This window comes from Notechis scutatus, chromosome 2, assembly GCF_049901735.1.
Source record: "Notechis scutatus isolate UNSWTSFEM ecotype Mainland chromosome 2, rNotScu1.2, whole genome shotgun sequence".
Lineage (NCBI taxonomy): Eukaryota > Metazoa > Chordata > Lepidosauria > Squamata > Elapidae > Notechis > Notechis scutatus.
Window position 1 is genome coordinate 256,016,590 of NC_142010.1, and position 144,179 is coordinate 256,160,768.

General features: G+C 41.9%; 4 protein-coding genes and 1 long non-coding RNA gene across 13 annotated transcripts in view; all 5 read right to left on the reverse strand.

Moving 5' to 3' along the window:
• Window positions 1–5,955: 5,955 nt before the first annotated feature.
• Window positions 5,956–37,033, reverse strand: SMAD4 (SMAD family member 4). Of its 4 annotated transcripts, none has more exons than XM_026666343.2 (13): window positions 36,692–36,987; window positions 34,682–34,757; window positions 22,836–23,155; window positions 22,429–22,603; window positions 20,109–20,138; window positions 18,258–18,473; window positions 16,820–16,939; window positions 16,598–16,711; window positions 14,598–14,648; window positions 13,772–13,955; window positions 10,888–11,056; window positions 9,774–9,912; window positions 5,956–8,686 (listed from the first exon to the last, which is right to left on the reverse strand). In XM_026666343.2, exons 3-13 carry the CDS (start codon window positions 23,082–23,084, stop codon window positions 8,475–8,477), a joined length of 1,659 nt encoding a protein of 552 aa, XP_026522128.1. In that variant the 5' UTR covers window positions 23,085–23,155; window positions 34,682–34,757; window positions 36,692–36,987; the 3' UTR covers window positions 5,956–8,474. The 4 variants fall into 4 exon arrangements, with proteins under 4 accessions (XP_026522128.1, XP_087814807.1, XP_026522127.1 ...); XM_087958681.1 differs by lacking the exon at window positions 36,692–36,987 and adding an exon at window positions 36,375–36,658; XM_026666342.2 differs by lacking the exon at window positions 34,682–34,757 and having other exon boundaries at window positions 36,692–37,033.
• A 4,527-nt stretch (window positions 37,034–41,560) lies between these two features.
• Window positions 41,561–53,072, reverse strand: ELAC1 (elaC ribonuclease Z 1). 4 transcript variants are annotated; one of them, XM_087958685.1, is made up of 5 exons: window positions 52,519–53,072; window positions 50,811–51,028; window positions 50,519–50,698; window positions 48,121–48,618; window positions 41,561–43,691 (listed from the first exon to the last, which is right to left on the reverse strand). In XM_087958685.1, exons 3-5 carry the CDS (start codon window positions 50,673–50,675, stop codon window positions 43,192–43,194), a joined length of 1,155 nt encoding a protein of 384 aa, XP_087814811.1. In that variant the 5' UTR covers window positions 50,676–50,698; window positions 50,811–51,028; window positions 52,519–53,072; the 3' UTR covers window positions 41,561–43,191. The 4 variants fall into 4 exon arrangements, with proteins under 4 accessions (XP_087814811.1, XP_087814812.1, XP_026522125.2 ...); XM_087958686.1 differs by having other exon boundaries at window positions 52,481–53,072; XM_026666340.2 differs by having other exon boundaries at window positions 48,121–48,588; window positions 52,519–53,065.
• A 6,223-nt stretch (window positions 53,073–59,295) lies between these two features.
• On the reverse strand, window positions 59,296–63,358 carry LOC148132610 (uncharacterized). The gene is made up of 2 exons (XR_015748278.1): window positions 59,868–63,358; window positions 59,296–59,791 (listed from the first exon to the last, which is right to left on the reverse strand). It is a non-coding gene; the product is annotated as an uncharacterized LOC148132610 (long non-coding RNA).
• Window positions 63,359–64,434: 1,076 nt separating this feature from the next.
• Window positions 64,435–110,448, reverse strand: ME2 (malic enzyme 2). Of its 2 annotated transcripts, none has more exons than XM_087958678.1 (16): window positions 110,299–110,448; window positions 89,780–89,901; window positions 87,886–88,019; window positions 84,138–84,287; window positions 80,655–80,730; window positions 80,311–80,472; window positions 78,166–78,269; window positions 76,881–76,990; window positions 76,654–76,751; window positions 73,918–74,031; window positions 73,706–73,820; window positions 73,014–73,156; window positions 71,201–71,303; window positions 66,976–67,046; window positions 65,847–65,945; window positions 64,435–64,847 (listed from the first exon to the last, which is right to left on the reverse strand). In XM_087958678.1, the coding sequence occupies exons 2-16, from the start codon at window positions 89,885–89,887 to the stop codon at window positions 64,677–64,679; spliced, it is 1,758 nt and encodes a 585-aa protein (XP_087814804.1). In that variant the 5' UTR covers window positions 89,888–89,901; window positions 110,299–110,448; the 3' UTR covers window positions 64,435–64,676. The 2 variants fall into 2 exon arrangements, with proteins under 2 accessions (XP_087814804.1, XP_087814806.1); XM_087958680.1 differs by lacking the exon at window positions 110,299–110,448 and adding an exon at window positions 103,695–103,719.
• A 13,569-nt stretch (window positions 110,449–124,017) lies between these two features.
• MAPK4 (mitogen-activated protein kinase 4) overlaps window positions 124,018–144,179 on the reverse strand; it is a 112,762-nt gene continuing 92,600 nt past the window's right edge. For both annotated transcript variants that reach the window (XM_026666304.2, XM_087958637.1), the window contains 3 exons: window positions 132,299–132,460; window positions 127,031–127,232; window positions 124,018–124,964 (listed from right to left, as the gene is read on the reverse strand). In XM_026666304.2, the coding sequence (XP_026522089.2) occupies window positions 124,277–124,964; window positions 127,031–127,232; window positions 132,299–132,460 (1,052 nt within the window). In that variant the 3' untranslated portion in view covers window positions 124,018–124,276. The remainder of the gene's footprint in view (window positions 124,965–127,030; window positions 127,233–132,298; window positions 132,461–144,179) is intronic.

The window sequence follows — 144,179 nt, forward strand, 5'->3', positions numbered from 1 at the left end:
AGGCTCTGACTTATCAAACTTTCCCCAACCTCTTCCATTCTTGTCCCCAAACAGGCATTCCCTCCTGATGTCTTTCCATGGGACCAGTCCTAGACCAGTGGTGGGTTTCAGAACTTTTTCCTACCGGTTTGGTGTGAGCATGTTTGCAACTCACCTTCTGCTGCGAGCCCTGTGTGTAAAACAGCTGATGCATGGCAATCGGCTGTACCGCGCAAAGCAGTTGAGGTTGAAAAGCAGGAAATAAAGGTTGGTTGTCATGCCCCTGTTGGAATCTGATTCCGAGGGAGAGGTCGAATAGCTGACACGGAGTGGGAGTGTGGCTCCGGTGGCTGGGAAGGAAACTGGGGAAGGGCACAGTCCAGCTGAGCATTCAGAAGAAGACCCAGGGCCACCCCCTTTTCATCTTAGGGCACTTAGGGAGGAACGGAGAAGGGAGCAATGTGGGTTACGGGGGAGAAAAGGGCCCTGATTCCCTTCATTAGCTGCACCTGGGAAAACAGGATATAAAGGGTGTTTGCGCATAGCACCTTGCTGGAAGCAAAGCATGCATTATCTTCATTTATCAAGTCTTATTTGGGTTCTGGTGTCCTCCTGTGTGTGTTTCGTTATCTTTGGGAAGTCTGCAATTCCTTATCTTGCCCTGTCTCATTAATTGCTGCAGTGTGGTTTGTGTTGGTTTTTATTTGTAATTTAGATTTTGGTTTTTATTTATAATTTAGATGTACTTTGAGGAGGACTGAATTTCTTCCCTTTAAAAACTGTTCTTAGGAGAGTTTTTTCTCCAGCCGATGATAACTGGATATTGGGGACCAAGTTGGGGGGAATTAAAGGGACTTTACCTACTTTTGTGACTTTGTTGCTTTTGTGCCACGCCCTGGGTCATCACAGTCGATATAGAGCCAGGGCGGGTGGGAGGGCCCAGCAGCTGATCGTTGAAGTGAACCGGTTTGCTCATAGACGATCCTCGGAGCTACCGGTTCGCTTGAACCGGGCTAAACCGGTAGAATACCACCACTGTATAAGACACCCCAGTAGAGACACCCCCACAGGAAGTCCAAGAATAGCTATCCTCTCCTTTCCCCCATTTCCGAGAATCAATAAAATTCTCTTGGCAAAAATATTTTGAAAGCACGTTCTCCTTCATTAAACCAAGAGATGGATAGGGAAAACTTCAGGATTCTTCAACCCACGTCTAATATAGACGAGATACTGAATTGTGCAATTTTAACAAATATTCAAAACCACACCACCCTGGCAGCCATCTCTCTCTCTCTCTCTCCCTCCCTCTCTCTTTCAAATTTTCTACCTCCTCCTTGTGGGATGCGTGGCAAGATAACTTAATCCCAGCTTTGTCTCCCTTTCACCATAAATATTATCTGCTTCTAAGTTATCCTCACATCAAAAATCTTTAAAACGGTGACATTTTAAGTGCCTGTCCCGTTGGGAACTTAAAGCAGGGCTGGAAATGAATTGGCCTAAGACAGCTGAGGAGATATTGTGCAGGGTGTGGCAACCGCTGATCCAGAAAGGTTTACGTGATGGGCAAAGTCCTCCAAGCACCCCAGGGGGAATTTCACCAATGACTCACCTGTACTACAAATAAAAGGATCCACAAGTTAAGGGTACATTGCAACATCCAAACATTTCTGTTGTTTTGGTGGTTTGGTATACATGGGTGGCTGCTGTTTATGAGTGGGCTGTCCATGGAAAGAGTGATCCCATGGATGTCATTGGATACTGGAGAAAGCAAGAATCACCCTCAGGAAAACTTCTAGAAACTTCTAGCTCCTCTTCCTCAGCCATTAAAAAGGAGAGTCCATTAAAACAGGGGTCTCCAACCTTGGCCACTTTAGGACTTATGGACTTCATTTCCCAGAGTTCCTCAGCCAGGAATCTTACTCAGGAGATGGCCCTCTGCCATCCACTCAATCTTAAATTTGGGGAAAGTGTGTCCAAAATACTTTGGATAATTAATCCCAATATCAAATCTTCTTCTCCAGTGGCTGCATTTTTCAGGGATGCTGAAAGTAGCAGCTCAGCTTATTATCCATGGTTTAAAAACATGTTTCTCTGCAGATGGAGTAGCCAATTGGAGCATCTGCCTTTCTGGACTCCGTGGTCATATTCTGATAAATTTTTAGTGTGTGATCAGCTATAACTTCAAGGTCTATTTCTCCTGGGCTTTTGCCCAGCTGCATGTCAGCGATTCTAGACCTGTTGGTCCTTGACTTACATCCCAATTGAGCCCAAAATTTGTTGCTAAATGAGACACGCGTTAAGTGAATTCCACCACCCCTTTTTACGAGCTGTCTTGCCACTGTTAAGTTGTTAAATTGCAGCTGTTAAGTGAGTAACACGGTGGTTAAGTGAATCTGGCTTCCCCACTCATTTTGCTTGTCAGAACGTCGCAAAAGGATCTGGGAATACTGCAACCATAATAAATATGAATGAGTTGCTAAGCATTCAATTATTGGTCACATGCGCATGAAGTCGTAAGTGTGAAAAAGGGTCATAAACGGTCACCTTTTTCAATGACACTGTAACTTCAGATGGTCACTAAATGAACTGTTGTAAGTTGAGGCCTACCCGTATTTCTGCTTAATTTTACCTTTTCTGCCCACTTGTCCAAAGTCCACCAAAACTCTGTAAATCATGCATGTTTCTGAGTCATTAATTAGGGCTGTGCAAAGCAGTTAAAGAACAATGTGTATGAATGTATGCCAAGAATATATATATATTTTTTTGGTCGAAGCTGCAACACCAGCAAAAGAACCAGCGGCTGTGACTTCACATTGTTATTGATATAATTTTATTAAATGAAGTTGCTGCCCGATTCCCAGTGACACTGGACAATTTATACAACCTTAAAATGCTAACAAAAAGACAGTAAAGAGAAGAAAAGGGTAGAAATAGCAGGGTGACAAAACCAGATGGGAACGAAGGAAAAGAATGCAGATAATCCAAAAGGTGGCTTCAGTGAATCCCGCCAAAGGCCTGGGTGAATTGCCAGGTCTTCAAGGCCTATGGAAACACGGGTAGGGAGAAGGCCCTTCAAATCTCATATTCCAGAAGGCAGGAACTCCCACAGAGAAAGTGCATTTCCAGCAGAATGGGATAATTCATCCCACCAACACTCCACGGCCAACTAACCATGAAGACAACTCGCCACAGGCCACTCGCCACGGGACAATTCACTGCAGGACAAATTAACCATTCCATCATTTCATGATTTCAAATAAAATTCAAAAATATTTTAATGTTTGTCGTTCACTTTTCATTTCGTCTTTCCTTTTGCATCTTTTTTTTTAAATTATTCTACTACGCCATTTCTTTGATATTAGTGTAATTCTTGTCCCGTAGCAAGTTGGCTGTGGTGAATTGGCCACGGTGAGATGGCCGCAGAGGATTGTCACGGACGCCACTTCCGGGGTCTGGATAGACACATCCAAAAGAATCCTAACACTTACAGCACTGATGTGGCAATGCGATGGAAGCCAAAAGCAATATAAGGATGCCGAATCCTTTACACCTGGTATATATTTAAACACGCAAGCTCCATCTTCCAAAGCAGGAGCAGCATGAAATGGTACCATCCAAAGAACGCTTAATGGATATCCCGATTGCATAAATACCATCTTTGGGCTGCCACTAAGGCAGCATGTAAAACTCCAGCAAAAAAAACCCATTAAATTCAACTTGCAATGTTAAATTTGATACGGCTATGCTTTTAACTTCTGGTTCGATTTAGAAATTACCTTTAATGTTGTTGTTTTTTTTAAACGGTTCAACTTGGTGATATATGTTTGCCTAGCTGTGACAGGTTAGTGTCAGTCTACAGCTGAGAGGCAATAACTTAGATGGACAAATGCCCAAGTTCACAGTTCATTAATGTTCTCTGATCGGTCAAATGGATTATTGCCGAATTAAAGCAGAGGATGAATCAGGCATATTTTATGAGATGTTTTCACCCAAAGATAGAACCGTGAGGACATCTAGTGGCTGCCGCCCTAAAGTTGCGAGGGTTTTCAAAAGCTAGTGAGAATTCAAACTTTTTTTTTTAAGTTTAATTTTATTTCATTGGGCTTACAGGCTGCTCCAATCACAAGCATACGTCCCAACATCCATTAAATTGGATTCCCAATAATACAAAAGCAACAAAGCAATATTGTGCAACCTACCTATCGAAGGATGAGCCATTCTCTGCCTCAAACACACACACACACACACAAACCCTAAACCCTTCCACTACTAGAAGGGACAAAATCACAGCATTCTAGTCCTCGTGACCCAATGAAATAACTATCTTTTGTTGGATTTCTTAAAAACTAGGATGGAGGGGAAGGTCCCTCGTCTGAAAAAAATAAAATAAATCACTTCTCTGGTTCCTGAGGCAGTCCCAGACATCCAATGAGGGGACTTGATGAACAGAACTGATTTTGTTCTAGGACAAGGAGTGTCAAACTCGATTTCATTGAGGGCTGCATCAGCATTGTGTTTGACCTCGGGGGGGCCGGGGTGCGTGGCCGTGTGTGTGTGTGTGTGTGGCCAGCTCAACATCACTCATTTCAGGTGCACCTGTAGTGCCCAGGTGGGGCTGGAGGCATCTTCCTGCAGCCCTCTGCCAGCAAAAATGGAGCTCGGGAGAGCTAGCACCGTGGGCTGGTCCTTCGCTATTTCCAGGGCGGCCTCATGGACCAGATTTAAGCAACCCATGGGCTGGATCCGGCCTGCGAGACTTGAGTTTGACACCCCTGTTCTAGGAGAACAGAAGGGTACAGACTAGGCTCTGTTCAGAAACACTACAAGTTTGGCTCCTTGGGCACAAAAAGCTACAAGGATGCAGTGCATTTATCAAGATATAGAAGATATTATTTTAAAACAAGTTTCATCTTCAAACAGAGCCACCAACCCAAGAACACCCACCAAGCCAAGAAAACCCAACAGAGAGAGAGAGAGAGAGAGGTTTTCATCAAGATTCTCAAGATGGCTTGACCAAGTGCAATATGCCTTGAACACGTTATACAAAATAGGCCAAAAATGCAGTGTCATTTCCTTAATGTATAACCTAAGAATGGGTAATTGTTCGGCCTTAACCTATTTTGGGAAAGTTTAAGGCAAGGCAGTGATGCAAAAAAGGTTGAGCTGGTGTCTTCTGCATGTTCTCAGGACTGTACCACCATATTACATTACAAAATGAGAGATTTTTGCAATTGACCCATTTTCAGCAATGCGGATAGTCCTTGATTTATGACTGTAATGGAGCCAGCTGTAAGTCATGAGGCTTATGGGTCACTCATTTGACTGACCTTATTTTACAACCTTTTTTGCAGTGGTCGTTCTTGATTTATAAAGCCAACGCTTAGGCTGTTAAACAGACCAGTGGTTTGCTGCAGGCTACTTTTGCTGAAAACCAGAAACAAATGGCAGGCTTTGGGGGAAACCGTCATAAAACACAGCATGTGACTGCAGGACACTGTGAACTCTGTAAATGTGGGCTGGCTGTTAAAGTGTCTGACACGCAGTCATGTGACTATGGGAGAGAGCAGCCATCGGAACCGAGTCGTAAATACCTCGGGGAGATCTGACACAACTTCAACCAGTCGCTAAGTGACTCATCGTAACTCAAGGACTACCCGTAATTGTCAAAGGAGCTCCCAAAACTCCGAAGACTCGGCTCCAGGAGCTCTACTCTTTTTGTAGAGGATACACCAGGAGTGTCCAGCCTTGGCAATTTTTAGACTCGGATGGCTGGGGAATTCTGGGAGTTAAAAGTCCACAGATCTTACAGTTGCCAAGTTGGGCTCCCCTGGCATACACTATTTTCCAAAGCAATTAATCCTGCGTCCTTCTTAAGCAGGGAATTTTGAATAAAAGAAGAAATTGTTTAAAATACAAACGCTCAAAGTTGCAAACCCAAAATACACCCCCGTAATGCTAAGTAACTGAAAACACTACTAGCAAGAAAGAATTTAATATCAAACGTTGTACCCTCTGCCCATACAACCAAGTTTTGCAATGGAGGAGGGGGAAAAAAGACTATTCACACGTTGCAACCTCTATAAACTCTGATGCCGACGCTCCTGTTCCACCATCAGGAAAAACCACAGCTAAGGTCCAAGTAGGGCTTGGAACTTGGAATTATGTGAGTTCTGGAAAGGCTGCAGAGCAGATCAAGCACCATATTCAGTGGGGTGATTCATATCTCGTGTGAATTCTGAAGGTTTATCTGGGATTGTCTAATCATTTTGCACTCTCTCCTTGAAAAAAGCACTGATATGTTAAGACAAAAGGCTAAGCAAAGCCATACTTCATGCTCTGTGCAGTCGGGGCTGGGGGACTATAGCACTTTAGACATTATGAATGCAAGGTATGCTGCATTAATTAACTTCCATTAGGGCTGCCTCCTAATTAAACACACCTTTTATTGATTAATTGTATGAGTTTTAATTGACTGTTCAATCACAACTGCATACATTTGCATATGAATGACAGTTCTGAAGAAAACTACTCTCTGGTTCTTGAATAACAAACGTCTTTTATGCCACAGCTGGGGCTCTTTCAATATGGAAGCTGTCAAAATTTCCCATTTCTTTTTTTACATGAAAAAGAATTGGCCCTCTTTTGGTTCCTTACCTGATTAAATGTTGCAATTTACAACAAGGTTCTGAATTGTTCCAAGTTTCTCAAAAAGGTAACGCAAGACAGAGCCAGGTGAGTGAAGGAGAGCCATACAGCAGGTAGGAGAGTCCAAGATCAATAATCAGGTAAGGCAGGTGATTATGACTCTTCTTTCGGATCATATCTAATATCCTGCCCCCCGCCCCTTTCTACCTGTTGGCTGGGAGGCTGGGAGAAAGCCACACTACATGGTGTTCTCTTGCGGCTACTGATAAGTCCTCGATTTACGACCAATTTGGGATCAGAATAATCAACGTGGTGACTGAGTCACACCTAATTTTACAAACTTTTTGCCATGGTTGTTAGAGAAAATACCGCGGTCGATATGTGAATCGTGTGTGGGCGTGAAGTGAATCTTGCTTTCCCCGCTGGCTTTGCCTGAAGCCGACTGAGAAAGCCTCAAATGTCAATCACAGGACTCCTGGACATTGCAATTGTCATAAATATAAGCCAGTGGCCAAGTGCCCAAATATTGACCTTAGGGATGCTGCAAAATCTGAGGGCTCAGTCGTTTATTCCAGTGCTGTTGTAACTTCAAATGGTCGCTAAACGGAAGGCTGTACGTCGAGGGCTACTTAAGAGAAGATGATATGGCAGAAATGGGCAGCATCCGTAAATCCAACATCCAAAAACAGATGCTGCAAGAAACACTCACTATGGTTTGTTTCAATTCCCAAAGGCAAACCGATTCCGAGCTCTGGATTCAAAAGGTGGCACACAGCTGAAATACATCACTTTTTTATCAGTGCGGAGAGTTTTCTAACAGTTTTATTAACTAGAGAAGCATAATGCATCTGTCATACAGCCATTACATTTGCAACTTCTACTTGAAATTCTCTATACAAAGTCAATGCAAATAGATAAGATCGTTGATGAGATAAACAGCTTAAAATAACCGAGAAGTATAAAAACAAGTTTGCCAGCTTGCCCTGAGTAGAAATTTTGAAAAATATAAAATCTGGATTTTCAGCGGTTACAACCATAAACATGATTTTAAGAAGTCTGAGATGGCATGCCAAGTTCAGTAAGCAGATTCACGCTATCCCAATTAATTGCTCAAGTGTATTTAAGAAGTTCTGTGCTGGTAAAAGTTAAAATCAGTTGGGAATGTAGAATAAATGCAGATGTTTCGCTACTGAATTTAGCAGAAATTTTATTGGTTTGCTTCACGTTGCATTTAAAATGGATACCAGCTCTGAAGCCCATCCCAGTTTTAGTGCATTTTTAAAATAATAGGCAATACATAAAAATTTTACATAAAAAACTCCTGATGAGACATGCCCCAGTGCCCCAGGACAGCAGAGCATCTGAATCCTCCCTTTAGAATAATCAACATGATTTTGCTCATTTGGGCTGGACTCATGCAAGGACAAGTTGGGTGACTGCATAAGTGAGGGACACCGACCCCCCTCCCCCCACCTCCAGGCTCCCTGAAATGCATAGGATCGTTCGGCGTGAGCTCCCTGCTAATTCTGAGAAGAAGCTCGCGCGAAATCAATGAGATGTCCAAGAAACAGACGCAGCAGTGACGCCCGCCCGATCGCCATTTACAAAATTTCTGGCTGGTGACAGCTTTCCACAAGTAGCCCACTGAAGGTCTGAAGGTGTGAACTATCTGGAGTTACAAGTTCAGCTTCTTTCTGCTGAGAGCAAGGTGGCAAAGACATTTTCTCTTTAAAACCTGGTTAAGAGGATTAAGCAGAATGGAAGTAAAATATATCTTCCCCGTAATAAACAAAATGGTATTTTTTACAATCCACCCTCCTCGCTCCGTCGTGGCTCACAGCTGTGCGGTATCAGTCTAAGGGCTGGGGATCTGCGATCGGCATGGTGTGGAGAACTTCATCGAGAAGCTGGAGGGCGCGATGTAGATGGATTTCGATCCAGCATGGAGTCTCTTTGATGCTCTGGCGTGGGTAGTCGGGTCCCCATCCTTTCACAAAGCTCATCCTCAGGATGCACAAACGCCGAAGGTCGTCCACACCGATCCCAGCAGCTGCCGACAAACCTAAGGCAGGGACAGGGAGGTTAAAACATTCCTCCTAGCAACATCTTTTGTCAAAGTCAGGTGCTGGTATCAACCCAATTTTAGAAGGCGGCCTTTCTCCCCTCCACCCACTTTGGGTTTGCTCAGGTTGTCACTTAGAAACAGGAAGAAAACAGAGCTGATTGGCGTTTGGCAACTAATGAATTCAAATAAAGAAACAAGACCATGACATTTTCAAGCATTTCGTTTAAAAATTATGTGTGCACACACGTACGTGTGTGTGTGTGCGTGCTATATATCCCAGCATTCGAAAGAAAATGAAAGCCATTAGAATTGGGCTAGCGATACATTTAAATAAATGAAATCTTGAAATGTTCAAGCATCTTGTTAGAAAAAAAAAAAGTGAGCTACGTATCCCAGCAAAAGGTGGGCTGATTAAGTATTAGCACGGGGTCTGACTTGACAAAAGAAGTTTATGATTGGAGGTCTGAGGCTGCTTTGCAAATCATGGTTTGGCTAATCGTAATTATAATTGAGTGAAGTTATACAGTAATCCTACAGTTAGGACTGTAATGGAGCCTGCCCGTTACAACCGTTAAGTTGTGACAGTTGTAAAGCGGTGCCAGCCCATTTTACAACCATTTTTGTTGTGGTGAAATAAACCACTTTTACAAAAAATGGTTATGTGACCACAGGATACTGGAAATAGCCCTGAATGGGGTGCAGTTTGTGCAGTCTTGGGACCGTGCACAAGGTGGTAGATGTGGGGGGGCACAACTGTTAGAACTCTGGGTCGTAAGTAGCCCCCAAGTAAACTCCAAACAGTCACTAAGCAACTGGTTCTAAGTCCAGAACTATCTGCACCTAGTTTGTTACACCTAAAGATAAGTGTGTGCTGAGCAAACAAGAGAAAAAAACACAGATGAGCAGTTTTAAATCCTAACTTACACATATACTTGGAAACTAAAATGTGGTTTGTATTCTAAGCTACCAGAAATGCATCACTCTTGACTTTGGGAATGCATGATGCACTTCTCTCAATTTTCCTTTTTCCACTGAAAGCAGTTCCAAATATATGGAGGGATGAAAGATTTCACCAAGCACTTACTGATCGCTGGAGCAATTCCTCCGACAGATCCTGGCCCAGGGATGTTTCCTGCCACGGCGGCAGCTTGAGCAGCAGCTGCGGCTTGCGCTGTGGCAGCCTGCTGTTGCATTTGGCGGTGACACTGGCGTAAATCGAATACCTTAAAAAGAAGCAGCGTTATGGTAGAGAGGAAGCCATCTCGAAGAGCCCAACCAAACTGGGGGGAAAAGCAGCCCCAATCCCTTAAAGGGTTTATCATGGGGCAACCGCAGAACCCAGTACATGGGCTGCTGATCTCAGAGCTTAAATTAAAAAATACTGATAAGTATCTTTTGCTTTCATGCTTTCTAGTCCCTTTTTAAGATTGAAGTGTCTTTTTAACTTCATGAATTCTGGATATTCTGAGAAGGAACACAATGATTATGAATCAATCAGGAGCCATTCCAAAACCAACAGGGTGGGGGCATCTGTTTGGAGTGGCAGCTATTTCTATGCTTCTGCTACCTGTCAAGCCAAGACTTGCAGCCGATGGATGAACAGCTGTGAACATGTCCACCTGTTTATGCTGCTGAGAGTGAGATGCAAACCTGAGTGAATTGACCCAGAGCAAATGGAAGTAAAGGTAGTCCTCGGCTTACGACCAAAATTGAGCCCAAAATGTCTGTTGCTAAGTGAAACATTTGTTATGTGAATTTTGAGCCATTTTATGACCTTTCTTGCGAGGGTTGTTAAGCGGATCGCTGCAGTTGTTACATTAGTAACATGGTTGTAAAGTGAATCTAGCTCCCCCATGGACTTTGCTTGCCAGAAGGGTCCTTGGGCTATTTAAGCTGAAGAATGGGTTCAAGGTCACCTTCCATTCCCTGCATCCACTCTTCTACCCCACTTGCAAGCTGCAATATTTGGCACCTGAAGAATCCAGATTTATGCGATTATGAAGAACGTTTAACCCAACTACAACTACATAGCGTGGGACCATAAGCTGCAGACTTGTAACTTCAGGTTAAAAAAGCAACATGGAGAACAAAAAAACTTTGTGAAGAATTAGGGATTAGCACTGCCAGTCCAGAACTAGACGAGTAAAATTATTCCTGTTATTACAACTTCAAAATGCAGTATTGTTTTGTTAACAAACCTTGATATAGGCACTAGGATAAATTTTGTGAACCGCATCGCCCGGGGCCCGTCCTGCTTCTCGGTCTAAGTAGTAACTCTGAACGAACACCGCGTGATCACTGAGGCACCGAACCCAGACATCGCCTTCCCCTTTACACTCTAATTGTACACCTTTACCTATGTGCAACCTGATAGGAGGGGAAAAAAACACAACACAAAAGACGCCAAGATTCAATAAAATGGGAAAAACCGAATCATCGACAAATCAGCTTTATTTGGTTTCAACTTCATTTGCTCTTAAACATTTGTGCAAACACTCTGAAGACTGAGTCTTAAGAAGCAAGGCCTGCCTTTCTCCTAAATACAACAAGATGGCATATATATCTAGTGATACCCCACTAAAATCAAGGCTTGAGTTTATGCAATGAGTTCAAAATCTGAGTGCCTGTTATAGCTACCCCTTGGTTGAGAATATTGACAGTTGCGGTGCAATGCAGGGGTGTCAAACTTGATTTCATTGAGGGCTGCATCAGGGTTGTGCTTGACCTTGGGGGGGCTGGGAGGGGCATGGCCAGCTCGATGTCACTCCTGTCGGGGGCACCTTTGGCAGCCCTAGCCCTCTGCCTGCGAAAATGGGCTCCCGAGCTCAGTTTTCAGCTGCAATGGCCTTCTGAAACCCTCTGCCTAGCGGAAACGGAGCTAGGGAGGGCTGCACACAGCCACCCCAAGCTCCGTTTTTTCTGGCAGAGGCACTGTGGACTGGTCCTTCACTGTTTCCAGGGTGGCCCCGCAGGCCAGATCTAAGCACCCCATGGGCTGGATCCCCATGGGCTGGAATTTGACACCCCTGGTCCAATGGATCTGCCACAAGTCAATTTGGTCAGTTTGGATCTGCCACAAGTCAGTTTAGAAAAACAGATTAACATTTAAAACAAAAACAAAAAACGCATATTTGCACTTCCAAGGAGTTGTGACCCAGTCCTGCTGGCAAGGCAGCTCAACTCTATGACATTCTAACCAAGGAGTAAGCAAATACTCAAGAGACCTTGAACAGCCTCACCTCTCAAGTGATTTCTTAAGAGCACCCAGAGACTGAAGATAAGAGTGAGGCCACTTCAGCAGCGAGAGAAGTGGTGGAAGTGTGTTTTGAGTCGTATTTTTTTTTAAGGAATGACTTTCGAGACTGAGTGAACTCAAAACACATTCAACTACAGGAAGCCAATTGCTAGTTTATGTTCAGGGCAAGAGGCCAGGATCAAATAAAGATGAATCAGAAACTTATTACCAAGTGTATCTTTACTGATGGACTATCCATAGGCATAGGCCTGGCCTCTCTGTTCTGCATTTCAAGATTGACTGCTACGTACAGGCACCAATTCCTTTGAAAGGACCTACAGGTAGTCCTCGACTTACAACAGTTCTCTTAAGTGACTGTTTGAAGTTACAACAGCACGGGAAAAAGTGACTTATGACCATTTTTCACCACTGTAGCACCCCCACGGTCACGTGATTAAAATTTAGATACTTGGCAATTGACTCATATTTATGACGGTGACAGTGTCCCGGGATGACGTGATCGATCCCCTTTTGTGACCTTCTGGCAAGCAAAGTCAATGGGGAAGCCAGATTCACTTAACAACCAGGTTACTAACTTATCAGCTGCAATGACTCACTTAGGGTGGCAAAACAGACTTGCACTGGGGCAAAACTTACTTAACAACTATCTTGCTTAGTAATGGAAATTTTGGGGTCAATTGTGGCTGTAAGTCAAGGACTATCTGTGTGTCTGATTTACTTCTAGCAATGTATCACACTTGCAACAGACATACATGCAAGCGATCAGCTGGATGGTGAAGAGACCAAGGCTAACCATGCCTGTATCAGGCAAGTCTCAGTAGAAAAACAGGACAATAATTATTTTATAACAAGATTATATAATGAAAGCCTTTCCACTTATTGTGATTTTCATAAACCTCTTTGAGGTCACAGCTGAACATCATAAGGACTCACTTAACAGAGTCAAGATATATCAAATGCATCCAACAGGATTTTAAATAAACAGCGAAATCAAGTTCTGTGGAATTATTAAATTATTGCAGAGAAAGGAGCACAATGGAAAGAATGCTGATTAAAGATAAAAACAAATCCATTTCCTCCATCGCTGTTCTGGCATGTCACCAGAATTCAACATTTGTGCAATTCGTTAATTAAAAGCACCACTTCAGGCTCTCTAACCGCTGGAAATTTTAATTACACAAAAAGGGATCTCTCCGAATAGATATAACTCAACATGTAACATACGATACCCAGGCACAGATTGATATCCCTATAACTTATGATAGAAATGTCTCTGTGAATCTTACTCCATTTCTTAATCTAATTACTTCCTTGGCATGTTTCCTAGCACTTGGATCTGTGATTTTGAAGCACCAGATATCAATCTCTCTATTCTTTAAGAAGTAGGGGAGAGGTTTTGCTGGGAGGTTCCCTTAGTCCATGAGACACAGTACACAAGTGTCTTAAGCAGACCTTGCCCTACTGGCCAGCCTGCACCACCGCTGACCTTTGCCATCTTCTTCCTCCCCCCACTGTGGGCAAGGCATTGTGAAGGACCAGGCTGGGCACAGCTCAACAGGAGGAGGAAAATGCCAATGGAAAAGAGGGAGTGGCAGAATGATAGGGCAGCAGCGTGGAGTGGGGCACTATAATGGCAGTAACTTCCTGGCCTGGTTGTAAATATCATTCATTTGGCACTGTCGTAACTTTTAATCACTTAACTAGTTGTCATTAAGCAAGGACTATCTGTACACCTAAACAGGACACACTTTCAAAGCTTAACCCACAAGCACCCCCAAAACAAAGGACAAATCAGTTGCTTCCTTTTCCAGACCCACAAAACCTACCTGGCTCTCTCAATGGCTTCTGTTCTATGTACGTTGGAAAGCTGACCGAGGCAAAAGCGATCCCCACCAGAAGGGTCCACATATCCATCCACAGTAACAACTGGACAGCTTGAAGGGACTTTGAATGTCTCCCCCACTTGAACATCCATCTCAAAATAGGCAATTGAACACCAGTATTCTGGAGCTGAAGGGGGAGGAAAGGCGGGGGGTGGAGAAGAGAGGCTTCATTGAAAAGATCAGCACTTACAAGAACTAGAAGCGTTAATGAGCGCAGAAAAATGCTTTCTAGACCAGATTTGTGTCACAGGTTTGAAGAGTCTCCCGATTGCTTTTTAAAAAATATCTCCATAAATCACAATGGTTTTTAAAAAGCCATGCTGCTGAACACGGATGGAAGGCCCTGGATGGGGGTGGATTTGGGGTGGTGATGCAGGAGCGTGCAAGTGAAGGAGCATGCAAGGGTGGAGGAGTGCAAAATGTAGGAAATGGCCTGTTTGCCCTTTTCTCCTAAAGTGCATGCCCTTGAACACCTCTCCCACAACAGTTTGGCTTTTTTTTAGCACTCCATTGGAACTTTTTTTTTTAAAGGCCCTTGTGCTGCACCCATGGGGGAAGGGGTGCAACCGAGACAAGAAACACGTCAGGAAACCACAGATCATGATTGGCTAGCAGACCAGAGGATCCCCACTCCTTAATATGTGAGTATTATACAGGTGGGTTGATAAAATGGGCGCAATGGGTTTTAAAGAGGGCACAAGGTACCCGTTTAATTCTGGAATATGGAGTAAGCATTTAACTGAATGTCCATTAAATGAAATGCACCTACCAGGATGATTTGATATCGGAGGCTGGAATGCAAGTTCATTATGAACCGGCCCTTTAAAAAAAAAACAATTAAAAAGTCATACTTTTTAAACCACACTGTCCCTTGCAGGTTTTCCCATCTCTAAAAGACTATTTCCTTTCCAAATCTAATAAATGTAAATAACAGAACTGGATATAAAACAGAGAATATGTTTTGTTTTAAAAGCCAAACTTACACACAATTTTTCATGAGTTGCACCCAAAAATAGACTGGGGCTCTCTACAACCAAAACCTGAAACCCTTTGGTTGTCCTGACTTGACATTAAACAAATCTAGAACAAGGGTGTCTTTCTGGACTTCAAGCAAGGCTGGCTCGGGAATTCTGGGAGTTGAAGTCCACGGGTCTTAAAGTTGCCATGGTTGAACAGCCCTGATCTAGAGGGTCTCTTGGAGCAAGCAGGGAACCGCTGGGGAACCCTTCCCACTCTTCTCCATGACTGGTGTGCTGGTTTATCTACATTCTCACCACCTTTCTTTGGTGACTTCCAGGTGCTATTTAGCTCCTGCCCAATTCCCTGGCTTCAAGTGGCTGCCTGACCCCCATCCTAACCTTCTCGGGATTCCTTTACCTACCACTTGTTAGTCACTGATATCCATTATCTCAACCCCATCATCTTCCCTGTAGCTTTCTTTTCCTATTTTCGCCTAGTTATTTTCAAGATCTTTTTAAGCTCCACACACCTAATGTGTCCATCACCCCACTTTTATACCACCTTTTTTTCCTCTTTAGTAACTGATAGTGTCTTTGGATTTTTCCAGCTGTCTGCCCAAAAACATTTCATCCAAAATGTTCTGGTATACATTTGGACCAAACTTCCCTGATTTCTGGCCTGGATTGAGAAAGGAAACTAACTCCTTTGGGCATAGAACATTTTCAGATTCATAGCAAACCAGCAACATAGGAGAAACTAGGATGAGGTCTGTTTGTTTATATCTATAGTACGTATTTTAGAAATAAGCTCAAATTTGATGTGAAGGTTTCTCAACTATTTAAAGGAGAAAAAAATATTTACAGACCGGTACGGTTCAACTTTTACAACAGTTCATTTAGTGACCGTTTGAAGTTATAATGGCACTGAAAAAAGTGACATGATCATTTTTCACACTAGTTACTGTTGTAGCATCCCCATGGGCACATGGTTTACATTCAGATGCTTGGCAACTAACTCACATTTATGACGGTTGTAGTGTCCCAGGGTCCCTTTTGCGAACTTCTGACAAGCAAAGTCAATGGGGAAATCAGATTCACTTAACAACCATGTTACTAACATAACTGCAGATTGATTCACTTAACAAACATGGCAAAAAAAGGTCGGCAAGTGGAACACAACTCACTTTACAAATGGCTCAACTTAGCAACATAAATTTGGGGCTCAATTGTGGTCGTAAGCTGAAGACTACCTGTATCCTAATCAAAACATTAGGCCATTTTATAAAAGTTCTGTTAAAAACTCTTTATATGGGTTCTACATATTCCCAAGCAGAAGAATATGGGATTGGAGGGATTGAATTGTGGGAGCTGAAGAATTCTACTTGAAGAGTTCTAGAATGATACAAAAGACAGAGGCATTTTCTTTTTTTTAAAAAAAAAATTCACATTTATATCCCAACTGACTTTGTCTAAAAAGTTCCAAGTGCCTTTTGCCAAGTGACTCTATTTGTACCCCGTGTATAAAAGGCAGTAGCTGAATTCATATGTCATGAATTAGCTATACTTTTTTTCTTTTCTGAGTAAGCCACAAATGGAGTAATTCACAGTTAAGTCCTAACCCAAACCACATTATGAACTCAGCATGATACAATACATTACCCAGCCACTAACTCGCCTGAGATAAGTTACAAAGCTTCGTTGATGACCAAATATTTCTTTTCAGTTCAGCGCTATGTCTTGCTGTCTCTCGGGAAATCATGATTTCATTACACCAATTAAGCCATGCATACAATAACACGTGCATGCTTACAGTAATGTCCAGGGTGAGGCATAGGTGGATGATGTTGAAGGTGTCCGTTTTGATGGTGGGGGATAGTAGGTGTGTAGGCTGCAGTACGGCTACCAGTCCAAGTTGTTGTACTATCTACAAAAGACACAGAAAATATGCCTTTATTTCCCATCTCTTTTCAAGGAAAAGAATGCAAACTAAACTAAACCCTGGAATGGAATGGAATGTAAACAGTTCACTTACTGTGGTGGTAAGTAGCTGGCTGAGCTGTAAAACCATTCTGCTGTGCCCCTGGCTGAGGCCCTGAAGGAATCTGTAAGAGTCCATCACTGTGGCTACCTGCCAACATACTGGTTGGTTGGCCTGGCAAAATGTAAAACAGTTCATGATTGCTTTAAAAAAATGAATGACTACTCTGTTAGAAGCCTGAGGTTTCTGCCGTTAATGTAATAAAACCACCAATAACGCACCTTTCAACATATTAATATAGCTGCTTAATTCTAAGTAATAAATGCAAATGAGATAATATGATGCAAGGACAAAGAATGATGCACTCTACCAAAAAGGTAGGACAGAAGCACAATCCTCCTGTATTACTCAAGAGTGCTTATCTGGCATCCAAAGTAAGACCTTGATGGCTCCCTTTTTGTTTGGTCTACTTGGGCCTGGGGCTAAAGGCATAAAAAGCAGTGCTTGGCACTGGGGTCCTTATTAAACTTGTAGAAGCATGCAGTTGTTTTCTTGATCTAAGGTGGGTGGGTGGGATCAAACTCATGTCGTCATGGCGGCATCACGTGACGTATCACAACTTTTTTCCTCTTCGCTAAACCGGGCATGGGCGTGGCCAGCACATGACGTACCTGGCCTGATCTAAGGAGTCTTTTAGAATTATGCAAAGTAGGAGACACTGTAAAAACTTTTTTAAAAGATGAAAAAATGCACTATTTATCTAACTACTATCCATCTCCCTAAACACTGGTCTATTTTCTAATTTTTCTTTCTTAACCTAATGTACAGATTTCCACAGTCCTCTTTCTGGCACTGAGAACTAAACATATTTTCTAATTTGCACCCAATGAGAGATACAGTATACATGTGTATGAATATCCATCCTCCTCTCTACCCCATGCTATGTTTTATATAATGAAGAACTATAAGCTGCCAAGACACAGCAGACAGAAACAGCACATAAATGAAATAAATAAGCAATAAATAAAAATAATGAATGAAGAAATAAATCAGGAATACAGTTGTAACTCTGTAAAAGGAATCCACTAACAATTATTACTTTTACCATTAAGTTAGCAGTAATTTATTTATTGATTTGTTAAATTTATTAGCTGCCAATCTCACTGTGGGTGCTACTCTAGGCGGCTTACAATAATAAAAAGGAAAATGGAGAGACGTGTAAAGTAAAATAGAAGAATAAACAATGACAAAGGAACACAACGAGAATCAGCACATCAATCTAACCAAATTATGATTATATTTAATTACATATAATTATAAATTTATATGATTGTAATTATTATATAAAATATAATTATCAAACAGGATTCCACAGTTTCTCTATTCATTTAGTAATCCATTTATATTAATGGCCTGATTAATCACGGCCAATTTCTAAAACGAAGTGGGATGGACAATATGCATTTTCAAATGCTGGTCATCATTATCTTACTTGTGGAAGGAACAGGAATGTTGGGAAAGTTGGTAGTGCTGGCAGAACTAGGCTCAGAAGGCGCTAACATAGCTGGAGTACTATAGGATTCAGTGGGTGCTCTGTTACTCGGGGGATGTTGAATCGTCTGAACTGAGTGGCCTTCAGCGGATGACAGTGACGGCTGCCCTTCAAATTCATGTACATACTCATCTTTTACTAACATGCTGGCAGGTGCTGTGATAAAAGACAAGTTTAAAAGATTAAGGAGAAAAATATACAAACAACTGCAGTAAACACATGGAAGGAAGAAAAGCCATTTTCACTTGAAGCCACAGATAGAGAAGGGTTACTGTAAATGACAAAAGAAGCAGAGATAGGAACAAATGAATTTGGGAAAACTTTCTAATAAAAAGAGCAGGCTGATCCTAAAAAGTGAGTGAAATAATCATACATCTGAGATATTCAGAATAAAATGAAGAATGCAGTCAGGATACACAATTAAACTTAAGAAGCTTAAAAGTTCCAAGTGATAATTATATCCTTTTTGAAAGAAAAAAAAGTCATTATTACTTTTTTATGAATATTAAAGTCCACTGTAATGAACCAAAACAATCCTTCTCTCATCCATGCTCTTGGGTTTATGTCAAGAATCTCTAGCATCTCCCTGGTATTCTTGGACGTTTAAATTATTCAGGACCCTACAGATTATATGTGACAACTATTTATTTACAACTAACTTTATCTTGCCCAATGTATAGAAAAACAATAATAATAATATGTAAATCGGAACAAGGTCAAAAAGATAATCACAAAAAAAACAAAGAATACTTATCCCCACCCAAGAGAGATGCCCATGATATCAAAATGATAGAAACAAGTCCCACGGTTTCTGTAAGAACTGCGGACAATTAGCCAATCATTGGCAAGACGACAAAAGCAACCTGTGAAGGGCACAGAACTGCTGCCCTATTGTTGCTACAGATACATGTTGAAATTCAACACTCGATGAGCAGGAATGGACTTCCTCCTCTTCCTCCCCCATTCCCCCAAGGAGATTTTGAGGGTGCATGGGAGAAACTGAAAGCTCTTATACATCAGCAGAAATTGATTCCATTAGCAGTCATAGCCAACTGACTCTTATGCATATAAACCTAGAGCCAGCATCCTTCCCACACAAACCTATTATGAAAAAAAGAAAGTCATTTAGCACAGAGGGGACTTTTTTCAATGTAATCAATGGGAATGGATTTAATTCTGGTCTGAGGACAAAATAAAACCCAGTTGGGATTTTATCCCAGTTTGGAAATATAATAAAACCAAAATCAATGTCTGTATGTACAAGAAACTGCACGTAGAAAGTAGCTAAGATCAATTAACTAGTCAAGTAAATCACAGTAGGATGGATCAGACTTATTCAATGGATTTATTCCAGGTTTAAGTGTATCTAACCCAATGCATTAGTGGACACCCAGAAATTAGAAATTTATGAGTTCAGATACATGCAATATCTCATTTACATTGCTAAACTACTTCTTTTAGTTCTTGAAAGGAGTCTTTTTATTGACTAAGTCCATCAGGTGGCAATGTTTTTCACATAAAATGAGTAACCATTTAAAGGTCTCCCACAATAATTGGCATTTTTCTTTATTCCTTTAAGAACACAAACAAGAATAACAATAGTAACACCACATTTTCTCTTTCTCTGCATTCATATAATGACAGAACATTTCCTTGTGACTCATGTAATTGCATAATACAGAATTCACTATTCTTTCTAATGCAGAAAAATAGTTTTCCCAATGTTTATGTAGGTTTTAAATTTAAGATTCCATGTTGTTTATAATACATAAAAGTTTATGTATAGCTTACCAGAACTTTGCAGAGTCAATCCTGAAAGATCTTTAAAGAGGAGAATATAAACAATAATTAGATCAGTTTTAAATACCAGTGAATAAACATTTTTATCATGCAAACAATAAATGAACAGAAATATATAGATGTGTGTGAAAGGACAGGCTGCCTGCAAAATGACCAGCACCTGGGCTCTTGGTACCCTGTCTCTTTAAGACCTCTCCCTAGCCAATGAGCTACTGCAAAAGTTGAGTTGAGAGGCAGCTGGGTATGTTGGAGTTGTGGTATTGGAGTGAGAGTGAAGGTGGTTTGTGTTTATTTGTGAAACTAAAACAGCCTGAAGCAGCTTAAGGCAGTAGAAGGGTTACTGTTCTCCAAAAATAGGGCTTGCAAAGGAAAGTCGTAGAAGAACAGGAGTTGCAGTAGAATCTGGGAAAAGAGGTATAGTAAATAGTGAGTCCTTTGGGTGTGCTAAGCTTCCTATAGGCCAGGTTTGGGAGGGGGCGGTTCTATTCGCTTTCTAGGGTTCTGGAGCACACTAACCTGTATTTATGTAAAAGAATCTGAGACAATACAATTTTTGTAAAGCCCTGAAGTCCTGGTTGTTTCGTGGAGTGTTTCAGTCAGGAGATTAGGTGATCTCTGTTGCTACTGATTGTGTGTTTTTTTGTGACTGAGGTTACTGCATTATCTGTGTGGGTGTTCTATGCTTTACTTCTTGTTTTGATCCCTATATGCCACCTAGTCACTATTTTGAGACAGGTGGCCATTTAAATAAATATGCCTATAAAGTACTATTAAATTATGTTCTTAAATTCTCTACTTGACAAATGTTTATATCAAACTGGAAGCTTTCTATCCTATCATTTCTGGAATATAATTCCATGATAATATTTCAGAAATGCAATATTTCTTTCTTGTTCAATCACAATACCTTTTTTAAAACAACAAGCTTTCAGAGATGGACCAATTAATTCTTCCTTTCCATAAAGGCAAACATTTATTGATAGACTTTTTTCTAATCCATCTTTAAAGAATGATTAAAGATCCATCCACCACATTCAAAATAATGTCCATGAGACAAAACAGTTTTCAAGAGTCTTCCACAAAGTACCATGAAATCTGTGAGCAAAATCTGAGTTAATTGTAATTCTACCTTGAACTGAGCTCACTCCTGAAACTATATGGGCCAGTATGTGGCTTTCTTAGTATTAAGTATGAACTATTTTGCCACTGTTTTTTTTCCAGAATGTGTTTTGATTTCTCAAATCAAGGGTTTCTTCAATCTAAGTATTCTTCAGGTCCAACCATGTTTCTAGTTTTTCCAATATCAACAAGGCTATTTAGCCTAAAGCAGGGATCCCTAACCTTTTCGACTTTCCATGCCCGGTTCCACATCAGTTGGCGGCCGCGCTCCGCGGTGGTCAAGAGCGAAGGGCGCCGCCCATCTTTTATGACGAAAAGGCGCCCGGTGATCGTCCCGGGAGTGCTGGCCTTGGTTACATAAAAGATGAGCGGCGCCGCTTTTCGGTGAAGCTTTTCGGCAGAAATGGCTTTCACCCGAGGCTCACCGGCGCTGCGCCCGCCATCTTTTGATGATTTAAACGCTCCGGTGAGCTTTCTACCCGTGAAAGCTCACCAGAAGCGCTTTTACCAAAAGATGGCGGCGCCCAGCAACCAGCGCTGCCCGGGTAAGCGCTTGTTCCGCTGTTCGGTACCGTCCGCATGGGACCGGGCGGTTGGGGACCCCTGGCCTAAAGGCTGCAAAACACGGCTCAATTGTCACAAAACCTGCCTTGACCACTAACACAGTAGGATGCAACATTAAAACCCACAACTATGAAACAAAAAGTCTCTTGAATGCTGCAAGGCAAAGATAAGGAAGGGTAAGCAAGAATTCAAGATCACTGGAGGATCCAAGGCCAGAAGGAAATCAAGTGTCCCTGTCTATATGGAGCTTTGGGAAAATATTTATTCCAGAAGAAATAGAGATATTTGCCTAATTCTTCCTAATTTCCTGGCAGGAAAGAATCTGGAATATTTTACTGACAGAGATGCTTGTTCTCTCCCTCATATCTCCAAAGAGTTTTAAGTTGAAAGGAAAACAAATAAACAAAAGCTGCTGGAATGACTAACATTGCACTTAAACATTGCAACCTTGTTTCCCGTTGTCAGTGTTCCTGGTACATCTTCCCTACAACCAAAGAGAATAGGGGGAAAAAATACAATGATGAAAAGTCCTTTGGCCAACTTCGGGAATCTTTTCTAGCAGTCTGAAAATCTATTGCCTTCTTAAATTTAAATTCAACAATTCATGTGGATTTATGAACAAACTTACCAATGCCAGGTGACACAACACGCTCATAATGATATGGATTCACGCAGACACTGTCACATTTCAAGTCAAATGCATACTGGCAATATTTGACATGTTTGAGTTCATTTTTGTGAAGATCAGGCCACCTCCACAACCGTGCATAAATTACATGCGGAAAGCCCTTTCGACCAGCCACCTAAAAAGATTGAAAATCATGAAAAAATTTCACTGGAAAATCAAACCAAAATCACCTAATAAATGAAGGAAATATTTTATACTCTACTGAACGCTACAGGAAAAAAAAGAAACATCTGTAAGCACCATTTCCACAGGGTTATAGGCATGCATGACGATTTCCCATTCCTCTACATCTCTTTGCCACTATGTAAAATAAAGAACATAATGGCACCAGATATGCTTCTACTAACCTGAAGCCTTCCATCCAGTGTTCTCTGAATTGTAACACATTTGCTAGGATGAGCTCCATTTGTGGTTATGGCTGTAATCAAGGAATCCAGTTCATCTTTTTTCTCCTTGAGTTTTTTAACTAAGCTTTCAATAGCCCTCTTTGCAAATGTTTCACTCTCCCCTCCTTGTCGATGGCACATCAAACTGTGAACAATGCTCAGGCAAGCATCATTACTGGTTGGCGTGTTGGTAATAGACATACTGTCCATTGGTACAGTTCTCCCGTCAAGACCAAAGCTCTCTGCCAACCAGTGGGCCAGAGACTACGTCTAGGGGAAGCCTAAAAGAAAAGAAATGACCAAATATTACAAGAGCAGCCACTAGAGGTTTTCTGTTGGTCCCAGGACCATATTTCTCTCTGTTACCACAGTAACATTTAAATTGATTAAAATGAATTGGATAGAGAAGTAGTCTAACTCAAACATACCTCTTTCCCACAAACATCAAGGTTGGAGGGTTGTGGGGGGGGTTTTAAATCAAATATACCGTGTTTCCCTTTCCAATTTTCTCAAAGAGCATAGATTGGAATTGAATCTTGCTAACCTTGCAGCTCCAATACAGGCAGTCTTCAACTTATGAACACAATGGAGCCCAAAATTTATGTTGTTAAGTGAGAAATTTGTTAAATGAAGTTTGCCCCATTTTACAACTTTACTAGCCACATTTGTTAAGTGAATGACTGAAGTTGTTAAATTAGTAATACTGTTAAGTGAATCTGGCTTCCCTATCGTCAGAAGGTTGCAAAAGAGGATCACATCACCCCAGGAGACTGCAACTGTCATAAATATGAACCAGTTGTCAACCATCCAAATGTAAATCTCGTGACTATAGGGATGTTGCAATGGTCATAATTGTGAAAAATGGTCATGTCACTTTTTTCAGCGCTGTTGTCACTTCAAACAGTCACTAAATAAACTGGTGTAAGTCAGGGATTACTCTAAATTGCATCTCTGAGCACAGACTTGAAAGCAAATTATGTTTTACCCATTTGTCTATAATAAGAGAAAGGGTAAACTCCCATTTGCTTCCATAAAGGTGTAAACCCTTCCCCCCTTCCCAAATTCAACCAGCCAGATCAGGACTGACAGATGATTCTTGGTCATGGCGTCAACCTCTTCATCTAGAACTGAGTTCTCCAAACTGTGAGAGGTGCCTCCCTTGGGGTTAAAAGGGAGGGGGGGTAACAAACTGGGTCCAAGAGAAGCTTGAAGAGTATTTTAGGTATATATTGCTACAATAAATCTGCCTTTCCCAAAGTTTCATTGCATTGTTTTTATTGTTCATTTTGGAGTTTGGAGTTTTAGGGCAAGTGTGTATAGGCAGTCCTTGACTTACAACAGTTCATTTAGTGACCATCTGAAGTTACAACGGCACTTTAAAAAGTGACTTATGAACATTTTTCACACTTACGACCTTTGTAGCATTCCCCCCCCCCATAGTCACGTGATTTACATTTACATGCTTAACAACTGACACATACTTATGGCGGTTGCAGTGTCCCGCAGTCATATGATCCCTTTTTGCGAACTTCTGACAAACCAAGTCAATGGGGAAACCAGACTCACTTAACAACTGCAGCGATTCACTTAACAAATGTGGCAAGGAAAGTTGTAAAATGGGCAAAACTTACTTATCATCAGAAATTTTGGGCTTCATTGTGGTCATAAATTGAGGACTACTTGTACAACAAGATTACAGTAAAGGGAGGTGGGATGGCAAAACAGTTAGGAAACCCTGATCTAGAAACAAATGCAACGCTTAGGAACATGTGGGAGGACAAGACAGACAAGTCCAGATTTGCCTAGGTAAGACAACAAGGATTATTTATCACTTTAAAATCCAAACACCAAAATGGGGAGGGGGAGAGGAGAAAATTTGTCTGGACTTGCCCAACAGGTTCTTCTCAGTTCCACTTATTGTTTTAAAAAAAAGTTTCTTAAAAGGAAGCAGATGTGAGACATCAAAGGGGAAGGGAGATCTCCTGGAAAAAAAGAACATCTGGGAAAGGGAGAAAGATTGGTAGAAAAGTATAAGCAACATGGAGACCCCCCCCCTTCCCCCCCCCCCCCCCCCCCCCCCCCCCCCCCCCCCCCCCCCCCCCACCCCCCTAAAATCCCCCCCAAACCCCAAAAAATTAAATAAATAAAAAAAAAAAAAACGCCCCGCCCCCCAAAACCACCCCCCCCCAAAACCCCCCCCCACAAAAACCCCCCTTAAAAAACCCCCCCCAAACCCAAAAACCCCAAACCCACCCAAACCCCCGCCCTTGTAAACAGCCACATGGTGAGTTAGTTTCCAGAAGAAGGAGAGGGCTAAGCAAAATGTAGGAGGAACTGTGGTAGGACTGAAGGTGAACTTCTCTGGGGCCAGAAGTGAAGGAGGGTGTGACTTAAGAGTCAAGAAAATAGTCATTGGGCAGAAAATGATGACTGTTTGATGTGGGGAGGCTCCAGATGGACAGGGCATCCGGGAATAACACAACTAATGCAAGAGAAGATGACATATTCTGAACCAGAAATCTCTAGGGCAGTGGTGGCTAACCTTTTTGGGCTCCTGCCCCAAAAATTTGTGCATGTGCTTGCACGCACGCGCTTGCGTGCCAGCACCCAGAAGGCAATGCACCCCCCCCATGCCCCCTACGCATGCATGCACAATCCCCCCACCCATCCCCCGCCGACCCCTTACCTGCACTGTGCCTCACAGGTGATTTTTGGCCGGCTTGAGGCCTTTTTCAGCCTCCCAAAGGCTCGAGGAAGGCATCTGCAAGCTTTGTAGGTCAAAGGCTAGCCCCGTTTTGTCATTTTCTGTTTTTCTGAAAATACCGGAAGTGACAAAACAGCGCTAGGTTTCGGCCTACAAAGCTTGCTAAAGCCTGCAGAAGCTTTCCTCAAGCCTTTGGGTGGTCAAAAAAGGCCTCAAACTGGCCAAAAATCAGCTGTGAGGTGCACACATGCGCAGTGGGGTAAGTTTGCCAGCAGCTTGCGTGCCGGCACAAATGGCTCTGCATGCCACCTGTGGCACGAGTGCCATAAGTTCGGCATCATGGCTCTAGGGAGTCCACAGGAGCTAACAGGAAGTGCTCTTAAAAGTTTTGAACCAAAGTTGCTATTTACAAAAGCAATAATTAGTCAGGATCACCTGGCTGGAGAAGCAAAATTTATCAGACATAATGTAATAGATTATTCTATTTTCAAGAGTGTGGTTTTGCTGTATGGATCCTGGTATTTGGAAATTGTTCTCTGCTTCAAAGAATCTGTCTCTGGCTTTTACTTTGGAAATGTATTGGCCAACTCAATTCTTGCTTATTTGATACAATCTTAATCTATGTAAGTCCAGATCCCATTTACAAGATCTGGGTCCAATCTCCACACAATTCTATGGGAGACTATTGAGATGTTGCTTGGTTTTTTTTAAATCAATATTGAAAGCTTTATTGCATCCCACTGCAATTGTTGGAGCATTTGGCTGGCAAGCTAAAATAAAGATTTACATTTTTCCTTCTTATCTGCAGTTACATTCATTCTTAAATGTAACATGGAGGTTTCTGTGTTCATCATCTCAAAAGAAGATAAGGTTCCTATTCTCTGGTTTGATACCTCAAAGCTACAGTACTGTAGAGCCAGAAAGTGTGGCTTCAGTTTGCTTTTCACTATTGTTACTACCATTATTATATGCAGTTTATAACTAAGTTGCACATGCTGTGAGAGTCCTATCACTCTTCCAAATCAGTATTAAGAAGGCTGGTCCGTGTTTCCATTCTCCAGAAAGGTGGTGACAGCAGAAGTACAAACTCAACTGTCTTGTCTTTCTTTTCTTCCTTCCAGGTTTTTTTTTTCGTTTCGTTTTTTTGTTCCCTCTCCCTCCCTCCCTCCTTCCCCCTCGACATATAGGGACTTTTTCCCTCTTTGCTAAACCGGGTGTGGGCATGGCCGGTGGTATAGTTAGAAGACACAAGGACATCCAGCAAAGTTGCACCTCTCTTTAGGTTATTCACTTTATGTGCCTCACTTCTCATCAAGAACAGCCTTCCTGGAAGTACCACAAGATAGTTGCTACCATCCTCATCCTATTTATATGTTGCCTTCCAAAAATACAACAATCCAGTCCTCCATGACAAAATAAAGCACTCCAGAGACAGAATAAAAATGGAACTGAGGGTTCTGAACAATTTAGCTGAATCCCACAACAGTTGTACAACAGAAATTCAGCAACATACCACAGGTAGTCCTCAAATTACGGCAGTTTATTTAGTGACCACTCAAATTACAACAGCACTGAAAAGTGACTTATGAAACATTTTTCACACTTATAACCATTACAGCACCTCCATGGTCATGTGATTTACATTCGGATGCTTGACAACTGGTTCATATTTATGACAGTTGGAGTGTCCCAGGATCATGTGACCTTCTTTTGCAACCTTCTGACCAGCAAAGTCAAGGGGGAATCCAGATTAACAACCGTGTTACTAATTTAATATCAGCAGTGATTCACTTAACAAATGTGGCAAGAAAAGTCGTAAAATGGGACAAAACTCACTTAACAAATTTCTCCCTTAGCGACATAAATTCTGGGATCAATTGTGGTTGTAAGTCAAGGACTACCTGTACTAACTCTAGACCAGCCAAAATGCTGGAAAAATTGCTCAAAAAGATAAAATGTATTTACCAATTGGTTTACCAGTCAACCAAGCGAAGAACATTCTATCATACATGAACATATCTTGGACCTCAGAGCACTGCTGTGCTAAAATAACAAATAACTGTGGAATTGGACTGCAGTCTTTTATCTACTGTTCACCTGAATAATTAAGAGCACAGCTGCTCTGGAAAAAAATTCTATTGCTCTGAAATGTCTCCTGTCTTTCCACAACCACCAAAGCCGTACTCTGTTGATGATCCTTTGCTCTCTTTAGCAAGGTAGAGTACACATTTTTAGGTACCAAAGCTCTGGGAGCGGGTGCAAATGAACTGTTCCTCTGAATTTATACAAGCATACATAACACAAAGCCAAGTGCATTAAATTTACTTTAAGGGACTTCTTAAAATTTAAACCTTGAAAAAACATATCTGAGAAAAGAAGCAGGTTATATATTTTCCACTAATAATGAGTACCGTAGATAGCAGCAATTGAATGATAGATGCAGCAGTAGGCAAGCAAGGAAAGGCAGGTATCAAACTAAGATAAAACTGGAAACACAGGGTTAAATTATGAAATCTGACTTTAAATTCCAAACAAACAAACAAGGCAAAAATCTGTTTCCAAGCATGCAGTGAAAGTAGCACCTATCTGCAATACTTGAAAATAGCCACACCTTTTTTTGGCATCATGCAGCTGTTGTGCAATCATAAAAAGGGAGTTATAGATAGGCACTATAGTTGCAATCCCATGTACTCTAAAACACACTTCTGTCCTTCAGTTTAAAGCACTGCATAATTTTATTTTTTTTCAAAACTTATACATAAAACATGCTTATATAAAACTATGTAGCAGTAATTAAAAGGGCACAAGAGAGGTAAACCAACCTCCAGCACACTGAACCTATTTTTAAAAACCTGTTTCAGAGCTGTTGTTGCTTTTAGGCCAGGCAGGCTCTAATCTAGGTGATAAGGGATGAAAGAGGCAGCTACCCATTTCACTCAAGGCAAACTTGCACCATGAGTTGCTTAATGTTCTTTCATCTCAAAAGCATACAAAAGAAAAGACTTATCTTGTCTAGGATCCCAATTTTCCCAGCATTGTAAAGACAGCCAGCAAGCTTCCAAGAACCAAGACAGTTAAGCTCTTTGAGCTTAAATGCTTACATTTACTGACTTAGAAGAAGCCAGCAAGCCTTTTTCCATAGTCTAACTATCCATGGCTCTGTCTCACCTTCCTTTAGCAGCCTCAAAGCTACCTTGTGATAGCAAATGTTATATTAATTCTTTCTTTTCATGTAACTTGAATCTGCTTTGTTCAATTTTCTTGGATATCCTAGATCCAAGTATTACAAAAGGGAAGCAAGTTGTTGTCATTGCTTTTCTTCACACCACACTCATGTACTTCCTTCATTATTTCCATTTTCCTTCTTTGCAATTTTAAACCGCTAATATGCGCTTCGGATCTTTCCACAGCTCCAGGTGACAGTCACAAATTGAACAATGGCACCTGCTGAGAGAAAATCTGCACATGTCTAACACTCTAGGAGAGGAAGCTTAAAAGACAGCATTTCAGTCAAGTGCTATTAAGCACAACAGACTTTCTTCCAGAAAAAGTCCATGCTCAATGGAAACATAATGTGGAAATGGCTGGAGGAAGTCACACAACCTCCAAAGAATCTAAAGACTGTAATGAATTCAGTCTTAGTGCTTAGCCTTCACTAGGCCCAAAATAATCTCATGTAGCTATCTTCTCAAAAAACCTTTCAATAATAGCATTTCATGTTTAATAAATCCTTTGCTTTCAATTTCTGAAGCTGACATATTCTGCAAAAGATACTGATTGGAAAAGATACCCGGCACTCCTTCTAGGTAAGAGTTAAATTAATGTTTAACTTTCAAGATAACTGGGAAGCTCCAAAATCATTTCTGAGAAAGCATTTAATACACTTGGTCAAATCAGAGCCACAATTAACGTATCTCTTTTGCATATGTGACTTCAGTCTGTCTCCATAAAATCCCAATCTATGCTATCAACTCAGCCATCTTTTTAACAGAAGCAACAGAATTCAAGGAATGACAGCTTTTCCAATTAAGAATACTATGCTGATGTATATTTCATTCCTCGGAATATTTCAGTCCCAAAGGGATACTTGAACAATTAAGAGACAACATTGGGAAGCATACTCTACATGCTTTAAATATCATTACAGCCTTTGCATAGCTTGCCTAATGTCTCAGTAACACTCATTTGCCAATCTTTGTCTCCATAAAAAGCAACACAGAGAGGGGCATGTTAAAGAGTCATAGGGAATTGTTAATGTGTGAATTAAAAACTCCCTCTTTCCTTAGGTTCTTCCATTTCTACTTTCTTGCCAGAGGAACTTCTAAAGAGGGAAGGACTCAACTGCAAAGCTACATCCTTCTTTAATATTCTAGCTCATTCTTTTCTTTAGACACTGGACAATCCGTTAAATTGTGGAGAAGAGAATCCAATACCTAGCAGTTTTTCTTCACAGAGAAGAATCTTTGCCAGTTACCATGATCAGTTCAGGGCAAAAGAAGAATGCTGTTTTTTTGTCTAGAAGCATGTTTTTATACTTCTTTAAGTGTTCATGTATCAGGGAAGACAGTTGCATGATTGCTTCAGTTTCCCATCATTAATCAGCATGTCTGGAGAAGATCTACATTCATTACTGCTACCCAACCCCAGGTCATCAGGATTGGAGCAGCATATAAATTCTGAAAAATAAGTAAATAACTGTACATGACTGTACCTGAAGAAAAAATTTAATATAGGAAAATGATGTATTTGATATGAGGAAACAAAAGCTAAAACAAAAGCTAAAAACACTATTCTTAATACAGACAGCACCTGATTCATGAGCCTTGCATCTCACAGTAATATTCTACTAATAAAGAATAACTGGATGTTGCAAATGGCCCTTTTACACCAATCTAAATTGCTAGAGGCAATTCAGAGTGCCAGTTGTTGCCTTTAAGACTTACATGATCTAGATCAGAGCAGGCTCATCATTTAAAATGTTGAGGTTACCAGCTGGAAAGCCAACAGCCCAAGTTCAAAACCCAAGCACGAGGGAGCGAGTTCTCATTATTTGCCCAGCTCCTGCCAACCTAGCAATTCAAAAGCATGCAAATGCAAGTAGATAAATAGGTACCACTTCGGTGGGGACCATATTTTCACGCTTGGCATATGACGACAGAAGCATTTAGATAACACATTCCTTCAGCTAAGAACTGGAGATGAGCACCTCCCCTCCAGTCAGTCATGACTGGACAGGGAAAACCTTTAATTTTTTTCAGATTCTAGACCAGCTATCTGAAGGCCACCATCTTCTGTATTCCTCCAGATTCTGTTTCTAGGAGAATGCCATTTCTTGGCCCTTCAAAGCAGCTATTTTCAAATACCACTCCCACATTTTGGAATTCCCTCCCCACCAAAATCTCATATTTACACACACACCCTTCTAAGTTTCAGTACAGCAGTTAAGATCTGGTTATTCCAACAAGGAAAGTCAAACCCGAGATTTTCAACTCTATAAAAATTAACAACATATGCTGAAAAATTAGACTGAAGATTAAATAAATATTAAGTGACAAAACAGAACCTTTAAAAATGATTTAATGGAACCAAGTGCTAACATCAATGCATTTTTCTTGCCAATAGCACTATACCATAGCTACTAAGAACATATGGCATGTATTCAGTAATCACCATCATTGACATTTGAAATCTGATGGAGAATCAATATGGAAGTATGCAGGGTGATAATATGCTTAGGAAAACTGTACCACTGGACAAATGGAAGCTATCCAAATATTTCTCAGTTAGAGGCTTTGAAAATAATACCCTAGCCTTTGATAACAACATTAGCAACTTCTGTTGGCTATCCTAGAAATAGAAGAAAGGGTTTTAGTTCAAATTAATTCATTCATTCAAAAAAAAAAAGAACCCTTTGGGAGTTAGAAAAACATGTATTTATTATGCTTAGTTAAGGATCATCCTAAAGTAATCTGTAAAGTAACTAGTCCAGAACTAATATTATCTCATCACTGAAAATGATTTTCATTACATTACAAACATTCCCTTTGAATTAGTCTATCAATAACTGTATTTATTAAAATTTCATAACAAATTAGGATTTATACGCTCCTCTTATAAATGTTCTGAGGTAATGAACAGTAGAATAAAAGCAGTTATGAATCACCATTCAAAAATAGTAGCAAGCAAAAGAAAGCAAACATAAAATATTTCTCAAAGGAAAAATCATTAGAAATGCAAATAAATAGAAATGCATTTAAATAATGCATTAGTGTATTGTCATCAGTGTGTCATATATATTGAAATAATAAATCAAAGTCAAATCAACCTAGGTTTGAACATAGCTACTTGTCAGGTTGTCTAAGAATTGTCTCTAAATATCACAAGACAACACTTTATAAAACCAAAATCATCTGTGTCTATCAGAAGTGGTATTCAGCAGGTTCTGACCAGTTCTGGAGAACCAGTAGCAGAAATTCTGAGTAGTTCGGAGAACCAGAAAATACCACCCCTGACTTGCCCCGCCCCCATCTATTCTCTGCCTCCCGAGTTCCAGCTGATTGGCTGGATCTCCTTTTGTTGCCCTGCACAGGAGAACAGAGCTGGAAAGCAGGTTAGTAAAGTGGGGAGAGAATGGGATTTTGCAGTAACCTTCCCCCTGGAGTGGGGTGGGAATGGAGATTTTACAGTATTCTTCCCCTGCCACCCCCACCAAGCCACGCCCACAGAACCACCAGTAGTAAAAAATTTGAATCCTACCACTGGTGTCTATGTATCATTGTTGTATGTTGTATGTATGTATGTATGTATGTATGTATGTATGTTGACAAAAGAGCAATGGATCAATTCATTCCATTTTAAGTGTGCAGATTTTCAAGCAGATACTACTGAATTTAATGAAGTTTATTACCCAAGAGAATCATGTAAGATTATAATCATATGCATACTAGCAAAAAAAGTCAGAGAAAAGCACTTTTGCGTAGAGAAGGTGAACATTTCTCTAAAGGCAACATTTCTTAGGTAACGGTTGCTCATACCAATTTGTTAGATCCTATCCTTTTTAAAAAATCTGTACAAAAACCCATTTAACATCTTTTCACAAATCCATCTTTGTCTTGTAAAGTTCTTTTTTTATTAGAAATAATAGAAAATTAACTGCTGCAGACTTCAGAAAATAGAGTTCGTATCACCCCCTACTCATTTCAAGAAACGTATCCTTTTTTTTTCCTTTTTTTTTTCCATAAAGCCTTTGCATGCCATTAGTCCTACATACTAGTAAAATTATTCTTCAAAACTTCCATACAACAGCAGGAAATGCTCAGTGGCTCAGCATCTCAATCTGTCTGATTATGTCCTTCCTCTTTATTACAGTATAAATATGTTCTTCTTTACCAGACATGGGCATTTTACAGCCCCCGAGGCCAGATCCGGCTCTTTGGCTGTCACTGTCCAGCCATGAGGTAAATTGGAAATTAGATATCAAATGTAATTAACAGTACACCATGCACACAATAAAACTTCATTGCTTTTGTTTTCAGGGTGGCTACTATTTTTTTCAATTTATGCATGTGTGCGTCCCTATTCTACTTTCACAAACTTATTGCTTTAGCCCTTCAAAAAGTTCCAGTTTTTCATGTGGCCCCTTGAGAAAATTAATTGCCTACCCCTGCTCTACAGTTTTAAAAAAAGAACTTTAATTAGTATAGAAATGCTATCCTATTTTACATTTGGTAACACACCAATTTACAAGAACTGTAATAAGAACATCATTACAATAAGGAAAAGCCTAGTTAACAAGCCAAAGGCCTGAAAAACATGTGCCACAACAAGGAAGAAACTAATTAAAAGTTACTATATCAAAAGTTACTTTATCTCTGTAGGCAGTAAAATAGTGTAAAGAGGGAATAGTTAAAAGAGGGACTAAGGAATCTATGGCCTATCAAGTATTCCACAATAACAATTCCAACCTTGACTCCTGGCCATGTTGCTGGGGCCTCACAGGAATTGGGAGTCCATTAACATCCAAAGGGGACACATGTTCTCACTAAATCATCAGATGTATTATATATTGTTATTTCCAATGGCAACTTCCTCTCTATCAAGGAGCAAGACTCTCATAAAGAGAATGCAGATATAGACATGAATTATGGGATTAAAAAGTAACATTTCAGACTATAAAACTGATCATTAGATGGACGCCAAATCCAGCTGCAAGAAAATAACAAACCTAAGTAATGCATTTTTCTTTGCCCATTATTTGGATTTTTAATCAAATCTTTAATCAAATTATTGTCAAAAAGAAATTCAAGTAAGACAGTCAAAAGGAAAAACAAAACAAATAATCATTTATAATTATCTTTGTGTGAAAATGCAAGGTGTTAGCATTAAAAGGGATAAAAACACTGCATGTAAACAGAAAGATTAATGTTTAAAAATGGTTTCAGAAGAATACAAGTATTTCAATTATTACAGAACAAAGAATAAACTAGCACCTGAGGATCAGCCCCATTAAATTCAATGGGATTTACTTCTGAGTAAGGCTATTCACAAGATACATCAACCATAAAGCAGCACGTTAACCAAATTTATTGTGCGATCTCAGCCAGTTAAGTATGTTGTACAAACTCAGAAAACTGGGTTAAGTTTACCATAACCATGTACATACTTATATGCTGACTAATCATAATGCCACAGAATTATAATATATAACATATACCTTAATGTGATAAGCACATGACAAATTATAAATGTTGTCAGGAAATAACTCTTGCAATGAGATCTCATTATTCTTGTCTTGTAGGAAAAGTTATTTTAAATAGAATGGAAACTGGATGGCTAATCTGAAGAACAGTAGGAATGTATTTATAACGCACAACTGTTTACAAAAGAAACTGAGTCTCACAGATGTCGCTCAACTGAAGACATGTGACATTAAAAGAATCACATCTAAATATGACGCAGTTATCAGAGTTTAACAGTACTGAAATAACATGGGTGAAGGATTGATTGCAAGAGGTTTAAACAGGTTTTTTTTTGGGGGGGGGGAAGGGGTTATTAACAGGCAGAATATTATTGTAAATCCTTACTAAATTAATTGAGAACTTACCTAAATTTGCCCATGTAGATTGTTGGAAATTCTTATCAAGCTGTACCACTCAGAAACAAATTTTGCCACTGCTCTTCTGAAACAGAGAGGAATCTAAACTTTTCTAATTGTTGTTGAGCTTCATCTAGAAAAGCAATGTCCTCTAATAACAATGGATATTTCCCTTTTGTTTTCCCACCTTTCCAGCACTGCAGTGTTCTCTAACCTTCTAGACTAGAGCAATACAGGAGGGGGGGGGGGGAGCCACATATATTCTATCATCAGAAGGCCAGCATTAGACAGAATGAGGGTGTGCAAAAAATTAAAATGATTTTAGGTCAAAGAACTGATTTCAAGATTGATTCTTTTCCCTTAGGTCCAGATTAGGTTTTTCTTGCCATAGGCACAAGGAAGTTTTATGCTTGAGACATCTTCTGGAGAGTCAGAATCATCTATTTCAGTTTCTAATCTGCTATTTTAAAGTTTCAAGAATTTTAATGTCGAGGGGATCATTTACGTATTTCTCTACCCTCAAGGAAGACCAGACATCCCCAAATACTGGGAAGATTTCTGAACTGGCTAACAGCTAATATTTATCTGCTAATTTGGTATTCATATCCAATATCAGTTTTCATTTCAATATTTTTCAACAGTATATAAAATGAAAACAAGTGGTATAGAAAGAACCGAGCCACAGAAACAAATCTACTACGATCAAATTCCTTACTCTGTAACAACGCCAACAAAGTAATCGATTCTAGTAACAAAGATAAAAATCTTACATTTTCACAGAATATATATATTCAGGAAATACTATCCTCGAAAGCAGGGGATTTATTTCCCTCCCAGGGGTACATGAAAACAGATGCTTTTTACCCCTTCTGTATTGGAAATATTACGCAACTATTCACCACTATCATATATTAGCATATATTTACCACTAGCACATATTTAGCGACAACTTTCAATCCAGCACCTATTATAAAGCCCAGCCGCCGCCGAATTACTGTATTCCGATATTTTCCTTCCTCTGGAAAAACAGACACGAAGTTTGCACTCGATTCCGTATGACTTTTGCTGAGGCAGATAGATCTCACTCACGCGAATTTCCCCTTCCACCTCCCCAAAAAGTCCTGCGAGGGAATAATTTAAAAAAAACAAACCAAAAAGGCAGAAGGAGATTGGGAACCGACTCGGCCGGAGGGGCCAATTCCCAATTCACCAGGGGATTCATCCCCCGCCCACCCACCCCCAAAAAGCCTTTTTGAGTCGATCAGGAAAAGTGTCGTTGACAGAAACAAAGTAAACAGTAGAAAAAAATCTACCACCACGAACAGGAGTAACGACACCCACCCCCCCAAAAAACAACTTCTCCGGATTTGACAAAAGCCGTCCCGGCTCCATCAATAATTCCCTTGGTGGCAATACATTTATTTTTATTTTGTTTTTTTATTTATTTTCCTTTTTGCCTGGTGATACACCCCCCGCCGCCCACGACTTTTGCTGCAAGCAGCAAACGAAGCGCAGCTGCAGCCCCGACAAAAAGGGCTACAGCTCCATTTTAGAAGCGGGATCCAGGCAGGCAGGCAGGCAGGCCGTAAATGCGAGACACCCTGGTCTTCTCGCACTTGCGGGACAGGCGAAGAGGGCGCTTCCCAGGCCGAGGGAGGGAAGAAGGGCTGCGGGGGCTTGGCCTGCACTCCGGGCAACTTACTTCCCAGCAAACATGCCCCCGTTGGAGTCTCCCCCGGAGGAGGAGGAGGAGGAAGCGAGCCAGGCTCTTTGTTCTTCACGCTTCCCACAGACCCAACGCGGCTGCCGCAGCCTCCCCCACCCCCCCCAGCTTATGCGCCGCGACGCTTCCCTCTCCTGTCAGCAGGCTGGGAACGATGGGCGTTGCAGTCCCCGCCGCCCTGTGAGGAGGAGGAGGCTGGGCTACACCGCCCGGAGAAGGAGAGAGAGGGACCCAAAGGCGAAGGAGGGGGGGGAAGGCAGCCCTCCGGAAAGAAAGCGAGGCGGAAGGGGCGTTACCTGGGCCTCAGTCGGGACCCCGCCGGGGGTTGCGCCGTCGCCGCGGCCGGCCTGCGAGGGGGCCTCACCGCCCCCCTCCCCTTCTTCTTCCGCCTCCGTTGCCGCCGCTCTTCTCCTCGCTCCGCCTTCTCCGAGAGAGAGGGAGAGGGAGGAGGGGAGGGGCGGCGCGGCTCCCTCACGGCGCGCGCGCGCGCGCGCAAACGGGCTCCAGGTGCGAGGGACGTTCCGAGCGACGACGATGGCAACCGCCGCCTGCGTCGTTTGTCGTCGTGTTGTTGTTGCTGCTGCCGCAGACGCGTCCAGTCAGGCCCCACCGCGCATGCGCCACATCCGGGTTTTTTTTTCCCCCTCACCTTCTTTCCTCCCCCGCCTTCTCTCTCTCTCTCTCTCTCTCTAGTGCTCGTTCTCTGTTCTCCAATGGGCTCCGCAACCCTTATCTCCCCCAGCCGAGCGAGCGCGGTGCGCATGATCACACTCGTCCCGTGACCCGCTGGAAGATTTCCCTGGAGAACGACGCGGGAGGGCGCGGCTGTGAACTTTGGGAAAAGCTTTCTTGGGGAGGGCGGCGGGCGGGAGAGAGAGAGAGAGAGAGAGACGGGACGGGTGTGTTTTCTTAGTTTCGTAGTTGCCGACCGCCCTCAAAGAGAACGGGAAGGGTTTAGGGCAGACTTGGCTTGCTTTCTTGCGGTGCTGTTTAACAGATTAACAGTTGGAAGGGACCTTGTTAGGTCATCTAGTCCAACCTTTCTCCCAAACAGGAGGCCCTACACCATTTCTGACAGATGGCAGTCCAGTCTCTTCTTAAAAGCTCCCACAACTTCTGAAGGCAACTTCTGTTCCATGGGTTGATTGTTCTGTCAGAAAATTTATCCTATCCCTAAAGCACAAATTGAGTGTGGGGGGATTCTGGGAGTTGAAGTCCAGATATTTTTAAAATGTTAAAGATTAAAAAAAACCACTGCTCTGTTCAAAAACCTTTGGGGACTTAAAGCAAAAAGCATCTTCCCGTCCTTCAAGCTTTTTGAAACTGTAAGATACCCAGGAATAAGCAAACGTTATCTGCTCACGTACAGTGCCAAGTAGTCCTCAACTTACAAGCACAATTGAGCCCAAAATTTATGTTACTAGGTGAGAAATTCGTTAAGTGAATTTTGCCCCATGACTTTTCCTGCCATATTTGTTAAGTGAATCACTGTAGTTGTTCAATTAGTAACACAGTTAAGTGAAACTGGCTTCCCCATTGAATTTGCTTGTCAGAAAGTTGCAAAAGAGGATCACATGACCCCAGGACACTGCAACCGTCATAAATGTGAATCAGTTGCCAAGCATCTGAATGTAAATCACGTGACCATGGGGATGCTGCAACGGTCATAAGTGTGAAAAATGGTCATAAGTCCATTGTAACTTCGAATGGTCACTAAGTGACTTGTAAGTTATTTTACTACAAGTGCACTCGGATTTCTCATCTTCTGTATTGTAGCTTTGCTGTTTGTTTGCTCTCATGTAAGAATAAGAAAATTAAAAGCAAACCATGAAAAGGATAAAAGCAATTTAATATGCATTTACTATTCATTAAATACGTGCGCCGCTTATTTTTCTTATTTATTTTTTCTTATTTTTCTCAATTTTTTCCTCATCCTTGTCTGGATGCCTCCTGTAAAAAGACTAAAAATTCAAGGGAGGCAAAATCCCTCTGGCTTTTTCTCCTGCCCCGTTTCAACTGATTTCCAAACCAATTAAAAGGCAGATGAAAAATGCCTGTGACAATTTTTTGGATTTCAGAGTTTAGAATGCTCAGAGGAAAATCCAAAAACTGGTCCTCCAACATCTGTATCAAAATGGATGAGTGTTTAGCTCATATTGTTAAGGAGAAAAGACAGAGCTCCCATGATTATTACAATAAATTTTATTTGGCTCCCAGCATGGAACAAGAGGAAAACTTCGATAAACTCAGTTTGTTCTACTTCAAAAGGGGAGATGGGACCTACAGGTAGCCATGACAATTGAATGCAAAATTTCCATCACTAAGCAAAACAGTTGCTAAGTGAGTTTTACTCCATTTTATGCCCTTATTAAATGAATCACTGTAGTTGTTTAGTAAATAACACAGTTGTTAAGTGGCTTCCCCATTGATTTTGTCTGTCAGGTCACAAAAGATCATTTCATGACTCCAAGATATGCAACCATCATAAATGAGCCAGTTGCCAAGACTCTGAATTTTGATCATGCGACTGTGGGGATGCCGAAATGGTTATAAGTGTGAAAAATGGTCATGTCACTTGTCACAGTGCCATTGTTAACTTTGAATGGTCACTAAATGAGTGGTTTTAAGTCCAGGAATACCTGGACTTAGAATCCATCCAAATCATGCTCCATTTATATGGGAAAGACTCAACCTTTGTACCTTTTGTGTCTGCATAGTATAAAACCAGATCAAGGGTATTTGAGTGAAGGTGGGACCACAACAGTGTAGAGGCGCTTTTAACTCCTGGATGCCCTTGGATGGAAAAATAAAAAAGGCAAGAACAGGTTTTTCTAAAAGAGGATAAACCACGTCACAATGTCTCTCGATTCCTCAAAGTTCTTTTGCTGTGCCAGTAAATGAACTGCAATGCCCCAGGGAGTGAAAACATCTACCCTTAATGACTAATACTACTCTTCTTACCACACACACACATAAAAAGCACACAAAAACTGCTTACCAAAGCATTTCAAAACCACAATTGGTTCTCGGTAGCGTTTATTTCTGAAATTAGTTAAGTTGCCACATCTGAATTGCATCAACTAACCCAAGTTATGTAATCTCCGAGCAAATCCAGACTCCTTGGAGTTGGCCCCATCTGTATTCTATGTCTGGAGTCTAGAGCTTTTTTTTGTGATTTAAGAAGTTTGTCATCTATTTTATTTATTTTCTTGTGTGTATTTCGTATTTTCAGCAAAAATGTTCTGCATATATCACACTTCCAGAAAATGCTGATTGTTCAAATTCAGTCACAGAGATTATTATTATTATTTTTTGAAAAATCAAAGGGACTCCAAATTTGGCCACTTTAAGACTTGTGGGCTTCAACTCCTACCCTGCTTCTCCAAAAATACAACCTACCCTGAAAGTAAGTCCTAGCTTGATTTTTATATGTGTGCCCAATATAAGCCCTACCACCCCCCCAAATAAGCCCTAATTAAGATCCAGCCTACTCCAGAGTGAACAGGTAAAAATTAAGCTAGGATAGGGATGAGGGCAGAAGCTGCCCTACTACTTACCTTTGGACAGTTGTCGCCAGGCCTCACACACCCCAACACCTGCCTTGCCGGCCCATTTCTTCTGCAGTCCACAAGTTTTACCATTGCCAAGTTTAGCACACTCTTATGCTCTCTGCATTAAGATGACAAACTCTCCCAACCAAATAAGTGTATGTTTCCTCAAAGCATGTTCTCTACCCCAACTTCAATTATTCCCATGTATAGGCAATCCTCGACTTACAACAGTTCATTTAATGACCGTTTGAAATTATGACAGCATTGAAAAATGAGAATTATGACCATTTTTCAGAGTTATGACCTCTGCAGCATTCCCATAATCATGTGATTAAAATTCAGATGGTTGCTTATAACTCAATAAAAATGTTAAACCAAAAAAAAAATCCTTCATTTCTCTTGCCCCTATTCCTCCCCGGTTTCCCTATTTACTTTTATATTTTGAATCTTATAGTATTTTATAACTCAATAAAATTATTAAACCCGAACATTCAGATGGTTGGCTGTTAATTCCTATTTACGACAGCTGCTGTGTCCTGAGGGTCATACGATCCCCTTTTGCGACCTACTGACAAGCAAAAGTCAATGGGGAAGCCACATTCGCTTAACAACCGGGTTACTCACTTATCAACCGCAGTGCTTTGCTTAACAACGGTGGCAGAAAAGATTGTAAAGTGGGGCAAAGCTCAGTTATCCGATGTTTCACTTAGCAACAGAAATGTTGGGCTCAATTGCGGTCGTAAGGCGAGGACTACCTGTATTCCTAAACGTTTAAAAAAACTGCAGCCTTCATTCACGAAGGCCCTCAGTTCCAAAGAGCTAAAACCCGAGAGCTTGCCTTACAAGGAAAGCATCCCTCTTGCAGAGAGAGGCCTAGCACACAAAGCAATGGTGCTATTCTACCGGTTCGGCCTGGTTCTGGTATACCAGTAGTGCCGAAGATCAGCCGAGACCGAATCGGTTCTCTCTGAGGAGCTGCTGTTGGGCCCCCTGCCCCCCCATCCTCCCATCCTGACCTTCATTCCCTGCTTTTGAAGCGCAGCTGTTTTGCGCGGCACAGCCAATTGCTGCGCGTCAGCTGTTGAAGCGGCAGGGAGAGTGCAGGATTGCAGGTGGTGAGTAGGAAAGCCTCTGCGCCAGTGGTGGGATTCAAATATGGTTGCCACCGGTTTGGTGGGTGTGGCTTGGTGGGCATGCTTTGCCCCTGTGCACAAACTTTGCGTGCATGTGTGCGCCAAACGCGCACTTTGCACAGGCACTGAGGTGTTTGCACAGGCACAAAGGCATTCTAACTCGCCTCCTGCGAGCCTGCACGATCCCAGTTGCTTCAGCAGCTGCTGCATGACACTCTTCTGTGCCGCGCAAAGCAGCTGTGCTTCATATTCAGCGGATAAAGTTGAGTATGGGAGCCGGGTGGGTGGGTAGGCCCAATAGCAGAGTGGTGGAGAGAACCGGTTTAGTCTCCGCTGCTCATCCTACCAGCTCGTCAGAACCAGGCCAAACCAGTCGAATACCACTACTGCTCTGCGCATGCGCTAAATGTGCTTTTGGTGCATGCCCGCCCACCAAGCCACACCCACCGGACCGGTGGTAAACCACTTTCAAACCCACCACTGAAGCAAATCCCATTTAATCTGTGTCAACATTACAAATGCTTGCAAAATGGGTCTTGTGAAAGAATAAAGTGGAGCAACGGATGATGACCTCCTTTTACCGGTCCACAATAGAAAGCGTCCTCACACATTGCATGACGGTGTGGTATGCTGGCTTGACAACCGCGGATAGAAAGACATTACAGAGGGTGGAGAGCACAGCACAAAACATCATGGGCTGATACCACTAGATCAGTGGCCGCCAACTGGTGGGTGGTAGCCCACTGGTGGGCCGTGAGAAAATTTTGGTGGGCCGCAGAGAAATCTCACCCCCAGAGCACCCCTCCAAAGCAATCCATCCAGGCTGCGCAGAAACACAAGGCTGTGCTGCCCGCATGGCCCGTGAAAACCCTCCCCGCCCACTCACTCCTTGCCTGGCAAACTGGCCTGCTAAATTGCTATTTTTCCTTTTTCCAACCATCATCTGTTCTGCTGTGCTGGGAGATTTAGATTAGCTAGGAAGCAGGAAATGGTTGGATTTCTTGCTTTCTAGCTAGTCTTTAGATCTTCGGCTCTGCTTTTAAGCACAACCGAAACTCCCTTAGGACTGAAGGTTCTATTATTCAGTGCAGACTCCCAGCAAGCAAATTTGAGAGACTGAGCTCAATGGCAGATAGATAGATCTCTGAATGATTCTGTGAGCAACTCAATCTGCCTGCCTGCTTTGCCTGATTTTGGGTAAAAGTTGCTCTTTTTTTTAAAATAACAAATTCAATATTTACATACATGGTGTGTTGTGAGTTAATTTTGTGAGTTTGCTTGCAAACAAATTTTGTGACAGACTGAGCTAGCCAATGGCAGATAGGTAGATCTCTGAATGAATCTATGATTCTGTGAGCAACTCAATCTGCCTGCCTGCTTTGCCTGATTTTGGGTAAAAGTTGCTTTTTTAAAAATAAAAAATTCAATATTTATTTATATTTACATACAAGCCATGCCCAGCCAGTCACATGATCACCAAGCCACACCCACAAATTAGGCCACGCCCACAGAATCAGTTAGTGGTCCCTGGGATTTAAAATTATGAGTTTGGTGGTCCCTGAGGTCCAAAAGGTTGGCGACCCCTGACCTAGATGACCTCGCTGGGGCTCGCTGCCTTAGAAGAGTGAGGAAAATCCTCAGGGACGAATCACATCCCGTCAACACTTCACTCTCCTACCATCGGGTAGGAGATAGAGAAGCGTAGCCAGACGCACCAACAGGCTGAAGAACAGTTTCTACCCGTGGGCTGTCAGACTCCTGAATGGAAAATAACTTCATGTCAACATAGAATGATAGAATTGCGGGGCCAGTGTGTTGTGCATCAAGGTCACATAGTGTAATAAGATTGGGCCTGGGTTAGGGACTTCTGTCCTCATTGTGAGTTGTGTTTTGGGGGAGGGGTGCACGAAGGGAGGCTCAGCCAATCTCATTGTGCACATGTTGTACTCTGACAATAAAGGTAATAATAATCAGAAATATTGGGCGCAATAAAGAACAGATGTTCATACAAAGAGGCCCATCTTAATTCAAACCCAAATTCCTTCAGTCCTTTCCAAGATGATCCCCTGAAAGACAGTGTCAGAGCTGGAAACATTTTGCACACCCGCCAAATTAATTTTCATTTTGTTGTCCGGCAAGCCCTATTTTGGTTTTTTTAACGGGGATAGTAATGGTCATAAAATCCTCAGCCAGCACCACTTCTTGTCCGTTCAAAACCATCTCGGCTTGCTTCTTCAGCTCTGTAACGTCTGCGTCTCCTTCTCCTACCTGATTTGCGGGCTTATACCTTTGACTAAAATGAGAGAGGACCAATTTCCTTGCTTTGCACAGCTTAGCAAACTCGGCGGCCATTTTCGGCGTGCTGTGCCCACGTTCTTTGGCTTTGTCCATCTGGCTGTCATCCAGGGTAGCTTCATGAATCAAGATATCGGCTTCAGAGCAAAGCGACATCACCCCATCCCCAACCACACCAGAGCAATCTCCTAAAACACAAATTTTTCTTCCAGGAAAAGGACTCTCTAAGACATCTGTAGGAGAAATGGTTCTCCCATTTTCCAGAGTGATCGGAATACCTTCTTTCAATTTCCCATATAAAGGGCCAGGCGGAATTCCTAGAAATTCAAGAACAGGAATGAAATTAACTTTTGTGCAATATATTTTTTTTATTTTAAAAGAAAGACAGGCCTCTGGCACAATAATTCTATACCCCTAAATTGCACCAACCATCCCCTTTTGAAGCAATCAAGTTTCTAGACCTTATAAATGCTTGTGTTTGAAATGGTCCACACAAAATCTAAACCATTTTTTTCCTCTCATTTTTTATTCTATTTATTATTACACTAGCTCGATACCCGTGCTTCACTATGAAACTATGTGGTCAGCTTAGTTTTGGGGGAGGAAAATAGGGGGGGGGGCGGAATTCTGCCTCTGCTTACCAGCATTCATCAGTATTCATCTGGCTAGCATCCTGTCAGTGTGAGAGAGTTGAAGGCTGTTTGAAAACAGAAACAGTATTTGCTGTGTGAGCAAGGAGACAGCAAGGAGCCTGGGAGTGGCTTAGCTCAACTGTTCTGTACTAAACCTGGTTGCTGCTGTGAAACTGAAATGGAAACTCCTTTCTGCTTGTGTTTTGCATTTGGAACAGATTTCTTTTCAGGTGGGGAGGGGGAGTAGAACTCCTTAGCATCAGAGCATGTTAATAATAATATACGTACAAAATACTAATGCTCTGATGGGCATTTCAAAAAATCCTTTCTTAGTGAGCACCTAGAAGCCAAGAGGAACTATACATGCTAAATTTCAAGTTTGTAGGCTTTAACGGTTCTGGAGATTTTGTGATGATGGTATTTCGCTTTTATATAAAGAGATTTATTTATATGCCGCCTGTCTCAGTTTTGCACCAACGCTCCTGCTTCCACTTGCTACCTCACCCACCATCTTTTTCTCTTCCTTCTTTTGGGACATTGTAGTATTTTTTGCGGGGGGTGGGGGGAGGAGAAAATAACAAGTTCAAGTACAAATTGTACATTTCATCTGCTCGGAAAGCTATTAGTCACCAAGTTATGTGTCATAGTCACACATGTGATGATATCAACAGAAATGCTGCAGAATTTCAGTCTAGTTCAGCTGGTGATATAGACGGAACTGAATAACTCTCTCTTCACTTTTCCCAGAGTAGAATAATACGGGTAGTCCCCATTTAGTGACTGCCTCACTTAGCAACTATTTGCAGTCGCAACAGTGATGAAAAAGTAACTGTGACCAATTCTCACATTTACAACTTTTGCAGGTCTGGAAAGCAAAGGAAAACTGAAATCAGATTAAAAGCACTGTCATGGTTTCACTTAGCAACTGTTTCACTTAACAATCAAGCTGCCATCCCCAATTGTGGTCACTAAACGAGGACTCCCTGTAGTGACCCATTATGTGGGATGGTTGTAATTACAGGTATGTGTAGTACTTGTTAGGGATAACATTGTTTACCCTAACTGGTTTGGGTAAAAATAATAAATATGGTATCATGGTTTGTTAGTTAAAGTGTGTGTAACTTTAACAGCAAGAATGTAATTAAGGGTGTGGTTGTAAAAGCACTATATAAGAAGCGAGGCAATTGCAGCTCTCTCTCTCTAGCTTACTGATCCCTAATTACTGGATGGATTGATGACTGCGTTCTTGCTGGAACGGGGAGAGAAAAAGGAGTGTTGATTTTTCTCAACGGAGAGAAGATAAAGATTGGACTGATTTATTGTAAGTGAACTGACATTGGCTATTCAACACGGACTTTGCAAATAGAGTATCCCCGACAAGACTTGACTGAAATTGATATATGACTAATGGACCGTAAATGGAATAAACTATATTTTTGATAGCACAAGCGTATCTGTATTTTTACTGCGTGTTAACTAGAAAACTTATCTCACACATTTACCTGTCTTCCTATCTGACTTCGCTGCACATTCTGTTTAGTTTGTTTTCCTTAACACCCGTTGGGGAATCCAGGCTTAACAGTACTGATAATATACTACATGCATCTGAAGATATAATGCACAAAAGCATATCCATTGGTTAGTCTCTATTGTGAGCACGTAAAATCTTTTGTTGTCCGTGCTGCAAATAACTTACATAGTAATTTTTCTGGGCATAGTTATAAGAAGGTAAGAGATGTAACCACAAGAAATTGAAGGTGTCTGTATCACATCGAATACGTGCTTTGTCTGATCACAAATATAGACTTTTTTTCTCCCTTTCCCTTCCATTATTCCAGAGCTGAATTCTAATCCATGCAACCATACTCCAGTCTGGCGGAAAATAACCTAAAAGCCAGTTGCTGTTACAAAATACCGACAACATTGCTTTTCTGGAAATATCAGTTTTTACAGGTAATCCTTAACGTATGACCACAATTGAACCCAAACTTCCTGTTGCTAAGCGAGACAGTTGTTAAGTGAGTTTTATCCCCTTTTACAACCTTTCTTGCCAGAGTTGCTAAGTGAATCAATACTATTGTTAAGCTAGTAACCCAGTTGTAAAGCGAATCTGTCTTCCCCTCCTACTTGCTTGTCAGAAGGGATCACATGGACCTGGTACACTGCCACTATATTCATAACTATGAACCAGTTGCCAAGGGACTGTGGGATGCTCTAATGGTCATAAGTGTGAAAAACGGTCATACGTTAAGTGTGTTTCTGGAGAGACTGGTCTATCAGGGCAACCTGGTCTACCCAATTATGGGATGGCACATACTGCTTCCGCTTTTGCCTTCCAGCCCAATCCAGGACTGTTTGCAGGCAGTCACTTTTGCGACAAACTCTTTTTGTGCTGAATTTATATTTAGCTATACTATGTATGTGTGTGCGTGTGTGTGTATATATAACTAGTATAGCAATTCGATATATATACAGTATAGATAGATTAGATAAGATAAATAGATAAAATAGATTAGATATGATAAAATAGATTAGATATGATAGATAGATTAGATAAAATAGATACATAGATAAGATAGATTGATAGATGTTTATAGATATATATATAGACATATATAGATACTAGCTTGATACACGTGCTTCACTATTAAACTATGTGGTTGGGCTTAGTTTTTGGGGAGGAAAATAAGGGAGGGGGCAATTTCTGCCTACCAGCATCCATCGGTATTCATCTGGCTAGCATCCTGTCAGCATGTGAGAGTTGAGGACTGTTTGGAAACTGAAACAGTATTTGCTGTGTGAGCAAGGAGACAGCAAGGAGCCTGGACGTGGCTTAGCTCAACTGTTCTGTACTAAAGCTGGTTGCTGCTGTGAAACTAAAACGGAAACGGAAACTCCTCTGCTTGTGTTTTGCATTTGGAACAGATTTCTTTTCAGGTGGGGAGGAGTAAAACTCCTTAGCATCAGAGTGTGTTAATAATAATAATATAGGAAATACTAATGCTCTGATGGTCATTTTGAAAAATCCTTTCTTAGTGAGCACCTAGAAGCCAAGAGGAACATACGTGCCGAATTTCAAGTTTGTAGGATTTACAATTATGGAGATTTTGTGATGATGCATGATATTTCGCTTTTATATATACATACTGTTAGGGATAACATGGTTACCTAACTTAGTTTGGGTAAAATAATATATATAGACTATGATTGTGTGTATCACTTTAAATGCAGACCATGTATTTTGGGTGCGGTTGTAAAATCACCATAAGAGGGAGCAAGAGAGCTCACTGTTTGCTGGCTTTTACTGGATTGCTGACAATGATGGATTGATGGTGATAACTGCGTATTTTCCCTGCTTTTGCTGAACGAAGAAAAGAGGTTTGATTTTCTTCATATCTCTACTGCAAAAAGAGATATATTACTGGACTGATTATTTGTAAGTTTACTGACCTCTTTTTCGACACTGGACTTTGCTAATGAATAATCCCCGGACGGACTAAACTTAGTGTATGATATATGGACTGTTTGACTATGCTAACAATCTTACTGGAATAAACTATTTAACTAGCACTGTGTATCTGTTTTACTGAGTGTAAACTACAACAACGTTTATCTCACATATCTGCCTGCCTGACTGACTACCGTTGCACGTTCTGCTAGGGTGTATATCCCTAACACATACATACATATGTACGTACATACATTTGTGCGTGTATGTAGATAGATCGCTATTGTATGTATGTATGTATGTATGTATGTATGTATGCATGTATGTATTTTAAATTGCACTGGCACGAAGCCGAAAGCACCAGCCTGAGGATGGCGAGTGGGATCTCGCCGAAACGTCGCCAAGATACTCTCAATCTTACACAGGAAAAACCCGAACATACCTAGACCTACACACACACACACACACACACACACACACACACAAACACACAAAATAGCTATACTAGTCTCCCTTTATTTCTTCGTCAGTAAATTCAAATTTAATATGGTCATACGTTACTTTTGTCAGTGCCTCTGTAACTTTGAACGGTCACTAAACGAATGGTTGTAAGTTAAGGACTGCTTGTATAGTACTAGTAATCAGCAGAGCTGGATGTACTCCTACCTAATTCCTTCAATTTCTGAGTGTTGAGTTTGCCAGTCCGTGGCTTCTCTTCCACCAGAAACCCAAAGGAAGGTATGCGATGAAATAATCTGAAAGCCTTCATCACGACCGGCCCACCATCCACCAAGAAGTATGAGTCGTCTGCAGGATTCAGATAAATCATGTCTCCTTGTGGTTCTGGACAGGCGACCTCATCTCGCTTCCCGGAAAACACATCATTCCATTCTTCTTCAGGGCACTGGTTGGGTGTGGGAACCAGTTCGTGGACCACATAAGGGAAAACCAGCTGGGAACGGGAAAGCGCCATGGTTCTCTGGAGAAAATCCTTGAGCCCAAGGGGGCCATAAATATCCACCGGCAGCTTGTTGGTGTCAGGACTACACTGCAGGCTGATTGTACACAACAGTCCAGGAAGGCCAAAGAAGTGGTCCCCGTGCAGATGAGTTATAAAAATCTTGGTAATCTTTCCTGACAACAGAAGATTGATAGCATCAAGGGCTACACAGGGTGAAAATTAAAAACAAATGGAAGATAAAAGCAACAGAACAAGGACTGAGAAGGAAGTTCTAAAGCCCGTGATGGCAAACCTATGGCACGTGTGCCACAGGTGGCACTCAGAGCCATTTGTGCAGGCACGCAAGCCCCAGCCAAACTTACTTGCACTGCGCATGTGCACGCCTCCCAAACGGGCCTTCCGGAAATAACGGAAGTGCCGAAACAGGCTGTTTTTTGGCCTCCAAAGGCTGCAGAGGCTTCCCTCGAGCCTTCAGGAGGGCGAAAACGGCCTCAAATGGGCCAAAAAACAGCTGGGAGGGGTGCGCATGCGCAGTGCAGGTAAGCCGGCGGGGCAGGGTGTTGCGTGCATATGTGCAGTGGGGGCAGGGCCCGTTGCATTGTGGGTGCCAGCACACACGCTCTTTCGGCACATCACCACAAAAAGTTTCACCATTACTGTTCTAAAGCTGATCTGAGCTCATGTTCACTCTTTTGTCCGCTTTATTTTTTAGCATCATACCTTAGCATAGGGGTCCCCAACCCCTGGTCCGTGGTTCGGTACCGGGCTGCGGCCCATTGGGAATCAGGCCATGCAAGTGGCAAGGAAGCACGCACGCAAAACGGCATTTGTGCAAGTGGCACACACACTTATAGAACTATCCCCTCTCCCCACATGGCACCGCCAGGGGTAGGTTACCTTGTGAGATTATGCCTAAGCTGCTGTGGGAAGCCCTCCTTCCCTCCCCCCGAAGAATGAAATATTTTGGGAAATATTAAAAAGGCAGAATATTATATTTTGGTAAAGGAGAAATGGAGAAACATGTTTTTAGAGGCAGAAAGCAGCCTCCGCCTTTCTTAACAGCCCACAGCAGATGCCAGCACTTAAGGAGATAAAGAGCTTATTGAAAGAGGAAGCCAACTATCTAGATGGCTCAATTCATAAACAAAGCAAATACTACCAGCAGAAGCCCATTCAAGACAGGATATTTTGAAACTCTTTGCTGCAAAGTTTGACAGCTAACAAAAGCAGAATGATAGGATTAGAACAAGCACCTCCTCATCCAAGATCCAATACAGGACAAAAGCCACTAGCCACAATAGGATTAACCCACCACCATTTAGCAAAAGACACAAAAGCTCCTTCATTGCACAACCCCCAGAACAATTAAAATTTCAAAGTCACAGAAACCTATAAAGATCCATCCATTCATTCAACCATTTGGTCAGCTGCTCCAGTATCACAAAACCTAGTGGTTCTGCTTCATCAATAAATTGACTTTCTTTCCAGCTTCCATCCTCCATTTTATTTCCAGTGTCTTTCTCCTGCTTGGAACTGAACCAGAAAGATTTTTCTTCCTACACTGCCATATGTAAAGATGGCACAGTCACATAAACAGGATGCAACTTGTCTAAAAGATCCCTTCAGGAGATAGAAATAGATAAGGATAGATAAAGGAAAAGTGTCACCTAAACCAGACAAAAAGGCCTGAGCACATGGGAAACTCTTCCCCAAATCCCGAGGTGTAAATCAACAAGGCAAATGTAGCTGTCAGTCTTATGCAGGGATCTTCAAACTCAACAGCTTTGAGACTTGTGGACTTCAACTCCCAGAATTCCTCCTCTGGTCATGTTAACTCAGGAATTCTGGGAGTTGAAGTCCACAAGTCTTAAACTTGCCAAGTTTGAAGACCCATGGTCTTATGAATCAACAAAGCAAGGACTTCAGGGGACAAAAGGAATCCTGAAGCCCTGATTATAAGTCGAGGACTACCTTTCCATCATAGTGTTTCCCAGAATTTGCCTACCCCACCCAAAAAACCCACCAATCATCATCTAATTCTGCAAATGATCAGAATTGCAACTTCTAGGCTCTGGAAAGTTATTTACAACCTCTACAACTCACCTGCTTTCAGATTACTTTTCATAAACTGGGTTTGGGTTCCCTCACCACAATCAAACAGCCAGCATTCTCCTTCAAAACGGATTACTGTAGCTGAGGCCCCTCTGGTTGGAGATGGATACGCAGCCCCTGTCCCCAGAAATGTTATATCCAAGGACATTTTCCTCAAAGGCACAAGGACAACTAAAAGAAAAGAAAGATACCTGGACAATCAGAGCTAGATGGGGTCTCTGGCTTGATTTTTTTTTTTTAAATAAAACTACTAGATGTCAAAAGGATAGAAAATGGGACTTACTTCCAAATGGCAATATCCCAGGCCAAAAGTTTAATTTTATATATGAATTTAAGAATTGATGGTTTTCAACTTTATTCTTCTATCCTCTTCATCACTTTAAAAACAAAATCCTGTGTTTTCTCTCTGTAGCCTCCACCAGATTCCTGGAGCCCCATCTCCTTTAATATTCAACCACTGTGGCTGATGGTTGTGAATTATGAAAATTAAATCCAGAACAACTGAAAAACACAAGATTGGGAAAACCAGTCATTTAGAGAAATAGAAATATTCTTTATTGGCCAAGTGTGATTGGACATACAAGGAATTTGTCTCTGGTGCATACAAGCAACAAGTGATAATTTTTTTTTATTTTACTTGATCTCATGTAAGTCATTCCAAGAATATTTTCAGTTAAGAATAAAATGTATATACCCAATCACCCACACATTACATTCAGCAAAATGGTACTCTTAAAAAAATGTACTTTGCCATTTCAGTTGTAAGCCATCCCTTAATAAACATTCCACATCAACCATGATACAAATATTCCTCACCTTACAACTATGTTTCATGACCATTCAAAGTTATATCAACACTGGAAAAAAAGTGATTTATGACCATTTTTCACCCTTATGACCATTGCAGCATCCCCATTTCCCCACGATCAACATTCAGAGGATTGGCAACTGACCCAATTGTGGTCAGAAGTAAAAGACTACCTGTATTCCAGCTTTTATGCCTATTTTCTTTTTTCTCCTAAAGCAAAAATACTGTCCCCATTTATCCATATTTATTTCCTTTGTTCCTGTTTATGTTCATTCTTATACTTGTTATCTTGTACATGTTTGACAAGCAAACAAATAAATAAATAAATTAAAATAAATAAAAGAGACTTAAATGCTAACCATTATAACTCGTTGCAACCTAACTCCACTCTCTATGCAAGCCCAGCTTTGCTTCATATCAAAGAGGTGTAGGTTTTCATGGTTTGTTAGTATTATTTTTCCTGTTCTCACTCTCTTCTTCTAGTGAATTAAAACATACATATATACATACATTTATTATGTATATACTGATACCTGTTTATACTTATACATTTATGTTATGTTCACACTTACACTTGTTTTCTCATACATGCTTGACAAATAAAATACATGCATTTATTATGTATATACTTATGCCTGTTTGCACTTATACGTTTATGTTATGTTCACACTTACACTTGTTTTCTCATACATGCTTGACAAATAAAATACATGCATTTATTATGTATATACTTATGCCTGTTTGCACTTATACGTTTATGTTATGTTCACACTTACACTTGTTTTCTCATACATGCTTGACAAATAAAATACATGCATTTATTATGTATATACTTATGCCTGTTTGCACTTATACGTTTATGTTATGTTCACACTTACACTTGTTTTCTCATACATGCTTGACAAATAAAATACATACATTTATTATGTATATACTTATGCCTGTTTGCACTTATACGTTTATGTTATGTTCACACTTACACTTGTTTTCTCATACATGCTTGACAAATAAAATACATGCATTTATTATGTATATACTTATACCTGTTTGCACTTATACGTTTATATGTTATGTTCACACTTACACTTGTTTTCTCATAATGCTTGACAAACAAAATAAATTAAATAAATAAATAAAACACATACATCCATAATCCCCTCGCTTCAGCCTCTTTTCTACCCACCGGCGCTCCCCACACGCGGACGAGGTCTCCGTGGCTCGATCGCCCCGCCGCCCGTGAGACTCTAAGTCTAAAGTGTATGTAGAAACGCAACAAGAGGGGGAAAAATAATCCGCCGGACAGGAAACTCGGGACAGGTCGGGAAAACCGGCTCCACCGATCAAGCCCGGCGCTTAATAAAACAAAACAAAAAGTGGGGGGTGGGGGCAGCAAGTCAGGTTCCGGGGTTGAAGCGTGTGCGAGATGGGAGGAAGGAAGGAAGGAAGGCTGCGTTTAGTTGCATGTTGTGCTATAAGGATGGTCTCCAACCGTGGCAACTTTAAGACTCGTGGACTTCAACTCCCAGAATTCCTCCTCCTGTCATGTTAGCTCAGGAATTCTGGGAGTTGAAGTCCACAAGTCTTAAACTTGCCAAGTTTTGAAGACCTTTCGTGGTAGAAAGAGAAAAAAACGATCGTTATTATTATTATTGTTTTCTTTTGCCCTGGTAGGATCCTGTCCCCTTAATTATAACCCAACACATCAGACCCAAAGGCAATATATAACTATCCAGCACGCTTTTGGGGGGGTGTCGGGATGAGAAGAGGTGGGGGAGTATATGTGGGGAGGGGAAGATTGCTCCTTTTTTTCCCTTTTAACAAAGGAAGGGATGCACACACACACAAAAAAAAGGCTCTGGGCTCCTTTAGTCCGCGAGAGCAACGCCCCCGCCCCCGCCCTGAGGCGACGCCAAAGCAGGGAAGATCTGGTTCGATCAGAGCAAGAGACTTCAAACTTGGCAAGTGTAAGACTTGTGGACTTCAACTCCCAGAATTCCTGAGCTAACATGACTGGAGGAGGAATTCTGGGAGTTGAAGTCCACAAGTCTTAAAGTTGTCAAGTTTGAAGACCCCTGGATCAGAGGAATAAGCAGTAAATCTTGCAAAATTTCCTCATCCTCGCCCACGAGAACATGTGGGAAATCTCACAGAACATTGGCGACGGCTCCATTTTAACCCCCTCCTCCCTCTTTGTTCCCAGGTCACAACGTGACTCAAAAACAGAGCTTGGCAGACAAGCCCCGGTGCGCCCAGATCCACGTGTTAAGAGGTGCAACACAAGCGGAAGTAGAAACGCACTCAGGCTCAACAGCTATACCGCCAACTTAAGGCACTCACTGGCCTGGGCCAGAGTATTCTACATAACAAAGGCCTCCAATACAAAATCAGATGAACCCAGGTCTCCTTATCCAGTCTTTGTAAAATTCTGAGCCTCTTCAGACCACGCCAGGAAAGGGGTTGGAATACAATAGAATGAAATTCTTTATTGGCCAAGTGTGATTGGAAACACAGGGAAATTGTCTTCAGTGCATAACCCAGAGATCCCCAAACTTGGGGATCCAAGATTTGTGGACTTCAACTCCCAGCTATGCTGGCTGGAGAATTCTGGGAGTTGAAGTCCACAAGTCTTAAAGTTGCCAAGTTTGGGGACCCCTGGCCTAACCTCTCAGACAGTGTACATAAAAGCTATAAGTGATGAATCATGATCATAGTCCTCATAAAATGACATTCATCATAAATCATACAGCACTTAATGATAGTCAAAGGATACTAAGTAAGCAATCAACATAAATCATACTAGAATTGCAGAAGCTCCAGCTTGATGTCTATGACACCATTCAGTCAGAGCTGAAGAAGCTTCTTGGATGAGAAGCGAAACCTCTTCAAAGAAAAACCAGAAAGTCCAGTTGCCTCTTGGAAAAAGCACCTTCATGTTAGAATAGAATAGAATTCTTTATTGGCCAAGTATGATTAGACACACAATGAATTTGTATCCCGTGCATAAGCTCTCAGTGTATACACAACAATAGTGATAGATCGTTGTCATAGTCATTGTAGTCATTATTATATTATTACATCATCATAAATCATGCAATACAACACTTAGTGATAGTCATGGATACTAAATAAGCAATCAACATAAATCAGACTAGGATACTAATTAAACAATTTAAATCGTAAAATGCAAGCATTAGGTTATAGTCATAAGAAGATAAGGTGACAGGGAATAGGGAAGATAAGAATAATGATGGTAATACTGCCTTTCTAGATAGTTTGACAGTATGGGAATTAGTTGTTGAGCAGAGTGATGGCATGGGGGAAAAACTCTCCTTGTGTCTAGTTGTTCTGCCCTACAGTGTCATTTTGAGGGTAGAAGTTGAAACTGTTTATGTCCAGGATGCGAGGGGTCTGTAGCAGAGGTGGTATTCAGCAGGCTTTGACCAGTTCTGGAGAACCGGTAGCGGAAATTTTGAGTAGTTCGGAGAACTGGCAAATGCCACCTCTGAATGGCCCCGCCCTCATCTATTCTCTGCCTCCCGAGTCCCAGCTGATTGGCTGGGTCTTCTTTGGTTGCCCTGCACAGGAGAACGGAGCTGGAAAGCAGGTTAGTGGGGTGGGGAGGGAATGGAGATTTTGCTGCAACCTTCCCCTGCCACGCCCACAGAACTGGTAGTAAAAAAACATTGAATCCCACCACTGGTCTGTAGATATTTTCTCAGCCCTCTTTCGGGCTTAGGCAGTATACAAGTCCTCGATGGAAGGCATTATTATTATTATTATTATTATTATTATTATTATTATTATTATTATTATTATTATTATTATTATTATTATTATTATTATTATTATTATTATTATTTTGCAGTTCTAATTAGTTAGTTCATAGGAGCAAAAAAACCCAAAAGTCTCACAGCATCTTTTCCAGTTTTAGGAAGAGGCGTGAGCTTGACTCAGCTGCCCAGAGTAGCCAGACTGATGTAGGAGTTAAACTGGGAAGAGAGAAGGATTGATTGTTGGCTTGTTACCATCAAGTCATATGACCCTGGAATTCTGGAAGTTATAAAAAAATTTGTGACAGGCAGCCCCTCAAATATTGGAAGACTGTTTCTGTTGTGATTCGCCGGCAGCCGGTACTGGAGGTATTGGACAGTGAGGACGAAAGGGAACCAGCCAGGGAGACTGGCAGGGACTTGGACGAGGGTCCTGCGTCCGATGCAGGGATGGGGCCAGGACCATCTGGGAGTGGGGTGCTGCGTTTGGAATCTGGCAGCAGTGAAGCAGAGGACCCTGGGGAGCCTGTTCCCAGTGTGCATGTGCTGCTAGAAGGAGAGAGCAGCTGAAGCAGAGGGGTTGACTCGAGAGTAAGGCTGGAAGGTGATTGCCCCTCCCATAAGGGATAAAAGTCAGCCCTTGGTGACATGCTCTTTGCAGGAAGCAAAGAAGTTGATTAGATTCTGATTCCTCATTGAAGCCCTGTGTCTAATGAGTTTTGGCTGGAAATGCAAGAAATTCTCAGCATTGCATTAAAATAGGTTTTATTTTACACTTAGTTTGTGTTTCCTTAATTTGGACAAAGCAAGCCTGGGTCAGAACAGCTATCATGTCACCCACCCCTAGTCCTTTATTTCATTAAACTAGACCTACCCAATTCCAGCAACCGTTCTTTATATCTTTTCTCTGCACTCTTTCTAGACTGAGTCTCCACATCTTTTTTTTAAATTTATTTGTGTTAATGCCATCCCAGCTCTTTTCTCCCACAGGAGGGAGGAAGTAGCCATGAAAATGAAAGGAAACAGTTATGTAGTCAGAAGGCCCTTTGGTTTCCAATAATAGCAGGGAATGTTAGAAAAAGAAGTACCTGTTTCCAATTTAAAAATGCAATTAGGGTGGAAATGAAAGATTGAATTGCTGCTTTTGGCCAGGCATGGGTCTTTAAATTTTTACCTGAGACTTTGAAGAAAGAGAGTCTAATATTACGTGCCATGTACCTTTTATTCAGAAGCTCACGTTATGAGGGAATGATGTATGTATTATTATCTGAATCATTTTATTTACCGTGGTTAGTTACAAAGGCATAATAAAACTCTACTGCTTGCTGCAATGAGGTAAATTGTTAAAATAGTTTTAAATCTCCTTGGTGCTCTTGTTATTCCTGAGAGGGATTTATAATCAGAAATATAACTTACATGTATTTCAGTTAATTCTCTTGAGCACCATTTTGAGTGGGAAAAGGATATAAATGAAGGCACTATTTTCTCACTAATAGCTATTTGGCTGTCTTTTCCTTAAGAATAGCAGCACCTTAAGCTATGCTAGCGTTTCCCAACCTTGGCAATTTTGAGACGTGTGGACTTCAACTCCCAGAATGGCTTAGCAATGGCCACGCTGGCTGGGGCATTCTGGGAGTTGAAGTCCACATGTCTTGAAATGGGTCAGATTGGGAAACATAGCTACCGCTACCATATCTGGACTGCAAAAATTGGAACTGCCAATAGATGGCAGCAGAGATACAGGTTGAGCAGGGTTGTCAAACTTGCGGGCCCGCGGGCTGGATGCATTGTGCGCACTCACACCCAGATTAGCGATGGGGGGGAAATATGTCACGTAACAATGCCGTGATGACGTGACTTTGACACCCCTGAGGCAAGAGTATTCAATTTATAGCCATTCATTCAGCGAGTGTTCAAAGTTATAGACACACTAAAAAAAGTGACTTCCGACTGGTCTTCACATGACTCTCCAACAAGTAAAGTCAACGAAGGAAGCTAGATTCAATTAATGGCCATATGATTCATTAGCTCGATACCCGTGTTTTGCTACAAAACTATGTGGTCGGGCTTAGTTTTTGGGGAGGAAAATAAGGGGAAAAAATTCTGCCTCTGCTTACCAGCATCCACAGGTATTCATCTGGCTAGCATCCTATCAGTGTGAGAGTTGAGGGCTGTTTGGAAATTGACACAGTATTTGCTGTGTGAGCAAGGAGACAGCAAGGAGCCTGGGCATGGCTTAGCCCAACTGTTCTGTACTAAACCTGCTTGCTGCTGTGAAACTAAAACTGAAACTCCTCTGTTTGTGTTTTGCATTTGGAAGATTTCTTTTCAGGTGGGGAAGGGCAGTAGAACTCCTTAGCATCAGAGCGTGTTAATAATAATATAGGAAATACCAATGCTCTGATGGTCATTTCAAAAAATCCTTTCTTAGAAGAGCACCTAGAAACCAAGAGGAACATTTGTGCCAAATTTCAAAAGTTGTAGGCTTTACAGTTCTGGAGATTTTGTGATGATACGTGCGTGGCATTTCGCTCTTATATATATAGATTTAATACCTGTAGTGATTCACTTAACAACTGTGCCGAAAAGGTCATAAAATCGGTTTAGACTCATTTAACAATTGCCTGGCTTAGCAATGGAAATCCAGGCGCCAATTCGGGTCCTAAAAGAAAGACCCCTTGCCACCTTTTCATAGTCATCAGGAATTTTGCAGCCGCAAACTGGTAACACTGGGCATGTACAGAGATAGTCCTCGACTTACGGCCACAATTGAGCCCAAAATTTCTGCTGCTAAGTGAGACATTTGTTCAGTGAGCTTGACGCCATTTTATCATCATTCTCGCCGTAGTTAAGTGAGTCACTGCAATTGTTAAGTGTATATAACTTGGTTGTTAAGGGAATCGGGCTTCCCCATTGACTCTGCTTATCAGAAGGTCAGGAAAGGGGATTACATGATCCCAGGATGCTGCAACCGTCATAAATATGACTCACTTGCCAAGGGTGAATTTTGATCCAAGGATGCTGCAACGGTGGTGTGAAAAAGTGTCGTAGGTCACTTCTTTCAGTGCCGTTACAACTTTGAACCAGCAGTGGGATCCTACCTCTTCCACTACTGATTCGGTAATCGCACACGCATGCACCTTAATGTGCGCGCAGCTTTTCCCACACCAACTGAGGCCTGCAGCGCCAATCAACTGAGAGGATAAAAAAAAGGTGCAGGGTTGTTTTTTTTGCTACTGGTTCTCCCGAACCAGGCCGAACCAGAAGCATACCACCACTCCTCTGAGCGGTCACTAAATGAACTCAGTGCTGGTATTCTACCAGTTTGGCCCAGTTCTGCCGAGCCAGTAGCGCCGATGAGCAGCAGAGACTGAAGTGGTTTCTCTCCGCTGCTCTGCTGTTGGGCCCACCTGGGCTTCCATACTCACCTTTATTCAAGGGTCGGATGCTACCAGTTCTGCCCGGTTCTGTAGAGCCAGTGGCTGTGAAGAGCAGCAGACACCAAACCAGGTCTGTGTTTGCTGCTGTTTGGCCCACCCGCCTGCCCGGGCTCTTACCTGTCCTTTATTTCCTGCTTTTTCAACCTCAGCTGCTTTGCGCGGCACAGCTGAGGTTGAAAAAGCAGAGGGGAGGAAAGGCTTTTCAAACTCTGCACACCTCCGCGCCAGCGCTTTTCAGCTGTCTGGGAGGCACCGCTGATGTTTTGTTTACACGCGAGCGTAAAACGTAGTCACTGAACCGGTAGTAACACCGGTTGAATCCTACCCTACCTCTGCCTTTATTCCTTGCTTCCGCTGAAGCGCAGCAAAGTGCTTGTTTGGCACATGCGTGCACGCAAAGTGTGTGCACGTGTGCAAAGCCACCAAGCCACGCCCACCGCACCAGTGGTAAAAATCTTTGAATCCCACCACTGAATGAACTGTTGTAAGTTGAGGACTACCTGTATATACCTTTCTGCCGTATCTACTTCAGCTTCACTACCCTTTACTTTGTGTTGATCCAGCATATGGCAATACCAGAAGCTGAACAGCTATCAAGAAATTCCGCTAACGCAACTTCTTCCTAACTTTGGGTTCTTCCAGAGCTGTTGGGACTACATAGCCCACCAGCTCTGGCAGGTGTGCTTGTTGTAGATGAGAAGCCGTCTTTATGCAATTCAGCAAAACAACCACCACCACCGCACACATAACTGTAGGCAAAAAGGAAATGCTTTTACTATGAAAATCGACAGCTCATCTCTTTGTACAATTACAACATTAGCAAAACATTTGCCGCTTAGAAACACAATGCTTGTTTTTCCCAAAGGTTCCCTTTGCAATAAGCAATATTGGGAGGGGTGGGGGTTTAAGATCCTGAGAGTTGGGAGAAAAACTCCCCACCAACCAAGGCATCATTTGCTTTACAATTCCCCTCCAAGAGGCTTTATACCAGCCTTCTCCATCCAACAGTCCCATGTGAAGTCACATGCTCAAAATTACAGTCATCCAGCTGCAGCAGAGAAGGAAGGAAAATGTTTTATGTAATAGAATAATCAATGGAATCTACACGTCACTTAATCAACATTTAACCAGGATGTCATTATTCCCTGTTCAGGTTTTCAAGACCTGATCTGACAGCACCATCATTATTTGACTTTATTCACCTATAACAGTGATTCTCAACCTTGGCCACTTGAAGGTGTGTGGACTTCAACTCCCAGAATTCCCCTACATACCTTTAAGCAGGGCTGGCTGGGGAATTCTGGGAGTTGAAGTCCACATACCATCAAGTGCCCGAGGTTGAGAAACACTAACGTATAAGAAACTGGTCCCTTTTTGTTTTATGCCCTCAAATTAGGGCCAATTCCAAGAGACATAACAGGAACTTCCCAAACACGGCCTTATAGGTTTCCAGCTTGTGTGAACAAGTTCTTCGCTGAACTAGATATATGATGCTAAAGGACACTTAAACCAAGTTTAAGTCAGCTAAGTTCCACTCCAACTCCACCCAGCTTCTTGGATTCAAAAATCCAAATTGTGACCTTTACAAAAATGAAAAAAAAATTATCCCTTCCTTTGGGATGGCGTTCATTTTCCATCATACTCACAAAGAGGTCTCAAGAGGGATTAATCAACACAGCTGTTGGAAGTTAAAAGCAACTTGCAGTGTCAGTTGTCATCATTTTTTAAAATCAAAATTAATGGGAATCAGCAAGTAGAAAAGTGCTAAAAATAAAACCACGTTTGAGGCCCAAGCAAAATAAACTCATCTGACTGGCTTAGACAGGATGTACATTTTTTTCAAACGATGATACATTTAGAAGGGGACATGTTTTAAATTAAAAACACTTTTAAACAGCACAAAAGTTTTCCTAAGGTGCTTCCTAAGGGGAAAAAATGCAGAATTCGGCAGTCATCAAGTTTCCTCAAAGTGAAGTTACGTTATTTTCTAAATTACAGTACCTCTATCTAATTTGGGGGCTGGGGGTGTGTGTGGAGAGACAGATGGCATTTGTCCATAAAAATATTGTTATTTTATTTATCACATTTTTATACTGCCAACCACACCTAAGTGACTCTAGGCAGTTTACAATAAAAATGTATTTGACTAAAAGAAGCTCATACAAGATTAAGTGCCCCAAAGAGAATCTTGTGATTAAAAACTGAAAAACAGTGATTGAAATGAAAAACTTCTAACATACATACACATGACATTTGTTTCTCAGCATTTGGAATTTGAAAACCCCTCCTACTTAATAATAAACAATAATAACCATCTCCTACGGCATGTGGAACTGGAATGAACATTTCATAGCAGGCTTCTCTCGCTGTAGGAATTTGTACATCTTCAAACAAATCGGTCAACAAGAGATACATCTGAACCTAATATTTTGACGAAAATATTTTAATCACGTACTTTACTCAAATTCAGCCAACTACATGCAGTACATAATTTATACAAGCTGTCCTTCTCATCCTTGGCTACTTTTAAGAAATATGGACTTCAACTCCCAGAATTCTACATGGCTGGGGAATTCTGGGAGCTGCAAGTCCACATGACTTAAAATTTGACAAGGACGAAAAACACCATTATAGACTGCTCGCAGACTGTATATTTAAAGACAATTATGCCAATTAAACATTGCAGATAGCTATCTTCTGCTACAGATATTTTGGGTATTGAGACATTCAGGGCGTCTCTTAAACTTCAATCTCCTTTAGATGATTTGGGCTTTGATTCTTAAAATACTAGTATCAGCATTGTTGGTGGCGCAGTCCAACCCGAGACAACCTGGATGTAGATATATATGGGATAAAATATTATTTTGTTTGAATTTATATTGTACAAGTCTAGCAAATATTGCCAGCGCTTTCTAGTATAAATTCCCACTCACAAGGAGAAAGTCATTATGAATTCATCCAAATCATATGTGCTATCCTGAGGGACAACATGAGCCCATATAGTCTACCCAGGCACTGGTCAACTATACAACCCATGTTCATTTCTTGGACCACAAGGAAATGTTTTCATGAGAGCGTGCAATTATCTTCCACAAGTACATGACTTGTCAGCAGGCAGAAAACCAGGCAAAAGACCTCTTGAAACGGAATTCAAGAATATTCTTTCCCAATTATTTCTCAGATAAAGTCTTCTGAGAACGTTAAGAGTTGGGTAACGAAGTAGTACTCCATATTATTTCTTACGTTTTCTTCAATTACAAATAGAAACCATCCCTTTGGGCAGGTACAGCTGAGGTAAGGCCCCTTTGATGTGCCCTAGATAAAACGCTACAGTTTCGCCGATTATTCCTACATTATGCAGAAAAGGAAAACAAACAAAAGAAATATTGCTGATAGCACAGGACGCTTTTCTGAAAAACAAGGTAGGTGGAGTGACATCACTCAGTCCTTTCCCAATTAGCCAAACTGAAAAAACAAACAAACCTGGGATCCAGGTAAACGTCTACACAAAATGTTTTCGTCGGGCCCTGTAAAACAAGACTGTCATGTTTCTAAATAGTTATTACAGAGTTGGATTGTTTAGTCTCCCCCTTAAAACTTCCTCAAGCTGCTGTCCTAGGTATGCTGAGACTACAATTCAAAGTTGAATCTAGACGCAATCTCAGCCAACCTATCTGAGAATGTTCCTGGTGCCAAATTAATATGAAAATTCATTCTGCTATTTGAAAACTGGACCAGTTCTTACTCCAAGAACTGGTCCTTTTTCCAGATAGCAGGATGGATTTATTTTAAGAGGCACAACGTATGAAACAGAGTTACAATTATGATGAAATGACGGCAGGAAAACGACAAAAACACACAAATTGAAATCCTTTCACGCAACTTGACGTTTCTCAGAGACTGCACAGGGATTTAATCACGGGAAGCAGCGACATTTTGAGACCATCTCCCTTCATGATCATTTCAAGTAAAATGGTGGCATTTCTCTCAGGGATGTTCAATGGGCGCTCTTGCATTCCCCGATGAATAAAACAAAATAAAAGTCAAACTATCCACTTTTTTTTCACGCTGCGCTGTCTTATCCAACTGCCTTCCCCTAGCAGACAGCACAGCCTGTAGAATTTAATTGGGAGGAAAGGGAGATGCTCTTAGTATTGACATGTTGTTGTTTTTAATTGGATAAGCGAATTGAAGATTGACTTATCCAAGAGGGCAGCTTTTATACCTTAACAGATTCCCAGAAACAGGGTGAGGAAACCGGACAAATATAAATAAATATATTGTAAAAAGATCCCAGATTTGACATATATATATATAATATGCATGTCACAAACCAAAGTTACCTGAAGATAAAAAGGTTTTTTTTTTTTAAATTGGAGTGATGTCTGCTTTGTTTAGAGCAAAGTTTCTCAATCTTGGCTGTTTTAAGGCGTGCTGGCTAGGGAAGTCTGGGATAGAAGTCCACACATCTTAAAATGTTTAAGGTTGAGAAACATTGATTTAGGGCAGGGGTCTTCAAACATGGCAGCTTTAAGACTTGTGGACTTCAACTCCCAGAATTCCTCCTCCAGTCAGCTCAGGAATTCTGGGAGTTGAAGTCCACGAGTCTTAAACTGGCCAAGTATGAAGGCCCTTGGTTTAGGGCATATAGGACGGGGGGCAATGAAGCACACATTTCCCCCTCCCCCTTCTCCCCAATTATTAGATCCATGGGACAGAGACCTGGGAGGAAAGCAGCCAGCCATCATGAAGTTCAGGAGTGTTACAGTTTAAGCATGAAGAAAAGATAAGATAAGATAAGGTAAGGTAAGGTAAGGTAAGGTAAGGTAAGGTAAGGTAAAGGTAAGGTAAGGTAAGATAAAATACTTGAAAAGACAAAAGAAAGAGAGGTAAAATAATCCATCTGTATAACAAATGTCAGGGAATTGATATGCAGCAAGTTGCCATTGTCAAAGCTGAAAATATTCAAGTGCAGAACAAGTCAGCACAGAGACACACAGAGAGAGAGAGAATCCAGGAGATGGCAGCATTAACTTGCTGACCATGATTGATATTTCCCAGAGAGGAAGAAAACATAGAGCTAAGAAGGACAGAATTGTATGTTTGAATCCACCCTGTAAGGAAGAAGGGAAGCCTCTCCTTTCGGTAAATCTGGCTTCGTGCAATTCATGCTACGGAATTCAGCATGTAGGGCAGTTACAGGAGCCACCGAGGTTGCAGAAAGACCGAACCAGTATAAAAAGGGATGGAGTGATTTGGTCGTCCATCTATGCTTCCAGCAGAATGAAGACTTTAGCGGGTTGGCATGTTTTTAAATACTACAAAGTGAGGACAGCATCTCTGGATACTTCTCCTGTGGGGGAAGGAAGGAAGGAAGGAAGGAAGGAAGGAAGGAAGGAAGGAAGGAAGGAAGGAAGGAAGGAAGGAAGGAAGGAAGGAAGGAAGGAAGGAAGGAAGGAAAAAGGAAGGAAGGAAAAAGGAAGGAAAAAGGAAGGAAGGAAGGAAGGAAGGAAGGAAGGAAGGAAGGAAGGAAGGAAGGAAGGAAGGAAGGAAGGAAGGAAGGAAGGAAGGAAAAAAGGAAAAAAGAAGGAAAAAAAGGAAGGAAAAAAGGAAGGAAGGAAGGAAGGAAGGAAGGAAGGAAAAAAATGAAGGAAAAAAGGAAGGAAGGAAGGAAGGAAGGAAGGAAGGAAGGAAGGAAGGAAGGAAGGAAGGAAGGAAGGAAGGAAGGCTAGGCCAAATCTCTTTCCTTGACTTACTAACATTCTCTTCTCAATTAACCTGTTTGGTGTAAACCCATGCAGCTTACAGCCACAAATGAGACAATACAGAAAAACCTTAATCACACAGCAGACTAGTAACAAAAGTTTTTTTTAAAAAAAGAATTAAAGGTTTTCTCTTATTTGTTCAATTCGTTTCCCGGGGGAGAATAGAAAATATATTAAATTTCATTTCTGCTGCTGACAACCCAACTGTCCATAGGAGTGCACCTCAGAAGAGAGGAAGTCCAACCTAGGGAATAAACCCAGTGTCGGTGATGCGCCCAGTTCCATGGTTTAGCACAAAAAGGAAGTTTTAGGTCTTCGGCGGTCCTACTTCCCATGTGGTTCTGGACGGGGGTTCCCGGCAGAATTTCAAACACGCCTGGTGTCCGATGACTGGGTTGTAGACCCTGGCCAGTCATACAAATCTGGCAGGAAGGATTCATACTCAGAAGTCCAGATTCTGGATCGTGTGTACTGAGTTTTGTCTGCTGGCTCTGGGTAATGGAAGGCCATGTGATTGGCGTATAAATATTCCATGACCTACGGAAGAACAAAGGAAACGTTTAAATGACCGGTAGGGGGTGGGCTTCAAAATTTTAGCAACGGGTTCTCTGCCCAGTGGCTGGGTGGGCGTGGCCATGGTGGGCGTGGCCTAGTCAGCCTCCTGCACCACTGGCGGGGGGGCATTTTTGGGCTCTGAAGGCTTTATTCGAGCCTCTGGGAGTGCGAAAACGGCCTCCCCTGGGCTCCGGAGGCTCTCTGGAAGCTGGAAACGGGCCAATTTCTGGCCTTCTGAGAGGCCCGTTTTTTTGCCCTCCCTGAGCCTCCACACAGGCCCTCCACTTACCTGCCTCCAAAACGGGCCATGTGGGGACTCCTGGGAGGAGGAGGAGGGGCGGGGCCAGCCAAGAGTGGGATTGGGGGTGGGGGGGTGTTCTCCAAACTGCACAGAATTTTAGCTAGGGACTCTCCCGAACCCCTGCGAACCCACCCCCCCCAGCAGCCCTCCCCTGCCGGTAGCCCTCGACGTACAACCAGAACTGAGCCCAACACTTATGTTGCTAAGCGAGACAGTCGGTGAGTTTTCGCTCCATTTTAGGACACAGTGAATCCCTGCCGTTGTTAAGCTGGTAACAACGGCTGTTAAGTGAATCCGGCTTCCCCATTCACATCGCTCGTCAGAAGGTCGCAAGAGGGGATCGTGTGACCCCGGGACACTTCAACAGTCATAAATATGAGTCAGCGGCCAAGTGGCCGAATTTGGATCACGTGTGACCACGGGGATGCTAAGTGTGGAAAACGGTCCTAAGTCCTTTTTTTTCAGTGAACGGGGAGACCAGATTTTCTTAACAACCGTTTTACTAACTTAAGAACGGCAGGGATTCACTTAAGAACCATGGCAAGAAAGGTCGCAAAATGGGGCAGAACTCACTTAGCAACGGCCCCGCTTAGCAACAGACATTTAGGGCTCAATTGTGCTCACGTGCTGAGGACTATCTGCATTTCTTGGTGGTTGTTGTTGTTTTAATGGGTCCTTACCCTTATGGCTATGTTAATGGAGACTTCTCTGATGTTGGAAAGCGCGGGGTAAAGTCTTCCCTCTGCCAGCTCTTCCTCACTCAGCTGCTGGGTCAATGTCTTTTTAACACACAAACACACACACACACACAAAAAAGGGAAGGAGGAGAAAAGTAAAGCATTTTATCCAGAAGTAGACCTCCCATCCTGGCAATAGCAATCGCACTTAGACTTATATACCGCTTCGCAGTGCTTTTACAGCCCTCTCTAAGCAATTTTACAGAGTCAGCCTGTCGCCCCCAACAGTCTGGGTCTCCATTTTACCCACCTCGGAAGGAGGGAAGGCCGCCTGAGGCAATCTTTAGGGTGAAAATGGCCTCCCTGGGCTTTGGAGGCTCTCTGGAAGCCGGAAACTTCCGGGAGGACCGTTTTTTGCCCTCCCCCCAAGCCTCTGCACGGGTCCTGCACTTACCTGCATTGAAAATGGGCCAAGTGGGGGAGAGTGGGAGGGCCAGGGTGGGGTAGACAGAGCCAGCCAGGAGTGGGATTTTTCTCTGAACTGTGCAGAATCTTAATTAGGGGCTCTCCCTAACCCCTGCAAACCCTCAAGCAGCCCCCCCACCCCTGGTTACTTATCAAGTAATAAGAGCAAGATAAAAATATGAGTGGGAGAAAGAAGAAGAAAGAAAGAAAGAAAGAAAGAAAGAAAGAAAGAAAGAAAGAAAGAAAGAAAGAAAGAAAGAAAGAAAGAAAGAAAGAAAGAAAGAAAGAAAGAAAGAAAGAAAGAAAGAAAGAAAGAAAGAAAGAAAGAAAGAAAGAAAGAAAGAAAGAAAGAAAGAAAGAAAAGAAGAAGAAGGAAGGAAGGAAGGAAGGAAGGAAGGAAGGAAGGAAGGAAGGAAGGAAGGAAGGAAGGAAGGAAAGAAAGAAAGAAAGAAAGAAAGAAAGAAAGAAAGAAAGAAAGAAAGAAAGAAAGAAAGAAAGAAGAAGAAAGAAAGAAAAAAGAAAGAAAGAAAGAAAGAAAGAAAGAAAGAAAGAAAGAAAGAAGGAAGGAAGGAAGGAAGGAAGGAAGGAAGGAAGGAAGGAAGGAAGGAAGGAAGAAAGAAAGAAAGAAATGATGTTCTCAGGATCCCAACCAACCTGTTTCATTTACCTTTGCAGCTTCCAAAAAAACACTGTCACTGATGTGCCGGACGCTACTCAGGACTACAGCAAGGGCCACACCTGCGACACACAGAGAAGGATTCTAAATGATAACAATCATTTTTCTATGGATCATGCAAAGTTTTCATGGAGTAAAAACTGTTCGAAAACCAGGGTGTAGCAAACAACAACAGGAACATAAGAACGATGCCTAAAATGAAAGGGGGATTCCCCCTGGTGTCTGGCAGGGAAAAGCGACCCTGAGGGATCAAATTCCAAGCTGCTATAATCCAGCACTATCTACCACAGAGATCAGTCTAATCCAGGGGTGTCAAACTCAATTTCATTGAGGGCCGCATCAGGGTTGTATTTGACAGAAACTTACCGTAAAGGAAATGCATATGTAATAATACATGTGTTAACTGCAGCTGTATTTTGTATGAAATTGTATTTGTGAATTGTATTTGCACAAAATTGGAAAAGTGGATGAGATCCCTACAGGTGAGGGTGTGATTAGGAAAATATCAGAATATGCAGAAATGAACAGATTAACACTTGCTATAAAGGAGAAAGAACAAACTGGACATTATGGGAGCTATTTTATGGATGGTTGGAGAATAAAAATAGAGGTGAGAAATAAATGGAGATTAGTGAAATAAAGAATATAGGTCAAGACAGAGATGTAAACAATATGATGATGATTATATATGATTGTTAAGATTACCATACCTAATATATTATATTTTCATTAGAAGATATGTTAAGAGGGAGAAATAAATAGAGTTATAATGTTGATTATTATTATTGTAAGATTAGAGAATTTACCAGTGTAACGAATATTGTAAATTTTGATTGTGATAGCACAGAAACATTTGTACCCAGACAACACACTGTTTAATGAAAGATGATATGTTCAAGTTAAAAAAAATAAAAAACTTATTTAAAAAGGGGGGTGTTGGGGGTGTGGCCAGGGTAGATGTGCCTCAGGGGTCCTTGGTGGGTGTGGCCAGGGTGGATGTGCCCAGCTCGACATCACTTGTGGCGGGAGCACTTGTGACGGCCCAAGCACTCTGCCAGCAAAAACAGGCTCCCTAGCTCCGTTTTCAGCTGCGACAGCTTCCTGCAACACTCTGCCAGAGAAAATGGAGCTCGGAAGGTGCTCTGTTTTAACTGCGGGCCGGTCCTTCACTGTTTCCAGGGCAGCCCCATTGGCCAGATCTAAGCACCCTTGAGTTTGACACCCCTGGTCTAATCCCTTGGGAGCCCACAAAGAGGGCCCAGGCACTTGCTTCCTCTGGCTTGCCAGCAAGTGGAACTCGGGAGGCCTACAGACTCCGATTCTGCAGGAGCTAATGAGTAGTAACCTTGTTAGCTCTTTCCAGCCAATTGATCTGAGAACCAAATCGAGGTGATCAGAAGCAGCAATGTGCCCTTCCAATTCAACCTCCTCCTCTTTTGTGTGTATATGATGTCACAACATATACAAAAATAGGTGGGTCTTGTATTGCGTGAGTGTGACAATGCATTTGTTATTGCATTGAATGAATTTTATTCTGGATTGAATCACACATTGTCAGACTGGCTGATCCATTGCAGAAGATGTATCAAAACAGAAAGCAATTCATCTTAGTATCTGCTATATGAAATACAAATGGAGCGTCGTAACATTTGCAAGCCACAGGAACTAGAATTTCTATAGTGAGATTAAGCATATTTTCTGCAATAAGCACAAGAGCTTTTGAACTGCATTCTTTTAAAATCTCTTTTTTAAAAAAAGATGCCTGCGGTGCAGTTGTTTTGGAATAGAATTCAATGGAAGATACAGGGATAATAGCCATTTATATACAATGGAAGATACAGGGATAATAGCCATTTCTATGGGAAAGGGAAGGAAAGAAAGGAAAGAAAAGAAAGAAAAAAGAGGAGGGAGGGAGGGAGGAAGGGGGAGGGAAGGAAGGACAGAAGAGGGAGAAAGAGAGAAAGAGAGAAAGGAAGGAAGGAAGGGGAGGGAGGAGGGAGAAGGACAGGGAGGGAGGGAGAAAAGGAGAAAGAGGAAGGGAGGGAGGGAAGGACAGGGAAAGGAGGGAGGGAGGACAGAAGGAAGGGGAGGAAGAAGGAGAGAGGAGGGAGGGAAGGACAGGGAGGGAGGGAAAAGAAAGAGAGGAAGGAAGAAAGAAAGGGAGGAAGGAAGGAAGGAGAGGGAGGGAGGGAGGGAGGGAGAAGTGAGGTGGGAAGGAAGGACAGGGAAGGGAGGGAGGGAGGGAGAAAGGACAGAAGGAAGGGGAGGAAGAAGGGAGGGAGGGAGAGGGAGGGAAAAAGAAAGAGAGGAAGGAAGGAAGAAAGGGAGGAAGGAAGGAAGGAGAGGGAGGAAGGGTGGGAGGGAGAAGGGAGGGAAGGACAGGGAAAGGAGGGAGGGAGAAAGAGAGGAAGGACAGAAGGAAGGGGAGGAAGGAGAGGGGAGGGAGGAAAGGACAGGGGAGGGAGGGAGAAAGGGAAAGAGAGGAAGGAAGGAAGGAAGGAAGGAAGGAAGGAAGGAAGGAAGGAAGGAAGGAAGGAAGGAAGGAAGGAAGGAGGGAGGAAGGAAGGAAGGGAGGAAGGAAGGGGGAGGGAGGAAGAAGTGAAGGGGGAGGGAAGGACAGGGAAGGGAGGGAGAAAGGGAGAAAGGACAGAAGGAAGGGGAGGAAGAAGGGAGGAAGGGAGGGAGGAAGGAAAGAAGGAAGGAAGGAAGGAAGGAGAGGGAGGAAGGAAGGAAGGAAGGAAGGAAGGAAGGAAGGATTTCCCAGAGCTGAACTCCCTGAACATTTTAGGCAGGCATCCCTATGGAAAGATAACTGTGCTGTGCAAAGCAGTGAGAATCTAATGGTATGTGAGAACGACCTTGGGGGACAGGTAGGGTAACAGTCCGATCTATTTATTTATTTATTTTATTTATTTATTTATTTGATTTGCCAATTGTTTACAAGATAATAAGTATAAGTGTATACATAGTTGTGAATACATGAAATGGGTACATATAAGAAAAATAAAAGAATAAGAGAAACAATAGGACAGGGACGGTAGGCACGATGGTGCGCTTATGCACGCCCCTACAGACCTCTTAGGAAAGGGGTGAGGTCAATAGTAGACAGTCTAAGGTTAAAGTTTTTGGGGTTTGGGGAAGAGACTATAGAGTCGGGTAGAGTATTCCAGACATTGACCACTCTATTGCTGAAGTCGTATTTCCTGCAATCAAGTTTGGTGCGGTTTACTTTGAGTTTGTATCTATTGTGTGCTCTTGTGTTGTTATGGTTGAAGCTGAAGTATTCATTGACAGGTAGGACATTGCAATGTATGATTTTATATACCATGCTTAGGTCAGACCGAAGCAGCGTAATTCAAGGTTTTCTAGTTTTAGAATTTCAAGTCTGGTGGCATAAGGTATTCTACAACGAGTAGAAGAGTGGAGAACTCTTCTTGTGAAATATTTCTGGACTTTCTCAATTGTGCTAATATCAGATACGTAATGAGGGTTCCAGATTGATGAACTGTATTCGAGTATTGGTCTAGCAAATGTTTTGTATGCTCTGGTTAGTAGTGTGATATTACCAGAGAAAAACTATGTAGGATTAGGTTAAAAACTCTTAATGCCTTTTTGGCTATGTAGTTGCAGTGGGCTCTAGCACTTAGATCATTAGAGGTGAGTATTCCAAGGTCCTTTACAGAGCTTGGGTCATCAACAAGATCTTGACTATTCAGCTTGTATTTTATTTTCTGATTTTTTTGCCAATATGTAAGACAGAGCATTTATTTGTTGAGATTTGGAGTTGCCATTTGTTTGACCATTCAGATACATAGTCAAGATCTTTTTGTAAGGTAGCAGTATTGTCTGTGGTATTGAACAGCTTTACATCATCAGCGAAGAGAACGCAATTGCTCTTAATATGATCACAGAGGTCGTTTATGTAGAGTATGAAGAGAGTTGGTCCTAGAACACTGCCCTGGGGGACACCACTATTGACAGGTCTGATGCATTATTGACAGATCTGATGCAGCTTAGGCACCAGAAGGAACTTAGGAAGGGCAAGCATCTCAGCCCTGATCCATAGAGCCTTGCCTTGGGACTTGCAAGATTCCCTTCATGTAACCTTACCCTCAAGCAGAGCTCGTTCTTCTGGGCGTGCTTCGCACCTGCACTACTTTTCAGCAATTTGAAGAGAAAAAACCAAATCAACGAGGCAGGAACTCCCAGGCTTTACCTGGAAATATGTAGGCATTGTTTCCCTGGCCCGGGATGAAGGACCGGCCGTCACTCAGCTTCACAGGCCCGAATGGACTGCCGCTCGCAAATAGGCAACGCCCCTGTCAAACAGAAAGACGAGTCAAGGTACTTCTGGAACCAGGTCTTTGGAGTCTTACGGAAGTCTAGCAGGGTTGAGGCATCCTGCAGCCACATTTTGACCAGATTTATTATTTATTTTTGTCAGAAACATGAGTTCACTTCTAGTTTCTGGCAAGAGAAAAAAAAAGTGCCCACTGTGGGCAATGGATTCACTTAAACAACTGCAAAAAGAAAAGAAAAATCATTAAAATCAAGCACGGTCACAGATCCTCTTAACCCACACAACTTTCAAACCATAAATCTGTACTCAACTGTAGTCATAGGTCAAGGACTACCATGTTTCCCCCAAAGATAAGACCCTGTTTTATATGTAATTTTTTTGCAACCAAAAAAGTCACTAGGTTTTATTTTCGGGGGATGTCACCCACTGACTAACCTCACTTGCGCACGTCGTCTCCCGGCCTCCTTTTCGATGTCAGAGGCCTTCAGGAACTTCTTCTTCTGCGCTGGCAAGGCTTTCCTGAACGCCTCTGGAGCCGATAACAGAGCTCTGGATCGATCCAGAGCTTTCTTATCACCTACAGAGGCCTTCAGGAAAGCCTTGGCAGCCTTGTCAGCTGCAGAAGAAATGGGCCAGTATGGCAGGTGTCGGGGTGTGTGAGGTCTGGCTACAACTGTCCAAAGGTAAGTAGTAAGGCAGCTTCACACACACCCCACCTAGCTTAATTTTTACCTGTGCACTCGAGTGGCCGGGATCTTAATTAGGGCTTATTTTGGAGGGTAGGGCTTATATTGGACACACGTGCAAAAAAAAAATCAAGCTAGGACTTACTTTCAGGGTAGGTCGTATTTTCGGGAAAACAGGGTATCCGTATCATGAGCTCTCCCCAGATCATTATGAAGAGAGCAATTCAATCACAGAGAGGACTTTGAAGGAAGCAGCTCCAACAAGTGAGCCAAGCTGCGAAGCCCATTAGAAGAAACATCATGCTTGTTTGTTCAGAACTCACACAGACTGGGTAAAACCAGGTTTAATAGCAGTAACTGTGAGAGGGATCTCGGAGTCTTAGTGGACAACCAATTAAATATCAGCCAAAAGTGTAAGCGACAGCCAAAAAAGTCAATGCAATCCTAAGTTGCATGGACAGAAGAATACAATTAAAATCAAGGGAGGTAATAATACCACTCTATAAAGCCTTAGTAAGACCACACCTAAAGTACTGCATCCAGTTTTGGTCACCACACTACAAAAGAGATGTTGAGACTCTAGAAAAAATACAGAGAAGAGCAACCAGGATGATTAGGGGATTGGAGGATGAAATATACAATGAACGGTTACAGGAACTGGGCATGGCTAGTCTAGAGAAGAGAAGGACCAGAGAAGACATGATAGCAGTCTTCCAATATCTCAGAGGCTGCCACAGAGAGGAAGGGGTCAAGCTATTTTCCAAAGCACCCGAAGGCCAGACAAGGAATAATGGATGGAAACTGAACAAGGAGAGGTTCAACCTGGAAATAAGGAGAAATTTTCTGAGAACAATCAACCAATGGAACAGAAGTTGCCTTCAGAAGTTGTGGGAGCTTCATCCCTGGAGGCTTTCAAGAAGAGATTGGACTGCCATCTGTCAGAAATGGCGTAGGGTCTCCTGCTTGGGCAGGGGGTTGGACTAGGTGACCTACAAGGTCCCTTCCAACTCTGTTAATTTGTTAATATAAGAATGTTTGCTTACCTCTGTTAGTGTGTATGCCTCCTCGGCTGTACATTCTGCTTTCGCAGTAGGGTTACTCAATGCAAAGATGATGGGTCTCTGATTAATGTCGGCCATCGCTTTGATGATATCGTGAGAAAACAGCCGCCCAGCCCCGGCAACTCCTGAAAGTGTAAATAAGACCATGGCTCAAAGAAAATATTCCAAATATTTCTTAGGCAGGTGGGGCAAGAGCCTTCCTAACAGTGTGACAATCTCTGGGGTCCTGCAGTTTTGAGAAATTTGGACAGAGTGTGGCCACTGCGGGAACATTTTGCAATGAAGCAACACACTTTGCCTGAATTGTGTGCAAGTTCCTACTTGTTCTACTACTAGTGGAAAGAAAGAATAAAGTGAAAAGAACTCGATTTTTCTACAGCCAGCAAGGCTCTAGACCAGTGTTTTTTCAAACTTGGCCAGATTACAATGTGTGGACATCAATTCCTAGAATTCGCTAGCCAGGACTTCAACTGGACTTGGGTGGACTTCAACTCCCAGAATTCCCTAGTCAGCCGTGTTGGCTGGGGGATTCTGGGAATTGAAGTCCAGACATCTTAAACTTGCCAAGTTTGAAAAACATTGCTTCAGACATTTGGAAATTCCAATCTCAGCAATGTAGTAGAAGCAGCAGCAAAAAAAAGTTGACTAATTTAGGAATTGTCTGAAATTCTCACCAATAATGGCCGAAGGCTGAAGAACCCTCACTGCATCCAAGAAAGATTTTGGTATGTTCCCTGGAGCTGGATGAGTAAAGGGCTCCTGGTTAACATCAATCTTTTCCGCCCGGCCCTAGAAGATGACAAAATAAAGAACAACTGCTTGGAAAACCTAAACCAACATGGATCTAACATTGCATTGGGTCTTTCCAAACTCATGGGCACCGTACCTTTATCAATAAGCCGTCTTTATCAAACATCCAAATTTTATCGTAAGCTTCTTCTGTAGAAAGGCCATTTTCCACCATAGCCATGACGATGAGATTTGCAATACCAAGGGCAGCCTGATGGAGGAGACAAAGAATAGGAAAAGCATGGTTTGGCAGAGCTGGGTTGGCAACAATAAAGGAGTTTAGAATTCAGTTTCCAGAGGAGACAGAAACAATCGTTAAAGAAAGAAAAAATAACACTTGGCATATCTCTCTAATGGTTTTTTATACGCCAGTGATGGCGAACCTTTTAGAGACCAAGTGCCCAAACTGCAACTCCACTTAGTGATTGCAAACTGCCAACAGGGCAATTTAACCTGAATACTGAGGTTTTACTACCTAAAATAATGATAAACAAGGCAGAGTTCAGCTAATGGTTCTAAGAAAAAACGTGATAAATGCACTTTTATGCCCCTTCATTTTTTTGTGCTTTTGAAATATTTAGAATGTAAAATATTTTGAAATATTTCATTGTTTAGCAACAATAAAAAAACTTTTGTAATATAATTTCTTTCCCTCTCCTGTCTCTCTCTTTCTCTCTCTCTGGTTCCTTCCCTTTCTTTCTCTCTCTTTTCCTCCCTCCCTCCCTCCCTCCCTCTCTCTTCCCCCCCTTCTCTTTTTTTCCCTTCCTTTCGCTATTACTCTCCCTTTTTGTTTCTCGCTCTCTCTTTCTCTTTCTCTCTCTCTCCCTCTGGGGAAGGAAGGAACCCGTGAACTGGTGCCGGGTGGTGGGAATCTGATGTTTGGAGGCCAACGAGCCCAGGAGCAGCGCGCCGAAGACCATCTGGGAGGCAGGGAGGCAGGCCATCACAACACTGGCAGCTCTGCAGGAAAGGCGCATCGTAATGGGCTCCAGGAGTAGGGGACCCCATCTCCCCCATTGTGAAATGCGCTAAATTTCACTGTGGTGCGCAAGGCACTGTGAGAGCAGCAGGCAGGCCATGGAGGCAGCAACAGCAAATGTACTGCAACCAAGGCAGAATGCGTGCAAAGGCAAGTGCAAAAAATGCTACAGAGAAAAGCGATGGAACTGGGCTTGGGCGATGGCGCCAGGGGTGGGATTCTACCGGTTCTGTCCGGCTCTGTAAAACCGGTAGCTCTGAAGAGCAGCAGACACAGAACCGGTTCTGTGTCTGCTGCTGTTTTGGCCCACCCGCCTGCCCGGGCTCTTGCCTGTCCTTTATTTCCTGCTTTTTCAACCTCAGCTGCTTTGCGCGGCACAGGTGCAGTTGAAAAAGCAGGAAAAAAGGGCTTTTTCAACTGCTGCGCACCCGCGCGCAGCGCTACTCAGCTGTCCGGGCTGTTCAGCATGCTGTAATGTGGACACCTGCGCAGGTAAATCCAGCAAAAAAAAAAAAACCACTGAAAACTGCAGGTGTGTGACTGCAGGACACAGCAAATGGTTGTAAATGCAAACCAGTTGCTAAACACCCAAAATACTGTCATGTGATTATGGGGGAGGGAGGCAGCCACCCAAACTTTGAACAGTCACTAAGTGACCGGTGATTGAGCACGGACTACCTCTACTGTTCAAAAAGCTGAATAAAATAATATGATGATAAGTTATTTAAAATGATACATCTTGAAATGCTTTTGTCATGCCCCTGTTGGAATCTGATTCCGAGGGGGAGGCTGAGTAGCTGACAGGGATGGGAGTGTGGCTCCATTGGCTGTGGAAGAAACTGGGGAAGGGCACAGTCCGGCTGGGCAGAGCAGGGGAGAGGTAGAGCAAGGGAGAGGGAGTTTGAAGGAAGACCCAGGCCCACCCCATCTTCATCCTAGGAAGGAATGAAGAAGGGAGCAACGTGAGTTGCGTGGCTTACGGGGAAGGAAAGGGCCCTGATTCCCTTCATTAGCTGCAGCTGGGAACACAGTGTTTAAAAAGGGAGGTTGCGCACAGCAACTTGTTGGAAGCAAATCATGAGTTATCTTTTATTGTCAAGGCTTATCTGGGTTCCTGGTGTCTTCCCAACTGTGTGTGTTTTGTTGGCCTTTGAAGTTTGCAATTCCTTATCCTGCCCTGTTGTTAATTGCTGCAGCATGGTTTGTGTGGATTTCTATTTAAGTTTATATGTACTTTGTTTTCGGACTGAATTTCCTCCACTTAAAGACTATTCTTGGGAGAGTTTTTTCTCCAGCTGAAGGTAACTGGACATTGGGGGCAAAGTTGGAGGTATTAAAGGGACTTTTCTTACTTATGTGACTGTGTTGCCTTTGTGCCATGTCCCAGGTCATCACAGCTTTTTGGAAAGCATCTGGCTAAGTACTAAGGCTAGTGCCACATTTTTCACATGGGGGGGGGGGGGCAGGGGGACACTAATTCGAGACCCTTCTGAATTCAACAATGTAATTGGGGGCAGGGAGTTGGCACCCACAAAACAGAGTTTAAGGGTGGACATGTGGCTCTGGGTTGCCAAATCCCCAACCCTGCAATGCCATCTAAGGCAATGTTTTTTGAACTTGGCAACTTTAAGAGGTGTGGACTTCAACTCCCAGAATTCCCCAGCCAGCATGCTTTAAAGTAAACGCTCTTCAAGGGTAAACCTTGCACAGAGGGCATTGCATCTAGCCGTAACCTATCCTCAGTATAGAATGCTCTGATTGGTTCAACAACTGTTCATATCTGACAACTAAATGCAAACCACAAAGGCCCAAATTTATTGCAGCAGTCTTAATGCAAACAAGTGCACAACTCACTTCTCCTGCTCCAAGGAAGAGGATCCGGTGCTCGGTGAGGGGTTTTGCAATGACTTTCTGTGCTGTCAATAATCCAGCCAAAGCAACTGCCGCAGTCCCTAAGAAAGAACACACAATTTCTCAGGGGAGAAAAGGATCCACATAGAAGCAAAACAAACCCACCAACAAACCCAGAGCCCAAAGGGGCACATGGGGAATATGTTGAAAGGCCGGGGTTGATTGCTCACCTTGTATGTCATCATTGAAAGTGCAATATTTTTCTCGGTATTTCCTCAAAAAGCGGAAGGCATTATGGTTGCCAAAGTCTTCAAACTGAATGAGGGTGTTTTGGCCGTACCTGGAAGGCACAGGTAGAACTATCAAATGAACAGCAAAGCATTCTAGCCATCCATGAAGATTCTGCACACCTCTGTAATTTACCCTTTCCCTAACCCTTACTGTAACTCTAACCCTAACCCTTACTCTAATCCTTACCCTAACTCTCTTTCCCTAACTCTTATTCTAATCCTAACCCTTACTCTCTTACCCTAACTCTCTTTCCCTAACCCCAAGTCTTACTCTAACCCTTACCCTAACTCTAACCTTTACTCTAATCTTTACTCTAACCTTTACTCTAACTCTAACCTTAACTCTAACCTTAACTCTAACCCTAACTCTAACTCTAACTCTAATCCTTTCCCTAACCCTAACCCTTACTCCAACCCTTACCCTAACTCTAACCTTTACTCTAATCTTTACTCTAACTTTTACTCTAACTCTAACCTTTACTCTAACCTTAACTCTAACCCTAACTCTAACTCTAATCCTTTCCCTAACCCTAACCCTTACTCTAACCCTTACCCTAACTCTAACCTTTACTCTAATCTTTACTCTAACTCTCTTTACTCTAACCTTAACTCTAACCCTAACTCTAACTCTAATCCTTTCCCTAACCCTAACCTTTACTCTAACTCTAACCTTTACTCTAACCCTAACCCTCACCCTAATTCTTATTCTAACTCTAACCCTTACTCTAATCTTTACTAACTCTCTTTACTCTAACCTTAACTCTAACCCTAACTCTAACTCTAATCCTTTCCCTAACCCTAACCTTTACTCTAACTCTAACCTTTACTCTAACCCTAACTCTCACCCTAATTCTTATTCTAACTCTAACCCTTACTCTAACTATAACCTTAGTCCTTTCTCTCCCTAACCCTTACTAACTCTAACCTTTGCCCTTACCCTAACTCTAACCCTTTCCCTAACTCTTTCCCCAACCCCAACCCTAACCCACTGCTAAATTTCAGCTGTGTAGTTAAAAAAAAAAAAAAGCCCCCTGGCCCACAAAAGGGGAGTTTGTGACCGTATTCATCTGATGGGATGCCAGCCGTCAATCTCATCTTTGCTAAACAGATCCTCTCTGACCCATTGAAGTCTTCTTGGACGTACAGGAAAGGCTGTCTTGTTGACATGCACAAAATGCACAAACTCTTTCCGTGCTTGCAAGGGAATAAGGCTCAGGATTTATACCTGCCTACAATGGCTTCCATGAATTCATCGATGAGTTCATCATAAACCTGAGAGCGGTCTCGTTTCTGATACAATCCCATATAAAATGGGTCTTCCAAAAGCGTCTAGGAAAACAGGGGGGAAAAAAAAAAACCAAAGCAAAGTCACCAAACGTATCTCCAACACTGAATTATATTCTGCCGCTCCTTGGAAACACGGATATTTGCAGGACATACTGAGAAGCCTTTCCCTGCACAGAAAGTCCTTGACTGATGAGCACAATTGAGGCTGGAATTCTGGTCGCTAATCGAGGCAGTCATGAAGGGAGTCATCGCCTGATCAGACCCGGTTTTACCTTATTTTTACTGGGGTTATTAAAAGAATCACTGAGGCTGTTAAGCGAATCATGTGGCTGTTAAGTAAATCATGCAATCGTCAAGCAAATCTGATTCCCTATTCCGACCTGGTTCCCCAAAACTCTCTATCGTTAAATAAATGTTCCCTTTATTAAGAGCGCCAACAGCCCCGGCAAAAAAGTTTCTCTCTTTCTCACCGCAGGCTAGCAAGTCTGTCCAGCAGGGAGATGAATAGTTGTCTGCCCCATCTATTCATCTCCACCCCCTGCCTTTTATCCCCAGAGCTAGGGTGGGGCTTCACTAGCAATAGTAGCTCTTCCATCCCAAGGACCGGCCCATAGATTTCCACTGCTCTCCTCTCTTCTGCATATCCGCGTGTCAGGCACCGGACAGAGCTGTTCCTCCTCTTCTTCATCAGCCACCTCCAGACCTGAGGGCTGTTGACTCTCCCATATGAGAGCTGAAAGACACCTCTTTCTCTCTCTCTCTCTACCAGCTCCATTCCTTCTTCCCCTCAGAACTCTCAGCTTGTCCTGACTCCCAATGCCGCTCGCTCATCTGATTTGGCTGCTGGAGGGGCCGGCAGCCGACAGGCCACAACCTTCCCCCAATTGAGTTTGCTTCTTGGAAACCTGCTGGGAAAGTCGCAATTGTGATCCCGTGACCCTGGGATGTTTGCAAACCCTTGAATTGTGATCATGTGACCAAGTGGGTGATACAACGCGGTAACTTCGAGGATGGGTTGTAAATCACTTTTTTGGAGGCCATCATACCTTTGGACCATCGTTAAAACAAAGGGTCGTAAGTCAAGGATTACTTGTCATGGAATTTTAAAAACTTAGTAAATCTATCAAAAATACAACCACAATTTGAGCCCAACATTTCTGTTGTTGAGTGAGTTCAACATTTGTTAAGTGAGTTTTGCCCCATTTTACGACCTTTCTTGCCACAGTTGTGAAGCGGATCGCTGAAATCGATAAAGTTAGTAACATGGCTGTTAAAGTGAATCTGGATTTCCCCATTGACTTTGCTTGTCAGAAGTTCGCAAATGGGGATTACATGACTTTGGGACACAGCAACCGTCATAAATATGAGTCAGTTGCCAAGCATCTGAATTCTGATCATGTGACTAAGGGGGCCCTGAAAGGCCATAACTGTGAAAAAGGGTTCTAAGTCACTGTTTTCAATGCCGTTGTAAGTTTCAATGGTCACTAAATGAATGCTTGTAAGTCAAGGACTACCTGTAGTAGCAAGAGTTGGAAGGAACCTTCCAGGTCATCTAGCCAAACTACCACTCTGTGGCAGCTCACCCAGGGGTGGGATTCTACCAGTTCGGACTGGTTCAGGCAAACCAGATGTTAAATTTACATCTGGTTTGCTGAACCAGTAGTTGAACTGACTGGTTGGCCCCGCCCACCCCGCACTATCCCTCCTAGGAGTCTCCATGGGGCCCGTTTTGGATGCAGGTAAGTGCAAGGGCCATGCAGAAGCTCTGGGAGGACAAAAAAACGGGCCAAACCGGAAGTTCCAGAATTCCGGAAACACGCCTGTTTCCGGCTTCCGGAGGCCTTCGGGATGCCATTTTAGCCTCCCAGAGGCCCAAGGGAAGCCTCAGGACTCTGGGAAAGGCGAAAAATGGCCCTCCTGGAAGTTCCGGCAGGCCACGCCCACCATGGCCACGCCCACCCAGCAACCAGGCAGGGAAACAAGTTGCTGGGATTTTTGAATCCCATCCCTGATCTCACCCCACCAATGAATACCACCGACAAGCAACTAGTATCTCATGGCTGTTGAAAACGTAACAACTTACCTGATTGTCAGTTCCAACATCAATACATACAGGAAGGCACTTGTCAGGTCTTATTCCAGCACAGGCGGTGTATAAACACAGTTTGCCAACTGGAATTCCCATTCCATATACCCCCAGATCCCCAAGGCCCAAGATACGTTCTCCATCTGTGACGACAACAGCCTTGAAGGACAAAAAAGTGGATAGGGAACTGCATCAGATCACATGAAGAAGGAAAGACAACGTGACAAAGAATTCATAGTTTAGCTTGCGAGCATACCCCCTATCTATTTGTTAGCTGGACTCAAGGAAGTCTATCTGGTAATATAGAAAGTCGACATGAAAGAAGAAAACACCGTCAGTACCTTCACATCATTCTCTGGCCAGTTGTTTACCACAGATCGGATGTGGCCTTTATCTGTTATGGCAATGTACAGTCCTCTGCAAAGACATCAAGGCAGAAATGCAAGAGTCAACCTGGTATACACTCTCCTTCTTATTCATTTTAAGATAGTCCTTGAAGTCTATATCTGTTCTGACCCACGTCCTTTTCTGACAAATCAAACACAATCCAAAAGGAACAGAAACCTTGTAATGCTTTTACAAAAAAATCAGCTGTGATAAACACAAGCCTTGCCAAACTGTGCGAGACTTGCCAAAAGATAACAGACAAGAAATAATTTGCAATACAAAAATGTTCAAATACAAACTCAGGATACTGGAATGTCCACAAGGCTGGGGTTTCAAAACGTCTTTGCCTTCTGCAAAGAAGGTTAGTTTCCCAGCTGGCTTTTATCTTCTTGAAGGAGGGGCCATTACCTTGCAGCCTTACTCCCGAGTCACCCATGCTGTTGTAATTGCTCTTTCCTACGAGCAGCCCTGCATGCATAGGCTCCTTGGGCATAGGCTCCTTGGGCATAGGCTCCTTGGGCACCATCTCATTGCTGCTGCCAGCCCCCACAATCTCTGAAGGCAGCAGTCCACTCCCTAATGGTCCTGGCCCCTCATCTGAGTCTTCACTCTCCTCGGCTGTCCACACCTGCGGCCGGCTAACCATAACAATATCACTATTCAGAGCTTACAGAATCTGTAAAAGCAACATTTATCTGATTTTAACATTCACATCTACTTAATTTTGTGAAATGAAGCAGGAAAAAAAATGTCTCTGAACAACTAATAATAAGGAATAAGTACAATTTGGGAAGGAGGAAGATTCAAAATACTTGACCGGAAGGTGGGAAGATTCAGCTTGCCCGCCCTCCCCCCCCCATGGTCAGTGAAATTCACAGAACTTCCCAAGATGGACAAACTGACTCCTTTGATTAAAGGACAATACAGGTAGTCCTCAACTTATGGCCACAATTGAGCCCCAAACTTCTGTTGCTAAGTGAGAAATTTGTTAAGAGAAATTTGCTCCATTTTATGACTTTTCCTGTCACATTTGTTAAGCTGTTAACAAACTGCAGTTGTCAAATTTAGTAACACGGGTTCTTAAGTGATTCTGGCTTCCCCACTGCTCGTCAGAAGGTCGCAAAAGGGAGTCACGTGACCCTGGGACATTGCAGCCGTCATAAATATGAGTAATTTTATTTAGAAGGTTTAATAGGACCCCCTCTCTTTCTAATTTACATAAATGACCTTTGCGATCATGTTAAAAGAAACCGCATCCTCTCTGTTGATAACGTAAAACTATTTAACATCCCTGACAATACTGCTGCCTTACAAAGCAACCCTGACTATGTGTCAGAATAGTTGAACAATTGGCAACTTCAAATCTCAAACTACAAATGCTCTGCCTTACACATTGGCAACACAAATCAGAACACTAAATACAAACTGGGTGGACACGACCACATAGAGCACCCTCACTCTGTCGAGGAGCTAGGAGTACTTATCTCAAACGAACTAAGCCCCAGAGCTCACTGTAACAGCATTGCCAAAAAGGCATTAAGCATCGTTAACCTAATTTTGCGAAGCTTCTTCTCCGTAACATCGAACTGCAAACCAGGGCACACAAAACCCTCGCCAAGCCAATTCTCGAATAGAGTTCATCTGCCCGGAATTCACACTGTGTAACGGACATTAATACAATTGAGCAAGTCCAGAGGTATATGAGAAGAGTACTCCACTCACAGTGGTGGAATTCAATTTTTTTTACTGCCGATTCTGTGGGCGTAGCTTGGTGGGCGTGGCATGGCTTAGTGGGCATGGCAGGAGGATATTGCAAAATCCCCATTCCCTCCCCACTCCTAGAGGAAGGATACTGCAAAATCCCATTCCTCCCCACCCCATTAACCTGCTTTCCAGCTCCATTCTCCTTTGCAGGGCAACAAAAGAAGACCCAGCTGATCAGCTGGGACTCGCGAGGCAGAGAATAGATGGGGGCGGGGCCAGACAGAGGTGGTATTTGCTGGTTCTCCGAACTACTCAACATTTCTGTTACCAGTTCTCCAGAACTGGTCAGAACCTGCTGAATACCACTTCTGACTCCACTCCTCAGCTCACGATAGAATACCTTATGGCACCAGGCTTCAAATTTTGGACCTAGACAACTTAGAACTACGACGCCTACGGTCTGACGTACGCTTAGTACACAAAATTGTCTGCTACAATGTCCTACCTGTCAATGACTACTTCAGCTTCAACCACAATAACACTCAGGCAAACAATAGATACAAACTCAAAGTAAACTGCTCCAAACTCGACTGAAAAAAAATACGACTTCAGCAACAGAGTGGTCAATGCCTGGAACTCACTACCTGACTCTGTTGTTACATCCTCAAACCCCCAAAACTTTAGGTACCGTGGACCTCACTCCATTTCTAAGAGGTCTGTAAGGGCGCATGCATAAGCGCACCAGCGTGCCTACCGCCCCTGTCCTACTGTTGCCATTTATCCATTTATTCATACTCATTTATTAAGTATTATGATACCTTTTATACTTATATGTTTATAAGTTATATTCATACTTATACTTGTTTCTCTCATACATGCTTGACAAACTAAATACCGTATATACTCGAGTATAAGTCGACCCGAATATAAGCCGAGGCACCTAATTTTACACAAAAAACTGGGAAAACTTATTGACTCGAGTATAAGCCGAGGGTGGGAAATGCAGCAGCTACTGGTAAATTTCAAAAATAAAAATAATTAATTTGGGAAACGATCTCACTATCATGAAAGGTTTAATTGATTCACTAACCCAAAAGAAGAAGATGATGATGACAGCGGGAGGCAGGAGTCACTCTCTTCCCCTCCCTCGGAGGCCCCCTGAGTCAGGAGTCACTACTGCCGGCGCGGCCCCAGTCCCGCCGCCTCGGGAAGGGAAAGGCAAAGCGCTTTTTGCCTTTCCCTTCCCGGCTGGGGCTGTTGGGAGTCGCTGCCGCCGGAGGCCGCGACTCCACACCATTTTTTTTTCAGAGGGGAATCTGACTCGAGTATAAGCCGAGGGGGATTTTTTCAGCACAAAAAATGGGCTGAAAAACTAGGCTTATACTCGAGTATATACAGTAAATAAAATAAATAAAAAAATATATAGCCCCGAGTTAACAACTCCCTGGAAGGTAGAAAATAGAAAATGGATTCTGAATGGAAACAAAACATGTGTGAAGAAGAAGAAAAGAAGAACAATAAGACAAGAGAAAGGGAAATTTTTAATGTCACTATCAATTCTTTGGGATTCTTTGCCTGCAGTCAGCAGAAATAGTGCTTTACTAAGGAATACCAGCTTAATAAATAATGTACATAAAATTAAAAAGAATAGCGGGTCTGCAATTGAGTTTTCAGAATGAAAGAGCAGAAACATTCGTGACAATTAGGTAAAGAAATCATAAGGCTGTCCTTACTTTGGTCTTCTAAAAATATGCCCATACTGGGAACATGCAAGGCCTACTGTTGGTGTATAGACAATCGGCATTAATTGTTCGATATCATCTTGTAGGATCCTGTAGAACAGCTTCTCGTTTCTTTCCTGGATTCCCATCACGTAGATGTACCTACGAGCAGAGAAGTGGAGAAACAATTTGAAATGTGTGTGCTTATATATTTAGCTCTTTTGGGAGGGGGAGAGATCTCAACCCTCAAGCACAGTATTGGCTTTCTGTCACCTATCCATTTTTATTTCCTAAATGGCTGACTGAGAAGAAAAACATCTTTAAGAAAAAAAAACAAAGGAAGTCCAAAGGTGCTTTTTTTTCCCCCAAGAGGCAACCGGATTTACTTGTTTTGCTTTGAAGAGTTTCGCTTCTCACCCAAGAGGCTTTTTGGATGAGAAGCGAAAAGTCTTCAAAGTGAAACAAGGAAGTCCAGTTGCCTCTTGGAAAAAAGCACCTTTGGGACAACCATGACCTGAATGACTGAGAATCTCCATAGTGTCAGGATTCCGGCAGTGACCTTAATTAAATCATGAGTCTCGAGCCAAACTTCCAAAACTTCAAAGGTTTTATTGGGAGTTAACATGTCCAGCACTGCCTGGGTGTAGCCGACTCTGAGACACATCATTCATTTTCACCCTGGTTTTCCCTCCACCCCCTGGGTGTATCGTAATTCCTATTCTCCAATGGGACACATCCATAGCTAAGAGTCATCAATCATGCTCTCCAATTAGAATTTTGCGTGGCAGAAGCTTCAGTCCCACCTATTTACTGTCTTTGAAAACATTTATGGAATGCAAGCTGCCCACTACTCCCCCCTCCATTTCTGTTGGCAACTCTAAAAAGACCAAAGAAATATTTTATGAGTTGACACATAGATAAGGAAGCAATGCAAATAAAATGAACATCCACCAAAAAATAATTTTATGTGCGTATAATGTAATAAAGCCTGATGTCATTTTTGGCTTTCTGAAGAGAACAGGGGTGTCAAACTCAAAGGCCGACAGCCAAACCTGGCCAGCGGGGTGCGTAGATCTGGTCCGCGGGGTACTTAGATCTGGCCCGCGGGGTGCTTAGATCTGGTCCTCAGGGCCCCCCTGGAAACAGCAAAGGACCAGGCCACAGTGCCTCTGCCACCCAGGCCTCCCAGGCTCTGTTTCCGGCAGCAACGGTCTCCTGCAGCCCTCTGCCAACGAAAATGGAGCTCATGGGGGCTGTGTGCAGAGAAGAAAAGATGGGAAGAGAACAAGGAAGGAAAGATAAGGAAAGAGGAGAAGGAAGAAGAAAGGAGAATGAAGAGGAAAGGAAAAAGAACAGAAGGAAGGAAGGAAGGAAGGAAGGAAGGAAGGAAGGAAGGAAGGAAGGAAGGAAGGAAGGAAGGAAGGAAGGAAGGAAGGAAGGAAGGAAGGAAGGAAGGAAGGAAGGAAGGAAGGAAGGTTATAATGAGAGTGAAGGAGGGTCTGAGGGAAGTCCTGCCTTAGCACTTGGCCACCACAGGTGCCCCTGACACAAGTGATGTCGAGCTGGCCACGCCCACTCTGCCATGCCCACCCCAAGGTCAAACACAAGTCTGATGCGGCCCTCAATGAAATCAAGTTTGACTCCGCTGCTCTAGAATCTGGTAGGGCAAATGTGAAGGAAGTAATCTGCCTCTGGCTACACAGGGTGAAGCATAAAGAAAGACAGGCAAATGAAAGTCTCTGTGGAAAACAAAGCAGGTGACAAGAGCTATTTTTAATACAGAATGCACATTCTAATGAATGCCAGTTTCAGATTCCATATTCCGCATTACAGGCAAACCGGCTGCAAACATTAGTTCTTGTGTATATAGTAGGTGGTTATGAAAATGACCTTGGTCTACGGACAGAACATTGTGCGTAGTTATTCAGAAATAAATGCCAAGAATCTCAATTTACTCCCCATTAAAAACAGGGCCTGGATTAGACTGCAGAAATCTTTGCATCAGGAGAGGGGGGGAAAATGAATGCAAGCCCGATTAGTCAACATTTGTACAATGGGGACTGCGTTCTGTTGATAAGTCTGGCCACATGACACTTTACGGTCTATTAACCAGCCTTCAGTTACTCCAACCAGTAAGATTATGTATTAACGCTCAAGTCATAAAATATCTTTCCAGCCAAGAAGGAAAAACAGATGCTTAAAGTGAAGACTGCAGTGACTTAGAAAGACACTATACAACAAGGGTCTTCAAACTTGGCAAATTTAAGACTCCCAGAATTCCTGAGCTAACATGACTGGAGGAGGAATTCTGGGAGTTGAAGTCCACAAGTCTTAAAACTGTCAAGTTTGAAGACCCCTGCTATACAACATAGAGTTATCTTGAAGTAAGATGGGCAGGCTATCAGTTTTATAAACAAACAAACATAGATGGATAATACATATGTATGTACAGGCACACACATATATACATATACACCTAAATTTTCAGCCATACTGGGGGATAATTCTGGAAAAATAATTAGATTTTCTTTTTTTCCAACCTTTATTATTTTTATAAATAAACTCAAGGTGACGAACATGTCTAATATTCTCCTCCTATCTTCCTCACACAAATAACACCATGAGGTAGACTGGGCTGAGAGAGAGTGACCCAAAGACACCGAGCTGGCTTATGAGCCTAGGGTGGAACTAGAACTCGCTATCTCCTGGTGATTGGTCCAAGTCACTCAGCTGGCTCTCAGGCCTGCTGGGACTAGAACTCATTGTCTCCTTATGATTGGCTCAAAATTACCTATTGGGCTTTCAAACCTACTGGGATTAGAACTCACAGTCTCTTAATAATTGGCCCAAGGTCACCCAGCTGGCTTTCAGGCCTAAGGCGGGACTAGAACATCCAGCCTCCTAAGTTTCTATCCTGCTACCCTAAAAACCAGACCAAACTTTCAGGACCTCACCCAGAACTAAACCTACCCCAAGGTACCCATACAGGGCCGAATTTATTTTTAAAAATAATATTAAAATGAAATTGCCTTTGAATTTTGGTAAGGTGATCCTGGAAGAAATTGCAAATACAGGATCGGGAGTGCTGAAAATAGCCCGCCAACCCAGCTCCATTGTATTACAATAGAGAACAAAACCCAAATTCTGAGAATATTCTGAAAATAGGAAAGAATGGAAGAGATGGCTTGCAAAAAAAAATAAGATATAGAGATAAGGGGCACGAGTGCATTTGGTCCCTTCTGAAGGACAATTCTGTCAGAATATTCATGAACTGGCAGAGACATGGTAACAAGGTCAGCCAGTGAATAGGCATGGCAACAGATCAGCCAATGGAAGCTGAATTGGAAACTGAAACTGGAAGGAGCTTGGGCGTGGCTCTGTATTAAGATCTGAGCTCTAAGCCTGCAACTCTGAATCAAAACCGAAATTGTTTTCTCCTGTTCTCTCCCTCTGCTTGTGTTTTGCCTGTAACTGCTATCACGTTGGAAGAATCTGCTGTTGGTATTGTAAATTTACTTCATGTGTTATTATGTATATAAAGAAGTTAACGACTCCTGCTGAATCAGTTATCTGTGTGTGCTTTCTGGATTTGATTTCTGCAATAAACTCTGATAAATTCCAGCAACCAGCATTCCCCCCCTCCCTCTAGTGTGTCTGGGATATTTGCCACTGTGATTCTCCAAATCGTAACTGGAATTGAATATCAGCAAGCCAGAGAATAAGCTCCAAAAGAGAAACTTCTCCTCCAACGGGCTCTTACTTTTCTAAGGAATCCGTCATTTTTGCTACATTCTTGTGGAAACGTAACGCTTGGATGTCCTGCGTCTCAATCTTCGGGGGTAAGAGTCCTTGAAGCCCCAGCATCTGCCGTTCTTTCAAGGTAAAAGCCATACCCTGAAGAGCGATAACAAGAGGAAAAGATAAAATTAGCCCCAATTCCCGGTTTTGGAAAGCCCTTTGGCCAAACGATTTTAAGTGGGACCCTACCAGCTCTTCATCTGAAATATGATTACTTCCTTTGTCCTTAATCAAGACCAGAGGTAAGGAACCATAGATGCCTTATGACTTGACATGCATGGCTGGCTTGGGAATTCTGGGAGTTGAACTCCACAAATCATAAAAAACCCCATCATTCCCAACCCCTGATCCAGACCAACACCCTCTTCTTTGTTTTGTTCCTTTCATGTTATTTAATGTAGTTCATTTTCTTCCTATTCCACAGTTTAACTCAGGGGTCTTCAAACTTGGCAAGTTTAAGACTTGTGGACTTCAATTCCCAGAATTCCTCCTCCAGTCATGTTAGCTCAGGAATTCTGGGAGCTGAAAGCCACAAGTCTTAAACTTGCCAAGTTTGAAGACCCTTGGTTTAACTCGAGGACTACCTGCAAATCCCTTGTTACCCTTCTCCCTAGGGCTGCCATTCTTATCCCTGATATTCACTCAGCATTTTTCATCCTCTCATGCAGGAGTGGGAACTACGACCTTTCAATTACTTTTTGCTGGCATGCCGGCTCAGGAATTCTGGGAGTTGAAGTCCACAACTCATAAAGGGGCCAAAGTTCTCCCATGCTGGCTCAGGAATTCTGGGAGTTGAAGTCCACAAGTCATAAAGGGGCCATCGTTCCCCACTTCTGCTCTAATGGGTCAGTTTTGGTGAAAGAAACGCCCAATTGAGCCATCAAGCCACACATGGATTTTAGATACAAAGACACTTCTTTTTCTCACCAAAAGAATCTCAGGGAAGTGGTTGATCAAATATCTGTTCTTCTCTTACCTTTGCCTGGAAAAACTCCGATTTCTCCCCATTTTCCCTTTCTCTCACCACCCAAATGACCGAAACCCTGCTTATAGGCTGTGCTATTCTGTTGCATGATATTGTGTGTGAAACCGGCCAAACTGTAGCTTATTCAGCAATCCATGGTTAAACAAACTTTCTATAACATGACATGACACAAGCTTCATCAACTGCAGACTTAATTACCCTCCACACCATACACTAGGGCAGGGCTCTCCAACCTTAGCAACTTTAAGCCTGGCAGACTTCAAGTCCCAAAATCTATGGCCAGAGTTGAACAAGTCCGCCAGGCTTAAAGTTGCCAAGACCCTTGCAACTAGGGCCACAAAAAGAGATCCAATAATACAGCAAAAAGGGGACTACAATTGTCCGCATTGCAACTCTATAGTTACTAACCATCAACAAACTGTGGTCATTCTGGATCTGCTCAATATTCAGCTTCTCTCTCTGTCTCTCTTTTAATATCTGGCAATGCCCAATGTCTAAACACAAAGCCCTTGCAACAGTCTTCCGCTTTACTTTCAGCTTCACAATCCTAGTGCAAATTTAAGACATGGCGTACACAGGGGTGGGGTTCTATCGGTTCGGACCGGTTTGCACGAACCGGTAGTTCTGGTGATCATTTGGCCCCGCCCACCTGCCCTGCCCTAGTCTGTCCTTTATTTCCATGTTTTGCAGCTCAGCTGATTCGCACGGCAGAGCAACTGCCGCCACTCAGCTGTTTTACTCACCGCGGCTGCCGTAAAAGGTACGTATTAGAGCTGAAATGCTGAGTTTTCAAATGCTGTGCACTCACCAAACTGGTTGTTACACCGGTTGAATCCCACCCCTGGGCATACAACACACCCATGATACTAACCTTGTTTGTCCTGGGGTTAAGCATCAAAGGCTTCCCTTTTTCCCTCCTATGCATGCTACGATGTGCCAACGAGCAGGGGGAAACGGCTATTCTTAACCGGGAGAACATTATGTATAGTTTGCCTAGGAGAGGGGGGGAAAGAGGAAACGGAATAGCAAGCACTGTCTGTTTCAAAATGTAGAGATACAAGCAGGTGTATAAAAATAGCAAGGTTTTCCAATTTTCGTTAAACAGGATATTGCTGTTTGGAAAAAAAAAGATTGTTTATAAATAATACAAAGGGATATGCTATTATTCAAGGGAAGAAATCAATGTTAAGTCGTCTTTCCAGTAAAAGGCTTTCAGGTGGGTTTTATGGTATACTATTACGCTATGAAAAAACCTTCTGTTCTTTTGTTCTGTATTCTCTACCCCTGTGTTTCTCAAACTTGGGAATTTTAAGATGTGTGGACTTCAACTCCCAGAATTCCCCAGCCAATATGGCTGACTGAGGAATTCTGGGAGTGGATATCCACAAGTCTTAAAGTTGCCAAGTTTGGAGGTTCTTGCTCCAAGCCAATGTTTCATGCAGCAATTTGACATTTCTCAATCTAGGACGGCCCACATGAATTGTGGCATCAATATCTAGATTTCCCAAAAGTGCGTTGGGTGGAAATTCTGAGCTTTGCAAGGGCTGTGAACTTAGAGGTTTGCTTAGTTATGGATGGCTGATGAGATGCATGGAAGGTGATTGAGAAACACTGCTCTGCATACACAATGGAAGAAGGGTCTTCTTTTTTTCAAGAAGGAAATGAGAATGTCTCCTTCCATAGGTCCAGCCTTATCTGTGTGGACATGAAGTTCTCATTACAAGAGAGGTGTGTCAGTTAAGGCACGGAATGACCTTGGCCAACCATTAAAACTCCAACCAACTCAAGTTACAGGATTGCTGTTGTGGGGAAAATGTGGAGGAAGGGAATCTATCCACACTACCTTGAACTCCTGGATGAAAATAGGCATGCTATAAATTAAATAAATACTGCATAAAGTTATATGGTTGATGCTGTAAACAGCACTATAAAGGTGTTCAGAGGTTGCTTTCTCACTCTATTCCAATGGTCATTAGGAGGCTCATGAGTCACTTTTCAACATTCTTTGGACCTTTCCAAGAATGTGGCCTTGAAGAGTGTTGTATTGTACTTCCCAGGTAGAAACTGTGCCACAAGTGGCTGGGCACAGAGACACTGACAACTGTGGCCCAATTTATTTCAAAGGTGATAGGTTTGGGAAGGTTACTGTGCAACCCAAGATAACGGAACTGTTCATTTATCCCAATGACAAATGCAATTCTAGTCTCTATTCCAGCGAACACTTATTTTGCTAAGTATTGAATTAAGGATAATTGCTATAAATAATTTGAAGTACTCAATGTTGTTTTACTGCAAAGTGAAAGCAAAGGAAACAGCTGGAGAACATTAGATTTGTAGCCAACCCTGGATACACAGCTCACAGCTAGCAAGCTTATTCTTTTAGTTCAATGGCTGAAGACTTAAAGAGGAGATCCCAAAACAGGATTCTCATACTTCGAATTAAACCCATAAAAGAGATCCTTAAAGAAGGATCACAGATGCAAGCAACATCAAGACTCAATCTCTGGTCAGAGGCGGCTAAACCGTGAGATGGCAAATAAATATGGAAAGAAGGAAGGGAAAGAGGACAGAAGGAGGAAGGGAGGGAGGGAGGGAGGGAGGGAGGGAGGGAGGGAGAGAGAGAGAGAGAGAGAGAGAGAGAGAGAGAGAGAGAGAGAGAGAGAGAGAGAGAGAGAAAGAAAGGAAGCGAAATGATAACTTTGCTACCAACAAAGTTCAGATTCTTCCAGTTATTAAGTTCAGGTACTAATTGTGTCTTTCCCCAAGTGGCTCTCTTGGGCTAGGAACAGATCCCAGCAAATCATCACCTTCAAAAAAATGGCTATCAAGTTTTTTTCCTGACATCTAGCTGGGATATGAGCTTCTCCTGCAGCTCCCAGACTTCAAGAGATGTTGTATCCCCCTTGGCAGAGGCCAAGAGAGTCTACTGCCTTAGAACATCAATCATGACTAACTTAAAGCCATTGTCTGCAAAGACCTTGGTGTTTTTAGACAATACCTATAAATAGCAGCTGGGCGCCAACAGCAGGCAATAATTGCTCTGTTTGTCACCTGTTCTGAAACATCCTCTTTCCAATGTCATCAGCAGAGGTTCCTATTGCTTAATCCATGCTATCTTACGATCCAGGTCCACCTTCCCACTGGGGAGAGAGCCTCACAGTTAACAGTATTTAAAAAGTGTTATTTCTCTGCATTGTGAGCCACAGTGGCGCAGTGGTTAGAGTGCAACTTCTGCTGACTGCCAGCTGACTGCAATTTGGCAGTTCGAATCCCACCAGGCTCAAGGTTGACTCAGCCTTCCATCCTTCCGAGGTGGGTAAAATGAGGACCCAGATTGTTGGGGGCAATAGGCTGACTCTGTAAAACCGCTTACAGAGGGAGGTAAAGCACTACAAAGCAGTATGTAAGTCTAAGTGCTACTGCTATTGTCAATGGTTTATCCTTCCTTCTCAAATATTGTCCAGTCCTAGCACTGCTGATTAGTCCCAACACTGCCTTGGAACTATTCCAAAGTGGAACATACTATTTGTCTAACTCAGGGGTCTTCAAACTTGACAGCTTTAAGACTTGTGGATTTCAACTCCCAGAATTCCTCCTCCAGTCATGTTAGCTCAGGAATTCTGGGAGTTGGAAGTCCACACGTCTTAAAAGTAGCCAAGTTTGGGGTCTAACTCATCCTTTCTCGTTTCTACGCATCTAAATTTATGATCCTCCTGCAACAGGGAAATGTACCACCTTCCTTCATGAAAACACCCCAGACAGTAGGTAATAGGCAAATGATACACAATACAGGTAGTTCTCAACTTATGACTACCAAGGAGCTCAAAATTTCCATTGCTAAGTGAGACAGTTAAGTGAATTTGCCCCATTTTACAGTCTTTCTTGCCATAGTTGTTAATTGCTGCAGTTGTAAAGTGAGCAACATGGTTATTAAGTGAACCTGGCTTCCCCATTGACTTTGCATGTCAAAAAGATTGCCTAAGGTGAACGAACACAGGACCCAGGAACATTCCAGCCGCCATAAGTATGAGTCAGTGGCCAAGTATCTGAATTTTGATTGCTGTGAATTTTGATTGCTGATTGCTTTTATCTATATGTCTATATATCTATATATCTGTGGATCTCTGGTTATTCGGGGTTTCTCCCGCGTAAAATTGGAAGTATCTAGGCGACGTTTCAATGAAGTCTCATTCATCATCTTCAGGCTTGTGTCTTCGGCTTTGTGCTTCTCAGAGTAATGTGAGCTTGCAGCTGCTTCTTCCTTTTAACTGCTAGTGGGGGTGTGACTTGATTGGGTGAGGGCTTGGCTATGTTCTGAATGGGTGGGGGCGTGTTATCATTGGTTGGGGGTTTGGCTGTGTTCTGATTGGCTGGGGGTGTATTCTGTTCAGGTGGGGGCTTGGTTGTGCTCAGGTTAGTCTTAGTTGCTGGGGGATTTGAGCTGGTGAGCTGTGATCCTGTTGTTTGGTTTCGCGTTCGTGGTTGTTGCCACATCTTCATGGTGGGCGTCAGTTCGCTTCATGTATGGGTCGGAGGGGTTTGAAGCGGGTACTGATGCAGCTGCTTCTGGTCTGTGGTCATGTCTCATCTTCTGTGTGGGTGTGAGTCTGCTTTCTACGTGGAAGTGTGGTGGTAGCATCTTGTGTGGCCCACGTGGGTGTGGGTCTGGTGTCATTTTTCATGTTAGATACTCGTTTGTTAATGAGGGCGGGTTTCCAAATGGCTGGTAGGCGGGAGGTATCATCTCGTTTATTCATGCTGTGTGGGTGTTTTTCTCTCTATGGCTTCTCTGATTATTCTGTTGTTGAAGTGGTCGGTTTTGGCGATAGTTCTGGTATTTTTAAAGTCAATCTCATGTCCTGTGGCTTTGAAGTGTTGGACCAGGGAAGAGGTCGGTTCTTCTTTTTTGATTGAGTTCTTGTGTTCTTCAATGCGTGCACTTATTCTTCTGTTAGTTTGTCCGATGTATGTGGTGGGACAGGCGGTGCAAGGGATTTCGTATACTCCTTGGTTTTCTAACTGGATTTTGTCTTTGGGGTTTCTTAGGATGGTGGATATTTTTCTGTTTGTGCAGAATGCTGTTTTAATGTTGTATTTTTGGAGGATCTTGCTGATTTTGTCTGTAGTGCCTTTTATATATGGGAGGAGGGCTTTGCCGTTCTCTGTCTTGGATTCTGGTTGGGGTTTCTTTTTGGATTAGGTGGGTATCTTCTTTCTTTGGAATCCATTGGCTGTTAGTACGTTAGTGAGAGTGTGTAGTTCGGTTTTTAGGTGTTGTTCATCGGCTAAGCATTTTGTTCTGGAGATGAGTGTCTCAGCTACGGAATTGATCTGTGCTGGGTGGTGGTGTGAGAGTGCGTGTAGATAGCAGTTTGTATGTGTTTTCTTCTGGTAGATGGTGTGTCCTAGGGAGCCATTGGATTTTTTTATATACGAAGACATCTAGGAAGGGAAGTTGATTGTTAGCTTCTGTTTCCATGGTGAATTGTATTTTGGGGCATAGGCTGTTGAGGTGTGTGAGGAAGTTGTTCAGTTTTTCTTTCCCGTGTGGCCAGATTATGAAGGTGTCATCTACGTATCTGAGCCAGAGTTTGGGTTTGTGATCATCTTTTTCTCGAGCTTGTGTTTCAAAGTGTTCCATGTAGAGGTTTGTGATGACAGGTGAGAGGAGTGATCCCATGGGTGCTCCTTCTGTTTGTTTGCATTTTTGTCCGTTGTAGGTGAAGTATGTATTGGATAGGCAGTGGTTGGTCAGATCTAGGATGTGCTTGGGGTGGGGGGTATTTGTTTTGGATGGCTGTCAAGGCTTCTTTTATAGGCACTTGGGTGAAGAGGGATATGACATCGAAGCTCACTAGTAGGTCGCTGGGTTGTAAGTTTTGTTTCTTTATGATCTCGATGAACTGGAATTAGTTTCTTAGGTGTGAGTTGATGGATTCTGCATAGGGCTGTAGTTGTTAGGTGAGAAATTTGGCTAGGTTTTGGGGTAGGACCTAGGTACAGGGTCTCTCACCAATAGTTCTAGTAGGGTTGGAAGTTCAGCAACACTGGCTAGCTGTCAAACCTGATCTAAGCCTCTGTGAAAAAAAGCTTAATCCAGGGGGTGAATATTCTTCTACAATCCTAACTATTCAGAGCCCTTAAAGGGTGGTCTGAACACACTGAGACCAAGTGAAGAACTGGGGACCGTTACCAGGGGGTGTGTCCTCAGTTTTTCAACTTGGTCTGCAGAGCTAGGAGACTAGAGACTACCCATCCTGGACTCTCCCTTTGGCTCAGTGGAGAAGCCATAAATTGCTTACTCTGACAGATTCAGATTAAACTTAATATAGTTTAAACCGGGTCTTCAAACTTGGCATGTTTAAGACTTGTGGACTTCAACTCCCAGAATTCCTGAGCTAACATGACTGGAGGAGGAATTCTGGGAGTTGAAGTTCACAAGTCTTAAAGCTGTCAAGTTTGAAGACCCCTGGTTTAAACTAAAACATAACAAGAAAGCTCTTACCTAAGCCAAACCAAACCTATAGGAACAACTCCAGCTATTCTGCATCAGTGCCCTAAACTCCTGGAATCTGTCCTTCTCCCAAAATGTTAACTGTGGCCCCTTGAACATCAAAGGTCGTATAGTATTTTGCTTCCAACAAAAATATTGTGAATATTGTTTTTCAACAGAATAATCAGAAAGTCACTCTGTGTAAATGCAGAGGTGTAATTTATGAATGAAACAATTAAAATTCTTACAAGTTGCTCCACCATATCACCACATTCTTCCAAGGTTCAGGTTACTAATTAACTTTACAAAGGCTAAAAATTCTAGATGTAATATTATGTTACTCAATTATGAATTGGTATGCTGGGCTAAAGTTATGCATTCTGGCTTTGAAATCAGACTCCGTTCCACATTATATAAAGCAAAGAAGATATGCTCATAAATTAGATTTCACATTTGATGCCTGTAAGTTAAAGGGTCCTTTGGATATATTTTTTTTGACAATAAAGGAAGCTAACATGCCTGTTGTTTTTTAAAAAAATCTTTTTTGCAGCCACAGTACTTAGTTGCCCGCTTAAAATTGTGTGTGGGTGGAGAATCAATTTTGCCTCCTAAATTACAAATCATATCTCTGAATTGTTGCCCGTTACTGTTGGTAGGAACCAGACTAGTTCAGAAGGTCCTGTGGCTAAGTTTACTTACTCACTGCTTAGCAACCAACTTGGTATTAGAAACAAAAGCAGCTTTGTGCAGAATGATAGGGTATCGTGATGAACTAGGTGGATGCAGACAAAATCTTAGTGGCCTGCAGGAATTAATTATTTTAGAGCAAATTAACAAGCAGCAGATGAGACAGGAGCTGTAGAAGGAAACCGTTTTAAATCCACTTTGCAAATTGATATGTTGTATGTGAATAAGGAGAATCATATGGGGTTTAAATTTTGTTCAAGACTTGTCAACACATTACCATTAGATTGTTGCAGTGCACTGAACCATTTAACCATGGTTCCTTGAATGTGTTGTGGTTTATTTGTAATTTGCTGAATAAACTAACACTAGTTGATATACAAACTACACTGCAATTTAAGGAGGATGCATCAACCAAGCCTGAAATATATACAGGTAAATTCAATACAGCTAGTCCTCAACATGACCATTCAAACCAGAATTTCCACTGATAAGGAAAGCTGTTATTAACTGGGTCATTCCTGATTTTATGACCCTTTTTTCCCCATGGTTATTAAGTGAACCACTGCAGTTAAATTAATCACATAGTCATTAAGCAAATCCAGCTTCCCCATAAACTTCATCTGTTGGAATCCAGCTGGGAAGGTCATAAATGATGATCGCGTGACCCCAGGATCCTGCAAATATTGCAAATATATGCCAAGCACTCAAATTCTGATCACGTGACTATGGGGATGCTATAATGATTATTAAGTGCGAGGATCAGTCACAAGTCATTTTCTCCAGTGCTGTCCTAACTTTGAAGAGTTGCTAAATGAATGATTGTAAGTCAAGCCCCTTTGCTCTAGATCACCTATGGCAGGTGTGGCACGCCGAGGCATTTGTGCGGGCACGCGAGCCCCAGCCAAACTTACCTGCACTGCGCATGAGCGCACCTCCCAGCTGATTTTCTGCCCATTGGAGGCCTTTTTCACCCTCCCGGAGGCTCGACGGAAGCCTCTGCAGCCTCTGGAGGTCGAAAAATGGGCCCATTTTTCAGCCTCCAAAGGCTGCAGAGGATTCCCTCGAGCCCCCGAGAGGGGGGAAAAAGCCTCCAATGGGCCGAAGATCAGCTGGGAGGCCCCGCATGCGCAGTGCAGGTAAGGGGGCAGGGGGGTTGCGCAGGCATGCGCAGGGGGGTGGGGTGCATTGCATTGTGGGTGATGGCACACGCGCACGCACACTTTCAGCACACCACAACAAAAAGGTTCGCCATCACTGCTCTAGATAGAACACACTGACACCGAAGCCACGATGCCTCCCTTCCTACTGAGATGGAGGAGGACTGTGAACACCATGTGCCATTTTAGAATCTTTGCAGCATCCGGTGATAAATCATGAAAATACAGGTAGTCCTTGACTTACAGCCATTCATTTAGTTACCGTTCAGAATTACAACAGCACTGAAAAAAGGGACAGGGCCATTTTTCACACTAATGCCCACTGCAACATCCCCATGGTCACGTGATCAAATTTTGGAAGCTTGGCAACTGTCATGTGTTTGTCAGAGTTGGCAAGAACCTTGTACATCATCTAGTCCAACCCCCTGCCCAAGCAGGAGACCCTACAGCATTTCTGACAGATGGCGGTCCAGTCTCTTCTTGAAAGCTTCCAACGATGAAACTCCCACAACTTCTGAAGGCAACTTCTATTCCATTGGTTGATTGTTCTCCCTGTCAGAAAGTTTCTCCTTATTCCAGGTTGAATCTCTCCTTGTTCAGTTTCCATCCATTATTCCTTGTCTGGCCTACAGTTGCCTTAGAAAATAGCTTGACCCCTTCCTCCTCTCTGTGGCAGCCCCTAAAAATATTGGAAGACTGCTCTCCTATCTCCCCTGGTCCTTCTCTTCACTAGACTAGCCAGGCCCAGTTCCTGCAATCGTTCCTCATATGTTTTAGTCTCCAGTCCCCTAATCATCCTGGTTGCTCTTCTCTGCATTTTTTCTAGAGTCTTTATGATGGTTGCAGTGTCTAGGGGCCATGTGATCCCTTTCTGACAAGCAAAGTCAATGGGGAAGCCAGGTTCACTTAACAACCATGTTATTAAGTTAATAATGGCAGTGATTCACTTATCAATTGTGGCAGGAACGGTCATAAAATAGGACAAAATTCAACTATCTTGCTTAGCAATGGAAATCCTGTGCTCTTGAATCTAAAGCATGTTTGGTTGCATAGCTGGTGGGTTCCTTGTTCCATGATGGATGAGGTAGGTTTTCATAATGTGATTGTTTTTGCATGTCTGTGTTTGCTATTTCCCCGTTTTCTTATGCTGGAGACAGCCAAAAGAAACATCTGTAAGTATATCAATAATATATTTTAGTTACGCCCTGCAAAACCTGAGCTGTGCATCCTTGCAAACTCCGTAACAATTTGTAGTTTCTTTGGGTACAAAGCTGAAAACAACCCTAAGGGGGGATTATAATGGAATGCATTACAGTAGTGGTTTTCAAGGAAAGAGAAGGAGAGACAGGAGGAAACAACCCAGTCAGGGGCAGGAATCCACAGTTGCTTAACAATCACAGAAGGAAACTGAGAAAGGACCCACCCTAATAGATCAGGCAGTTAAAAGTGGCAGGCAGGAAGTGTGTAATTTCAACTTGCAAAATTCTGTTAATGTAGTCTTGCAATAAAGTAGAATTAGTTCATCTACTCCTGTCACCTGGAAGGGCTGACATCTATCTAATTAGGTAGGGAGGGAGGGAGGCAGATAGGTAAGTAGGTAGGTAGGCAGGCAGATACAGGCAGGCAGATAGGCAGGCAGGCAGGTAGATAGATAGGCAAGTAGGTAGGAAGGAAGGCAGATAGGGAGGCAGGCAGGCAGATAGGGAGGCAGGTAGTTATATAGGTAAGTAGATACTTAGGCAGGAAGGCAGATAGACAGATAGGTAGGCAGGCAGGTAAGCAGGCAGGTAAGCAGGCAGGTAGACAGATATGTAGGCAGGGAGGCAGGCAGACAGGTAGGTAGTTGGATAGGTAGCTAAGTAGGTAGGTAGGCAGGCAGGCAGTAGATAGGTAAGTAGGTAGCTAGACAGGCAGCAGGCAGGCAGATAGGTAAGCAGGAAGGCGGGTAGTTATATGGGTAAGTAGATAGGTAGGAAGGCAGGAAGGCAGATAGAAGGTAGGTAGGCAGGCAAGCAGGCAGGTAGATAGATAAGTAGGCAGGAAAGCAGGAAGGTAGTTGGATAGGTAGCTAAGTAGGTGGGTAGGCAGGCAAGGCAGACAGACAGAATCCTCCACATTTAAGCTGATGCCAGAAACAATACCGGTAGTCCCAATTCTCCTTCAAACTAAGGGTTCCTCTTTCGAGAGAGAATACATTGGCTGACAGTGCATGCTAAGGGAAGTGGTGTTACTGAGGAAGAAAAACTGTGAGGAAAAGAAGAAACAGCAGAGTTGGGGCCCAACCCAAAATGTTCAACAGTGGGCACGCCCAAGCCTAGCCTAAAAGAGTTTTCTCCAGCTTTCCAGCCAGTTGTAGTCCCAGCACAACTGAAGAGCACTGGGTTAAGGAAAGTTAATATAAAGCATTCTACCCACAATGCCCCTTTCTCCTTGTGGGCAAAGAAGTTCCACATTTTAGGGTATCTTCTTCTCAGCCATGGAATGGAGTGAAAAGTAAAGAACCAGGAATTTTCTTCTGCATTTGCCTGGGCAAAGTTAGTCATTAAAAGCAGTCAAGTTCCATCCATTGCACAGCAAGTCAATATGTAGGGCTCTAATCTTGCTTAGGTTGGGAAGAAAAAAAGCAGGATGCTTTTATCTATAAGCACCAAGGACAGTGTCTCCCAGCTGTTCAGGAGTGTGTCTCATGCAGAAATGCCTAGGATGGGTAGGACTCACAATGTGAACCAGGTTAGAGTTCAGCTAGGTGGCCAAGAATGGAGCAGAAAAATGACCTTCTGAACCAAAATATCATAGAGTTGGAAGTGTCTATGGAGACGCTCAGTCATCCAGGTCATGGTTGTCCCAAAGGTGCTTCTTCAAAAGGCAATTGGACTGTCTTGGTTTTTGCTTGAAAATGTTTCACTTCTCATCCAAGAAACTGGAGAAGTTTCTTGGATGAGAGTGAAACAAAAAGAAGGACTCAGGGGGTTGACATATCTCAGGGGCTGCCACAAAGAAGAGGGAGTCAAGCTATTCTCCAAAGCACCTGAGGGCAGGACAAGAAGCAATGGATGGAAACTGATCAAGGAGAGAAGCAATCTAGAACTAAGGAGAAATTCCGTTAGTCAGTGGAACAGCTTGCCTCCAGAAGTTGTAAATGCTCCAATGCTGGAAATTTTTAAGAAGAGATTGGACAACCACTTGTCTGAAATGGTATAGGGTTTCCTGCCTAAGAAGGGGTTCCACTTGAAGAGTCCAACCAAGGTTCCTTCCAACTCTGTTATTCTATATTGTATAAAGTCTTCAAGCAAAAACTAAGAAAGTCCAGTTGCCTTTCCAAAAACCACCTCTACGACACAGAATTGAGTTTCTTCATGGCCATCAGCCAAATTAGAACATCCTCTTGTTAACCTTTACTTGTGAGGAGCTCCGACTTCTCAGACCACGTCAGGTCCAAAGCAACCAAGAACGAGTCACTTCTGAGTAGTTTCTCTATTGTTGCTCACCTACAGACAGAATCTTGCCAGACTAAAAGGATGACCTGCAATCATTACAAATGTATTCTTGTGAACTGCTAGGGAGGACCTGTCCTTGCTCCCTTCCTGCCTACCAGACATTCCAGACTCCGCTGCCCCTTTGCCCTGTAAAAAGAAGTCCCTCTGTCTGGCAACTCCAGACCAAATTCCACCACACCATCTGGCGCCACAGTTCCTTCTACATTCTGGGTGATCAGGAAAAAACTTAAGTTTTGGAGGCTCATTTTCATTTTTAATAAATTCTGAGAAGACGGTCTCAAATAATCTTTCCACAATGAATTTGGCTTTTTTTTTTAGTTGACCATTCTGGAAGGTTTTAAAGATAGGAGCAGGAGTGTGAGATTTTGAAGAGACGGTCTGTTCTCACTTTTAACCTAGCTCAAATCCCTGAAAATGACTTGAAAGCCATGTTTTGGGAGAGTGTGTGTGTGTGTGTGTGTGTGTGTCTGTGTGTGTGTCCGAAGATCAAAATGGGAGATGGGGCAATAATGGGGGAATGGTTGGTGAAGATGATAGGACTTGCTGAGAAGGCCAAACTGACCTGTTTGGTTAGAGAAAAGATAGTCGCTATGTTTATTGCTGACTGAAAAACCTTATGCATTTTTCCATAAAACAGGAAAAACTGGGGGTGAGTATAGATTAAATCTCTAATTGTACTTATAATTGCTTAAAGAAAGTTGGAAGTTATTTCTTTATACCTTTTTTTTCTACACCTTTTCTTTATTCGTGTTTCCCCCGTTTTTTCTCTTTTCTTTTATGTTCTGCTTTAGTTCGTATTCATTTCTACTCTTGTTCTTAAAACTTTCAATAAAATTATATTTAAAAAAATACGAATGGTTCATTGCCCAAATTCCTCTAGTTTCTATCTCTGTCTTGAAACCCACTTAAGACAAAAACCAAACATAAACTGTATGGAGTGCACTTATGGGTAAACTCTCCCTATTTGGAGAGCTTTTGAAAAATGGTCCACTTGCAGCCATGTCATTCTGCCACAATCAGCTCCATTCTTTGTGGAGTTACCTTCAGTCCACCATTTCTTCCTCTGAAAGTGCGAAGAAGAATTTACGGATCGAAAGTATGGAGAGGTAACAAAAACCGCAGCCTGTGCACAAATACCAGAAAATACAATAGAAGTTGTGGATTGCAAGGCAAGAGATGAAAAATAAAGTGGGATACAAATGACAAGCCAAGAGCTAAACATCGACCTACTTATTGTTGGATTTATAAAAAGTGGCCTATTAAAGCCATGAAGAAACTCCCAAAATGGGAGAAAGAAAATTTGGATAAGATGAAGAATATTAGGAGCAAAGAAAAGGAATATAGGATCCATTTGATCAGAATTAAAACAAAAACCACTTTCATGAACCCATTTTGCTGATAGCGGACAGAAACGTTAGATGCTTCTTTGAATTTGTGAACAGACAATTGTTGTCATAAGAAGTGATTTCTGTAATTTAATATCAAAGAAGGTAGAGAATTATTAAACTTGCTTGTACAGTATTTCCTGTGAAGGTCAATTCTTTAAATTCACTTGGATAACCATTTGTCTGAAATGGTATAGGATTTCCAGTCTAAACAGGGGGTTGGACTAGAAGAACTCCAAGGTCACTTCCAACTCCGTTATTCTATTCTATTTTTTTCCTCTTATTTCATTTTTTTTTCTTTTTGTCTTTCTGAACTTTGTATTTTTTTATTCTTTTCTTTCTCGTTGGTTTGTGTTAGGTTTTATCATTGTTAAAGTCTTTAATAAAAAAGGTATTTTAAAATAGGAACTGAATACTCTTGTAGGCTTTTTCACAGCAGTTTGAAATCGAAAGTACATTCCAACTCTTTTATCTTTAAAAGATTCTAACTAAAATACACAGTGGATCCACATTTGGTTTATGAGACATGGGGGGGGGATGGGAAACAGGGCCACAGGCAGGGATGGGATCCGACTGGTATAACTACCGGTTCTGTCGCTCTGTGTCGCGCGCAAGTCGCGCAAGTGCAATTTACGACCTGCTGAGCTGCCCAGACAGCTGAGCAGCGCTGCGTGCAAGTGCGCAGCGGTTGGAAAAGCCCTTTTTCCCTGCTTTTTCAACCGGAGCTGTGTCGCGCAAAGCAGCTGCGGTTGAAAAAGCAGGAAATAAAGGTCAGGTAAGAGCCCAGGCGAGTGGGCGGGCTAAAACAGTAGCAAACATAGAACCGGTTCTATGTATGCTCTCTGTTTGCTGCTCTTCAGAGCAACCGGTTCTACAGAAGTGGACAGAACCGGTAGAATCCCACCCCTGGAGCCACAGGTGACTGTAAATTATGTATGCCAGAGTTGGCTTCATACAGGGCAGTGCCAGAATATAGCCTCTAATAAATCCTTTGAAGTTTTTTGAAGTTTGGCTCGAGAATCACGATCTAATTAGGGCAATTGCAGTATTGCAGGCTGACTCTGCCCACTGCCAGGAGTTTGTTCCTGACTTGCTCAAGGTTGACTCAGCCTTCCATCCTTCTGAGGTCAGTAAAATGAGGACCCAGATTGTTGAGGGGCCATATGCTGACTCTGTAAACCACTTAGAGAGGGCTATAAAGCACTATGAAGTGCTTATTGCTATCCAGCTGGAATTATGAATTACGTTGTCAAACCAAGCCAAGATTCATGATTTAACAAAACATCTTGGTTTAAAGTAGGCAAAGGTGCTTTTTTCCCCCTTAAAAGGAATAATGCTAGTTTTTTCCTTCCTTGTTACCCATAATATCTTTTGCTCATTACAGGAGCTCAGGCTGTTGAAAAGCCCAGAACAAAAGGCAATTTTATTTAGTTGGACTTTATTTTAGTAGCTTCGTGATCCGTCTTAATCCAAATGCAAGCAGGTAGTAGATGGATTGGATTATGGGTCCCTTTGTCTGAAGGCCGAACCAGTCATTTGAAATATAGGAATTGAAAAAGGCAATTACCAGTCCGCAGATTGGTTCATCTATTCCATCGAAAATGACAGATAGAAGAGGCAGGTCTCCTAAAATGGTGAACTGTGTGTTTGCAATATATTACATATTTCCGATGGGGTTCTTAGTCTTGGATTCCGGTCCCTGTGTTAAGCATTCTCATCTGCTTTCTTTTAGAATTAAATTACAGAAGGAGTTGCTGTTTGGTTCGTATCTAAATAGCCAGAAAATAAGCTACATGTATCTGTGTATCTTTTCAAAACAAGCCATAAAGTGCTGACAGTTACCTGCTTGGAAATTGTCCATTTAATAAAGCACAGTCTGTTTTTTCTCTCTGCATGGGTGGTGAGCCACGATAGCTGGTGTCTGTTTCTTCTCCAATTTATGAAAGTCCAGTTACTTTAATTTTAAAAAAGAAAGGGCACTTTACTCTGCGCCTCAGGTTGCTTCCAAAAAATGTGAAGTCATTCCTCCTGGGTGTTTCTGGTTTCTTGTTGATTAGACAAAATTCTGCCGCAGTTTAGGCTTTTAACTGTGGTGTCATCTCATGCGTGACTGCCGTAACCCCCAAAATTAAAAAGCCCGTTGGATAGAAATGTAATCTGTCTGGAAAAACCGTCTAACCTTTATCCCTGAGGAGCTAATTTTCTGCATGGAGGGAGGGTTGATTGGTCTGTTTCCTCAGAGAAAAGCACATTTTTCCCCCGTGGTTCACTGGTTGCCTCTGTGAGGAATTATTTCTAGGGGGAACATTTGATTGTGTGGGTCCCCATTGTAGACCAAAACTGAAGAGTGAGAAAGATGGATTCACTTCTCAAAGGTGAAGGGTTTTGTTTTATACGTCCTCGACTTATGTCCACAATGGAGCCCAAAATTTCTATTGCTAAGCAAGATGGTTAAGTCGCATTTTACAATTTTTCTCACCACAGTTGTTAAGTGAATCACTACAGCTATTTAAGCAACAGTTCACTTAACAGTCGTTAAAGCGAATCTAGCTCCTCCGTTGACTTTGCTTGTGAGAAGATTGCAAACGCTGATCACATGATTCCAGGACACTGCAACCATCATAAATATGAACCACCTGCCAAGCACCTGAATTTTGATTATGTGACCATGAGGATGCTGCAACGGTCATAAGTGTGAAAAAACGCTAACATATCCCCCCCCCCCCCCCCCCCCCCCCCCCCCCCCCCCCCCCCCCCCCCCCCCCCCCCCCCCCCCCCCCCCCCCCCCCCCCCCCCCCCGAAAGGCCTTTAACTTTTTTTAGTTTTGTTATAACTTTGAATGGTCACTAAACTGTATAGTGCAATATTAATGCAATACCAGGAGTTTTCAATTCAACTGTACAGAATGTGAAGGATGTGTGTTTTTGTTTTATTTACTCTTTTTAGTATACATACACATGTACACTGAAGATGGCATTTAATTTCATTGTGAGAGGTGCAATGACAGTAAACTAAATTAAGCTAAACTAAATTAAATGAACTGTTGGAAGTCGAGGACTACCTGAAAAGGCAGAATAGCATCAAATCAAAAAGGAAGGCATCATGTTTCACGAGCTGCAGGAATTGTATGTTGAATTCTAGGCATGCAAGAACAAGAACAGATTTAGAAACTTTGACACAGTTTTAGTGATTTTGTAGAAGATTCAGATGCGGCTACATGATGCAACTTACAGGTGGGATCCTACCATAGAGAAATATTTGCTTCTAGATAAATATCTTTATATAGTGCTCCTGATGAGTTTGAATTGGCCGGCTGCCTCCTTGATAAGGGATTCTTTTTCTCACAGAAACTAGCTATCATTCTTGCTACGGGTTTTAAAGAGTGATGTCTTCTTTATACCAAAAATTGACTTGATTTATGACCAGTTGCAACATCATCCTGCAATCACACGCCCAGGATTTACAACTTTTTTTTTGGGGGGGGGGTTTCTGGGCACAAGTTCTCATTCCGAAGAATGGATCCACAATGAAGACCACAATGCTTAACAACCACAGTGATTCCCTTAGCAGCTGCCACAAAAAAAAAGTTATAAAATTTACAACGTAATGATTCACAAATGGAAATTTGGTCATAAGTTGAGGATTATCTGTAGCGTAATAGAAAGGACGTTGTTTTTGTCAGCTTGCTAACATGCGTGACTAGCTCTAGCCAGTTTCGGCTGATTTTGGAAAGCCAATCCGGGTTGCATTTCATTAAACCATCATCCAAGGATTGTAACCTGGTTTGTAAACTAAAGAAATCTAAAGGAAACATTGCATTCTATCAGAAGACAATGAAGCCAACAATATGGAATTTTGTTGTGCAGTTTTGGGCTTCAGGGCTTAATGAACCTCAGCACTTGAAGAGTTGCAGTTGCTGGTGAAATATTAGTGTCAGGATTCCAGCATTCTAACCACTGCACCACCATGACTACACAGATAACCTATAGCTTATAAACCTATCCCAATTTGATTTAATAATTTACTAAAGTAAGTGCGGGAACACATCTGAAACATGAATCCGCTTTCACACTGCCACTGTAATCTTAATGTATCAAGGCTTATTTTGTGCAAATATGGCATGACCCATGAAGCTGGCTGTCACTTTTCATTTAGTATTCTCTGCAAATTGTAGATGTGACTACAACAAAGAGGAAGGTTTTCCTTTTGTCCCTTTTCCTGTCACAATTGCTTTTCTACCAGTAAGAGAATATTTTTCAAATAAGGGTTAAAAAGATAAATATATTGAATATAAAAATGGGAGACTGAATATCTCACACAGTGCAGTCCTAATAACTACCTATGTCCTATCATATTTCTTTCCAATGACTACACTGAGAGATGGATGAGGAACCAATATAGCTGCTATGCAATAAGCTTGATTGTTTTCACCGCATTAAATTCTCCGTGCCAAAACACAAGCCAACCAACTTCCCTGTTTTAAAGGATCTCTGTCCTTATCAGATTGCAAGAGGACCAGTCTGTAGATAGCTCAGGCAAATGAGCCAATCAGCAAAGTTGAACGAAGACCCTGAGCACCCTCAGCCAAACTACAGAAGTATGCATGGGAAGATGTTCCTTTGAGCTACAGAAAATAACTGCAATAAAGCAAAAACTTTATCTGCAGAAGATCAGGTTCAAAACAATAAATCTCGACTAAAAAGTTAAGACCACAGATGAATCAAAGATTCAGCACCGCTCAGAATTGATAATACTGGGCTAAAGCCATCAATATGGAGCCACCCACAAAAGTCAGGAGCACAACCATACCAAGGCAGTATAGATAATCCCTGTTTTACAACCGTCTGTTTAGCGACTGTTTGAAATTGCAACGGTATTGGGGAAAAAAGTAAGATTCATACAACTTTTGCAGCATCCCCATGGTCACGTGGACAAAATTTGGATACTGGATAACTGGAATGTATTTATGACAGTTGCATGTCATTTTTTTGCAATCCTCTGACAAGCAAAGTGAATGGGGGAGCCAGATTCATTTAACAACCATGTTTCTAACTTAACAGTTGCAACGATTCACTCAACAACGGTGGCAAGGAAGGTCATAAAATGGGGCAAAACTCACTTAACGATTGTCTTGCTTAGCGGTGGAAATTTGGGGCACAATTGTAACTGTAGTCAAGGACTACCTATAAACTGTTTTTATTTTCAATAAACATATGGATTACAGAATTTAATTTAATCCAGTGATTCTCAACTTTGGCAACCTTAAGGTGAGTGGACTTCAATTCCCATGCTGGCTGGGGAATTCCAGGAGTTAAAGTCCATCTATCTTAAAGTTGCCAAGTTTAAGAAACAACTAACAAACTATAAGCCCTGACAAAATATTCTGTGGGGTATTAATGGAGAATGATATCCTAGAATGCTGCAAGCATTTTTTTAAATTATTAAATATTTTAAAAAATTATTCTTATGCAGACTTCACACTTTCATGGTATGTTACACAACTGTCTATCATTTTCTTAAAAACTAAATTCCCTTTTCTTTTTCTTTCTCTTTCCTTCCTTCCCTTTCCCATTACACTAAAGCAAATAATAGGACCATGAAGTCTTGATTTTACAAACATTCTTAAAACTACTGTACTCAGAAAGAAAATCTATGACGGTCTCTAGCACAGCATTAATCACAGAAAGTGTTTCCGAGTTTGAAATCTGCAATTCCTGGCACTTAAAATGGAAATAAGGGTTCGTTTTGGGACAAAAGCTGGAACAAGAAACTGCCAAACAGCCTGCGCTATCCAGCAAGAACAAGCAACAGCATTTTTGTTTCAAGAGCAATTGCCATCAACTTTACATGGCATTTCAGTTTATTTCTTAAACTAAATGAAACTCAAATAAAACCTGTTTATTTATAGGCAGGGAGACTTTCTCAAATACATTCTCATTTGTCTGAATCAAACAGCATTGTCTCTTTTTCCTAAAAAAATGTTTAATAAGACTTGCCAAGCTGAAAAAGTGTACTGAATTATCAGTAAGTGGCCTGCAAGAATGCAATTTATCTGCATAATGGAATTGTTCCTTGGTTTTTAAAGTAGAGTGCAAAATGCCAGGCTGAACAGGCCTTCCCCAAGAGAAAATGAATTGGCATCTAATCTTAGCGGTATTTATAATTAGCACCAATTATTCTTTAGAAACTCTTATTGGAACTGAATCTGGCATTTCATGAACACCCGTGTACTTTTTCTTGGCAACAATACGCCAAGGACTTTCTAGTCTGGATTTCCTGGTGATCTCCTCTCCAGGATCTAAACAGGTCCAGCACAACCAGTTTGGCCTATTGGTTAAGACCCCAGGCTAGAAACCAGGAGACAGTGAGTTCTAGTCCCATAAAAGCCAGCTGGGTGGCTTTGGGTCAGTCACTTTCTCTCAGCCCAGCCCACCTCACAGGACTGTTGTTGTGATGGGGGGGGGGAAAACAGGAGGAAGAAGGAGCATTGGGTATTTTCACCACCTTGGTTTATTAATAAAGTAATAAAGGCGGGATAAAACAATCAAATAAACATAGCTTTTTGAGATGAGCTTCCTAGAAACAAAATTAATCCTGGGGATGATAAAACATTTTTATATAAAGTTTTTTTTACTTTTTATCATACAAAAATTCCATTTTTGGTTAAATGGCGTGTTGCTTGAGTACAAATAGTTTTAGAAAGTAATCATCAAAGTGTTTACAACAATATTCATTACATTGATATTCATTCTATCATAGTGATCGTGATAATACTGATATTTGCTTATCCATTTTAACACGCCTCCCTTTTTTATAGTTCCTTTTCTTATATTTCCATGTTCTAACTTCTGTTTTTGTCAGTTAACCATTGATAAAATAAGTCCCAAGTCAAAAAGTATTCAAGTTTCTTCCTGTTCCTTAATTGTAAGTGTTAAATCTATTCCTTTCTGCACATTCTGATATTTTTAAAAAAAATCACATTTTCATCTTTTCGCTTTTCACTTTTCCATTGTTGTGCAAATACAATTCTGGCTGCAGTCAATACATGTAAAATCAAATGGGATGATAAAACACTGTATAACAGACATTAACACAACTGAGTGAGTCCAGAGGTATTTCATGAGAAGAGTACTCCACTCGCAATATGCTACCAGGCTTGAAATGTTGGATCTAGACAACTTAGAACTACAGTCTGACCTAAGCTTAGTACACAAACTTGTCTGCTACAACGCCCTACCTGTCAATGACTACTTCAGCTTCAACCACAATAACACATGGGCAAACAATAGATACAAACTCAAAGTAAACTGCTCCAAAATTGCAAAAAATATGACTTCAGCAACAGAATGGTCAATGTCTGGAACTCACTACTTGACTCTGTTGTTACATCCTCAAACCCCCAAAACTTTAACCTTAATCTGTCTACCGTGGACCTCACCCCATTCCTCAGAGGTCCGTAAGGGGGGGGATGCATAAGCGCACCAGCGTGCCCACCATCCCTGTCCTACTGTTCCCATTTATTCGTACTCATTTATGATGCATATAATGATACCTGTTTATACTTACACGTTTTGTTCATACTTACACTTGTTTTCTCATGCATGCTTGACAAACTAAATAAATAAAAACATTTTTGAGCACGGATGGTTATAGCAACCTCCCCCAATCTAACAACCTGCCAACTGTGTAGGATCACAACTCCCATCACTAGAATCACCACAACCAAGGCAGGCTGGCTGAAATGATGGGAGTTGTAGTCCCATACACAGGGCTAAGAGGCTGATTTTGGAGACCAAGCCTGCTTTTTTTTCCCTTGAGCCACGATTTAGAAGGAGAAACCAAGCTGCCCCCAATCCAAATGCCATTTTAAGCCTCCTGAAAGTCATGAAAGGACTGTTATAGGACAAGTCTTTTGCTAATTCCAGCCTGGGGGTTGGATATAAGGGCCTGCCCTCCAGCAGCCTTAAAAAATAATAATCAGAGCGAACTTTTTCACTGACACCCTTTCCCCACAAAACTGAATGATGCTAGACGGCGATAAACGACGGGCCTCCGGGGGATAAAGAAGTTCTGAAAGGGAAGTTAAATCAGGGTGAAAAGACGTGCCTAAAACCATTTCAAAGAGCCACGGCAAGGTGAGAATGCTGATTGTAAACCCTACAAATAATTACCACGCAGTGGGGTTAGTAGCACCTCCTCATCCAGCTCTTTGTTCCAGCGATGGGCTTCTGCGAGGCTGTTTCCAACCTACAACCTGCTGACACCCTCCGGCCTCCACGCCCCAGCGCCGAATGAACCGCCCGAGGTCAGGGCAGGGAGGGACACCTCAAGAGGTGGGGCCTCTCCTACCTGAGTGACAAGGAGGTTTAGCCAACGGGCGGCGTCAGCGAATCGTCGCCTTCCTCCAATCCCCGCCGCTTCGTCTCTCCCCCCCTCAATCCCGGAGATCTGAGAGGCAGGGGAGGCGAAAAGATTTGAATATATGCTAATCGCGGTGGTCGAAATGGCCAATCCACGGGCTGTTCCTTTTGGATAGGACCACCGGGGAAGCGGGCGGAAAGGAGGCGTCTGATTGGTGGATACAAGGGATGCCCCGCGCGGGCCGGGATGCAAAGAGGCGAGGATGATGAATTTGGGGTCCTGGAGATGAAAGTGAAAGCAGCCTTGGCACGTGCTCTACGCCGTAAGCTCCTGTTGCGTTCGAGTCGGTTTGCAAGGAGACTTTGAAGCGTAAATGTCGGTTTATGTGTCCGCCTAAGAGTTCATGCTACAAATGAGGTTTTTGGTCGGGGTGTTGCGTCACTGCAATCACCTTATACTTGATCTTTGTCTGAGAAAGATAGTGCATTTTTCCCCCCAGGCAGGACGTTGAAGTGAAGAGAAGAGAAGATAGAACAGAATGGGAAATAGAATAGAATAGAAAATAGAATAGAATGAAAAATAGAATAGAATAGAATAGAATAGAATAGAATAGAATAGAATAGAATAGAATAGAATAGAATAGAATAGAAAATAGAATGAAAATAGAATAGAATGGAAAATAGAATATAGAATAGAATAGAAAATAAAATTGAAAATAGAATGAAAATAGAATAGAATAGAAAATAGAATAGAATAGAGAATAGAATAGAATAGAATAGAATAGAAAGTAAAATAAAATAAAAAAGAAAATAGAATGAAAATAGAATAGAATGGAAAATAGAATAGAATAGAGAATAGAATAGAAAATAGAATGAAAATAGAATAGAATAGAAAATAGAATAGAGAATAGAAAATAAAATTGAAAATAGAATAGAATAGAAAATAGAATAGAAAGAATGGAATAGAGTATAGAATAGAAAATAGAATGGAAAATAGAATAGAACGGAAAATAGAATAGAAAATAGAGTAGAATAGAACAGAACAACAGAACAGAATACAGCTGGAAGGGGCCTTGGAGGTCATCTAGTCGAGCCCTCTATTCAAGCAGGAGAACCTATACCATTTTAGATAAGTGAAGGGGTGTCACCCTCGTGGCCCGAGGGCCAAATGCATCACGTGCTGGCCCCCGCCCTCTCCCAGTTTAGCGAAGGGGGGGAAAGTCCCGATACGTCACATGAGTTTGACACCACTGGTATAGACTCTTAAAAACCTCCAGTGTTGGAGCCCCTACAACTTCTGAAGGCAAGATGTTCCACTGGTTAATTGTCCTCAATGTTAGGAAAGTTTCTCCTTAGTTCCAGATGGCTTCTCTCTTTGATCAGTTCCCATCCATTGTTTCTTGTCCTGCCCTCTGGTGCTAGACTCAAGACAAAACGTGAAAAACAAGCTTCATGGTTCATTATACTCTTATTTAATGGTGCTCTTTTTAATCTAGTTTTAGTTGTGATCAGCAAGATGGCAAACGGTGTTGCCGTGCAACCCATTTTGAGCACGAGCGTCAATGTATGTAAAAGTGGTCCATTCTCCATCTTGCAAACCACTGTCTGCTAGAAAAACAGTGAAAAGAACCAATGGTGCAGAATGCCACATAAATGTGCGACATGGCACGTGTTGGAAGGATGAACTTGTAAGGGTCTTTGAATAAATTGTGTGTGTGTTTGTGTGTGTGTAGTGATGTGTGTAGTGATTAAGGCACCAGGCTAGATGCCAGTTGTACATTGTGAAATACAGAATTCTGAGATGCGATAGTCGTCCCAAAAGTGCTTTTTTTTCAAGAGGCAACTGGACTTTCTGTTTTTTCTTTGAAGACATTTCGCTTCTCATCCAAAAAGCTTCATCAGCTCTTCAGAGGTTGCTTCAGAGCTGAAGAGGCTTCTCCAACCATCCATAAAATAACTCCCATGTCACATAGTATGCATTGTTCCTTCTCCTTTATAGCAAGCATTAATCTATTCATTTCTGCACATTCTAATATTTTCCTAATCACATTCTGATCTGTAGGGATCTCATCACATTTCCAATTTTGTGCAAATACAATTCTAGCTGCAGTTAATACATGTTATAATTAAATAGGCATTTCCTTTACTGTAGGTTTCGGGCAAAATCCCCAACAAAAATATTTCTGGTTTTAAATCAAAATGCTGCATTCTCATCTTTTCCAACCACATTTATATTTTTGTCCAATGTTATTTTGCCTTTACACATGTCCATCACATATGATAATATGACTGTATCTGGTGGCATTTCCAACATTTAGCTGATTTGTCTTGAAACAACTTTGCCAACCTTGCCAGTGCTAGGTGCCATCTATAAAACATCTTGTAGAAATTTTCTTTGTATGCAGTTGACATTGTCAATTTATAATTCCTATCCCACAACTTCTGCCGTTTGTCTAGTTCTATTGTGTAGCCAAAGTTTTTTGCCCATGCTATCATTGTCTCTTTCACAATATTCATAGATAATAGTCAAGTCCTATCTCCTACTGATAACAGATAATACACAGAGTTGGAAGGGACCTTATAGGTCATCTAATCCAACCGCCCGCCCAGGCGGGAGACGCTACACCATTTCTAACGAATGGCAGTCCAACCTCACCCCTTTCCTAAGAGGTCTGTAGGGGGCGTGCATAAGCGCACCAACGTGCCTACCGTCCCTGTCCTATTGTTTCTCTTATTCTTTTATTTTTCTTATATGTACCCATTTCATATATTCATAACTATGTATACACTTATACTTATTATCTTGTAAACAATTGGCAAATCAAATAAATAAATAAATAATAAAAGTCTCAAGTGATGGCACTCCCACAACTTCCGAAGGCAAGCTGTTCCATTGGTTGATTGTTCTCACTGTCAGAAAGTTTCTCCTTATTTCCAGATTGAATCTCTCCTTGTTCAGTTTCCATCCATTATTCCTTGTCTGGCCTTCAGGTGCTTTAGAAAATAGCTTGACCCCTTCCTCTCTGTGGCAGCCCCTCAAATATTGGAAGACATGTCTCCCCTGGTCCTTCTCTTCACTAGACTAGCCAAGCCCAGTTCCTGCAACCTGCAACATTCTTCATATGTTTCAGTCTCCAGTCCCTTAATCATCCTGGTTGCTCTTCTCTGTACTTTTTCTAGAGTCTCAACATCTTTTTTGTAATGTGGTGAACAAAACTGGAAACAGTACTCTAGGTGTGGCCTTACTAAGGCTTTATAGAGTGGTATTAGTACCTCCCTTGATCTTGACTGTATCCCTCTGTTAATACAACTTAGGATTGCATTAGCTTTTTTGGCTGCAGCTGCACACTGCTGGCTCATATTTAGCTGGTTGTCCACTAAAACTCCAAGATCCCTGTCACAGTTACTGCTTTTGAGCCTGGTTTCACCCAGTCTATATATGTACTTTTGATTTTTCTTGCCTAAGTGTAGGACTTTACTTTTCTCTACATTGAATGTCATTTTATTAAATACGACCCAGTGTTCTAATCTGTCAAAATCCATCTGGATTTTGAGCCTATCTTCTTGGGTGTTAGCTATTCCTGCCAGCTTAGTATCATCTGCAAATTTCGTAAGTTCCCCTTCTATTCCCTCATCTAAGTCATTAATGAAGGTATTGAAGAGTCCTGGGCCTAAGACGGAACCTTGTGGCACCCCATTGCTTACTTCCCTCCATGTAGACTTAGACCCATTAAGGATTACTCATGGAGTACGTTTTGTCAATCAGTTACTGCTTGTGTTAGTGATCATAACAAAATCAAAGATAAAGGTGCAAATAGTTTAGAGCCGCAAATATGTTCTCCAAATGTGCTGGATTTCAATTCACACAATGCCTAGTCTTCTTGGCCAACCCAAATGGAAGATGCCGGGTTGGGAAGCTAATCAATTATCATAGTGTGTAATACAGGTAGTCCTCGACTTATAACCATTGGTTTAGTGACCGTTCAAAGTTACAACGGCACTGATAAAAATGATTTATGACCCTTTTTCACACTTATGATCACTGCAGCATCCCTGTGGGCATGTGATCAAAATTCAGACACTTGGCAACTGACTCATATTTGTGATGGTTGCATTGTCCCAAGGCATTGTCCCATGGGATCATGGGATCCCTTTTTGCGACCTTCTGACAAGCAAAGTCAGTGGGGAAGCCAGATTCATTTAACAACAATGTAACTAACTGAACAACTCCAGTTATTCACTTAACAACTGACAGAAAAGTGGGGCAAAACTCACTTAATAACTATCTTGCTTAGCAACACACATTTTGGGCTCAATTGTGCTCGTAAGTTGAGTATTCACTTCATCAGCACAGCTAGGTTGGGTATGATCAGAGGTGGGATCCGACCGGCATAACACCCGGTTCGGGGAGCTGGTGCATGCGCGTCAAACACATGCTGCGTGTGCATGCGCACTACCAGCTCTGCCAAGCATTTACTTTCTCCAGCTGACGAGCGGCACTCAGCTGTGCCACGCAAAGCAGCTGAGGAGGAAAACGCAGCCACTAAAGGACAGCCTAGAGCCCTGGTGGGCAGGTGGGCCAAACAGCAGACCAAAACCTCGTCCTAGCGAACCGGTTTGGTGTCAGCTGCTCTTCGGAGCTGCCGGTTCTATAGAACCGGACTGAACCGGTAGGATCCCATCCCTGGGTATGATCAACTTTTGATCACACCCAACCCAACTAAAAGCAACTTTTCTCCAGCCAAATATATACCTCCTGCCTATGCAATCTTTTACATTTGAATAATGTAAAATCAGCAAGTACAGTAGTGAACTTTCAAGGTTTCTTCCCTTTTCCTCAATGAGGTATCTTGCTAAATAAATTATGTTGCATTTTGACCAGCAGAAGGCAGTATATAACCAGTTTTGTTCTATAGAGAAGTTGTACATAGCTCATATTATACATTTCAAATGGAAATTGAGCTCATGAACCTGTGCAGTGTGCACCAAGGTACATAATACATCAGTTTTAGGAGCTAACTGGGTCCTAATTATAATACTGGTAAATAAAAGAGTTTTCGTTTGTAGATTTTGGGATTAGAACAATTTAGTCTCACTCCCAATTGATTTAATATTTTTACCTGTTTTAATATCTGTTTAGTTTTGTGCGCTACCCTGAGTGTTTCATGGCCAATAAATCAGAATAAATCAATAATGATACCAAATGTGCTGTGCTGTAATATGAACTATGTTATAAAATGACTAGCAAAAGGCAGTTTGCAATCAGTTTTGTTCTATATGGAACTCACTGCATGTATATCGCAGATTGTTATGTGTACAGAATTCAGATCTTCTACTGGAAATTTGAACTCATGGACCCATCCACGTTATATGACTGTATACAATGCATTACCTTTAATTTTTGCAAAATGCAATGTGTTGCAATCTACACACCACTAAGAACTCTTGACTTTATAACCTTCAATTGGGCCAAACAGTGCATCATAGAGCGACCATTTTTGATTCAACATCCCTCAAATGGCCTAACGTACAGAATGCATCCAAAATCTGGAACTCGGGATTGTGATGGGAATGACATTTGGCAAAAGTGTGGTTGCTTCAGTGCTATCTCATTATATCGAATGCTCCCTGCCAGCTTCCTGCAAGGAAAATCAATGGGGAAGCCAGCAGGAAATCGGAAGTTGCTCATAGCTCCCACTGCTTATTTGCTTGCCTGTAAGTCGTTCTGTTTCTCTTCTCAAGGAAGGAAATAGTTCAGAAAAGATGACTCAGTGGATCACAGATTATCTAGCATGAACTGTACTGTAAGCAGGCAGAAACTTCTGTAAAGTGCTAACATATAACTGATTTCTTGTCTTCTTTCCAGAACTTGGTTAGAAATCAATATAAAAGATTTAAGGTAGTGGGGTTGATGCAAAGATTGTATTTACAATAATATTTTAATTTAAGAACATATATATTTGATTTGTACAAAGAAGTTTCACTTACTCATATTAAATGCCCACAACTTTATGATAGCTTTATGTCTGATTTATTGTGGGTTTTTTTTCCAGGATTCAACTATGATTACAAAATGTAATAGAGAGGTACATAACACATCCAGGGGGAATTCAAGTGCTCACCATAAATACAAGTATCATCTGAATTGGTCTTAGAAAAAAAAAATCCTGGACAACTTTTGTCTTTGGAGATGCTTTTTTCTCAGTCTGTCTTTTTCAGTACATAAGCCAGAGAAGAGATGCATAGAGCAGTCAAACCTGTTTGAAGGCAAATGGGAGTGGAGGATATTCACTCATCTTCAACTTAGGCCATCAACATATCAAGCTATCCACCATAACAAAATAAACTGAGAACACCTTTCTACAAAAAAAAAAGTGAATTTTGTTTTTATTTCATTTTTTTAAAGAAACAGGGTATAGGTAGTCCTCCACTTACGATCCCAATGGAGCCAAAAATTTCTGTTGCTAGTCGAGACATTTGTTAAGTGAATTTTCCCCGTTTTAAGTTGTTAAGTAGATCACTGCAATTGCTAAGTTGTTAAGCGAATCTGGCTTCCCCATTGACTTGGCTTGCCAGAAGGTTGCCAAAGGGGATCCTGTGTCCCCGGGACACAGCAAACGGTCATAAATATGAGTCAGTTGCCAAGCATCTGAATTTTGATCTTGTGACCACGGGGCTGCTGTATTGGGCGTAAGTGTGAAAAACAGTCATAAGTCACTTTTATCGGTGCCATTTTAACATCGGTCACTAAATGAACTGTTGTAAGTCGAGGACTACCTATAGTCGGGTGGGATTCAAAATTTTTAACAACCAGTTCTGTGGGCATGGCTTAGGTGGTGGGAGTGTCTTGGTGGTCATGTGACTGGGTGGACATGGCTTGGTGGTCATGTTATTGGCTGGATGTGGCCAACTCAATATCACTCACATCAAGGCACGCATCTCCTCACCTGGCCTCTCATGACTGTGGGGATGCTGCAACAGTTGTAAGTGTGAAAAATGGCCATAAGTCACTTTTTTCAGTGCCATTGTAACTTTGAATGGTCACTCCACACAAGCAAAGTACCAGCAAAGGAGGGGGGGAAAAAACTCCAGAGAAGTTCCTGAGACAGGAAGTCTAGTCCTGCCAAGAATGTAATAAGGGTTAACGGAGAGGCAGTTTCTGTAAGCAACACCAGAATGTTTCCTTCCTGCCTTCCTTACAGGATTAGGTCAGTAATTTCTTCTAACAACTGGTTCTCCGAACTGCTTAGAATGTTAACAACCGGTTCTAGAGAATAGGTGCGAACTGGTAGAATCCCACCCCTGCCTATAGTGCGGAATAGTAATTACAGTGATTAAAGATAGCCCAAATAGATTTGGTTCAATTCTGGAAGCTTGGAGGAAGCTTTAGACTTGCCAGCCAGTCTACAATTTAGCACCTTCTAGATGTGTTGGAATATTACCACAATATAAGCAAAGTTAGATGTCGCAGTAATAACATAATTGAAGGCTGCCCAACAGAAGGGAGCCTCAAGGTGCTTGTAAGATGGCCAAGAACCACCTGCTCCAGATTTGAGGTCCTCCATAGCAATACATGCATAGAGTAAATTTGGTTAATTTGGTTAATACATGCTTCACGCTTAGACAAATTGTCAAAGCAAAGGAAATTATAAACGGACGGATCCTGCGACCATTTTATCAAACTTTGAAATAGGTTCAAGACAGGGGTTTTTTATTACATTTTTCTGCAATGATTGAGGTATATTAATACTTCCAAACATTTGTTCCAGATTTGTGTTTTTCGTTTTGCTCTTTTTAGACCATGTCTAAATACCTGAAAATATTCTGCATATTTCCTCAACAGTTTCCTCTGAGTCATCTCTACTTAAAGCTAGCAATGCAAATCAGAGAGAATGTCCTGACATCTGTAAATCTGGTACAGGTATGTAGGTCTCGGTGTGTTCGAGTCTTTTCCCGTGTAAGATTAAGAGTATCTTGGCGACGTTTCGGCGAGGTCCCACTTGCCATCGTCAGGCTGGTGCTTTCGGCTTGTGCGAACACACCTAGACCTACGTATGTATGTATGTATATACGTATGTATGTATTTTCTGAACATGCAGTTGAGCTGCAATGACTGACCCAAAGGTCAAAAATCGAACTTAGAGGCAACTAAACTTTCTGAGTTTTTGCTTGAACATGTTTCGCTTCTTATCCAAGAAGTTTCTTCAGTTCTGACTGAATGGTGGAGGATGGAAAGATTTATATTCCTTGCAGTCATCTGGTTATTAGCACTCTTCCCGAGAGTCGTTGAGGCCACTTGGAGGTTTATCTGCGCCTTCAAGATCATCTGAAGAATGCAAATGGGTCTGGAACCTTCTTGGAACTGTAGAAAGGACTGTGTCGTAAACAGGAGATGGGGAGGGGGTTGTATCCCTCCAACCTCTGTTGAGAGAGGGCTGTTCAATTTGGACATAGATGGCCCTCTTTGACCCCCTCTTTCAAACTAGCAATCCTCTCTGTCCTAAATGAGGACTTTGCTATCTTCAAAAGAGTGACCTTTGTCTTTCAAATAGCAACAGCACTTAGACTTATATACTGCTTCACAGTGCTTTTACAGCCTTCTCTAAGTGGCTTACAGTGTCAGCCTCTTGCCCCAAAAAATCTGGGTCCTCATTTTACCCACCTCAGAAGGATGGAAGGCTGAGTCAACCTTGAGCCCGGTGAGATTTGATCTGCCAAATTGCAGCCAGCAGTTGGCAGCCAGCAGTCGGCAGACATAGCCTGCAGTACTGCATTCTAACCACTGCACCATCATGGCTAACCACAGAGATAGTTGCTAAGTAAAATTTGTTCCATTTTACGCCGTGCTTTTGCTTGTTAGAAGATCACAAATGGTGGATCACATGACTCTGCAACCATAAGTCATAAGTATGAGTCACTTGCCAAGCGTCTGAATTTTGATCATGTGGCTACGGGGATCCTGCAAAGGTTGTAACTCTGAAAAATGGTCATACCCGTCGCTGTTTTCAACGCCGTTGTAAGTTTGAATGGTCACTAAATGAACTGTTGTAAGTCAAGGGCTACCTGTAGTAGCAAGAGTCGGAAGGAACCTTCAAGGTCATCTAGCCAAACTCCTACTCTATAGCAGTGATCCCCAACCTTTCTTATGCCGCGGCCCGGTATCCCCAACCTTTTTTATGGCGCGGCCCGGTACCAGCATTAGCTGGGCACCGCCATCTTTTTGATGAAAAAGTGCTTCCGGTGACCTCACCGGAAGCACTTTTCATCAAAAGCGGGCATGCGCTTCGGTGAGCTTTCCGGTAGAAATGGCTTTCTACCCGGAAAAGCTCACAGCCAGCGCCGCCATCTTTTGATGAAAAAGTGCTTCCGGTGAGCTTTCTACCCGGAAAAGCTCACCGGAAGCACTTTTTCATCAAAAAAAGATGGCGGCGCTCAGCAAGCCAGCAGCCCGGTAGGACTTGTTCCACGGACCGGGACCGGTCCGCGGACCGGTGGTTGGGGACCCCTGCTCTATAGCATATATCACAGACAAGGAATCGAACTCCTGGCTGTGAACAGTGAGTTAGCCTGCAATACTGCATTCTAACCATTGCGCTATCATGGCTCTTCTGCAGATGGACTGCTTCCATTCTCCACCATTCAGTCAGAACTGAAGAAGCTTCTTGGATAAGAAGCAAAATGTCTTCCAGGAAAAAACAGTTTCTTTTTGAAAAAGCACCTTTGGGACAACCATGGCCTGGATGACTGATAATCTCTACAGACATGCAAAGAACAATGTTTTCATTCTGATCCAATAAATACTACATGCTCTTATAACCCAGGCCACAAAGCTAAAACTATATTAGAAAATGGCTGATGCTAGAAACATTGGTTATTAATATAAGACATTGTACCATTCTTTCTTTTTAATTTTCCTTCATTTATACACATTCCTCCTTTCTCATAACCAAAAACAATGATTTCCCCCCCTCCCTTTCTTTTAAAAGAAAGAATGTTCTGGATAGCCATGTCTCTTCCACAGTATTAAAAAAAAGTCACAGTACAAACAAAATATATTATTCCTTTCTGTTACTGCTCCAATGATGCTTGAAATCATACCATATTTTGAACATTACTGCGAAAAGGTATTTCCTCAGCTATGCATCCAGCAGAAATAATATCTGCGTGCTTTAAAAGCTAAATAATCAGCAAGCTACATTTTTTTTATTTGAGCAGAAGACATTAAATCAATTTTCAAAAAGATGCAAGTAAGCTTTTTTTTTTAAAGCAAAGTGCATACTATTTACAGGTTTTCAATATTTTCTAAAAAAAATTATCAAGTGGTTAACTCTAAGTAAACAACTTTTTCCAATATATGCATTGAACTCAACCAATTAATAAGGTGCGCAGAAATGTGAATGAAACAAGATTCATTGTATGCTTAAGTATGTGAGTTTCTTTTAAAATCGAATTGATTCTTTTACCTCGTAATAACACCTCAGTGTTAAAACAATTGTAGCAAAAGGACATAAGTTCAGATTTGAAGAATTCTGGGAAATTGTTATGAACGTACTTCTTAAAATGTGTGCCAGATAGATAGCCACCAGCCTCAGTGCAAAACATATTTCTGTTTCAGAACACTGATTTTTCAATTAGATCAGTATTTCTCAACCATGATGACTTTAAGATGGATGGACTTCAATTCCCAGAATCCCCCAGCTGGCTAGGGAATTCTGTGAGTTGAAGTCCACCCATCTTAAGTCATCAAGATTGAGAAACACTGGACTTGACTATCTCTAACATTCAAACTCTTTGCCTAATTCTCACAAAGTGAGACATCAAACACTTTCTGGATGTATCGAAACCAACCTCTAGACAAATTCAACACGTCGTGCAACTGAGCATTGAAATTTAGAATTCACCTATTGCTATCTGCCTGTATTGATGCTCCAAAAACCTTCAACCTAGTTTTGATGAACTTTTAGCCAGGATAATAATAATCAATTTGCAATGTCCACTAGTTATCAAGTTGCCAGATGGCATTTTAAATTAAGGTTTTCACACAAATGGGAAACAGCAGCCTTCTATAGATGGCAGTTGCGTCTGGAATTTCGAGAGAAAAAAACCATGGGACTCAAAAACGTCACAAAATGGTTGGCGAAGGTTGCCCTCTGACCTCTTCTAATGTAAGAATGGCCAAGAAAATATGCTAGAAAAGGAAGATACGACACAAGAAAGGATAGGTGGGCTTTTTTTTTTTTTTTACAAAATATACCACAAACTAAAAAAAGCCAAGTCAAAGAAACGATGGATGTGCACTCACCAAATGCGTAACTTCTCTCTCTCATACACATTCACCCTTCTCTCTCATATACATGCAGAGTCATTCTCGGTCTTCCGTCCTCATTGTTTTACCCACTATAGACTGGGTGAAACCAGGCTTAATAGCAGTATAACTGGGAGAGGGATCTTGGAGTCTTAGTGGACAACCAATATGAGCCAGCAGTATGCATCAAAACCAAAAAATATGAGACAGTTGCCAAGCATCCAAATATGGATCACATAACCACGGGGATGCTGCAATAGTCCAAAGTGTGAAAAACGATTAGAAGTCATTTTTTTCCACTGCCATTGTAACTTCAAACAGTCTTTAAATGAACTGTTGTAAGTCGAGGACTACCTGTATGGCAAAACTTTTCATTGCGGCTCCCCGATGAGCCATCAACCAATTAATTGGTAAGGTCATGCCTCTAAGCCAGGGTGTCAAACTTAAGGCCCGTGGGCCACATCCAGGCTGCGGGGTGCTTAGATCTGGCCTGCAAAACTGCTCTGGAAACAGCAAAGGACCAGCCTTCAGTGCCTCTACCAGCGAAAATGGAGCTTAGGGGGGGTGACGTGCAGCCCCCCCCCCCGCACCCTATTTTCATTGGCAAAGGAGGCTGCCACAGCCAAAAACAGGGCACAGGAGGGCCACACACGGCCCCCCAGACTCCACTTTTGCTAGCAGAGGACTATCAAAACAAAGTAAAAACAAAAGGAGAAATGTTTCCCCTTTTGCCTTTGAGTATGCAAGGGGGGACAGGAAAGGAGAAAGGGAAAGAGAAAGAAAAGGAAGGAAAGATGGGAAGAGAGCAAGGAAGGAAAAAGAAGAAAAGACGGGAAGGAAGAAGAAAGGAGAAGGAAAAGGGAAGGAAAAAGAAGAAAAGGAAGAAGGAAGGAAGGAAGGAAGGAAGGAAGGAAGGAAGGAAGGAAGGAAGGAAGGAAGGAAGGAAGGAAGGAAGGAAGGAAGGAAGATTATGAGAGTGAGGAATTCAGGGAAGTCCTGCCTTAGCACTTGGCCACCACAGGTGCCCCTGACACAGGTCCCGTGTCACGCCCATCCCCGGCCACGCCCACCCTGATGCGGCCCTCAATGAAATTGAGTTTGACACCCCTGCTCTAAGCCAATGTTTCATTCTGTAATTTGGCGTTTCTCAGTCTAGGACAGGGGTCTCAAACTCAATTTACCTGGGGGCTGCTGGAGGCAGAGTCTGGGTGAGGCTGGGCCGCATAAGGGATTCCACAAAAAACGTTGTTAAAAAAATATCCTCAAATGTCATCAACAGTTAATGATTTCTCCAATACATGAACTGTCCTGAACACATGAATGGAACATTGAATGAAGATCATGAACAGTTCCTCAGAACATGGCTTCTCCAGCTTACTCCTTGCTGCCAGAGACTTGACAACGCTTCCTCTCACATATCTGAGCCACATTTGGCTTGAGAGAGGAGGCACTTGAGACCCTCAGTATGGCTTGAAGATGATCATCAGTAAGTCTGGACCTGTACTTGGACTTGTTAAAGTTCAGGGTGGAGAAGAAGCCACGACGAGGAACAGCGGGCGGGACTTCCTTCAGAGGTCCATTCCCCCTGCGGGCCGCACTAATATTATACTTTCATATCACGGTGGGGGCCACAGGATATCGTCCTGCGGGCCGCAATTGGCCTGCGGGCCGCGAGTTTGAGACCCCTGGTCTAGGACATCCTGCATGAGTTGTGGTGGCAATCTACATAGATTTTCCAAAGGTGCGTTGGGTGGGAATTCTGAGCTTTGGGAGGGCAGCAAACTTGGAGGTTGCTTGGTTATAGATAGCTAATGAAATGCATGGGTGGTAATTCTGCCCAGCTTTGCAAATAAGGATGACAGAAGCAAGAAATAATCTTTGGGCTGTCAGCAGGGGTGGGATGCTACTGGTTCTGCCCTGCTCTATAGAACCGGTAGCTCTGAAGAGCAGCAGACACAGAACCGGTTCTATGACTGCTGCTGTTTGGCCCATCCAGGCTCTTACCTGATTTTTATTAATCACCCAACTGGTAGTAACACCGGTTGAATCCCACCCCTGGCTTTCAGGAAAGGTGCCAGGCCAGTATGGATCATATGCCTGGTTTTCCATAGGAAGATCTCTAACACTGCAAGATTCTCATAGCGGGAACAGAATAGCATCCTTCAGATTTAAGGATTTTTCTGCACTGAAAGCTGATGTCCACAGGTAAAGGCAAGACTGTTTAAGGCAATATATTAAAAAAAAAAAAAAACTAAGTATTTCATTCACACCTCCAGATTACTTTTTAGGTTGGTTTCCAAGGCATAGAAAAATGAGACCTTGGATTGTGCTTAAGTTGAAGTTGAAGGCCTTCCAACAATTATCAGATTATCCATGGGCATTCAAACCTGGATTCATCACTATAAAGTGGGTACCATGTTAAAACTGAATTTTTAGAGGAGAATAACCATGGCTACTAATAGAAGCCAACTTCTGTCCCTTTATTTACCACCTCTCTTTATGAAACCCTTCTGTCTGAACCATTTCCTTTGGGTGTTCTGCTAGACAGGCTCCGTTCATGTCTTTGAGTTTGTTATCGGGCAAATCCTCCGGCTTTGTGCAAAGTTTTAAGGCCCTGGAAATGAAGACATCCAGGTCAAACTGAGGGTCAGTTTTCTTGTCGGCTTCCTTGGGTTCTTTGTGGAGACGCGGGGGAGAGGATGGCAAACTCCGTTCCTGAATCTCCGGAACAGAGTTGGGACAGTCGAGCCCCGTCTGGGTGCTTGTGACCCACTGGGCGATCTCAAGAAAAAGGTTGGACGGTTCTTCCTCTAGAGTTATCTCCGGCGCGGGGGCAATGGACGCTCTTTTCCAATGGGACAAGTCTAGGATGAGCTTGGGTTCGGAATAGTGGTGGAGCTTGTTGTCTCTCCACAGCAACTTGTCTAAGTAAGAAGGCGAGCCGACCTTGTAGTCACATGAGTGCCCAGAATCTCCTTCAAACGTTCGGTCCATTGAGGAATGCGATTGCTCCAAAAATCTCTCCGAGCTACTCTGCGAATATTTGCGGGGATCCACTTGAGCTTCCTCGGCAGTAGATTCCGATCCTGCACGGGGATCCCGTTGCACCTCGTCCAAATCGTGGCATTTTTCGTGTCGCCATTCCAAATCCGAGGATAAGCTTACTTGATATCTGTTTTATATTTGAAATAACTACAGTGTTAGACACAAATGAAACACTGCATATATATTAGTTAAATATTCCCATCACCAGCTTTTTCTTCCATTTTATTTTATTTTATTTTCTGAAAGATTTCAAAGCTTTGCACCTCTTTGGCTGATGTTCCTGTCCTAGATAATGACAGAAACTTGGAATAGTACCAACAAATGACTCGTCTTATTTAATTTGTATTCTCAAGCCTTATTTGCATTCTGTACTAAAAATCAGTAAGATATACAATTCCACAAGAAAGAAGTCAAAATATAAAACAAAATAAGAGGTCCTTGGTGCTCTCTGAACTTGGTTGTTTTCTTGTAGACATTTCATTACCCAAATTAGATAATCATCATTAATATTACCTACCTTGGGTAATGAAATGTCTGCAAGAAAACAACCAACCAATCTCTGAGAGCACCAAGGATCCCTCATTTCAACCCTGAGCTACAAATATTCTCCTTTATCGACAAAACAAAATTGTGCAATGCTACAGATTATCTTAATATTTACATAATTGTCTTTGTTTTGCATCATTTATACTTTTTGATGGCATTTTGATGGCCCATGGTAGGGGGAGAAGAAACCCAATGAACCTCTTGAAATCTTATTTATTATCTAACTTTGCCATAGATTTGCAAAGGGGCCAATAACATGATTATCTTAATCAGGGTGGGATTCAAATTTTTTAACAACTGGTTCTGTGGGCATGGCTTAGTCGGTGGGCGTGGCATGGTGGTCGTGTTATTGGCTGGGCGTGGCCAGCACAATATCACTCACATCGAGTGGCCTCTCCTCGCCTGGCCTCTCATGACTGTGGGGATGCTGCAACAGTTGTAAGTGTGAAAAATGGCCATAAGTCACTTTTTTCAGTGCCATTGTAACTTTGAATGGTCACTCCACACAAGCAAAGTACCAGCAAAGGAGGGGGGAAAAAACTCCAGAGAAGTTCCTGAGACAGGAAGTCTAGTCCTGCCAAGAATGTAATAAGGGTTAACGGAGAGGCAGTTTCTGTAAGCAACACCAGAATGTTTCCTTCCTGCCTTCCTTACAGGATTAGGCCAGTAATTTCTTCTAACAACCGATTCTCCGAACTGCTTAGAATGTTAACAACCAGTTCTAGCGAATAGGCGTGAACTGGTAGAATCCTTCCCCTGATCTTAATATATTTATTATAATATTGTATTCAATTTATGAATATCACTTCATTGTCTGTATCTTATGGTTTAAGTTGGTTGCTTTTATTTAGTATCCTGTGACTGTCACTGAGTGTTGTATCTTATGATTTATGATGATTGTATTTTATGATTAATGTTGCATTTTATGTATTTTATGATTATGATCATGGCTTGGGACCAAGTTATCCAAGGGACCGTCTCTTGCCAGTCACATCTACACGACCCATCAGAGCGAGGAGGCAGGGAGTGTTGTGGATCCCATCCCTGAGGGAGATACACCTAATGGGACCCAGAAAAAAGAGCCTTCTCCACGGTGGCTCCCTCTCTCTGGAACATCATCCCCCCCCAGAGATTAGAATGGCTGCCACTCTAGCAGTCTTCCCGAAGACACTGAAAATCTGGTTCTGCCAGCAGACCTGGGGAACCCAGAATGGGATGGAGCCCATTAAATGGCTCGTGTGAGGTGCTGTTGCCAGGGCGGGGGGTGATTTTATTATATTAATTTATTATATGACTCTTCTTTTATTAGTTTTAATGTTTTTATATGAGGTTTTATATTCTGTAAGCTGCCTTGAGTAGCCATGTGCGAGTAGGCGGCAATATAAATCCCCTAAATAAATAATACAAGATCATGATTTATCACTTGATGCTTTTATGTACACTGTGAGCTTATGCAATAAAGACAAATTCCTTGTGTGCCTAATCACACTTGACCAACAAAGAATTCTATTATATTCTGTTCTCTTCTATTCCCTTCCATTCTAATACTTTAAAAGCAAAGAAAACAAACCAAGTTTGGAACAGAATTCTTTTCTCAGACATTCTGTATTTCTGCGTATTTTTTTTCAACCTAGGGAAGATATGTACCTGTCCCAGGTGGACATCTGGCTGTGATTAGCTTCCATCAACAAAATGTCATCAATCTCATCCTCAATCCGGAAAGGGTGCTGAGAAACCGGTTCATCCTCAGGACAATAGTACGGCCTCATAAAAGGATGCTGAAGACCCATCTCTGCTGTCAAGCGGTCCATCGGATTGAATGTCAGTATCTTTTCCAAAAAGTCAATAGCTGCAAGAGGCAGATATATAATCAAACCAAGAGTACATACCCCTGGCCCAAGTTGTAAATTACAGGTCATCCTCAACTTACAACCATTGCAGCACCCCTATGGTTACATGATCAAAATTTGGGCCCTGTGATGACTCGGAGCGTAGCACAAAAGCAACAAAGTCACAAAAGTAGGTAAAGTCCCTTTAATGCCTCTAACTTGGTCCCCAATGTCCAGTTATCATCGGCTGGAGAAAAAACTCTCCCAAGAACAGTTTTTAAAGGGAAGAAATTCAGTCCGAACCCAAAATACATAGAAATTATAAATAAAAACCAACACAAACCACGCTGCAGGAATTAACCAGACAGGGCAGGATAAGGAATTGCAGACTTCCAAAAGATAATGAAACATACACAGCTGGGAGGATGCCAGAACTCAGATAAGACTTGACAAACAAAGATAATGCACGCTTTGCTTCCAGCAAGGTGCTGTGTTCAAACGCCCTTTTTAAATCCTGTTTTCCCAGGTGCAGCTAATGAAGGGAATCAGGGCCCTTTTCTCCCCCGTAACCCACGTTGCTCCCTTCTCTGTTCCTCCCTGAGTGCCCTAGGATGAAAAGGGGGTGCCCCTGGTTCTTCCTCTGAATGCCCAGCTGGAATGTGCCCTTCCCCAGTTTCCTTCCCAGCCACTGGAACCACACTCCCACTCCCTGTCAGCTGCTCGACCTCCTCCTCGGAATCAGATTCCAACAGGGGCATGACAGGCCCTTGGCACAACTGGCATGTATGTATGATGGTCACGGTGTCCTGAGGTCATGTGATCACCATTTGCAAAGTCAATGGGGAAGCCAGATTCACTTACCAACCATGTTACTAATTTAACAACTGTGGCAAGAAAGGTCATCGAATGGGATAAAACTCACTGTATTGACTGTTTTGCTTAGCAACAGAAACTTTGGGCTCAATTACGATAGTTAAGTCAAGGAGTATTTGTACATTATCTGCACAATAAACAGACTCCCTGCTGCAATCCTACAACAGATTAAACTTGAAGCTCAATTGTTAGCCCCTCCAGGTAGACCAGAGCAGGAAATCAACACCACTGGAATTTTTCTTGAATAATAATAATAATAATAATAGAAACCTGCCAGTCTGAGGGAACTCCTCCTCCTCCTGTGTCTGTCTAGGACAGGGGTGTCAAACACAAGACCCACGGTCCAAATCTGGCCCACGATGTGGTCAGATCCTGCCCACGGGGCTGTCCTGGAAAATGTAAGGGGCCAGCCAGCGTGGCTTCAGCCCGGACTACCTAGTGCGAAGAGGAAACATGCCAGCAGTTTGGGGAATGGTGTCAAGCTGGCCACGCCCACCCAGTCGACCACACCTACCCAGTTGGCCACACCCACCCTTCCCGAGGTCAACCACAGCCCTGATGCGGCCTCGATGAAATTGACTTTGACACTTCTGGCCTAGGGTCTATGACAATTCACTCCAGCCATTTTGTCACAGGCAACTTGCCGCAACCAACTCACCTCAGGACAATTCACCACAGCCAACTCACCTCAGGACAACTCCCTGTGGGCAAGAGCTACAGTAATATCAAAGAAATGGTGGCATAGAATCATTAAAGAAAGAATGCAGAAAGAGGGATAAAATGAAATGTGAATGACAAAAAATATTTTTTAAAAAAATTATTTTAAATAATTATATTGAATTGTTCAATTGCCCCGCTACGAGTTATCTCATGGCAAGTTGTCCCTTGACGCGTTGGCTGCAGCGAGTTGTCCCATTCTGGTCTGTCTATGCCAGTGGTGGCTAACCTTTTTCGGCTCACGTACCGAAAATTGCGCATGCCAGCACCCAGAAGGTAATGTATGCTGGCTCCCCCATGCCTTCCCCAGCACATGCGCACATGACCCCCCATACACACTGCACATCTCTGCGCATGCAAGTGCGATCCCCCATGCGCCATGCATGATCCCGCACACTGTGTGGCTGTGCGCGCCCCCCCCCCGCCCCCCATGCATGCATGCCAGATACCTGACAATCAGCTGTCGGGTGACGGCGTGCACGCGCATGTGCAGTGGGGCTCTTATGGGCAACTTCTCGCGTGCCGGCAGAAGTGGCACGCATGCCATAGGTTTGCCCAGGGATGGGATCCGACTGGTATAACTACCGGTTCTGTCTATTAGCGTCGCACGCACATGCGCAAGTCATGCGAGTGCAATTTACAACCTGCTGAGCTTCCTGGACAGCTGAGCAGTGCTGCATGCAAGTGCGCAGCAATTGGAAAAGCCCTTTTTTTCCTGTTTTTCCAATTGCAGCTGTGTCGCGCAAAGCAGGAAAAAGCAGGAAATAAAAGTCAGGTAAGAGCCCGGGTGGGCGTGTGAGCCACAACAGCAGCAGACATAGAACCGGTTCTATGTCTGCTGCTCTTCGGAGCAACCGGTTCTACAGAGGTGGACAGAACCGGTAGAAACCCACCCCTGGGTTCGCCATCACGGGTCTATGCTGTTTCCAAATGTCATCTGGGTGTCCTCAACTTCAGCAAATGTAGAACTCCTTGTTGCCTTGACAATGGAATCTGGACATTTCCATCAAGATCCTTTTCCTTACTCTTACTCTTTCCCTACTCTCTAAATCCATTAACTCCTTGTTCTTCATTCAAAAGCAGATCTCTAATTAAGTTTAATAGGAAATTTGACTTTTGGACAAGTGAGGAAGCCTGTGTTCTTTTAAAATTAAGAGTTACCCCTGAAGCTAAGGAAATGAGTATTTGGACACTATGACAGTGAACTCTGTCCTAAACTTGCTTTCCTCAAAAGTAAGTTTTATTGTGTTCAGTGAGGCTTTCTCTCCCATAAGTGTCTCTTGGTTGTTCCTAATAGTGCAATTGGGGAGTAAATGGCTCTGAAATTGGAGCTTCATGGTCTCAAGACACCCTCAGAAGTCCTTAGGCTTTTATTCATTGGCCTTTACTTTTGCATCAGCAAAACACAATTAAGTTAACATAAATACTTTTAAAACATTAACTTGAAAGTTCAGATATTTACCGTGGAGCTCTTTGTTATTGTTAAAGAACTGATCAAATATCAAAAATAGGCCTTTGATTTCTGATTATTATAATCTTTTAAGATCGCAGGCAAAAAAATATATTTCAGGGTTGCTGATTTTTTAAATGCTTTATATAGAATATTGGCTTTCATTCTTTGCAAAATGAAAAAGTTGGCACATATTTAAAACAACTGAGGGATCTTTCATACATTATTTTTAAAATCTTTATTGACATTCGTTTCACACTGATGTTTGAGGTAAACTCTTCTCAAGGTGGTTTGTAAAATAACCATTGTTTGAAGCAATGAAAAAAAACATCAGAAACAAGCATTTAAGCCCATTTAATAACTTCATGGATGTCTCCATGAGATCACCAGAAATTGAGCTCAACTTAAAAAATGAATGTGTGTGTTTGTGTGCATATAGAAACACTAGGTAAATGTCTATGGAGATTCTCAAGTCAACCGGGTCATGGTTGTCCCAAAGGTGCTTTTTCAAGAGGCAACTGGACTTGTTTTTTCTTTTGAAGACGTTTCACTTCTCATCCAGGAAGCTTCTTCAGCTCAGAGGTTGGGTGAGAAGCGAAACGTCTTCAAAGAAAAACCAGAAAACCCAGTTGCCTCTTGAGACAACCATGACCTAGATGACTGAGAATCTCCAGCAGAGCTGAAGAAGCTTCTTGGATGAGAAGCGAAAGGTCTTCAAAACAAAACCAGATAGTCCAGTTGCCTCTTGAAAAAAGCATCTTTGGGACATACACTTGTAGGATTTTCCATTAAAAGGTGGGCCATATGTTTATTACAGCTGCAATGACCCAAGGTTATGTGAGCATTATTTGCAAACTTTGGACAAGAAAAGTCAGTGGGGAAGCCAGATTCACTTAACAACCATGGCAAAAAAAAGTCATAAAATGAGGGGAGGACTCACTTAACAACTGCCTCAATAGCAACTGAAATTTTGGGCTCAATTGTGGTTGTAAGTCAAGATCTACCTGTACTAGGTCTCTATAGTGTGTATGTGTGTTTGTGTGTGTGTGTGGTGTGTGTGTGTGTGTGTGTATATATATATATATATATATATATATATATATATATATATATATATATATATATATATATATATATATATATCGATCGATCTTTGGTTATTCGGGTTTTCTCCCGCGTAAAATTGGAAGTATCTAGGCAACGTTTCGATGAAGTCTCATTCATCATCTTCAGGCTTGTGTCTTCGGCTACTTTACTCTGAGAAGCACAGAGCCGAAGACACAAGCCTGAAGATGATGAATGAGACTTCATTGAAACGTTGCCTAGATACTTCCAATTTTACACGGGAGAAAACCCGAATAACCAAAGATCCACATACAAATACCCACGAGAACCTCAGAAAACACACACACACACACACACACACACACATATATCCTCTTTTACATCAATTTTTTCAAATGATCTTTCTATCAGAGTTACCGTATGATCAAGTTTACAGCACCAGTTTCACTTCACAGAATCAGAGGTGGTATTTAGCAGGTTCCGACCAGTTCTGGACAACCGGCAGCGGAAATTTTGAGTAGTTCAGGGAACCAGCAAATCCCACCTCTGACTGGCCCCGCCCCCATCTATGCCTCCCAAGTCCCAGCTGATTGGCTGGGTGTTCTTTTGTTGCCCTGCACAGGAGAACGGAGCTGGAAAGCAGGTCAGTGGGGTGGGGAGGGAATGGGATTTTGCAGTAACCTTCCCCCAGGAGTGGGGTGGAATGGAGATTTTGCTGTATCTTTCCCCTGCCACGCCCACCAAATCACGCCATGCCCACCAAGCCATACCCACAGATCCGGTAGTAAAAAAAAAAAATGATTACCACCACTGCAGAGAATTATTCTCAAAAAAAAAAAAGCTGTTGGCTGATCGTGGAAATGAATGAAGAAATATGGAATCTCATTAAGAGTCTGTGTAATGTTTATGGAACCCAAAAAGGCTAAGGATGTTTAACCACCCCATCCCAGTGATTCCCACCAAATCCCAAAGCCACCTTACCTTTGCTGTTGACTTCAGGAAGAAGCTTCTGTAAGGGCCGTTTCACTTCCCAGGTGCTATTGATGAAAGTTGGCATCACTTTGAGAAGTTCTTCCTTGTCCTCTTCGTGGAAAACTGGGATCGTTTCTAAGATGAGCTGCATCTGCTCCAACTCATGGCTTCCTAAACAAGCAAGACCAAGAGGTAGCCCTTGGGATATTACAAGTCTGAGAACTCACTCACCTAAACAACTCAACGTTGGTTTCATTGTTATAGCAAACTTATTTAATATTGGTTTTTGTCCTGGCTCCAAGCACTTTTCTATTCTACTGTAGCTCTGCCTTTTGGGGGGGTGGGGTACCCAATGCAATCCATCCCACCCCCAAAAGGGAGATACCTCTCTGGTCTTTTTATGATAAAGAGTCCTTCTCACATTATATTCTCCAAATGATAATGCATGGAAGTGAAAATACACAGCATTACATGGGGTAATAATGCTGCAATCACATGTTGACAGAACAAAATAACAGAGTTGGAAGGGACCTTGAAGGTCATCTAGTCCAACCCCCTGCTCAAGCAGGAGGCCCTACACCATTTCTGACAGATGGCAGTCCAGTCTCTTCTTGAAAACTTCCAACGATGAAGCTCCCACACCTTCCGAAGGCAACTTCTGTTCCATGGGTTGATTGTTCTCACTGTCAGAAAGTTTCTCCTTATTTCCAGGTTGAATCTCTCCTTGTTCAGTTTCCATCCATTATTCCTTGTCTGGCCTACAGGTGCTTTAGAAAATAGATTGACCACTTCCTCCCTGTGGCAGCCCCTCAAATATTGGAAGACTGTTCTCCTGTCTCCCCTGGTCCTTCTCTTCACTAGACTAGCCATGCCCAGTTCCTGCAATTGTTCCTCATATGTTTTAGTCTCCAGTCCCCTAATCATCTTGGTTGCTCTTCTCTGCATGTGCTTAATTGTCACCAATGGACTAAGTCAGGGGTCTCCAAACTTGGCAATTTTAAGGCTTGTAGACTTCATGTCAGTCTGTGCTCCCTTCAAAATCCAAGAAAGAAATACTCAGACTCCATGGGTTAGAGCAAAGTTATTCTTTTACTGGAGAATAAAGTGAAAGCTACAGATTTAATTCCGAATCTGAGAAATTGGCGCGCAGATCACATATACAAAGGAATGGAAATGCTCCCACCCCACAAAGTCCACATGACTCTTCCAATTAAAAGTTCTGAATACGATCATGTGGCCATCTCCAGGTGGTGATGAGGCTTCTGTCCGTTGACCTTGACATATTTTGATAAAAGTTCGCAGTTGCGCAAAAGGGGATAGAAGCTAGCCAAGAAATGGAAAGTTAAAGACAGGAATCCCCCTCCCCTTGCTACCCACAGCAAAAGGAATGCAAAACACCTCCAGCTTTCTTCCCCTCCAAGTTCCCCCTTCCCTCCGTTGCTAATGACAGCCGAAAGAAATAGATTGGCATAGCAGCAAATAAGATGCAATAGTTAAGAGGCAGAATATATATATTATGGAAGATATCTTGAGGCTGACACTTCAACTCCCAGAATTCCTCAGCCAGTGTGTCTTTAAGCAAATCTTAAAGTCACCAATTTTGAAGAACCCTACGTTGTCAGAAATATCACTTGTCCCAAAGGTACTTTTTCAGACCTTCAGAACCGAAGAAGCTTCTTGGATGAGAAGCAAAACTTCTCCAAGGAAAAACAAAGGAAGTCCACTTGCCTTTTGAAAAAACACCTTTGCAGCAACCATGACCTGGATGACTGAAAATATCCATAGACAAATCTCACTTGCCTACATTCACCACTAGGGGGAGAAAGGTAGCCACAATTTCTTATGTGTATGCAAAGTACTCCCTCCAAAAAGGACCATGTTCTTTGAGTCAAAACCAGATTCCAGGTAACAAAGAACGACAGATTGGTGCAATTTTTTGGCAAAACAACAAGAAAGGATTTGCTATTGTCTTCTGAATTGTTCTTTTAAAAAAAACAAACCTTTGTGATATAATTTACAACTCCAGTGGGTCTTTGTAGTTTTCAAAATCAGTTGTGACTTTTTCAATCCTAGTTAGCCAGTTCAACAATAGAACTGCTCAAATCCTTTTGCTGTTGGCCACACTGAGTAGGAATTTTGGTAGATTAATCGCACTGAAATGATACAGTAAATAATTTACTTTTGAGGACATTCCTGTAACAAACGATGAAAAACGCAATGGACATGGCAATCTTTAATATTCAAACAACACAGTGAGATAGCAGCAAATCCTTGCCTTTACACATTACCCATTGCCTTCACCCAACACTCTCTGTTCAGTTACTGTGTTAACTCATTTCCTAAATCCAAACCGTATACAGGTAGTCCTCAACTTACAACAGTTCATTTAGTGACCATTCAAAGTTACAACACCACTTGGGTTGTATACGAACGATATAGATAAGGATCCAAGGGAGTATGGAGGCGAGTTAAAAAGAGAAGAAGTGAAACTTCTAAGAGGATCAGAGATGATGGATAAAAAGGATCTTTTTTAAAAATGAGATTGGCTGTACTAAGAATTAGAATAGATTAAGAAATTAGGAATAGGGGGAATATTATTATGCATATTTTTGCATAACACATTTAAAGTGAATGGTAGAGTTTAAGATCAGATTTTGAAAAAGGGTGTGATCAGGTGTGCTCAAGAATAATGTTACTATTATTAGAAGAATGTAGCAAATATTGAATAACTGAAGAATGGAGGACTACGGGCGACACAAATATGTATAATAACATGAGAACCATGTCAATTGGAATAATGTAATTTTCATCTGTATCAATATTATTTTTGCATCAAAATCAATGACACCTGGATCTTTTGGCTTCGTATTTCAATTTTTAGAAATGGAGATCTTGAACTATGAAAAACAAGAAACGCTGGCAGAATAAGAAGGGTGGGACAACGAAGAAGCCATCTTTAATGACCGAGCAATTTTAAGTGCGGTAAAAAAGGGAAAGTGGGGAAAGGGAGTTAAAAACTTAAGCATTGAAGCAACAACCAAAAAAAGGAGTAATTTGAAAAGTAATCATAATATTAGGAAGAAGCAGAAGGGAGGATCACAAAAGGGAGAATCAGATAGAAAAGGGAATAAAAAGGGGAGGGAGAAGAAGAGAGGGAAGAGGGAAAGGAAAAGAAGCTACAAAGAACAGAAACAAGATATAGAAGTACAGGAAAAGCGTACAAGAATTAAAGGTATAAACCTATTTAAAAGACACAAAGACAATGGTTAAAATTTAACTTAAGGAGAGGATTCTACAAGGGTGCATGGGATAGCATTGTTATATTAGAAATAGAAAAGGGTTAGAAAATATGTTAGATGATTAAAGTGATAGAAAAAAATCTATTGATATGTAGTGGAATATTTGTTTGTAAAGAGAATAAGTCTCTCAATGATTTAAAAAGAAAGTTAAAAAAACTGAAAAGAAACATGGAAGATTTTTATCAGTTGACAAGATGAACTTGAATAAGAATAATAACTTTATTGACTACTGTTAATAACTATTTTTTTTATTTAAAGACAGTAATAAGTGAAATATGAAATATAGATGATTAAAGTGAAAGACAACTGAAATTACTAGGTAATGTTTGTTAAAAGAAATAGAAATGTAAAAGATGGTTATTAATATTAATGGCAGAGCTGTACTTGAATAGAATAATTATTCCATTTATTATTGTTATACATATATACACAAATATATATACATATATACTTTTTTCTTTTAAGAATTTAGTGTGTATTTTTAAGGGAATGTACCAAGCAGAATTCGACTGAAAATAAGTATGTGTTATAAAATAGAGGTTAGAAAATGAATGTTATAACTGTAAAGGTGTAACTTAAATTTTTAAACAAGATTTGAAAAAAGATACAAAGGTGTTACACTCCAGTCTAGTAATTACAGGGGAAAATTTGTTTTATGAGAAAAGATAATATGAAATTGTGAACAAGACAGACGAAAGTATAAAAAGATTGATTAGAAAGATTTTAAAAATTAGAAAAAGATATGTAATTGAATTAAGAAAGGAATGAGATAATTTAAAATAAAGCTACAGGAAGTAAAGAAAGGGAAAAGCTATTGAAAAAATTGTGAAAATAGTTATAAGATATGGATTAGAATGTATAAAATAAATATGTATTGAGTTTATGTCTGTATGGAGAAGTGATAACCCAGGGGCATGCTGTTCTCAAAAAAAGATATTTTATTTGTATTTCTATGTTTTGTGAAAACTTAAATAAAACTTTTATTTAAAAAAAATCAATGACACTCAGACACCACACTGTCCATGCGATGATATTGATGTATGTTTAAAAATAAAAAAAAACTTTATGAGAACAAAGTTACAACACCACTGAAAAATGTGAACTTATGACCATTTTTCACAGTTATGACTATTGCAGCATGGTCATATGTTTTTCATTTCACAACTGGTTCATATTTATGTCCTGGGGTCACGTAATCGCCTTTTGCGACCTTCTGACAAACAAATTGAATGGAGAAGCTTGCTTCACTTAACAACTGTGTTACTAATTTAACGACTGCAGTAATTCGCTTAACAAATGTGGCAAGGAAAGTTGTAAAATGGCACAAAACTCAACTTAACAAATTTCCCACATAGCAACATAAATTCTAGGCTCCACTGTGGTTGTTAAGTCGAGGATGTTAGGAATGTAAGTCACCTAACAGTTACTTGGGTTGAAAATATATAAACCAGGATAAACATTTTAATACTGTCTCTTTTAGAATCCTAAAAATGTAATTGGGTGTGGTTTCTCAAACGGCCATAAGATGGAGCCAGAAACCTGGGTTGTTTAGTCTTAGTCTCAGTGAGTCTCTGTTTCCTTCTGTTGGAGAGTATTGCCGTTCCTCATAATTGACTGCTATTCCTGGATTTGATGTAAGTCTGATACTGAACTGTTTTTGACACTGGACTTTGTTATTGGATTATCCCTGGACTGAAAACTGACTGATTTTACCTGTGAATGACTTTGGACTGTGTTTGAACTTTGCTTAAACATTTCTGGAAGTAAAAACCTATATTTACTGTACAGTATATCTGTGTGCTGTGTGTGTATTATTCAAACACTTCTCTCAAATACGTCTCCCTGTATGCGCTCATTCTCCTAACAGGAAATTACCTCAACACTGGTTATGGGCCCAGGCCATACCAGGCTCAGATAACTGAGAGTTAGTGTGAATGCACAGTACTGTATACAGACAGCTGTTTACTGTTTAATTGTGGGTTACTATCCTGGTAAAGATGGCACAAGTCACTTCAACAAGTCTATCACTGATAACCCAGTTGGATGGAACAAACTATGTTTCCTGGTCTATGAAGTGCAGTCTACTTCTGCATAAAGAAGGGTTATGGACTGTAGTTCAAGATCCACTGGATGTAAATGCTTGGGATCCAAATAATGAGGACGATGCCAAAAAGCTTGCTGACTTTAAACAGAACAACGAACAAGCTCTTTGTATAATTGGACTAACAATGAGTGATCAGCAGCTAGTCCATATTCGTGGAGAAGAGTCTGCTGCTAGGTGTTGGGAGAATTTGAAGAAGATTTATGTTCGTGACAGTGTAGGTGCACGCATACATCTTACACATAAACTGTTTAGAGCACGTCTTTTGAAAGGTGGAGATATGTTAGCTCATTTAAACTTCATGAAAAGAACTTTTCAAGAGCTACATGAAAAGGAACTGATATTTTCAGAGCTGCATCAAGTTTACATCATTTTTGCCTCGTTGGATGAAAGTTATGATCATTACGTATCTTCACTGGAAGTCCTGCCCAGAGATAAACTGACATTGACTGACATAACTGGAAGGTTATTAGAAGAAGCAAGAAGACGGCTGGATAGGGACCAACTGAGGAAGGAACAACCACAAGAAAAGAATTTATCTTCAACTGCCTATACTGTTAGGAAATGTTTTTCTTGTGGGGCTAGGGGACATATAGATAGATTCTGTAAGAAGGGAAAACAACAGAATACTGGTAAACACCAGAAGGCCAAGAAAAATGTTAGTTTAGCTATGTCTAGCAATTCAACTGTAAACCATGATTTGTGGGTTGTTGATAGTGGAGCATCGCAATGCATTACTAAAGATAGAAAAAGGTTTGTAAAGATGTCCACGAGTAAGCAACATGTATCATTGGCAAATGGATGGAAGATTAAAGCATCAGGTAAAGGTACTGCATATTGTTCCTGTATAAACAAACATTTAACTATGTTATATGTACCTAAACTGAAATTTAATTTGCTATCAATAAGGGCTTTAGTTAATCTTGGTTATGTAGTAACCTTTAGGGGAGATAACTGTGTAATAGAGAAAGAGGGTAAAAGTGTTACTGCTACATTAGAAAATGATTTATATGTGATACATGATGACCAGTTGAAGATGGCTAACTCAGTTTATAACAATGTTAAGCCACATGATGAATGTATACATTTACTGCATAGACGTCTAGGGCACATTAATTTCAAAATGCTCAAACAAACTGTTAAATTGTCAGAGGGAGTAAAATTGAAACCCTGTAGCAAGTATTTAAACTGTAATGCTTGTAGCCAGGAGAAAAGTAAGGTTACTCCTGCAAACAGACTAAATGGGTTTAAGACCAAAGAACCTTTAGAGGTTGTTTTTGCTGGCATAATTGGTCCTAAGAAACCAAGTTTAGGAGGTGCCTGTTATATTTTGAGTATTATGGACCATTACTCACGATACGGTTTCTGCTATCTTATGAAAAACAAAACAGAAACGTTCCAACATTTCTCTAACTGGCTAAGGTTTGCTGAGATAAAAATGAAAAGTAAAATAATTACATTAGTTACTGATAACGGGACTGAGTTTGTTAACAAAAGATTCCAAACTATGTTGAAATTGGCTGGTGTTGAGCATAAATGTTCTGCACCTTACAGACCACAACATAACTCACTTGTAGAACGAAGAGGGCAAACATTACAAGTCATGGGTCGCACTATGTTATCTGACTCAAGTTTGCCTGAAACACTGTGAGGTGAGGCCATAATGTGTAGCAATCATGTGTTAAACAATATAGTTAACACAACAACTGGAGAATTGCCATTCACTTGTTGTCATGGCAGAAAAACAAATTTAAGTTACCTACACACATTTGGAGCTCCAGCATGGGTGCATATTCCCTCACAAGTAAGAATGAAAGGTCAACATAGAATTAATAAGTTATTTTTTGTAGGTTACGAGGCCAACCATAGATTGTTTAGATTTTGGGATCAAGGCACAGCTCATGTTTATTGTAGTGCTAATGCAAAATTTCTTGAGCATGTTGGGTGGGATAAACTGGAACAGGAATCCAGAAATGATATTATTATTGACACCCAAATAGTCCCTGAAGATAAAATAAGTAAACCACAAATAGCCATTAAAGAGGAAGAGGAAGAACAGGAGGAAGTAGGAGAACAGGCACAGGAAGAGGTAGGAGAACAGGAGCAGGTGGCACAGGTGAGTCCACCAGTTAGCCCTGTATTACCAAGATGTTCAACCTGAGTAAAACGACCACTTGATAGATATCAGGCTAGTGTTGCATGTCAAGTGAATACAATTCCAAGTAACTATAGTGAACTAAAACTATCCTGCTAAGGATTAGGCTGCTTGGCAGAAAGCAATGGATAAGGAACTGGAATCATTAAAAAGACTGAAAATGTTAGGTTACCACCAGGTAAACATGCCATAGGATATAAATGGATATATAAGCTTAAGACAGGTGTAGATGGGACTGTTACCCATAAAGCCAGGTTAGTAGCACAAGGGTTCAATCAGACAGCAAATGACTATGATGAGGTGTTTTCACCTAGTCTGAAGGCTACTACATTAAGAGCGGCATTAGTGTGGGCAGCTAAGGAGAAATATATTGTAAATCATTTAGATGTAGAGACAGCTTATCTGCATGCACCGTTGCAACACACTATATATTTAAAGAAACCTTTAGGTCTCAAAAATGATAATACAACTTGATTGTTGGAGATTGAAAAAGAGTCTTTATGGCTTGAAGCAATCAGGATATGAGTGGAACCAATGTATAGTTAAAGAATTAACTAAGATAGGTTTTGTTGCTGGCATGGCTGATCCATGTTTGTTTAAAAGAGAAAGTAATGGTGTAATTTCATTGTTGCTATTATTTACTGATGATATAGCATTAATCACCAAAACTGAACAAGAAGCTACTGAAATAATCTCACTGTTAGAGAGGAAATTTAAGATAAAACAGTTAGGAGAAATCAAACAATATCTTGGTTTAAAGATAGATAGAATTAGGGGAGGATACAAAAATCTCACAGGCAGATAAAATTAACCAATTACTAAAAAGTTTAAAATGGAATTTTGTAAGCCGGCTAAGACACCAATGAGCCAGGAGTTTAGCCATAGTGATGTTCAAAGTCCTATTTTGATAAGAACATTTATCAGTCTTTGATTGGTAGTTTATCTTATCTCAGTAATTGGTCAAGGCCAGATATTGCATACAGTGTTAATCAATTAGCTAGATTTAACGCTGAGCTAACTGAAAGGCACTGGCAAGCTGCTAAATGTGTGTTAAGATATCTGAAACAAACAATGCATTATGCATTGTATTTGAAGCCTAAAGATGAACTGAATTTAACTGCATATGCTGATGCAAGTTTTGCTACAGACATAAATACACGAAAATCTACATCGGGTACTGTAGTATTATTGGGAAAAGCATTGATTGGATGGAGGTCTATTAGACAGAAACATCTAAGTTTGTCAACAATGGAGGCTGAATTTTCATGTTTGTCTTTATTATGTACAGATTTAGTTTTGTATAAGCAACTACTAATTGACATGGGAATTGATGTAACAGATTCTATTGTAGTTTATGAAGATAATCAATCAGCAATACAGATGGCTTCAAATATTGCTGTTAAGACAAGAACAAAACACACAGATTTAAGATATTTAAATGTGAGACAATGTGTGCAAAGTAAGATGATTAAGCTAGAATACTGTGTGGGAATTGCTATCTGTTTCCTCGCGCGCGTGCAAGGACAACGGGCCTTCTGGTAGTTGTTTGTAACACGAGGCGAGGACAAGGTCAAATGTTGCCACTTCTTACCCAGAATTGTAGCAAACTTAAACTTTACAGCTTTGTATTCTCATATGGTATTTTGTGTGATGTAATGAGTTTGTAACAACACACTAACAAAAAATTGCAAACGTTAACAAAGATTGCTTCTAATAAAAGAGGGTGTCAGAGCTTGCCCTGGGCTCTCATCCCGATTTGGCTTCAAGACGACTGCCTCAGTGTCTTCATTCATGAGAGACCACCATAACTGGTGACCCCGACGTGATCATCTGCGAGGTGGTACGTCTTTGGACCATCCATACTCATCGGCTGGCATAGCCTTGGTATACCTCATCCCTGATTCGATCGCAGGCGATCGCCGTGGATCCTCGTGAGTATGGGTGGAGGATTCTCTCGGAACCAGAAATTGCACATTGAGGAGTTAAGAGAATCAACCAAACGAAATTTTTCCTTTTTAAAAGAGGGGCTCTCTTGAAAAACCCCTCAGTAAAGCCTCTTTAGACACTTCCGAAATGATGGCTGCAGCTATCACCAGAGGTAATAAACCATCTGGTAATTGTTACAATTGTGGGAAGCCTGGTCATTTTAAATCACAATGTCGAGCCCGGCGGGGGCAGCAAAGCCCTCCGCCAGCAGAGATGCTCGACAGTAGAGGGGCCGCAGCTAGCCCCTCTCCCAAGGCTGCCCATATACCATCCACTGTGTATGAATTATCAATGGCAGAAGATGTGTTCATATCCTTTCCCCATCTCTGTCAGCACACAGCTTCCTCCTTCTGCCTCCTTCTTCTCCGATAAAACTGCTCTTACAATCTCACCCTCATGCCCTTCTCAAAGGAATCTCTGTGGTTCCCGATCTGCTCTATCCTTCCTCAAGACTCTCAGCCTCTCTCTCTTTTTTTTAACAAACTTTGTTAATTTTTAAAGACATGCAGAACATGGATACACAGAAACACAAAACATAAAAGCATAAAAAATCTCTTTTCTGAAAGTTGCTTAGTCCCAGGTCAAAACTCTTGGTACAGACACAGATTCAGATTCGTGTTCATTTTGCATACCATTGGCATTTTGCATACCATTGGCATCTTATTGGCATTTTCAATTTTCTACATAGCTTCTCCTCTCTTTTGAATTTTCTCGGTTTTATTTTGTTTATCTCCTCTCAATTCGAATCATAGTTTGTTATTCTTTGTTCTATTTCCAGCTATCCATTTGTCTTTCTTCTTTGAAGAAAAACTTCTCCTGTGCACTGAATGGAGTGTGATGCCTTTAACTCTTTCCCCTATATTTGTAATACTTAATATAGAACACATAATTTGCACTGGGATTCTATCTGGTGCATTCTGAAATTGTGCAGTATTGTTATTCATTAGTGTTGATGTTCATTTGTGTCTTGAACATTTGGTACATTGCTTTTCAGTTAAACCACATCACATATTATAGATCATTATTTCATTGCAGTGTTCCCCCTTCTCCTACTTCAGGTCTCTCATTTCACAAAAGGTTTCGCTGGGATAACATAGTCTAATCATTGATGTTGACAATCATTTATGTCTTAAACATTTTACCCCTTTCGGTTAGATATCATGCCTTTGTGGGAACACTTATGCTTTCCGGGATTGTTCCCCCCCCCACATCCCATGTCTTAAATCATTGTTTCATTACAGTACTCCTTTTCTTGGCAAAGGTTTCACTAGATTATACTGAGTGTTTTGTCACATTTTGAATTGCATGTTGTTTCCAGTTTTCTATGGTTATTTCTGGATGCAGGTGTAGAAGTGCGGTCTTGTGTGCCTTTCTGAAATCCCTTTTTCAGTGGAATTTGTCTATTGTCTCTGGAGAACTTTTGCTTAAGGCCTCTCAGCTCTTCCTTTCTCCCTTGCTTCTTCTTCTCCTTGTAAAATATTGGAAAAGAGTGCCTAGGACACCTTTCCCTTCTTGCTTTTCTTTTTTTAAATTTTGATATACAAGTTTCAGTCCATCCACACGTGATGCCATTGTGTAGACATCCTTGTACAATTACAACAATATTTAGGGGCTATTAATTGGACCCGTCCCTATTTTGGCATTACTACACACATGCTCAACCCCTGTTTGATGTGTTAAAGGGAGGAACCACTCCAGGGGATAAAATTACCATTACAGATCATCAATTAAAAATCACCCAGGACATATAGCACATTATGCAGAAAAGGTGGGTCAACCGATGTCACAACAATGCTCCTATTTCCTTAATCTTGCTCAATACACCCCTCCTTACCTACTGCTGTATTAACCCAAAAGTCTCAGCACACTAGCAACCTCCTTATCTTAGAATAGATACATCTTCCTCAACACTCCTAAAAAATCTCTTAGTCTGTTAAAACTGGTTGTTGAAAATGCAAATGAGGATTGCAAGAGGATTCTGCAGCCTCTATCTGCCCGAGGGGGCTTCCTCTCGGACTATCTAAAGGCTTGCAGAATCGTGGGAACTGAGGACCATGATTGTTTGTTGCAAGTAGGTGGATGGGTCAAGCAGGGTTGAAGAAGGAAAGAGGAAATCAGGATTTGCAGTCATGATAGGAGCAGGGGAGGTCATAAAGGGCTCCTCCCTTCCTTCATGGTTTGCGCAGAAATGTGAGTTGTTAGGATTGGAAACCTGAGGAAAAAGAGAAAGATGAGTTGGGAAACTGAGAAGGGGTGAAGGTGGTTTCTGTGAATGCAAAGTATGTTTGAAAGTAAACAAGAAAGTAGCAAGGAAAAAGAAATGGGAGGGCAACCCTGATGGGCTGGCCT

What these genes read in the sequence shown, in the direction of transcription:
- SMAD4 (XM_026666342.2), bottom strand. Translation starts at nt 23,084, where the DNA reads ATGGACAGTATGTCTATTACCAACACGCCAACCAGTAATGATGCTTGC. An exon ending in GCCAGCTACTTACCACCACA is followed by an intron (nt 16,712 to 16,819) that starts GTAAGTGAACTG and finishes TGTCTTTTGTAG; the next exon opens with ATAGTACAACAACTTGGACT. An exon ending in GCCTCACCCTGGACATTACT is followed by an intron (nt 14,649 to 16,597) that starts GTAAGCATGCAC and finishes TTTTTTTTAAAG; the next exon opens with GGCCGGTTCATAATGAACTT.
- ELAC1 (XM_087958685.1), bottom strand. Translation starts at nt 50,675, where the DNA reads ATGTCCTTGGATATAACATTTCTGGGGACAGGGGCTGCGTATCCATCT. An exon ending in GAAAAGTAATCTGAAAGCAG is followed by an intron (nt 48,619 to 50,518) that starts GTGAGTTGTAGA and finishes CACCCTGTGTAG; the next exon opens with CCCTTGATGCTATCAATCTT. An exon ending in TCAGAAATTGAAGGAATTAG is followed by an intron (nt 43,692 to 48,120) that starts GTAGGAGTACAT and finishes TTGAATTTCTAG; the next exon opens with GAATTCCGCCTGGCCCTTTA.
- ME2 (XM_087958678.1), bottom strand. Translation starts at nt 89,887, where the DNA reads ATGTTCTCCCGGTTAAGAATAGCCGTTTCCCCCTGCTCGTTGGCACAT. An exon ending in TTAACCCCAGGACAAACAAG is followed by an intron (nt 88,020 to 89,779) that starts GTTAGTATCATG and finishes ATCGCTCTTCAG; the next exon opens with GGTATGGCTTTTACCTTGAA. An exon ending in CATATTTTTAGAAGACCAAA is followed by an intron (nt 80,731 to 84,137) that starts GTAAGGACAGCC and finishes ATGTCTTTGCAG; the next exon opens with AGGACTGTACATTGCCATAA.